At 43.4% G+C, this 127,628-nt stretch overlaps 1 protein-coding gene across 2 annotated transcripts; it reads left to right on the top strand.

The window, feature by feature from the left end:
• Window positions 1-5,136: 5,136 nt before the first annotated feature.
• Window positions 5,137-80,590, top strand: LOC121539056 (gamma-2-syntrophin). Of its 2 annotated transcripts, XM_041847271.2 has the most exons (17): window positions 5,137-5,580; window positions 21,520-21,657; window positions 22,185-22,241; window positions 25,348-25,405; window positions 26,903-26,946; window positions 27,494-27,535; window positions 28,934-29,021; window positions 30,311-30,402; window positions 38,546-38,673; window positions 49,149-49,278; window positions 53,376-53,414; window positions 53,576-53,692; window positions 54,562-54,633; window positions 54,859-55,068; window positions 75,653-75,745; window positions 75,904-76,014; window positions 79,579-80,590. In XM_041847271.2, exons 1-17 carry the CDS (start codon window positions 5,512-5,514, stop codon window positions 79,702-79,704), a joined length of 1,614 nt encoding a protein of 537 aa, XP_041703205.1. In that variant the 5' UTR covers window positions 5,137-5,511; the 3' UTR covers window positions 79,705-80,590. The 2 variants fall into 2 exon arrangements, with proteins under 2 accessions (XP_041703205.1, XP_041703207.1); XM_041847273.2 differs by lacking the exon at window positions 5,137-5,580 and having other exon boundaries at window positions 21,571-21,657; window positions 22,190-22,241.
• Window positions 80,591-127,628: the final 47,038 nt, after the last annotated feature.

Below are 127,628 nucleotides of genomic sequence, written 5' to 3' on the forward strand. Positions count from 1 at the left end.
CGGGCTAGTTGTGACGTTGCTTATCAATGGTGTGGTACTGTAGATTTGGACATCATTTTGTCAAGTTCTGTACCTGATCACATCCATGATCATGATTGGTGTATAATGGCACGACGATATTTCACCTGAATGACTCCTGATGTCCTAGTAACCACAGAACAATCATGAGCTGCTTGTCTGCTAGAACGGATGGCCTACCGACTGCCTGGTTTGTTATTTGGGTAGCTGTTTCCTCACAGAGGGTTTGGAAGGTGCTCCTTTTCATTCTGAAGTGCATTTTGAAGTCGTCATCCATGTTCATAGGCACAATTTTCCCCCCAACATAGTCTGGAATCCTTGTCTGTGTAAACTGCGGATTGGCTGTTAACATATTCAGGATTTCCATGTCAATGTTGGCAGTGTCATACTCCTAAAAACAAAAACAAATGAAAGACATTGTACTGTAGCACGCTAGCTATCTGGCTAGAATGCTATGTTACTAGCTAAGTTCCATTATGCTACTCTAGCTGCTGCCATTCCAGCTGATTGCACTTGCCAATGTTAGCTAGTTAGTTAGTTAGTTAGCAAGATGTTACTCTAGCTAAAAACAAGGTTAGTGACACACTGACATGCCAAATGCATGTTGCAAGGCCAATGTGTTGATGTTACATTGTCCTCATCACTGTCGCTGTCAACCAGAGTCTCAAAAATAGATTAAACATTGTTTACTACCCAAAAGAGAGCAGTCACGCCTTCTCTGTTTTCAGTCATTTTTATTTGTGAACCGTGTTATCGTTCGTAAATTCATTATCAAGCGCTCTAGGACGCTCGAACCAGAGTGCTCGCATTTCAGAGCAGAGCGTCCAGAGTAAATTTACGAACGCACCCAATGTCACAAAGCAGGAGGCGCTAGCCCGTTAACTTTCATCATTTTATATTTCCGAGTTAGTCAGATATTAGTTTAGAAAATACTTTAAATTGAACCGGAGCACAAAAAAGATCCCACCTAGCCGCTTATCAAAGGTAATGCCCAGGCCCATAGGCTATACTGTACATTATTATACATTATGAACGTTGGCTAGCCCAGGCCCATAGGGCTATACTGTACATTACACTATATCATATCGTTATCTAACGAGACAATTGTTATTCTTAGCCCTGTCTACTGTGTCTATGTGGAAGAGAGGAGTTGGTGTTTAAAGGCAGCACAACATTTCATTTATGGATGTTTGTTTCTTTATCGGAATAAAAGATCAACACCAACTCTGATCCTTTGGTAATATGTAAACCGATCAAAACACAACGCAGAGACAATCTACACCGGTCACCCCAGGATGGTCCATTTACTTTGTGCTGTTATAATTTATACTACTGCGAGTTCATTGGGGCAGTTCCCCCCTCATAGCAAATAGCTGGCAAAAAAAATCCAAGCAATGTTCGCAAGGCCACGGAGTTGCTGCCTGGCAGTCACTGACGACCAGGGTAGTAAGTAACTGAACAGTTTGTTTTGAACAATATATTTTTTAAACAGGAAAATGTACACATTTACCACACTTTTATGACCATTTAAAACACAATCCATTAATTATATAATATTATATATTATTAAATGTAACTTTTTTTTTGACCAATCACAAGTGGGGCACCGCCCCTAACGCCCTAATGGGCGGGCCGCTGCTGCAAGGAGTGAAAGGTTACCTGAAGACACTGGTATTCAGACTAGTTTCCACCACCATTTCTCACATCAATAGTTTTACAGGAACAGGGTTGGGTTGCCCTAACCGGTTACGAAAATGCTAATTCAAAAATAGTTATTCGGCGAAGGGCCGGAATTCCTCTTCCCATAGAAAGATCTAGAAAGATCTGACCATTCGCAATCAAGATTTTCAGAGTTGACATGTTAGACTGCAGTGTTTCATTTTCACCTCAAGAATTTAAATGACACCTCAAGCACTTAATCTCATCAGGTGATTTATTTTCTTCAAACTGCAACATTTTGACCTGTCATTACAATAGCTTGTCCCATGTAAATAGACCTGCGGACAGAGCTAATGAATCCCCCAATTTCAGAACCTCAGGCTGAATCAAACATATAGAATTGGAGACTATATAACTGTCTTGAGTATGAGAGAAACATACAAACAATGGTGCCACATTGGTTACATTTGATAGTACAGTGAGGGAAAAAAGTATGTGATCCCCTGCTGATTTTGTACGTTTGCCTACTGACAAAGAAATGATCAGTCTATAATTTTAATGGTAGGTTTATTTGAACAGTGAGAGACAGAATAACAACAACAAAAATCCAGAAAAACGCATGTCAAAAATGTTATAGATTTATTTGCATTTTAATGAGGGAAATAAGTATTTGATTTCTGGCTCCCAGGTGTCTTATATACAGGTAACGAGCTGAGATTAGGAGCACACTCTTAAAGGGAGTGCTCCTAATCTCAGTTTGTTACCTGTATAAAAGACACCTGTCCACAGAAGCAATCAATCAATCAAATTCCAAACTCTCCACCATGGCCAAGACCAAAGAGCTCTCCAAGGATGTCAGGGACAAGATTGTAGACCTACACAAGGCTGGAATGGGCTACAAGACCATCGCCAAGCAGCTTGGTGAGAATCCTTCTACCCCCCCTTACCCCACCCCAAAGAAAGAAAAAAAACATATTGTAAAGTGGTTATCCCACTGGCTATAAGGTGAATGCACCAATTTGTAAGTCGCTCTGGATAAGAGCGTCTGCTAAATGACGTAAATGTAAATGTAATGTAAAATGTAAGGTGACAACAGTTGGTGCGATTATTCGCAAATGGAAGAAACACAAAAGACTGTCAATCTCCCTCGGCCTGGGGCTCCATGCAAGTTCTCACCTCGTGGAGTTGTAATGATCATGAGAACGGTGAGGAATCAGCCCAGAACTACACGGGAGGATCTTGTCAATGATCTCAAGGCAGCTGGGACCATAGTCACCAAGAAAACAATTGGTAACACACTACGCCGTGAAGGACTGAAATCCTGCAGCGCCCGCAAGGTCCCCCTGCTAAAGAAAGCACATATACAGGCCCGTCTGAAGTTTTCCAATGAACATCTGAATGATTCAGAGGAGAACTGGGTGAAAGTGTTGTGGTCAGATGAGACCAAAATCGAGCTCTTTGGCATCAACTCAACTCACCGTGTTTGGAGGAGGAGGAATGCTGCCTATGACCCCAAGAACACCATCCCCACCGTCAAAGATGGAGGTGCAAACATTATGCTTTGGGGGTGTTTTTCTGCTAAGGGGACAGGACAACTTCACCGCATCAAAGGGACGATGGATGGGGCCATGTACCATCAAATCTTGGGTGAGAACCTCCTTCCCTCAGCCAGGGCATTGAAAATGGGTCGTGGATGCGTATTCCAGCATGACAATGACCCAAAACATACGGCCAAGGCAACAAAGGATTGGCTCAAGAAGAAGCACATTAAGGTCCTGGAGTGGCCTAGCCAGTCTCCAGACCTTAATCCCATAGAAAATCTGAGGAGGGAGCTGAAGGTTCGAGTTGCCAAACGTCAGCCTCGAAACCTTAATGACTTGGAGAAGATCTGCAAAGAGGAGTAGAACAAAATCCCTCCTGAGATGTGTGCAAACCTGGTGGCCAACTACAAGAAACGTCTGAACTCTGTGATTGCCAACAAGGGTTTTGCCACCAAGTACTAAGTCATGTTTTGCAGAGGGGTCAAATACTTATTTCCCTCATTAAAATGCAAATCAATTTATAACATTTTTGACATGCGTTTTTCGGGATTTTTTTGTTGTTATTCTGTCTCTCGCATTTCAAATAAACCTACCATTAAAATTATAGACTGATCATGTATTTGTCAGTGGGCAAACGTACAAAATCAGCAGGGGATCAAATACTATTCTCCCTCCCTATAGCGCTACATTGGCTTAAATGAGGTTATAGAGCTACATTGGTTGAAATGAGGGTATTCGTTGAAATGTGGGTATAGAGCTACATTGGTTTAAATGAGGTTATTGGTTGAAATTAGGGTATAGAGCCACATTGGTTGAAATTAAAGTATAGAGCCACATTGGTTTAAATGAGAGTTATCCACATCATGGACAGTTAGGCTGGAGAAGAGGGATTTTTTTACCATTTGAGGGTGCGGGAAATGTGGAAAAAGTAACCTCTGCTGCATCACATATTCTAACCTCCAGGGTATTCTGAACACTCCAGACTAGCCTACAAATAATATATTGCAACTATATTGCCTGTACACCTTTCAATGTTAACATTCACAGAATTCACAGGAAGAGAGAAGCACAGTGCTCTCTAACAAATACATTTTTAACAATGTTTTTCAAAACAACAATAGCGCAACAATAAATCTGGTTCATGGATTGAATGGGTAAAATGAATTTCTAGGTCTGTTGCAGAGAGTCTTGGAGGTTAGAAGCCTAGTCCCGCTCCCAGTGTATTATGACAAAATCAACATGAATCTTCTTAGCACATAAATGTCAATCATGTCCTTTATTATTGAGAGGAATAATTTACAGGCCTGGGAGTGCTAGTGTATTAGATTAGACAAATTAGGCCTACCAAACAACTTTTAATCGTGGGAATCCAAATTCAATTTAAAAAAAATTCTCCATTGTTTGTTTGATATTAAATAAATGTAATTTCTTATAAACTAATGACAACCATAGTGTATTTATTTGATCATTTAAGTAGAGCTATAGCCGATAATAGGTTCTCCAGTAGTCCTATTGAATTGTACATGAAGTTACTGTCTTTATTTTCATACCAAATTTGAGATCGATTTAGGGCACAGAGATGAAAGGGTGAATAAACACAACGCATGAAATCACATCTGATGAAATCCCTGCTTCGCAATATCACGATTCACTTTGCTATGGCTCATCTGGCTACAGCCACAGAGTCAATCATGGAATGTTACATTTTTGAAGGAGAAAATTAGTCTATAGCCTGAAATCCTGCATTGACAATTGACAACAGAGAATATGTGTAAACATGTTAATCCGTCGGCCTACTGCACTCATCACAATGGTTAAAGAGAAGCTGCGGGAGGGGTACTGGCGGTTGGAGGGGGGCAGCAGGTGAAGAAGACACGGTGCAGACTGTCCCGCGCTTCACCGAGCACAAGGACAGAATGCAGTTAAAAACGTAGCAGCGGCAGCTGTTTCAACCTCAATTATGGATTCACCTATCTGACACCGAGCTGTGCATTTATTTTCTCATAGTTGCTATGTATTGCGTGACTATCTATCAGATCCATAATCACCGTCGGGGAATGTCACATAGCGACTAGAGACAGTGCAGTGTTGAGCGCAGTAGCCTGCCTGCCTACCTTAGAAGTATAATCTAGTTGCGCACTGGGCTAGGCTATATGCTGCGTCCGTCCGTACATCCGTGTGCCTCTTTCCGTGAATGGTACATCGTTTAACGGCATTAATCGACCATTGTTGGATAACTTACTTATGAAAGTCTCTTCGAGTTCAGTGGACAGAGCCAGCGGCTGTATGGGAAATGAATGTGGCCGGGAAACAGCAACCTGAACTGTTAGAGCGACCAGCCAGCCTCTTGATTCCAATTTGGGCAAGTAGAGGGTCTCCCTTCCTTTCCTTTGCCTACTAAAGATTTACGATGTTTAGTGTATTTAATCAGATATGCCCCAGTTCTGCTGGAAAGAGGTCAGGTTTTATTAAACAAATGATCACAGCACTAGATCATTGCACGGTGGATGCTTGAGAAGCAGGAGAATTAGAAGAAATATTGCACTCATAGAACGTTTTTTGTTACATTGACAATCTGTTCTGCCTTCATGCATTCATTGCGTTCACATATTGGTATTGGATGACTACTACTGTTCCTACATAGGCTTGTGCTTATCAATAAGTGGCTATTTGTCCTTCTTGTTGAAGTTAAAAAAGTGTCAGTATTATATGTGTTTTTTAAAATCCCGGCAAGGCTACTTGAATATCTAATATAATACTAGATTTGACTAATATAGAGCGCCTCAACACTATTTACCACGCATTAGTTATTATTTGGTGGTTCTGGTTGAGTCTCTTTTGAACATAAAATGACTTTTGTAGATTTACAATCGTCACATGTTGTCAAGGGTGGGATGGTATGAAGAATGCCTACACTGACATATTTTACTTATTAATTGTGGTGCAACACGTGTTCATGATCTCCATCTGTGTAGGTTTGAGGTTGGCCCTATGCCTATACAAATGTTAATAAAATTGGTAGGTGCTTATTTGTCCTATTACATTTGTGCCATTTCACACATGTGTATTAATATGTGTGAATTGGAAATGTGTTTTTTGCATATCCCAACCCCCTGAGACACCCTCCGAGAGTGGGGTCATGGCCAGGGATCATCCATTATCAACGGTGACCCTGGAGAAATTAAGGTTAAGTGCCTTGCTCAAGGGCACATCGACAGATTTTTCATATTGTCCGCTCGGGGATTCGAACTAGCGATCTTTTGGTTACTGGCCCAGCGCTCTAACCGCTACACTCTTCGAAAAAAAATGGTCCCAAAAGGGTTCTTTGCAGAGGGATAGGTTTCTATCAAAAAACATTGAAACATTTATTTATTATTGTTTCACCCCCTTTTTCTCCCCAATTTCGTGATATCCAATTTCGTGATATCCAATTGCGATCCAATTATGATCTTGTCTCATCGCTGCAACTCCCCAACGGGCTCGGGAGAGGCGAAGGTCGAGTCATGCGTCCTCCGAAACATGACCCGCCAAACCGCGCTCCTTAACACGGGACCGCTTAACCCGGAAGCCAGCCGCACCAATGTGTAGGAGGAAACACCGTTCAACTACCAAGAACCATTTTCATGTGAAGAACCCTTTTTGGAAGATGAGGGTTCTTTGCAAGGCAAAGGGTTCAACCTAGAATCTTTATCATCCTAAGAACCGTTTTTGGAAGAAAGGGTTCCCCTATGGGGACAAATTGAAGAACCCTATATGGTTTTACTAGGCACCGCTTTTTCTAAGAGTGTAGGCTACCTGCCGCACCCATCTTGGGGTAGCCTAACATGCTGACCAAAATTCTACAAAGATCCAGCAAAAGAAAAGGACCATATGCATTTCAGGTAAAATAACAACCCAATGTTTATCTCCCAGGACAAATTAGCTAGCAACAGCAAGCTAGCTAAATGTCCATGAATGTTTCATGTGTGTTTCGACCTGTCCCCAAATTATTATAGTTGGTTCACAGTCGGTTTTGGTATTTTAACCTGCGTGTGGATATGAACGCATCTGGCGGGGATAGACAAAATAGACATGCGCATGATGGCGCATGCAAACGCACGGGCGGAGCCGGTTTGGTCATGTTCGGCAGAAAGAAAAGACTAGGCACTTTTTTTTTTTATTACAGCAAAACAAGACCACTGAATACAGTGTGCACCTTGCATAGACCTAAAACAGTTGACCATACTAATAATAAGACTACCGTGTATTTCTAGTCTATGGAATTGGTTCACTCATAGTGGATGCAGGTCTGGAAAATAAACTATGCCCGAGTTTAAGTGATAACGCCACAGACTCTGCACAACACATTGGCTGCGTGTACACGGGCAGCGCAATTCCGATATTTAGCAAAATTATTGGCGAAAGAGTTGATCTGATTGATCAAAAGACCAATTAGTGGAAAAAGATCAGAATTGGGCTGCCTGTGTAAACACAGCCATTGTCCTCTGAGATCGAGGTTTAATCCCCCAATCTGATATTTCTCCATCATTGGTCCCCCCTCTCCTTCCCATCTAAACAAATCACACAAAGGTGATGTTAAATGACCCACGCTTTTAACTTGTTATTAACTCCCTCCGATATTCTTCCGTTATTGAAAGTGAATTTCCCTAATTTCTGTTTGCTATAGGTGAAATAACCCTCCAATGTCAGAAAGACCTGCAGAGACAAAAGTTGGATCTTTGATGTTAACGGTAGATATGACGTAATCATAATTAGCGGGACAACCAATCAGATCAGCTCTTTCGCCAATAAAAATATCAGAATATATCAGAATTGGGCTGCCTGTATGAATGCACCCAGAGAGATTATGAATTAAGAGGTTATAAACTCATTAGCATTTCTTGTCACGCAGTCATCACGTTGCATGAATTCCTGTGAGTGAATACATGCGCAGAAGCGTCATTAAAATGTATCTTGAAGCTCGTAGACCAGAAAATAGATTGTTAGATCAGGTTGTGATTTACTGGTGAGCAAACCCTTTTAGTCAGAAATGATTGTCTTCTGTTATGAATTGCAGTAATGATTCAAGAGTATTTTTCACAAGGTGTTCAACCATTCATCTTCTTCCCATGGGATCAACAGCCACTATTTCCACAGATGGCTCTGATTTTCAGGATGATTACAGAGATCATTTTATCTCTGTATCCCTTTTTGTCAGCAAAATCATTTAGATGTGCTGTACACTGAGTGGACAAATCATTAGGAACACCTCTTTCCATAGACTGACCAGGCGAATCCCGGTAAAAGCTATGATCCCTTATTGATGTCACTTGTTAAATCCACTTCAATCAGTGTAGATGAGCTGGAGAAGACAGGTTAAAGAAGGATGTTTAAGCCTTGAGACAATTGAGACATGGATTGTGTACAGTGCCTTGCAAAAGTATTCATCCCCCTTGGCGTTTTTCCTATTTTGTTGCATTACAACCTGTAATTCAAATTGATTTTTATTTGGATTTCATGTAATGGACATACACAAAATAGTCAAAATTGGTGAAGTAAAATGAAAAAAATAACTTGTTTCAAAAAGATATTCAAAATAAATAACGGAAAAGTGGTGCGTTCATATGCATTCACCCCCTTTGCTATGAAGCCCCTAAATAAGATCTGGTGCAACCAATTACCTTCAGAAGTCACATAATTAGTTAAATAAAGTCCACCTGTGTGCATGTGGGAGACTCCCCAAACATATGGAAGAAGGTACTCTGGTCAGATGAGACTAAAATTTAGCTTTTTGGCCATCAAGGAAAGCCCTATGTCTGGCGCAAACCCAACACCTCTCATCACCCCGAGAACACCATCCCCACAGTGAAGCATGGTGGTGGCAGCATCATGTTGTGGGGATTTTTCATCGGCAGGGACTGGGAAACTGGTCAGAATTGAAGGAATGATGGATGGTGCTAAATACAGGGAAATTCTTGAGGGAAATCTGTTTCAGTCTTCCAGAGATTTGAGATTGGGACGGAGGTTCACCTTCCAGCAGGACAATGACCCTAAGCATACTGCTAAAGCAACACTCGAGTGGTTTAAGGGGAAACATTTAAATGTCTTGGAATGGCCTAGTCAAAGCCCAGACCTCCAATCTGTGGGTTGACCTCCAATCTGTGGTATGCCTTCGACACCTTGTATAGTCCATGCCCCGACGAATTTAAGTTGTTCTGAGGGCAAAAGTGGTGCAACTCAATATTATCAATGTTCCTAATGTTTTGTAGACTCAGTGTAGATCTGCCCTTGTCTGCTCTTTCTAGAAGAACGTTTACAGTCTTGTTTTGTACATGATCCCACGTCATATAGATTCAGCTATATGGAAAAATACTACCCCCCTATCACTTCAGTTACATTCTCCAAGGACCGATCACCCATTCTGAGGTCTATTAAATGTTAACATTCCTGGCTGTAGTGCCAGAGGCCAAGCAATATCTGTACTATCAAAACATGTTTTAATCTGCCTTCAGGATTGGATATTTTCGGTTATTATTCTTTAATAAACACCTTTGATTTATGCTGTAATGAAAACTGTGAGGTACATGGAAAAAAAATGCATGCAACCCCCCCTCCTCCTCCTCTTAGCATGGGCAGCAGAAACATAATTACACCCCAGTGGAGTGTGAAAGTCGATGGAGTTGTAGCCAAGAAATCAATCAGGCTTAATAATAAACCAAGTCAGTCCTGCTCTTGTATCTGTTTTGAAAATGCCATATCCTGAGCCACCTAGGTGGCTTTTACCTGCCTCTATTCTACTGGTTGGAAGCAATGCAATCTCAGCCAGATAATGATTCTCCTATGATTCCTATTAGATCGGCTGGATTCTACCTATTTAAATACTGTCCTGAGATGTTTACTTAGCAAATTAAAATGAAACTCTCCGCTGCATTTTTATTAACACCATTCATTGTCATTTTCATTTTGATCTAAGGACCTCGTGAATTTTAATGATGTCCCATGCATTTCAAAATGAGATCTTTTTTTTAATGTGATTTGCCTCCTCTAAAATCTGGTATTTCGTAAGTGCATTGTGCACCAGATTCTACTGATTTGCATAAGACCTGTTTAACTTTGCAGTCATACTGCCGATGATTTTAATTATTATTAATATTATATTTACTATAAATCATTATGCTGGATTGTATTCTCCTTGAATTCCTGAATGGTCACAACAGTCAGATGTACCAAAAATAGGTGTAATTTTGACAGCCTCGAATTGCATTACAAGTTAGATATTCCCTTTAAAACTGAAGCAGCAAATTATGCTTGGCCCTCAACTGAACATCAATTTGCTGACATTATCCCTTGAGGGTAGGTTTAAATGACCTCCAACCAGAGGGAAGCTGCCATGACATTATCCCTCGAGGGTAGGTTTAAATGACCTCCAACCAGAGGAAATCTGCCATGACATTATCCCTCGAGGGTAGGTTTAAATGACCTCCAACCAGAGGGAAGCTGCCATGAAATGATTCTTCGAGGGTAGGTTTAAATGACCTCCAACCAGAGGGAAGCTGCCATGACATTACCCCTCAAGAGTAGGTTTAAATTACTTCAACCCGAGGGAAGCTGCCATGACATTATCCCTCGAGGGTAGGTTTAAATGACCTGCAACCAGAGGGAAGCTGCCATGACATTATCCCTCGAGGGTAGGTTTAAATTACCTCCAACCAGAGGGAAGCTGTCATGACATTATCCCTCAAGGGTAGGTTTAAATGACCTCCAACCAGAGGAAATCTGCCATGACATTATCCCTCGAGGGTAGGTTTAAATGACCTCCAACCAGAGGGAAGCTGTCATGACATTATCCCTCGAGGGTAGGTTTAAATGACCTCCAACCAGAGGAAATCTGCCATGACATTATCCCTCGAGGGTAGGTTTAAATGACCTCCAACCAGAGGAAAGCTGCCATGACATTATCCCTCGAGGGTAGGTTTAAATGACCTCCAACCAGAGGAAATCTGCCATGACATTATCCCTCGAGGGTAGGTTTAAATGACCTCCAACCAGAGGAAATCTGCCATGACATTATCCCTCAAGGGTAGGTTTAAATGACCTCCAACCAGAGGAAATCTGCCATGACATTATCCCTCGAGGGTAGGTTTAAATGACCTCCAACCAGAGGAAATCTGCCATGACATTATCCCTCGAGGGTAGGTTTAAATGACCTCCAACCAGAGGAGAATCTGCCATGACATTATCCCTCGAGGGTAGGTTTAAATGACCTCCAACCAGAGGGAAGCTGTCATGACATTATCCCTCGAGGGTAGGTTTAAATGACCTCCAACCAGAGGAAATCTGCCATGACATTATCCCTCGAGGGTAGGTTTAAATGACCTCCAACCAGAGGAAAGCTGCCATGACATTATCCCTCGAGGGTAGGTTTAAATGACCTCCAACCAGAGGAAATCTGCCATGACATTATCCCTCGAGGGTAGGTTTAAATGACCTCCAACCAGAGGAAATCTGCCATGACATTATCCCTCAAGGGTAGGTTTAAATGACCTCCAACCAGAGGAAATCTGCCATGACATTATCCCTCGAGGGTAGGTTTAAATGACCTCCAACCAGAGGAGAATCTGCCATGACATTATCCCTCGAGGGTAGGTTTAAATGACCTCCAACCAGAGGAGAATCTGCCATGACATTATCCCTCGAGGGTAGGTTTAAATGACCTCCAACCAGAGGAGAATCTGCCATGAGTACTTGATCTGTTTCTTTTCATCCTTTCATCCTGTGTTCCATTGACTTCATTTTTTGATTCCAGACTGAAAGATCATAAAGGGAAACAAATGAAAGACCAAAGCCTGACAGAAGCACTGACTGGGACACCTGCCAAGATCGTCCTGGGCGGCAGGTAGCTTAGTGGTTAAGAGCGTAGTGCCAGTAACCGAAAGGTCGCTGGTTCTAATCCCCGAGCCGACTAGGTGAAAAATCTGTCGATGTGCCCTTGAGCAAGGCACTTAACCCTAATTGCTCCTGTAAGTCGCTCTGGATAAGAGCGTCTGCTAAATGACTAAAATGTGAAAATGTAAAAATATCCATATCCTTCTGGAACTGGATATTTCCATCCATTGCTGCATGTGGACTATGGGCTCTTTGGTAGGACACGTCTTCTTCTTGCACTTGTTCCATTTGACCTCTAGGTGATTTACCGCTATGCACTGTGCTTCAGTTCTATAATCATTCTGTAATGATGTAATTTTTTCTTGTGTATTTATCTCAAATAATTAAACACGATTGGTAGCGACATGGAACCAAGTGGAACATGGTGACATTTTTTGTCAATACATCTCAGAAAACATTGAAGTGTAATTTACTATGCAGTTATTAGGTCATTACCGTTTTAATAAGTAATTATGAAGTAACGTTCAAAGAAGTGGTCTGTAAAATAAAGTGTTATTGAAATTACCCTAATTAGCTGACCGATAATGCATAAGCATTTAAGACAATTTACACAGACGCTTCATTAAATCATAAATAATTTGAAAGATTTATTCAACACTGTATTCATTTATGACACTAGTGTGGGAATGTTTGCCAGAATATATTAGTTCTATGTCAAAATAAGTCTCACAACCATGAATCCTGAAGGCCATGAATATAAGACCAGTGTTACCATGAATCCTGAAGGTCATTGAATATAAGACCAGTGTTACCATAAATCCTGAAGGCCATGAATATAAGACCAGTGTTACCATAAATCCTGAAGGCCATTGAATATAAGACCAGTGTTACCATGAATCCTGAAGGCCATTGAATATAAGACCAGTGTTACCATGAATCCTGAAGGCCATTGAATATAAGACCAGTGTTACCATGAATCCTGAAGGCCATTGAATATAAGACCAGTGTTACCATAAATCCTGAAGGCCATTGAATATAAGACCAGTGTTACCATGAATCCTGAAGGCCATTGAATATAAGACCAGTGTTACCATGAATCCTGAAGGCCATTGAATATAAGACCAGTGTTACCATGAATCCTGAAGGCCATGAATATAAGACCAGTGTTACCATGAATCCTGAAGGCCATTGAATATAAGACCAGTGTTACCATGAATCCTGAAGGCCATGAATATAAGACCAGTGTTGCCATGTTTCTTTCCCCTGGTTTCTCATGTGACAGTTTTTTCCCCCTGGTTTCTCATGTGGCTGTTTCCTCAGGTTTCTCATGTGGCAGTTTCTTTCCCCTGGTTTCTCATGTGACTGTTTCTTTCCCCTGATTTCGCATGTGACTGTTTCTTTCCCCTGGTTTCTCATGTGACTGTTTCTTTCCCCTGGTTTCTCATGTGACTGTTTCTTTCCCCTGGTTTCTCATGTGACAGTTTCTTTCCCCTGGTTTCTCATGTGACTGTTTCTTTCCCCTGGTTTCTCATTTGACTGTTTATTTCCCCTGGTTTCCCATGTGACTGTTTCTTTCCCCTGGTTTCTCATGTGACTGTTTCTTACCCCTGGTTTCTCATTTGACTGTTTATTTCCCCTGGTTTCTCATGTGACTGTTTATTTCCCCTGGTTTCTCATGTGACTGTTTCTTTCCCCTGGTTTCTCATGTGGCAGTTTCTTTCCCCAGGTTTCTGCTTCTACATCTGCATTGCTTGCTGTTTGGGGTTTTAGGCTGGGTTTCTGTATAGCACTTTGTGACATCTGCTGATTTAAAAAGGGCATTATGAATACATTTGATTGATTGATTGATTGATTGATTCTTATGTGACTGTTTCTTTCCCCTGGTTTCTCATATGACTGTTTCTTTCCCCTGGTTTTTCATGTGACTATTTATTTTCCCTGTTTTCTCATGTGACTGTTTCTTTCCCCTGGTTTCTCATGTGACAGTTTTTTCCCCCTGGTTTGTCATATAACTGTTTCCTCCGGTTTCTCATTTGGCAGTTTCTTTCCCCAGTTTTCTCATGTGACTGTTTCTTTCCCCTGGTTTCTCATGTGGCTGTTTCCTCAGGTTTCTCATGTGGCAGTTTATTTCCCCTGGTTTCTCATGTGTCTGTTTCTTCCCAATGGCATGCTAACAGCATGTTTGGTAGTACCAGGTGTGTGCTACATGTTCGGCAGTGGAGGCCCAGTACCTACAGAGGAGCGGATCCTATGGAGGAACTGACCATTGGAGAAGCAGATGTGGTGCACTGATGAAGCGCTCTGGGCCTGTTTGTCAGACCGTCTTTGTTTCTCTCCGGCTGTACCATCGATGCTCCCTCCCTCCCTCCGCTGAAGCTGGCTGTACCATCGATGCTCCCTCCCTCCCTCCGCTGAAGCTGGCTGTACCATCGATGCTCCCTCCCTCCCTCCGCTGAAGCTGGCTGTACCATCGATGCTCCCTCCCTCCCTCCGCTGAAGCTGGCTGTACCATCGATGCTCCCTCCCTCCCTCCGCTGAAGCTGGCTGTACCATCGATGCTCCCTCCCTCCCTCCGCTGAAGCTGGCTGTACCATCGATGCTCCCTCCCTCCCTCCGCTGAAGCTGGCTGTACCATCGATGCTCCCTCCCTCCCTCCGCTGAAGCTGGCTGTACCATCGATGCTCCCTCCCTCCCTCCGCTGAAGCTGGCTGTACCATCGATGCTCCCTCCCTCCCTCCGCTGAAGCTGGCTGTACCATCGATGCTCCCTCCCTCCCTCCGCTGAAGCTGGCTGTACCATCGATGCTCCCTCCCTCCCTCCGCTGAAGCTGGCTGTACCATCGATGCTCCCTCCCTCCCTCCGCTGAAGCTGGCTGTACCATCGATGCTCCCTCCCTCCCTCCGCTGAAGCTGGCCGTACCATCGATGCTCCCTCCCTCCCCTCCGCTGAAGCTGGCTGTACCATCGATGCTCCCTCCCTCCCTCCGCTGAAGCTGGCTGTACCATAGATGCTCCCTCCCTCCCTCCGCTGAAGCTGGCTGTACCATCGATGCTCCCTCCCTCCCTCCGCTGAAGCTGGCTGTACCATCGATGCTCCCTCCCTCCCTCCGCTGAAGCTGGCTGTACCATCGATGCTCCCTCCCTCCCTCCGCTGAAGCTGGCTGTACCATCGATGCTCCCTCCCTCCCTCCGCTGAAGCTGGCTGTACCATCGATGCTCCCTCCCTCCCTCCGCTGAAGCTACACTGCCTTTCCAACCCAATCTGCCTCAACTCCCAGCCTTTCATCCGAACCCAAATAGAGACATTCAATCTCCATCTCTACCATCTCCATTTAAATGTGTTGTTTGTTCATTTAGCTTGTTATGCGCTTTCAGATTTTTTAAAAGGTCCAATGCAGCCTTTACATTTTTTTATCTCAATATCAAATCATTTCTGGGTAACAATGTTTTCAGTTAAAATGGTCAAAAAGAAACAAAAATAGCTTCTTAGCAAAGAGCAATTTCTCAAGCAAGGAACTGTCTGAGGGTGGTCTGAGTGTAGATGGGGAAAACTGAAAACTAGCTGAAAACTAACTATGTTTGGAACTCTCTTTTTTTATTGGTCTATTAACTAATTTACATCACCAGTCAGGCCAAAAACTCCATCCAACCAAAACAGGCAGAAATGTCAGGTGGTCTTTTCACAGAGCTCTTACACTAAAACGGCGTTATCATAATTTTCACAATTTCATCGTATTATTCCAACCTTATAGTGTGGAAATATATATATATAAAACACAGGAATATCACGTTATTGACTGCACTGGGCCTTTAAATAAATTATTATTATTAAAACATTATTTATTAGTATCATATCCAGCCGCCACAGATGTAATTGGTCAGCTGACAGTAGTTAGGGAGCTTAATTATAAAGTTCTATTGGCATTTATAGTGTTGATAGACTTGATTGATTTATTTTTATTTATGGTAACTTAAAGGGAAATGTCATATTCATCATCTCCAGCACCACCCCAACATCAATGTAAGTGAAAATGGCGTGCCCTACTATGTTTTTTTGTAGTAAAAAAAGATAGAGGAAGATAAATGTTTCCAATGACATTATCAACCAATTAGGAGACAATTAGCAGGCAATGCCTACTCATAATTGGTTAAAATCACACAATGCACACGATGATGTCATCTGAAACACTTGTCTTCCTCGATCATTTTGATTACAAAACATAGAAACGTGCCATTTGCACATATGTTGATGTTGGGGTGGTGCTGGAGATGAAGAATATGAAGTAGAACATTTTTAAAATGTCCCTTGAATGATTACCTCTTCCAAACACTCCCCTTGCTGGTAAATGTGCTGAAGGGGTAACAACGTTTCTCTATTGATAATGAACCCTTTAAGGCTGGTCAAAAACCCAAATATGTCAATATTTTTTGCAGTTCTAGCAAGGTTTCCATCCATTTTGCAATTCTGGCAAGGCTTCCATCCATTTTGCGACAGATTGCCATACAAATATTCTAAAATCTGCAACAACAAAAAAACATATGCATTTTCCCACCAAACGGACTTTTTCCGTTTCGTGATGACATTGTGCACATAAAAAATAACTTTTACCATTAAATTCCCATGTACCGAATGAAAATGACAAGGTTTCCATCACATTTTCAACTCTACAATGAATAACAAATGTGCCCACTCTGGTCTTGGCACGTGCGCTCTAGCCAACAGCTGGCAGATACAGTGCGGGTATAGTCTACATGATGAGATTATTATGGATAAGAGCGATAATATTTGTATTTGTCAAATGGCAGCCAAGCATCGATCATCATGTCACCAGAATAAGGCCCTCGATATTTATTGGAAAGGAGCATCAAGATCACCGTGCACTTTCACCACCCTGTGACGTTCATCATAACTTATTTCATCTGTAGCCTAATGAACTGCATGGTTTCCCGAGTCGTAGTGGGAGGACCACACAATAACATTGCATGACTCCAAGTTACTTCGATATGATGGTTATTATATCAGTACTTGCGTATAATGTCATTTCCACCGCCATATCTCGCATTATTAATTTTACAGACATAAAAAGATCCTACCATGTCTGTCGGCATTTATAAAATTGTACTTGCATTTCATGTTTCCATCAGCCAGGTTTCCATCCAATCTTTATATGCGAGTCAAGTACATGTCGAATAAAAAATGTCAAGACAGGCTTGACAGAAACAGAACATTTTGTCGGTAAACTTTCCAAATGTTGACAAAACAAAATACGCGGTGGGATGTTTTTTGTGTCAGTAAAATGTATTAATGCGAGTAATTGCGTGGGAAATGCTTTTATACACTAATATTGATATATTAACCATCATATCATATCATGTCCCCTGTAGCTCAGTTGGTAGAGCACGGCGCTTGCAACGCCAGGGTTGTGGGTTTGTTTCCCATGGGGCGGCCAGTATGAAAAATGTATGCACTCACTAACTTTAAGTCGCTCTGGATAAGAGCGTCTGCTAAACGACTAAAATGTCAAATGTAATATTGAAATAAATTGTAGTTACGCAATGATATTGTGTGGTCCTCTTACTACGACTCCGGAAACCATGCAGTTTATTAGGCTACAGATTAAATAAAGTATGATGAACTTTCACCGGGTGGTGAAAGTGCACAGTGACGAGCTTGATGGTCTTATTCTGGTGACATGATGATCGATGCTTGGCTGCCGTTTGACAAATGAAAATAATATTTTGTCCATAATAATCTCATCATGTAGGCTATACCCGCACTGTATCTATGAGTGTGAGCTGTTGGCTAAAACACAGTGCCATGACCAGAGTGAGCACATTCGCTATATAACGCAACATGTTTAGTGACAGAACCCATCAGTCGAGTTGAAAATGTGATGGAAAACCCATTTAACTTGTAATTTTTATTCAGTACATGGAAAGTGAAACTCAAAAGTATAATTTTATGTGCACTATGTCATCCTGCACAGCCTTTTATCCCCAACAAGTCAATTTGATGGAAGCACATCTCTGGTGGGAAAATGCACATACATTTTTATGTGGATTTTAGAATATTCGCATTGAAAAAATGTCGCCAATTGGATGGAAACCTAGCTACTGGCTTATTGCACTAATAGGCATTTGCCAATATGCTTTCTGTTCTCTTTTCACCCCCATCTGCATCCCCTGGAGAGAGAATGCCAGAAATAACTATCGTGTTGTGTCCCCCTCTCATGTGTATTGTCCAGCAGTGTTTTCCCTTAGTCTCTACATAAAGCTTTGAAGAATACGTATCTCCTTCTGGAAGTCAAGGGGAAAATGCATGACCTAAATTCCAAACTGTCTTTGAAAAATAATTGTCCCCTTTCTCTAAATCTTTAAAAGAGGCATGGAACAAACCTTTGTGCTATCAAGAGATTGCATCCCGTCCTCACGATGTATGGGAATCAAACGTATTACGTCATAGAGGCAAGAATGGGACGCATCCTACCCTACTAGGAGGACACTCATTGGGTTTTAGTGAAAACACAAATTTGGATGTCAAGTATTTTTGTTATTCTAAATAATTAAGATTGACCACATCAACGCTTTACTTGAAGTTGCTTCTTATGAAATGGGGTTGAAAACATCAAATCGGAGGGCCTGTTGTCTGGACCTATGGCAGTCTCTATGGGGGTGCCACAGGGTTCAATTCTTGGGCCGACTCTTTTCTCTGTGTATATCAATGACGTCGCTCTTGCTGCTGGTGACTCTCAGATCCACCTCTACGCAGACGACACCATTTTGTATACATCTGGCCCTTCATTGGACACTGTGTTAACAAACCTCCAAACGAGCTTCAATGCCATACAACACTCCTTCAGTAGCCTCCAACTGCTCTTAAACACTAGTAAAACTAAATGCATGCGCTTCAACCGAACGCTGCTTGCACCCGCCCACCCGACTAGAATCACTACTCTCGACGGGTCTGACCTAGAGTATGTGGACAACTACAAATACCTAGGTGTCTGGTTAGACTGTAAACTCTCCTTCCAGACTCACATTAAGAATCTCCAATCCAAAGTTAAATCTAGAATCAGTTTCCTATTTCGCAACAAAGCCTCCTTCACTCATGCTGCCAAACATGCCCTCGTAAAACTGACTATCCTACCGATCCTTGACTTCGGCGATGTCATTTACAAAATAGCCTCCAACACTCTACTCAGCAAATTGGATGTAGTCTATCACAGTGCCATCCGTTTTGTCTCCAAAGCCCCATATACTACCCACCACTGTGACCTGTACGCTCTTGTTGGCTGGTCCTCACTACATATTCGTCGCCAAACCCACTGGCTCCAGGCCATCTATAAATCACTGCTAGGCAAATCCCCGCCTTATCTTAGCTCATTGGTCACCATAGCAACACCCACCCGTAGTATGCGCTCCAGCAGGTATATCTCACTGGTCATCCCCAAAGCCAACACCTCCTTTGGCCGCCATTCCTTCCAGTTCTCTGCTGCCAATGACTGGAACAAATTGCAAAAATCTCTGAAGCTGGAGACACTTATCTCCCTCACTAACTTTAAGCATCAGTTGTCAGAGCACCTTACCGATCACTGCACATGTACACAGCCCATCTGAAATTAGCCCGCCCAACTACCTCATCCCTATATTGTTATTTATTTTGCTCATTTGTACCCCAGTATCTCTATTTGCACATCATCTCTTGCACATCTATCATTCCAGTGTTAATACTAATTGTAATTATTTTGCACTATAGCCTATTTATTGCCTTACCTCCATAACTTGCTACATTTGCACACACTGTATATATATTTATTTCTGTTGTATTTTTGACTTTGTTTTGTTTTACCCCATATGTAACTCTGTGTCGTTGTTTTTATCGCACTGCTTTGCTTTATCTTGGCCAGGTCGCAGTTGTAAATGAGAACTTGTTCTCAACTGGCTTACCTGGTTAAATAAAGGTGAAATAAATAAATAAAAAATAAATAATATGACCCAGTTTTTTTATTTTATTGTGTTTTTTATTTATTTATTGTGTCATAGGCTTCAAAATGAACAGTTCTTCTGTAGAAATGTCAACATGTCAACTTTCGCTAGCAGAACGTGTGATCTCTCCTGGCTAATTGCATCACCTTTCTGCAGGGGAGGTGAAGACACTCAAGTACATGACGGAGAGCTCTGACAAGATGGGAAGGGTGCATGCCATGTCTCTCTTCTCCCACCACCAGGGTGCTGGGTCTTGCGGTGTGGGAAGTGAAGGCAGGCTTCTGTACAACTCTGTCTTGTTGTGAACTCATTGAATGATGGACAGACAGGGTGCTCTGTGTTGTTCTCTCAAGCTCTTTGTCCACGTTTTCAAAGACCTCCTCTAAGGCGGACATCTTGCCCTTCTTGTGACGTTCTTGGAAAGTCATCACAAGAGAAAAATATATGGTGCTTTGTGCTTAAACAATAACAGTGCTTAGGCAAGCGTTTGTTTTAATTCAAACGTATTGTTTAGCTGTACCTGAATTACTTTTGATCAATGCCAATAATACCTGAGTGCTTTAGTAAAATAAAATACCATTCTAGAACTCTCAAAAAAAAAAAAAAAAAAATTGTTTCATCATCCATGCGTTATTTTTCCAGCCCATTAGGCAAAAGCAAGAGATGGAACGAAAACAGAAGTCATAGAAAGAATCCATGGAGGATATAATGTGAACAGAACGAGCGGTATAAAACATTGGAGGGAAAGAAAACAAATCTTAATAAAGAAGCATTTTTCATGTATTTTTTTTTGAAGCAGCTGTGTAAAGCAGCTCCCGGAGCTCCTGTTGTTAGTGGGAGAACTAGGCCACTATAGCAAGACTGGTTGTTAGGACGATCCAATTACCTTAGGAACGGAGGACATGATAAATGCAGCCAAACAGATGGTTATGCCAACATACTATTGATTTTACCCTCAGACCCTCAGGTTATGGGTGATAAGTTTAGTTGCTATACACTACCGGTTAAAAGTTTTAGAACCACTTTACTCACTCAAGGGTTTTTCTTTATTTTTTACTATTTTCTACATTGTAGAATAATAGTGAAGACATCAAAACTATGAAATAACACATATGGAGTCATGTAGTAACCAAAAAAGTGTGAAACAAATCAAAATATATTTTATATTTCAGATTCTTCAAATAGCCGCCCTTTACCTTGATGAAAGCTTTGAACACTCTTGGCATTCTCTCATGAGTAGGTGTTCTAAAACTTTTGACCGATAGTATACGTTAAATAATTTTTCGTTTGTCTCAGGCCGGGATTCAAACCATCAAAGATTAACAACATCTCCAGTTTTATAGTGTTTACGTTCTGTTGTGGTGTAAACACAGTGGAACCGACAAATCCACAGTCTAAGTCCCAGGAACTCAGGCAGGTAAAATGGTATTTGTTCTTCTATGTGTCAACAGACAAAAGCTGGAATTGCCCTGCTGTATAATAAGGAGACCAATAATACTTATGATGTCCGTCTGAAGCTGACAAAAGAGGTGTTCACCATACAGAAGCTGGATGTGGTTTGCACAAGAGGGGGTGACACAAAATTAAATGTAAGTACTTAAGATCTACCTTGACATTAGGGGTCGCATGGGTGTCAAGAGTGGGCTTTCCCATACTTGGATTAACCAGGCACACAGAACTAGCACTTTTTAATCTCAAACTGGTATTTGTGTGTGAATATATTTGTTCTCCTGTTACTCAGCGTTCATTGAAGGTGACCTGAAGTGACTTCAGATCCGTTCACATTAATACCTGATGATGACGAGACCTCAGCTGGCTTTTCACATCCTGACACTGATGTTATAGCTCACGATAGCTTTACTTGGATGTAATGGGGACACAAAAGATCTGATTAACATTTAGCTTTAGTATGGTGGTCAATTGAATAGCATACTGTATTGAAAGTCTCTATAATAATGTTATATGTTTATGTTTTACCATGGAGGCATTCTGTATGTGTCAATGTTAGGGTTTTGATAGTGAAGATAACTGAAAGACGCGCACCCAAGTGTTATGCTCCAACCTTGTTCCAACATTTCAATATTATTTTACCAAGGTCAATTCCCATTTTTTAAAGCACAGAACTGTCGTTCTCCGAAGGCAGGCAGCTGGAGGTCTGGGTCTAAGCATCAAAGTAAGTGTTACATTTTCATCAATAGAAATCTAAAGGCTATTGGGCCTTTAAGATATTCTGAGCTCTATTTTAACAAACCTAACACAATGGTAAATCTGATCGCAGGCGGTAGCGCTGTAGGTTCAGGGGGGTGTCAGAAATACTTTAGCTATTTTCACTATCACAATTATCGGCGCACTTGCTGCCGTTGACGTAAAAGGGCTGGGCTTTGATGAATAAACAAGTTGTGGGTATGTCAAGTCTTGGCCACTCACTGGCCAATCAGAACGTGGTCCATGGCGAAATATGTGGTTGCTTCAAGTTGTGTATTTATGGTCTTTTATGTATTGCCTTGGAATCAACTCCAATTCCAATATTAGTCTGTTATAGTTTGTTAAATGGCTTACAGAAACGAAACAACAAAATGTAGACCTATCTTTGCTAAATAGTTAGCTTGAACCCATTTGCAGTCACATTGTTCTAAGTAATTGCATGGCTTCAATAGCATTCACACTGACATAGGGGCTAGGCCTACTGTAAATTGCATTATGGCTGAGCATGGATATGCCAAACATTGTCAATAAGCAAGATTACATTAATTACTGATAAGGCCTAAAAAGAGAACAAATAATTATAATCGAAATCTAAACAAAACGAAACAACAACTTGTTTAAATAGGCTATGTCACACTTACAGGCCCCATAATTTCTCCCCGTGGGCATATAATATTAAAGCAACGCAGACTATGGAGGGTTTTACACACATCCAAAATGGGACCTGCATGACTAAAATAATGTGGGCCTGCCTACAATGCATAGATAAAAAGGGAATGTCAGCTCACTGTTTTACTCCTCTCAATCTTGGTGATTAAGATTTATTTCCAACCGGAGCCAAACCCTTTATCGACAGTCTTGACTACTTAGCGATTGCATTGTGCAGGACCAAAAAAAGCTTTCATTGAGAGGAAGGGAGGCAATGCTTGGTTTTCAATCAAATAAAATGAAATGGGAAAAACATTAGTTTATATGAAGTATAAAGGAACCAAAAGCACATTAGGCTACTCTTGTTCCATGCGCATATGGGCAGTGTGCGTTACAGCCGGATAGGCTGCGTTTCCGTTGTCAAAATTCATGCCATAACCAACTGCGTTACCGTCTTAAATATCCCTATCAGCGCTGCCTGAAATTAGCCCTTTGGATCGTGTTTTTAAGGACACACCTCAAATATTTCCACCCCTCCCATCTGAGCTGATATAAGACAGGTAAATTGCCGAACCTGGCGTTAGGGCTGGAAAATGCCAGTGTGTCAGTTTTTACATGACAAAATTGCAAACTAACAAACTAACAAACTAACAAGCATTTGACATTAGCGCCGCCTTAACGCCAGCCAAAAATAGAGCCCTTGAAGGCATGTGAGTATAACAATGTATACATGACTAAATGTATGTATGATTAAATCAACATTTTTCCTCATCAATCTACACACAATACCCCATAATGACAAAGCAAAAACTGGTTTTTAGACATTTTTGCAAATGTATAAAAAAACAAAACAGAAATACCTTATTTACTTAAGTATTCAGACCCTTTGCTATGAGACTCGAAATTGAGCTCAGGTGCATCCTGTTTCCGTTGATCATCCTTGAGATGTTTCTACAACTTGATTGGAGTCCACCTGTGGTAAATTGAAATGATTGGACATGATTTGGAAAGGCTCACACCTGTCTATATAAGGTCCCACAGTTGACAGTGCATGTCAGAGCAAAACCAAGCCATGAGGTCGAAGGTATTGTCCGTAGAGCTCTGAGACAGGATTGTGTCGAGGCACAGATCTGGGGAAGGGTACCAAAAAATGTCTACAGCATTGAAGGTCCCCAAGAACACAGTGGCCTCCATTATTTTTAAATGGAAGTTTGGAACCACCAAGACTCTTCCTAGAGCTGGCCTCCCGGCCAAATTGAGCAATCGGGGGAGAAGAGCCTTGGTCAGGGAGGTGACCAAGAACCTGATGGTCACTCTGACAGAGCTCCAGAGTTCCTCTATGGAGATGGGAGAACCTTCCAGAAGGACAACCATCTCTGCAACACTGCAACAATCAGGCCTTTATGGTAGAGTGGCCAGACGGAAGCCACTCCTCAGTAAAATACACATGACAGCCCGCTTGGAGTTTGCCAAAAGGCACCTAAAGGACTCTCAGACTGTGAGAAACAAGATTCTCTGGTCTGATGAAACCAAGATGGAACTCTTTGGCCTGAATGCCAAGCGTCACGTCTGGAGGAAACCTGGCACCATCCCTACGGTGAAGCATGGTGGTGGCAGCATCATGCTGTGGGGATGTTTTTCAGCGGCAGGGACTGGGAGACTAGTCAGGATCGAGGGAAAGATGAACGGAGAAAAGAACAGAGATCCTAATGAAAACCTGCTCCAGAGCGCTCAGGACCTCAGACTGGGGCAAAGGATCACCTTCCAACAGGTCAACGACCCTAAGCACACAGCCAAGACAACGCAGGAGTAGCTTCAGAACAAGTCTCTGAATGTTCTTGAGTGGCCCAGCCAGAGCCCGGACTTGAACCCGACCGAACATCTCTGGAGATACCTGAAAATAGCTGTGCAGCGACGTTCTTCATCCAACCTGACAGAGCTTGAGAGGATCTGCAGAGAAGAATGGGAGAAACTCCCCAAATACAGGTGTGCAAGCTTATAGCGTCATACCCAAGAAGATTCTAGGCTGTAATCGCTGCCAAAGGTGCTTCAACAAAGTACTCATACACAAAAATGTATGCACGCATGGCTGTAAGTCGCTTTGGATAAAAGCGTCTGCTAAATGGCATATTATTATTATTATTATTATTATTACTCAGTAAAGGGTCTGAATACTTATATAAATGTTATATTTAAAAAATATATATATATATATATTATTAGCACAAAAATCTAAATCTGCTTTGTCATTATGGGGTATTGTGTGTGTAGATTAATGAGGGGTAAAACAACAATTTAATCCATTTCAGAATAAGGCTGTAATGTAACAAAATGTGGAAAAAGTCAGGGACCTGAATAGTTTCCGAATGCACTGTATATAAATGTTACACTTTGTGATTAATAATGACCTTTCTCTTGTGTCTCAGGGGGGTGCTGAGCATAAAGTGCCTGTGGTCATCTCAAAGATGTTTAAAGATCAAGTAGGTAAGGCAGTATTGAACATTTCTCCCAGTGACGTGGACAAAAATATCTGACAGTGATGTGGACTGGAACATCTCCCAGTGATGTGGACTGAACGATCTGACAGTGATGTGGACTGAAACATCTGACAGTGATGTGGACTGAAACATCTGACAGTGATGTGGACTGAACGATCTGACAGTGATGTGGACTGAAACATCTGACAGTGATGTGGACTGAAACATCTGACAGTGATGTGGACTGAAACATCTGACAGTGATGTGGACTGAAACATCTGACATGTGTAGTGCTGTTATGAACGATATCAATATAAAACACTTTAGGTTACGTTCCCCTTATGTTTATACGTTTCTAGGTCAGGCAATTATTGTATTACTACTTTGGTAACCAGAATGCAGTTACTCAGCTGGTCATGGAAATCTGCTGACGAGATGTATAAAACAATGGTTTAATTATAACGAAGAGGAACTAGACACATTCTGTTTCAACGTAGCTATTACAACCCCCCCCCCCTCCCCCCTGCTCAGGATACGCTCAGGAGATTGAACCACAAAATATACCAGAAGAGCATCTTCTCTTTTGCCACATCCCCAAATACCTTTCTGGTAGCGAAAGCAGAAAAGCATGCCTCTAGTAACCCAGAGAGGAACATGCCTCTAGTAACCCAGAGAGGAACATGCCTCTAGTAACCCAGAGAGGAACATGCCTCTAGTAACCCAGAGAGGAACATGCCTCTAGTAACCCAGAGAGGAACATGCCTCTAGTAACTCAGAGAGGAACATGCCTCTAGTAACCCAGAGAGGAACATGCCTCTAGTAACCCAGAGAGGAACATGCCTCTAGTAACCCAGAGAGGAACATGCCTCTAGTAACCCAGAGAGGAACATGCCTCTAGTAACCCAGAGAGGAACATGCCTCTAGTAACTCAGAGAGGAACATGCCTCTAGTAACCCAGAGAGGAACATGCCTCTAGTAACCCAGAGAGGAACATGCCTCTAGTAACCCAGAGAGGAACATGCCTCTAGTAACCCAGAGAGGAACATGCCTCTAGTAACCCAGAGAGGAACATGCTGCTAATAACCCAGAGAGGAACATGCCTCTAGTAACCCAGAGAGGAACATGCCTCTAGTAACCCAGAGAGGAACATGCCTCTAATAACCCAGAGAGGAACATGCCTCTAGTAACCCAGAGAGGAACATGCCTCTAGTAACCCAGAGAGGAACATGCCTCTAGTAACCCAGAGAGGACCATGCCTCAGAGAGGAAAGTTTACATTCTTCTTCAAAGATGGAAATCTTTTCACCAGTTGAGAAGTTTCATTGTTTTGTTAACGCTGTTGCAAATGAGTTAATATCCCGATTAGTTCCACATTTCATGGTTTCCTGTGTTCCTGAGAGCTCTGTGATGTCAGTGGAGATTAGGCAGACAGGAACATGTATGAAATGAGTCATTATTTTCTAATGTTTTCATTAACCTTCACACTCAACGATTTGCGCCTGCAGCATACCAAACTGGGAAGCTATTCGTTGGGGACGCTATGTTACAGGTTAGTGCACCCTCAGGTCAGAGGCGAAAGACAGAGAGATATGCCCTTTGAATTTTAATTTAGCTACCCTCTTCCATTGGAGTGGGAGTTGTAATTTCACTTAGGGAACCTGAAAAGGAGCTATTTGATACTGTTATAAAATCATTTGACATATGGAGATATTTGCATTGATTATACAACCAACAGATAAACAAAAATGTATATTTATTCACATTAATATGCTTGTACAGTTTATGTTCTCTCAAATGCAATGATCATGTTGGCATTGAAACAGACACGTTACAATAATCTGGAGATTCTAGACATGGTTGTAAATGACTGAACAATATTTACAATGACACTGAACTGTATTTACATAGTTTACAGCACCACTCGGAAAACATTAGCAGCCTTCATTTGCAGTTCCTCGTCTTCCTCATGTCCAAAAGCAAAACTAGATTGCATCCATTTGCATCACTTACATATGCCAAGGTCAATGTAGTTGCCATGGAGTTTCATTTCTAAACCAGGGTTTTGTTCTTCATCCTTTCTTATTTCCTCTGTTTAGATCAACGGCATCAATGTCGAAAATTGTAGTCATGAAGAAGTTGTGAGTATAATTGAATCGGCTTCTGCACAGACATTGTCACATGTAATCTTTTCCAGAGATTTAAGAGAATAATATTTTCCCTGTGATTGCGCAAAACGGAGACATGCTTCGTCAAGCGAGCAGAGCTCTGTCATTTCATACAGGAGACTAATTTAGTTTGTTTTGTTTTCTAGTCTGGATTGTGACAAATCGATATGGAGTAGATTCATCACACAAAGGCTGCATGGAAATTGAGCTCCTAAGAGAGCTGTGATTCATCAGTGATTCTCTCTCTTTCTCTCTCTTCTCTCTCTTCTCTCTCTCCCCTCTCTCCCCTCTCTCCCTCTCTCTCTCTTTTCTCTCTCCCTCTCTCTCTCTTTTCTCTCTCCCTCTCTCTCTCTTTTCTCTCTCCCTCTCTCTCTCTTTTCTCTCTCCCTCTCTCTCTTTTCTCTCTCCCTCTCTCTCTCTTTTCTCTCTCCCTCTCTCTCTCTTTTCTCTCTCCCTCTCTCTCTCTTTTCTCTCTCCCCCTCTCTCTCTTTTCTCTCTCCCTCTCTCTCTCTTTTCTCTCTCCCTCTCTCTCTCTTTTCTCGCTCTCTTTTCTCTCTCGCTCTCTTTTCTCTCTCTGTCTCTCTGTCTCTCCCCCTCTCTCTCTTTTCTCTCTCCCTCTCTCTCTCTTTTCTCTCTCCCTCTCTCTCTCTTTTCTCTCTCCCTCTCTCTCTCTTTTCTCGCTCTCTTTTCTCTCTCGCTCTCTTTTCTCTCTCTGTCTCTCTGTCTCTCTCTCTACCTCTCTCTGCGTAGGTCCTAACAGCCGTTCTCTTCTATTCACCTCCAGAACTTCTGAGACCTCATGAGCAATTTCACTTAGAAAAACTTAAAGTGTATAAAGCCAAGCTGTCTTAATAGTAGCAGGCTATAGCAAAAATAGGAACAATTGATGTTGTTGGGAAGAAGTAGAATAAATTAATTGTAGACAATAGCTTATGGTAGTTTTGTCATTGTATCACTCTTGCAGTGTCATTGGAAAGGCTTTCATTTGGATACATAACCGAAAATAAGCATGAACATTTGCATATTTGTAGGCCTGCTGCTAAGAAAAAATAACCTTATTTCCTGACTTGGCTCAGTCTGTGCCATACCAAGTGCAAATACCCTCTACCAATCAGAAAATGGGGTTGTCTGATCCCAGACACGGAGAGGGAAATGACCTTCCATTGTTTTCTTGTATGTTGCCAGCTTCTCACTAGCAAATGAAAGGCTGTATTTGAAGATATAGTACTGTGTGTAATTAGACAGGGTGAACTGCTGATTGCATATTCTGTATTTATGATGTGTCGCGTCCTCTTACAGTTACATGGACTTGTAGATGGCTATTTTATTCATCTGAGAGAATTCTCTCTCTCTTGCCCCCCCCCCCGTCAGGTTCATCTCTTGCGGACTGCTGGGGATGAAGTCACCATCACTGTTCGGTATCTCAGGGAAGTTCCGTCTTTTTTAAAGCTACCACTGGGTAAGAGTTCTGAGTGGAAGCACCATTACCATTACATGTGCATGTGGTATTCTGTGCTGTAACTATGCATTCGAAAAAATGGAGAAGGATGCTCAAGTGAAGCTGTTAGTCGGTTGACTGTCGTCTGGTCATTTTTTGACTCAACCAATGGCCTGAAGTCATGCTCGTACGTCTTCCTGTGGCAGCTGATCTAACTGAGGGCTGCTGTTGTCTGTAGACGATTGATTCAAACAGTAGCTGGCACTTCAGTGCCGAGTTAATGTCATATCAGAGAACTGCTTTTGTCTCTGTTGGCCTCCCTGCCTGGCCTGCAGCACGCAGGAGACAGAATGTCAACAGGCTGGTGGTGTATTCTGCTGTTACAGTGAATGTTTTTTGGTCTGTTTTTAACAATGTGATAACGAGGTTGACACCCAATAGCTTTGTTGTCCAGAATCCTAGCAGCCATATTGCTGGCGAACTAGCAACGGCTACATAATGAGTCTGGAAATGGTCCTTTGAAGTTGTCGGCTTGGTGAGTCAACAATGAAGCGGTTGAGCTTTATGCTGATTGGTTGTATGAGAGAGGAAGTAGAGCTCCATTAGACCTAGTGGTATTCTTCGCTGTGCTAATGCACCACATGGTCCGGGTCCCAGGCTAGGGACCCAATGCTTTTGACAAGACATACTAGCACAAGGCCCTCTTTAGATTCTCTACTGACTGGGGAGGCAGCCGTGGTGTTCTGATACCTGAGGTGCCCAGAGAGGTCAATGTGTTCTGATACCTGAGGTGCCCAGAGAGGTCAATGTGTTCTGATACCTGAGGTGCCCAGAGAGGCAGCCGTGGTGTTCTGATACCTGAGGTGCCCAGGGAGGCAGCCGTGGTGTTCTGATACCTGAGGTGCCCAGGGAGGCAGCCGTGGTGTTCTGATACCTGAGGTGCCCAGAGAGGCAGCCGTGGTGTTCTGATACCTGAGGTGCCCAGGGAGGCAGCCGTGGTGTTCTGATACCTGAGGTGCCCAGAGAGGCAGCCGTGGTGTTCGGTCACTGCTCGTGTGTTTTTTTTGTTTGTTTTAGTTTGTAAACTTGTGGATTGCGGCAACAAGGCTGTCTGCATATTGTATATAATGTTTATCGTTTATAAATCCTGTCTGTTGATTCTGTTTACTGTGGCAGCACCATTTCACTAAATCACTTTCTGAGTGTATGTACATGTGCCTGGAGAATAAAGGTGAGGCTGATTCTGAGGCTGAGCACATTAAGTATTTCATGTTTCAACAATATATAACATTTGCTCTCATGGTTTTCAGGCTCTCCTGTATCACAGAGTGGTCAAAGTAGCAGAGTCTCTTCACCACTATTTGACAGTGGTTTACATTTAAATGGGAATTCTACCAACACAGTAAGTAAACCTTTATGAAATGGCATTGTTTTTCTTACATTAAATGAGCTTGTGATTCCAGTATCATGCATTAATGTCACATTAATACACACTGACAATTTTAGAAAGCTCCCAATATCTGGTTTGTACTTCAGGGCTGAGGAAGGCAATGTCACTGTGTGATGCTAAGCTCACTATGACTAGCTGCCATCTCCTTCATTGGCTCACTGCCAAGTGAGTATGGTTGTAGCAATTCTTTGTTTATTTCCGAGCATTGTGCTTTAATCTTGCTATGAGGTCACTGAAGGATTCCTGACACCAGAGATGTCTGGTTTAGACTGAGGGAGGAGACGAGGATGGAAGTTGACAGGTGTCAGGAATCCTTCAGTGACCTCATAGCAAGATTAAAGCACAATGCTCGGAAATAAACAAAAGAATTGCTACAACCACACTCACTTGGCAGTGAGCCAATGAAGGAGATGGCAGCTAGTCAGAGTGAGTTTAGCATCACAAAGTCACATTGCCTTCCTCAGCCCTGAAGTACCGTCGCCCCTGTTCATAACAGCTCCAAGTTCTGTAGCATTAGTGGGTATGACAGAGACTACTTTGGTGTACAGGAAACTGTTGTGACCCCTCCTATGGAATCCCAGAGAGGATAGGTAGCATACATGCTACAGAGATGACATGTGACTCACGTCACTCAGCTGCAGAGTTTCCATGTTAAAAGGAGGAGCTTGAAGGGAGGTGGTGGGGGGGGGGCAGCAGATGGTAGTCTCATTTCCTAGCAACATCACTCTCCCCTGGACAGACATCTGTGATGCAATGGAGTAATGTTTACATACTGTTTTACCCACTTCATATGTATATACTGTATTTTAGTCATGGCTCATCCTATTTAACCATTGCTGTACACACTGTATACCATTCTTCAGATAAACTACATATTCTATCCATATACTGTCCATAATGTCTATACACCCCATCATATATACATGTACAGTGGATGGGTATTCCAGCATGACAATGACCCAAAACACACGGCCAAGGCAACAAAGGAGTGGCTCAAGAAGAAGCACATTAAGGTCCTGGAGTGGCCTAGCCAGTCTCCAGATCTTTAATCCCATAGAAAATCTGTGGAGGGAGCTGAAGGTTTCGAGTTGCCAAACGTCAGCCTCGAAACCTTAATGACTTGGAGACGATCTGCAAAGAGGAGTGGGACAAATTCCCTCCTGAGATGTGTGCATACCTGGTGGCCAACTACAAGAAACGTCTGACCTCTGTGATGGCCAACAATCACAGAGGTCAGACGGTGTATTGAGACCGAGACTGTTGGTACATGGTAAACAAATGTAGCTGCTTAAATATCTTAATGTAAATATATAATATACAGATGGGGGTTTTGCCACCAAGTACCAAGTCATGTTTTGCAGAGGGGTCAAATACTTATTTCCCTCATTAAAATGCAAATCAATTTATAACATTTTTGACATGCGTTCTTCTGGATTTTTTGTTGTTGTTATTCTATCTCTCACTGTTCAAATAAACCTACCATTAAAATTATAGACTGGTCATGTCTTTGTCAGTGGGCAAACATACAAAATCAGCAGGGGATCAAATACTTTCTTCCCTCACTGTATATATATATATATATATATATATATATATATATATATATATATATATATATACAGTATATCCAGACTATATACTACATATTCTATCCATATACTGTCCATAATGTCTATACACCCCATCTTATATACATGTACAGTGTGTATATATATATATATATATATATATATATATATATATACAGTATATCCAGACTATATACTACATATTCTATCCATATAATGTCTATACACCCCATCATATATACATGTACAGTGTGTGTGTGTGTGTATATATATATATAGTATATCCGGACTTTGACATTGCTCATCCTAATATTTTCTATATTTCTTAATTCCATTATTTTACTTTTAGATGTATGTGTATGTGTTAGATACCACTGCACCGTTGGAGCTAGGAACACAAGCATTTCACTACACACGCAATAACATCTGCTAAATATGTGTATGCGACCAATAACATTTGATTTGATTTGGAGTAGGGGAACCTGAGCGTAGTATTGAAACCGAGACTGTTGGTACATGGTAAACAAATGTAGCTGCTTAAATATCTTAATGTAAATATATAATATACAGATGGGAAATGCAGCGTTGCTTGCCAACTTTTTTCTTGTCTTGCAGCTAGATTGTGCCTGATTTCCCATCCTACATTCTTCACTTAATGTGGGCACACACTTAATCTGTTGTGAAATCTGTTGTGAATGTATTGTGATGTTTAAAAAAATTGTATAACTGCCTTAATTTTGCTGGACCCCAGGAAGAGTAATGGGGATCCAAAATAAATACAAATACAGTGATCTGAATGTCCCCAGCCTAAAACACTGCAGAATCTTTTCCCAGCATGCACATTTCCTGCCATGCAGATGGACCTTCTTACAAAAGGCCAGCTACATATTCATGTTTTGTTAACATCAGTATGGATGCCTGACTGAACATAAGCTTTAATATCAATGAGTGCAGCTGATTCAATTCACAAAAATACTTCATTCCCTGATAGTCTTTGAACATGAAATATTTGGCATGAGCAGGCAGGATGTCAGAAGGCGATCTAGCCCCGCGTCTGTTCAGTCTGTTGTCTTCAATAACAGCTAGAGAAGAGCAGGACTATCCTGGAGCACTGAGCTTTGTGGACTGCATTATCCCTGTATTCCCATTTTATTCACGTGCTCATTTCAACGGTGGGATAATATATTCTGACTTAATGTGACATAATGGGTTAGCTGGCTGGGTTCTCTACAGTCAATTCTGAGGTTGAGAGGGCAGGTGGCTGACAAATACGATTAGCTGGCCAGTTTCCTCACGAAAAAATACCCTTGCGAGTTTAAAAACATGCAAAGGAAAATCTACCTTGAAGCCACAACAAACTGCTCACGTCACGTTGTGTCACGACTTCCGCCAAGGCTGCCCCCCCCTCCTGGTTCGGGCAGGCTTCGGCGTTCGTCATCACCGGAGTACTAGCTACTGCCGATCCCATTCTCATCACTCCACTTGTCATGTCTTGTCAATCACACACACCTGGTGCTCATTCCCCTAATTAGTATGTGTATACGTGTTCCCTCTGTTCCCCTTGTCTTTGTGAGTGATTGTTTGGTTGTGAGAGCGTGTAGCTCGGTTGAGCTACATTTCACTGTGTTATTGCCAAGGTGGATGTTTTCCCTTGTACAGTTTTGTTTTTGACGCTTGGGGCGTTTGATTTATGCAAACGGATTAAACTCTGGACTTTGGTATTTTACCTCCTGCGCCTGACTCCTTCTTTCACACCTCGTCACAGAATCACTCACCTGATCTGATATGGAGTCAGCAGGAGAAGACCGCATGCCTGGAGTGGTGGCAAGGGTCCAGGAGCATTCCTCGATGGAGAGGAGAAGATCCGATCTATCGAGACCAGCTGGACAACCGGATCCAGCCACCTACACCCCAGCCCCTGGAGGGATCCAGATATCCCGGCCACCGGCGTTTGACGGGACTGCAGCGCGATGTAAGGGATTCCTACTCCAACTGGAGTTGTATTTCTCCAGCATCAGGCCAGAGCCCCGGGAGCGGGAGAAGGTATCCGTCCTCGTTTCCTGCCTTTGTGGGAGAGCCCTGGAGTGGGCCAATGCGGTATGGAACGAGGGAGATGCCACGTTGGAGAACTACGGGGAATTTGCTCGCCTCTTTCGGGCCGTTTTTGATCACCCGCCTGAGGGTCGAGAGGCGGGCGAACGACTGGTTAATCTAAGGCAGGGGACAAGGACCGCTCAGGACTACGCGCTGGAGTTCCGGACGCTGGCAGCGGGGTCCAGGTGGAACGAGCGGGCCTTGATAGACCATTTCCGGTGCAACCTAAGGGAGGACGTCCGACGGGAGCTAGCCTGCCGGGATGCCATGCTATCGTTCTCCCAACTGGTGGACATGGCCATCCGGCTGGACAATCTACTAGCAGCCAGAGGATGTCCTGGTAGGGGTCTGCCAGTTCCCACTCCGGACGACTCTGACCCTGAGCAGATGGAGCTGGGGGGAGCCGCCAGTCGAGAGAGCGCAGGAGGACAGCGACAGTGCCACTGTCAGGCACGAAGGGACAATCCACCTCACGTCGCAGTCAACGTTCTTTTGGGTCTGGAGGCGGGAGGCAGGGTACTTTATCTATCTCCTTTCCAGATCACCTGGTAGTTTCCCAGTGTAAGGTGCTAGTCGATTCAGGCGCAGCTGGGAATTTTATGGACGGGGCATTTGCACACCATCAAGGCATTTCATTGGTTCCCCTAACCATTCCACTCCCCATCAGAGCACTAGATAGTCGACCATTAGGGTCCGGGTTGGTTAAGGAAGTTACTGTACCAGTCACCATGATTACGCAGGAGAAACATGAGCAGATCACCTGGTTACCCTGTAGTCTTGGGTATCCCATGGTTAGCTCTTCACAACCCCAATTTCTCATGGCCGCAGAGGGTTCTTACGGGGTGGTCGCGTGAGTGTCCGGGTAGGTGTCTAGGTGTATCGCATTACCACCACAGGTGTGGAGATGAGGGAGACCGCATTGCAGCCGTGCGTAATTGGCTGACTCCAACCACGGTAAAGGAGGTGCAGCGCTTCCTTGGCTTTGCCAACTACTATCGAAGGTTTATCCGGGGTTTTGGCAAGGTCGCAGCTCCCATTACCTCCTTGTTGAAGGGTGGGCCGTCCCGGCTCCGCTGGTCTGATGAGGCTGATTTGGCATTCAGTAGATTGCCAATCTGTTCACCTCAGCCCCGGTACTGGCTCACCCCGATCCATCACTACCGTTCGTAGTGGAGGTGGATGCGTCCGAGGTAGGGATAGGAGCTGTCTTATCCCAACGCTCGGGCACGCCACCCAAGCTCCGCCCCTGTGCCTTCTTCTCTAAGAAGCTCAGCTCGGCGGAGCAGAACTACGGCGTTGGTGATTGGGAGCTGTTGGCTGTTGTCCGAGCCTTGACGGTGTGGAGACATTGGCTCGAAGGGGCGAAACACCCTTTCCTCGTCTGGACAGACCACCATAACCTGGAGTACATTCGGGCAGCGAGGAGGCTGAATCCTCGCCAGGCCAGGTGGGCCCTCTTCTTCACCCGGTTTGATTTCACACTCTCATACATTCCGGGTACGAAGAACGTGAAGGCAGATGCACTGTCTCGGCTGTATGACACAGAGGAGAGGCCCAGAGACAACACCCCCATACTCCCGGCCTCATGCATTGTGGCGCCGGTAGTATGGGCGATGGACGCAGATATAGCGCACAGATCCATCTCCACCGCAGTGTCCAGCTGGGCTCGGGTCTGGCTTTCGACCCGGAATCTGCCCCTCCGCCTGCCCTGCCGGAAGCTGAGCTCGCGGTTTGTGGGGCCGTTTAAAGTCCTTAGGAGAATCAACGAGGTGACATACAGGTTGTTACTCCCCCCTGATTACCGCATCAACCCCTCGTTTCATGTGTCTCTCCTCAGGCCGGTGGTAGATGGTCCGCTCCAGGAGTCTGAGGTACGGGAGGTTCCTCCAACTCCTCTGGACATTGAGGGGGCCCCGGGGTACTCGGTCCGTTCCATCCTGGATTCGAGGCGTCGGGAGGGGTACGGTCCGGAGGATAGGTGCTGGGTCCCAAGGCGGGACAACCTCGATCCCTCCCTGTTGAGGGATTTCCACCGTCGCCATCCGACTCGCCCTGCTCCGCATCCTCCTGGCCGTCCCCGAGGCCGGGGTCGACACACTGCTGGAGCCGCGCTTCGGGGGGGTGTACTGTCACGACTTCCTCCGAGGCTGCCCCCCCTCCTGGTTTGGGCAGGCTAAGGCGTTCGTCGTCACCGGAGTACTAGCTACTGCCGATCCCATTCTCATCACTCCACTTGTCATGTCTTGTCAATCACACACACCTGGTGCTCATTCCCCTAATTAGTATGTGTATACGTGTTCCCTCTGTTCCCCTTGTCTTTGTGAGTGATTGTTTGGTTGTGAGAGCGTGTAGCTCGGTTGAGCTACATTTCACTGTGTTATTGCCAAGGTGGATGTTTTCCCTTGTACAGTTTTGTTTGACGCTTGGGGCGTTTGATTTATGCAAATTAATTTAAACTCTGGACTTTGGTATTTTTCCCTCCTGCGCCTGACTCCTTCTTTCACACCTCGTCACACGTTGGATCACTGGATCGTTCAATATCAGGAGTGTATATTGTTTTTATTATTCAAAGCATTTGTTTTTTATACGTGGTCTTTTTCAATGCACTATCAATTATGCATCTTCTAGTGTTTTTCATAGTGAGGAAGCAGGACATAAATGACATGACATGTTTTAGATTGTTTGGTTTCTTCTGTAGAATGATATAATATAGCAGTAAACAGCGTTGCACCATGTATACTAGAAACTGAAACCCATGGTGGAGTGACCTTTAGTGACCTCATGCTGAAACCCATGGTGGAGTGACCTTTAGTGACCTCATTCTGAAACCCATGGTGGAGTGACCTTTAGTGACCTCATTCTGAAACCCATGGTGGAGTGACCTTTAGTGACCTCATTCTGAAACCCATGGTGGAGTGACCTTTAGTGACCTCATTCTGAAACCCATGGTGGAGTGACCTTTAGTGACCTCATTCTGAAACCCATGGTGGAGTGACCTTTAGTGACCTCATGCTGAAACCCATGGTGGAGTGACCTTTAGTGACCTCATGCTGAAACCCATGGTGGAGTGACCTTTAGTGACCTCATTCTGAAACCCATGGTGGAGTGACCTTTAGTGACCTCACTCTGAAACCCATGGTGGAGTGACCTTTAGTGACCTCATTCTGAAACCCATGGTGGAGTGACCTTTAGTGACCTCATTCTGAAACCCATGGTGGAGTGACCTTTAGTGACCTCACTCTGAAACCCATGGTGGAGTGACCTTTAGTGACCTCATTCTGAAACCCATGGTGGAGTGACCTTTAGTGACCTCATTCTGAAACCCATGGTAGAGTGACCTTTAGTGACATTCTCCCTGCAACTGATGGAGGTAGCTGAAACTGGTTGGAAAACATGCTGCTCTGTAATTGCTTAGTTAACACCCAAAAAAGTATTATCCCAGACAGTTTCCCCCCCTCCTTTAGCATTCTTGTTTGCTTGCCTGCAGGTGATTATAATTCTCTAAGCTTGTCATCTCTTCTAGGTGCCGTCAAAATTGAAATGATTGACAGTGTTTTCCTCTCATTGCCCCCAGGAGGTCTTCCTATTGATTAATTTACATGCCTCCAGATAATTACGCTTTGGTATTTTTTCACCTCCGAAATATCACAAGCTATGGAAGAGGGAATTATATGAAGGACACGCGTGTGTAACAATGTACGCTGGGAGTCAGGAAGCAAGTACAGGGAGTGCATTTAATGATAAATAAAACATGGAACAAAACAAGAGTAGCGTACAGACAGGAACAGAGTAACAGGATCAATAACACCTAGAGAAGGAACCAATGGGAGTGACATATATATATAGGGGAGGTAATCAGGAAGGTGATGGAGTCCAGGTGAGTCTGATGAGGCGCTGGTGCGTGTAACGATGGTGACAGGTGTGTGTGTAATAAACAGCAGCCTGGTGATCTAGAGGCCAGAGGGGGAGTAGACGTGACAGCTTAGCTCTTGTTTCCCCACATCCTTGGTGAAAGCAGAAACCTCGTCACTCTAATCTGCGTTGACATGCAGATAGAGGATTACAAGAAATGGAATACTATCACTCAACTTGAAAGTATAGTCAAGTGTAATTATTGAGCGTCTCTACATAAACTGAACAATGGAGAATCGTTTGCTGTGGAAAGTAGCCACAATTGGTTATAGCCTTAGCTCAGAGGGAAAGCAAAATTATTTGTGCAAGAATATGTGCCAGGTACTATGATTGACATATGGGTAAATGCCATTGTGATATCCCAGAACATGGTAAGTTAAAGATGTGCTCACTAGGTAATGCAAAAGGGACTGAAAGTAGGACGTTGTTTTTAGAATGCCCTTTGAATGAACACTGATCATAGTGACCTAGCCAGTGAATGAGAGGAGACCCTCACTGCCTTCTTCATTTGACCCATGTAGGCTCCATCCTCGCCCTCCAAACCCTCGGCTAATGAACCAAAGTACGAGAAGCGCTGGCTGGATGCAGTGGACCTACCCTTGTTGATGGGCCGAGTCTCCAGATACAAAGCCGGAACGGATAAATTAAGGTAAGATAATCCTGTGTGATGTAATTCACCTCTGAGGCGCACAGTTCACCAAGCGCTGCTGTTGGCTTTGCAAGCACTTTTCATTTAGCTGAGAGGGTGTTAACTCCAATATCTATGCACAGGCATGCAAGGTCAGCAATGCAGCAGGGCCCAGACAGTGAAGCATGATGGGAAGGTTTGACTTTAGCACACTGAATTACATTTACATTTACGTCATTTAGCAGACGCTCTTATCCAGAGCGACTTACAAATAGGTGCATTCACCTTATAGCCAGTGGGATCACCACTTTACAATGTTTTTTTTGTTTTTTTTGTTTTTGGGTTGGGGTTTGGGTTGGGGTAAGGGGGGGGTAGAAGGATTACTTTATCCTATCCCAGGTATTCCTTAAAGAGGTGGGGTTTCAAATTCGAATTAGTTATTCTAGAGATATAAACAATGTGAAATGAATGCAGGAAATCCCAACAAACGTTATTTTCCTTCCTTCCTCCTGCCAGATAATGTGATGTAAGAGATATCGCAGTCCTCTAGCGACCCAATGAATAAAGTAGTAATCAATGGGTACCTTAAAACTCAAATAAATTATCGCTGTTAGTCACAACCTGATACCAAATGATGCATTATGGTGTTTGATTCATAATCACACTTTTCAAGCTTAATTAATGAAGACGATATTGAGTTTACATATTTTATAAGAAGTAATAATCTGGCACTCAAAAATAATCTATGAAGGCATATTAATTGGAAGATTTATAATAAACACAAGACAGGCTGATGCAATCAATTTCTTGATTGCAGATATTCCATTTGATGAGTTCAATCTAATTAAGGATGAGGCCTTATTAGTGTTATTGGAGTTGACAACATGGCATAACTAACGTTGAATAACTGATTGTTTTTTTTCAGGATGTGCATGTAAACATGACTAATCTGTGAACAAGATCTTTCTCTCTCTCTACATCATTATCCCCACCATCTACATTATTATCCCCACCCCCTACATTATTATCCCCACCACCTACATCATTATCCCCACCATCTACATCATTATCCCCACCATCTACATCATTATCCCCACCAACTACATAATTATCCCCACCAACTACATCATTATCCCCACCAACTACATCATTATCCCCACCATCTACATTATTATCCCCACCAACTACATCATTATCCCCACCAACTACATCATTATCCCCACCAACTACATCATTATCCCTACCAACTACATCATTATCCCCACATCTACATCATTATCCCCACCAACTACATCATTATCCCCACATCTACATCATTATCCCCACCAACTACATCATTATCCCCATCATCTACATCATTATCCCCACCATCTACATCATTATCCCCACCAACTACATCATTATCCACACCATCTACATCATTATCCCCACCAACTACATCATTATCCACACCATCTACATCATTATCCCCACCAACTACATCATTATCCCCACATCTACATCATTATCCCCACCAACTACATCATTATCCCCATCATCTACATCATTATCCCCACCATCTACATCATTATCCACACCATCTACATCATTATCCCCACCAACTACATCATTATCCCCACATCTACATTATTATCCCCACCAACTACATCATTATCCCCATCATCTACATCATTATCCCCACCATCTACATCATTATCCACACCATCTACATCATTATCCCTACCAACTACATCATTATCCCCACATCTACATTATTATCCCTACCATCTACATCATTATCCCCACCAACTACATCATTATCCCCACCATCTACATCATTATCCCCATCATCTACATCATTATCCCCACCATCTACATCATTATCCACACCATCTACATCATTATCCACACCATCTACATCATTATCCCCACCATCTACCACATTATCCCCACCATCTACATCATTATCCCCACCATCTACATCATTATCCCCACCAACTACATCATTATCCCCACCATGTACATCATTATCCCCACCATGTACATCATTAACCCCACCATCTAAAGCAAGTACGTCAGTAAACAGCGCCGGAGAAGATGGCTGCCGTTTTACAGCCCTCTAACCAATTGTACTATTATGTGTGTTTTTCCGCGTTATTTGTAATTTATTTTGTACATAATGTTTATGCCATCGTCTCTTATAACCAAAAAGAGCTTCTGGATATCAGGACAGCGATTACTCACCTCGCATTGGACGAAGACTTTTTCTTCAACGAGTCGGACGCGAAGGATATTCTACAGACACCCGGCAAGGCCCAGATCCCCGTCATTCGCCTGAGGAAGAGACGGAGATATCGTGGACGTAGGTCGGGGTGCCTTGTAAGATCCGACGGCGAGCGAGTAAACTGCCTCTCCCATCAATACTATTAGCCAACGTTCAATCTTTTGAGAATAAAATTGACGATTTAAGATTACGGTTATCCTACCAACGGGACATTAAAAACTGTAATATCTTATGTTTCACGGAGTCGTGGCTGAACGACAACAATGATACCATTCAGCTAGCAGGCTACACGCTACATCGGCAGGACAGAACGGCTGGCTCCGGTAAGACAAAGGGTGGCGGTCTCTGTATATTTGTAAACAACAGCTGGTGTACAAAATCAAATACTAAGGAAGTCTCGAGGTTTTGCTCGCCTGAGGTAGAGTATCTTATGATAAGCTGTAGACCACACTATTTACCAAGAGAGTTTTCAGCTATATTTTTCATAGCTGTCTATTTACCACCACAAACCAATGCTGGCATTAAGATTGCACTGAATGAGTTGTACAAGGCCATTAATCAACAGGAAAACGCTCATCCAGATGCAGCGCTCCTAGTGGCCGGGGACTTTAATGCAGGGAAACTTAAATCCGTTCTACCTAATTTCTACCAGCATGTCAAATGTGCAACCAGAGGGAAAAAAACTCTAGACCATCTTTACTCCACACACAGAGACGCATACAAAGCTCTCCCTCGCCCTCCATTTGGCAAATCTGACCATAACTCTATCCTCCTGATTCCTGCTTATAAGCAAAAACTGAAGCAGGAAGCACCAGTGATTCGGTTAATAAAAAAGTGGTCAGATGACGCAGATGCCAAGCTACAGGACTGTTTTGCTAGCACAGACTGGAACATGTTCCGGGATTCTTCAGACAGCATTGAGGAGTACACCACATCAGTCACTGGCTTCATCAATAAGTGCATCGATGATGTCGTCCCCACAGTGACCGTACGTACATACCCCAACCAGAAGCCATGGATTACAGGCAACATCCGCACTGAGCTAAAGGGTAGAGCTGCCGCTTTCAAGGAACGGGACTCTAACCCGGAAGCTTATAAGAAATCCCGCTATGACCTCCGACGAACCATCAAACAGGCAAAGAGTCAACACAGGTCTAAGATTGAATCATACTACACTGGCTCTGACGCTCGTCGGATGTGGCAGGGCTTGAAAACTATTACAGACTACAAAGGGAAGCACAGCCGCGAGCTGCCCAGTGACACAAGCCTACCAGACGAGCTAAACCACTTCTATGCTCGCTTCGAGGCAAGCAACACTGAAGCATGCATGAGAGCACCAGCTGTTCCGGACGACTATGTGATCACGCTCTCCGTAGCCGATGTGAGTAAGACTTTTAAGCAAGTCAACATTCACAAGGCCGCTGGGCCAGACGGATTACCAGGGCGTGTACTCCGAGCATGTGCTGACCAACTGGCAAGTGTCTTCACTGACATTTTCAACATGTCCCTGACCGAGTCTGTAATACCAACATGTTTCAAGCAGACCACCATAGTCCCCGTGCCCAAGAACTCTAAGATAACCTGCCTAAATGACTACCGACCCGTGGCACTGACGTCTGTAGCCATGAAGTGCTTTGAAAGACTGGTCATGGCTCACATCAACAGCATAATCCCAGAAACCCTAGACCCACTCCAATTTGCATACCGCCCCAACAGATCCACAGATGATGCAATCTCTATCGCACTCCACACTGCCCTTTCCCACCTGGACAAGAGGAACACCTACGTGAGAATGCTATTCATTGACTACAGCTCAGCATTCAACACCATAGTGCCCTCTAAGCTCATCACTAAGCTAAGGATCCTGGGACTAAACACCTCCCTCTGCAACTGGATCCTGGACTTCCTGACGGGCCGCCCCCCAGGTGGTAAGGGTAGGTAACAACACATCTGCCACACTGATCCTCAACACGGGGGCCCCTCAGGGGTGCGTGCTCAGTCCCCTCCTGTACTCTCTGTTCACCCATGACTGCATGGCCAGGCACGACTCCAACACCATCATTAAGTTTGCCGACGACACAACAGTGGTAGGCCTGATCACCGACAACGATGAGACAGCCTATGGGGAGGAGGTCAGAGATCTGGCCGTGTGGTGCCAGGACAACAACCTCTCCCTCAACGTGACCAAGACAAAGGAGATGATTGTGGACTACAGGAAAAAAAAGAGGACTGAGCACGCCCCCATTCTCATCGACGGGGCTGTAGTGGAACAGGTTGAGAGCTTCAAGTTCCTTGGTGTCCACATCACCAACGAACTATCATGGTCCAAGCACACCAAGACAGTCGTGAAGAGGGCACGACAAAGCCTATTCCCCCTCAGGAGACTAAAAGATTTGGCATGGGTCCTCAGATCCTCAAAAAATTCTACAGCTGCACCATCGAGAGCATCCTGACTGGTTGCATCACCGCCTGGTATGGCAACTGCTTGGCCTCTGACCGCAAGGCACTACAGAGGGTAGTGCGTACGGCCCAGTACATCACTGGGGCAAAGCTCCCTGCCATCCAAGACCTCTATACCAGGCGGTGTCAGAGGAAGGCCCTCAAAATTGTCAAAGACTCCAGCCACCCTAGTCATAGACTGTTCTCTCTGCTACCGCACGGCAAGCGGTACCGGAGTGCCAAGTCTAGGTCCAAAAGACTTCTCAACAGCTTCTACCCACAAGCCATAAGACTCCTGAACAGCTAATCATGGCTACCCGGACTATTTGCACTGCCCCCCACCCCATCCTTTTTACGCTGCTGCTACTCTGTTAAGTATTTATGCATAGTCACTTTAACTCTACCCACATGTACATATTACCTCAACTACCTCAACTAGCCGGTGCCCCCCGCACATTGACTCTGCACCGTTACCCCCCTGTATATATAGCCTCCCTACTGTCACTTTATTTTACTTCTGCTCTTTGTTTTTCTCAACACTTTTTTTTTGTTGTTGTTTTATTCTTACTTTTTTTGTTTAAAATAAACGCACTGTTGGTTAAGGGCTGTAAGTAAGCATTTCACTGTAATGTCTGCACTTGTTGTATTCGGCGCATGTGACCAATAAAATTTGATTTGATTTGATTTGATCTAAAGCTGAGTACAGATCTCTCACATTAATGATGCTGAAGTTGAGTACAGATATCTCACATTAATGATGCTGAAGTTTAGTACATTTCTCTCACATTAATGATGCTGAAGCTGAGTACAGATCTCTCACATTAATGATGCTTAAGCTGATTACAGATCTCTCACATTAATGATGCTGATGTTGAGTACAGATATCTCACATTAATGATGCTGAAGTTGAGTACATTTCTCTCACATTAATGATGCTGAAGCTGATTACAGATCTCTCACATTAATGATGCTGAAGTTGAGTACAGATCTCTCACATTAATGATGCTGAAGTTTAGTACATTTCTCTCACATTAATGATGCTGAAGCTGAGTACAGATCTCTCACATTAATGATGCTTAAGCTGATTACAGATCTCTCACATTAATGATGCTGATGTTGAGTACAGATCTCTCACATTAATGATGCTGAAGTTGAGTACAGATATCTCACATTAATGATGCTGAAGTTGAGTACATTTCTCTCACATTAATGATGCTGAAGCTGATTACAGATCTCTCACATTAATGATGCTGAAGTTGAGTACAGATCTCTCACATTAATGATGCTGAAGTTGAGTACAGATCTCTCACATTAATGATGCTGAAGTTGAGTACATTTCTCTCACATTAATGATGCTGAAGCTGATTACAGATCTCTCACATTAATGATACTGAAGTTGAGTACAGATCTCTCACATTAATGATGCTGAAGTTGAGTACAGATCTCTCACATTAATGATGCTGAAGTTGAGTACATATCTCTCACATTAATGATGCTGAAGTTGAGTACAGATTTCTCACATTAATGATGCTGAAGTTGAGTACAGATCTCTCACATTAATGATGCTGAAGTTGAGTGCCCTACGGCGTGGTTCTATTTCTATCTCCATGTACTTCCTCTGACTAGTAAACAGATGAGGCAAATTCTGCTGTTCCTGGACATGCACTCTTAGATGAAAAGGTGCTATTTATAACCTGAAAGGGTAGTCCCTATAGGAACACATTTTGACAGCTTCCTCTTGGATTGGTATCACAGCTATGCATCTTCTTCCTATTGGATTGGTATCACAGCTATCCATCTTCTTCCTATTGGATTGGTATCACAGCTATCCATCTTCTTCCTATTGGATTGGTATCACAGCTATCCATCTTCTTCCTATTGGATTGGTATCACAGCTATCCATCTTCTTCCTCTTGGATTGGTATCACAGCTATCCATCTTCTTCCTATTGGATTGGTATCACAGCTATCCATCTTCTTCCTCTTGGATTAGTATCACAGCTATCCATCTTCTTCCTCTTGGATTGGTATCACAGCTATCCATCTTCTTCCTATTGGATTGGTATCACAGCTATCCATTTTCTTCCTATTGGATTGGTATCACAGCTATCCATTTTCTTCCTCTTGGATTGGTATCACAGCTATCCATCTTCTTCCTCTTGGATTAGTATCACAGCTATCCATCTTCTTCCTCTTGGATTAATTTCACAACTATCCTTTTACCTCTTGGATTTTACAGCATATTCCTGGCAGCTGTTATCCTGGGTGTCCACTATGATTTCTATTTATCTCAATATACTCTCTATGACTAGTCAGCGAAGAGGCATATTTGTTCCACTTCAGGACATGTGGCTATCCCTAAGAGAGAGATAGACTCCTGCAGTACCTCTTGGAGCTGACAGTGTATTCCAGAACAGTCCTGGGTGGCCACATTTGGATTAACCTATTCATTACCGAGCTCTTATTTCATCCTGTCCCCTCACCCCCCTTTGCTTTCCCCTTTTCCTCTGTGTAATCCTCAATTCTCAACAAGAATGGAACACTGTGGACTAATGGAATCTTTATTGTGCTCTGTCACTCACAGAGACAGTCTGAGTTTTAGAGGGCCACACTGCAGTGTGGTGATAGTTGAAGCATAACATTCCACTCTCCAGGCAATCTCAGAAACAGGTCAAGCAGGCAGGGTATAGCTATACTGTATCCATCACTGGGCTTGCATTACTTGAAATAATGTTATCTCGAAAGGGCTATGTTGTATATTATAATCACTCTCTTGATGTGATATTCTTACTGCATGTTTCCAGTGGGATTTTATATAGGCCCAATTTATCTGTGCACCCTGCCCTACACATCGAGAAGATTTGTACTTAACTTTACAATTGAGAATCCCTCAGAATTGCCTCTGACTCACCAATGGTTCACCACCACTCAGTGGAACAAAGAATTATAACAAGCCCGTTGTACACATGCATTGCACAGTTTTAAGGGCCTTTTCAACCGAAGAACAAAGGTTCCCAAAAGGATTTACTAAGAGCCAGCCCTTTCTAATTTGTAACATTGTAACCCGGATTTGTCTGAGAGACATGGAGAGTGTGTACAAGCTCTGGTTATTTCAAATGTTGATTGCAGTGCTTTCATCATTCTCTACAGTCTCTTAATGTTTCTCAACATTCCCCAACAGAATATTCTCCTCATGTTTCTCAACATTCCCCAACAGAACATTCTCCTCATGTTTCTCAACATTCCCCTACAGAACATTCTCCTCATGTTTCTCAACATTCCCCAACAGAACATTATCCTCATGTTTCTCAACATTCTCCTCATGTTTCTCAACATTCCCCTACAGAACATTCTCCTCATGTTTCTCAACATTCCCCAACAGAACATTCTCCTCATGTTTCTCAACATTCCCCAACAGAACATTCTCCTCATGTTTCTCAACATTCCCCAACAGAACATTCTCCTCATGTTTCTCAACATTCCCCAACAGAACATTCTCCTCATGTTTCTCAACATTCCCCTACAGAACATTCTCCTCATGTGTCTCAACATTCCCCTACAGAACATTCTCCTCATGTTTCTCAACATTCCCCAACAGAACATTCTCCTCATGTTTCTCAACATTCCCCAACAGAACATTCTCCTCATGTTTCTCAACATTCCCCTACAGAACATTCTCCTCATGTTTCTCCACATTCCCCTACAGAACATTCTCCTCATGTTTCTCAACATTCCCCAACAGAACATTCTCCTCATGTTTCTCAACATTCCCCAACAGAACATTCTCCTCATGTTTCTCAACATTCCCCAACAGAACATTCTCCTCATGTTTCAGAACATTCTCCTCATGTTTCTCAACATTCCCCTACAGAACATTCTCCTCATGTTTCTCAACATTCCCCTACAGAACATTCTCCTCATGTTTCTCAACATTCCCCAACAGAACATTCTCCTCATGTTTCTCAACATTCTCCTCATGTTTCTCAACATTCCCCTACAGAACATTCTCCTCATGTTTCTCAACATTCCCCTACAGAACATTCTCCTCATGTTTCTCAACATTCTCCTACAGAACATTCTCCTCATGTTTCTCAACATTCCCCTACAGAACATTCTCCTCATGTTTCTCAACATTCCCCTACAGAACATTCTCCTCATGATTCTCAACATTCCCCTACAGAACATGAGCACTGCTTGGTGTCCAACACTTCATCCCAGCCTTTGGAGGATTTGCTTAACATTTGACGCTTTTTTAAAGATCTAAGTGATAAATGTGATCGCCTAACCATCAGAGAAAAACTGATTTGGCGTCGTTGTCATGTGCAATGCTATTTCTGTTGAATACTATTGACAGCTGTCTCTAAGACTCTAATTTATCTGGAGCGTATTTCAAACGCACAAAAAATATATGTCAAAAAGCATCACATTAAATATGAGTGATGAAAGGGATTCAGTACATCTGTACGCCATTTTACAGCGTTAGCGTCATTATCTGTGACATGCAACAGAATATGATTTAATCTTGATTTGTAACCGTCTGATGTACTGTTTTTTTTTTTTTTTACTTGCTCCTGAAGTAATATGGGTGTGCTGTAGCAATCACATATGTGACCGGTTACAGGATATGAGGCATTTGACAACAGTTCCTACTTCACTGTAGGGCCGTTAAAAAAAAATAGATATATTCTTCAGAAATTCCTTCTTGAACATGTGAACTTTAATGTGCCTTAATTACAAACTGGTATGTGATCTGTAAATATGAATAAAAATGTTAAATTATGAGCCTAGTTTAGCCACGGAGAAAGCACCGAGCTACAGAATACAGGGAGAAAGAAAGGATCCTTCCTGGCTAGTCACGATTGGCTGAGATAATGGAGATGAGTCCTGATTGGCCTGTCATGTCACAGGCTTCTGTTTATAAAGGAATGAGGGCTTCCTTCCTGGTCAGTATATAGATCATCTTTGCTACCACAGATTTTTTTGGAAAGATAATAGCTTTGGACAACTGCAAAAGTGTCACTACAGCTCTCAAAAACATTGCTGCTCTGAATTTTAGCCGGGTTTTAGTAGAGAGAATACTCTCTTGAGGACAATACCATGCTGACTCCCATGTGTTTACGTGGGTGGGTGGGTGGGGCTAAGGCTTAAGAGGGTGTGAACTATGCTGATTAGACGTAAAACACCGAAGAGCTCTCTAGGAAGTGTAAAAATCTCATCCAAATCGTTCAAAAGGGCATTTTCTCCTACTTGTCTCTTATGTGGGATAACACGTTTATGAAGTTTTGCAGCAGCATATGTTTCCTTCAACTACAGTTTATGTTGACCATTTTGAAGCTCTGAGTCTGAACTTCTCATCAAATGTAAAAATAAGCATATCACTTACATTTGATTAAAGCCTCAGTATTTTTTTTTTCCTCTATATTCTTCTTTCTCTACAAAAGTGTGGAGTACATTGTAAAGAACAGTCAAAAATAAAGGCTATGACGCTACAGAATGTGTGGAGTACATTTTAAAGATCAGTCAAAAATAAAGGCTCCAACACTACAGAATGTGAAATCTGTTCAGAAGTGTATGAATACTTGCTCTGGACACGGTATTTCCCCAATGCTCTGTATTAGTTGCTATGGTTAGTGAATGCAGTAGAACTGTAATGTTAATTTGCGGCTGTAACACCGCCTGACCTAACTTCAGTGAAAGAACAGCTTGGTGACAGCTTTTCCCCTCTGACCACATTAGTTCAAGACTTGCTTTCAACCTACTGTACTTCCGTAACCTGAACGTTCAAACCCCTCCAGGTCGAACAGCTTTGAGGTCTGCGCCTTAGATGGAGCGAGCACCAATATTCTACAATTTTGCACTGCAGCAGAAAGCACTGACTGGCTTCAAGCAATATCAAGCAATATCAGTGATTTGACACTGGAGAATGTAAGTCTACAGTATTAACAGGTGAAAACATTTTTAAAATCCAGATTGAATTGATAGGATTAAGAGGTTAAGATTACTTTATTGGTCAATTGCACACAAGATCCTACCGAAATTTGACTTCCGCTTTTAACCCAACCCATCTGAAAGACACACATACATACAGTGGGGGAAAAAAGTATTTAGTCAGCCACCAATTGTGCAAGTTCTCCCACTTAAAAAGATGAGAGAGGCCTGTAATTTTCATCATAGGTACACGTCAACTATGACAGACAAAATGAAATTTTCTTTTCCAGAAAATCACATTGTAGGATTTTTAATGAATTTATTTGCAAATTATGGTGGAAAATAAGTATTTGGTCAATAACAAAAGTTTCTCAATACTTTGTTATATACCCTTTGTTGGCAATGACACAGGTCAAACGTTTTCTGTAAGTCTTCACAAGGTTTTCACACACTGTTGCTGGTATTTTGGCCCATTCCTCCATGCAGTGATGTTTTGGGGCTGTTGCTGGGCAACACGGACTTTCAACTCCCTCCAAAGATTTTCTATGGGGTTGAGATCTGGAGACTGGCTAGGCCACTCCAGGACCTTGAAATGCTTCTTACGAAGCCACTCCTTCGTTGCCCGGGCGGTGTGTTTGGGACCCAGCCACGTTTCATCTTCAATGCCCTTGCTAATGGAAGGAGGTTTTCACTCAAAATCTCACGATACATGGCCCCATTCATTCTTTCCTTTACACGGATCAGTCGTCCTGGTCCCTTTGCAGAAAAACAGCCCCAAAGCATGATGTTTCCACCCCCATGCTTCACAGTAGGTATGGTGTTCTTTGGATGCAACTCAGCATTCTTTGTCCTCCAAACACGACGAGTTGAGTTTTTACCAAAAAGTTATATTTTGGTTTCATCTGACCATATGACATTCTCCCAATCCTCTTCTGGATCATCCAAATGCACTCTAGCAAACTTCAGACGGGCCTGGACATGTACTGGCTTAAGCAGGGGGACACGTCTGGCACTGCAGGATTTGAGTCCCTGGCGGCGTAGTGTGTTACTGATGGTAGGCTTTGTTACTTTGGTCCCAGCTCTCTGCAGGTCATTCACTAGGTCCCCCCGTGTTGTTCTGGGATTTTTGCTCACCGTTCTTGTGATCATTTTGACCCCACAGGGTGAGATCTTGCGTGGAGCCCCAGATCGAGGGAGATTATCAGTATGTCTTCCATTTCCTAATAATTGCTCCCACAGTTGATTTCTTCAAACCAAGCCGCTCACCTATTGCAGATTCAGTCTTCCCAGCCTGGTGCAGGTCTACAATTTTGTTTCTGGTGTCCTTTGACAGCTCTTTGGTCTTGGCCATAGTGGAGTTTGGAGTGTGACTGTTTGAGGTTGTGGACAGGTGTCTTTTATACTGATAACAAGTTCAAACAGGTGCCATTAATACAGGTAACGAGTGGAGGACAGAGGAGCCTATTAAAGAATAAGTTACAGGTCTGTGAGAGCCAGAAATCTTGCTTGTTTGTAGGTGACTAAATACTTATTTACCACCATAATTTGCAAATAAATTCATTAAAAATCCTACAATGTAATTTTCTGGATTTTTTTTTCTCAAATTGTCTGTCATAGTTGATGTGTACCTATGATGAAAATTACAGGCCTCTCTCATCTTTTTAAGTGGGAGAACTTGCACAATTGGTGGCTGACTAAATACTTTTTTCCCCCACTGTAATTACAAGCAGTCCATAAGTGTCAAAGGATTTGATTGACAATTACATTAAGTTTATGTAAAGAGTCAATATTTGCAGTGTTGACCCTTCTTTTTCAAGACCTCTGCAATCTGTCCTGGCATGCTGTCAATTCACTTCTGGGCCACATCCTGACTGATGGCAGCCCATTCTTGCATAATCAATGCTTGGAGTTTGTCAGAATTTGTGGGGTTTTGTTTGTCCACCCGCCTCTTGAGGATCGACCACAAGTTCTCAATGGGATTAAGGTCTGGGGAGTTTCCTGGCCATGGACCCAAAATGTTGATGTTTTGTTCCCCGAGCCACTTAGTTATCACTTTTTCCTTATGGCAAGGTGCTCCATCATGCTGGAAAAGGCATTGGTCGTCAACAAACTGTTCTTGGATGGTTGGGAGAAGTTGCTCTCGGAGGATGTGTTGGTACCATTCTTTATTCAAATTGTGAGTGAGCCCACTCCCTTGGCTGAGAAGCAACCCCACACATGAATGGTCTCAGGATGCTTTACTGTTGGCATGACACAGGACTGATGGTAGCGCTCACCTTGTCTTCTCCTCACAAGGTATTTTCCGGATGCCCCAAACAATCGGAAAGGGGATTCATCAGAGAAAATGACTTTACCCCAGTCCTCAGCAGTCCAATCCCTGTACCTTTTGCAGAATATCAGTCTGTTCCTGATGTTTTCCTGGAGAGAAGTGGCTTCTTTGCTGCCCTTCTTGACCCCAGGCCATCCTGCACTCACACCTGCCTGCTGCCATTCTTGAGCAAGCTCTGCACTGGTGGTGCCCCGATCCTGCAGCTGAATCAACTTTAAGAGATGGTCCTGGCGCTTGCTGGACTTTCTTGGGCGCCCTGACACCTTCTTCACAACAATTGAACCTCTCTCCTTGAAGTTCTTGATGATCCGATAAATGGTTGATTTAGGTGCAATCTTACTAGCAGCAATATCCTTGCCTGTGAAGCCCTTTTTGTGCAAAGCAATGATGACGGCACGTGTTTCCTTGCAGGTAACCATGGTTAACAGAGGAAGAACAATGATTTCAAGCACCACCCTCCCTTTAAAGCTTCCAGTCTGATATTTTAACTCAATCAGTATGACAGAGTGATCTCCAGCCTTGTCCTCGTCAACACTGTCACCTGTGTTAACGAGATAATCACTGACATGATGGCAGCTGGTCCTTTTGTGGCAGGGCTGAAATGCAGTGGAAATGTTTTTGGGGGATTAAGTTCATTTTCATGGCAAAGAGGGACTTTGCAATTCATCTGATCACTCTTCCTGACATTCTGGAGTATATGCAAATTGCCATCATCAAAACTGAGGCAGCAGACTTTGTGAAAATTAGTCTTTGTGTCATTCTCAAAACAATGGACCATGACTGTACATCTACAGGTTTTGGAGAGGTGCAGGGGGCTGGCACGCTGGGCGCTGTTGTTTGTCGAATTTGCCAAGGTCCAAATACTACCTTGAGATGCACACAAGATACTCAACAGAAGATTTGTGCTAAGATCCGAGTAGTATTAGAATATTTGAATCCTCCTACTCCTATTAGAATATGATTACTATTATAATGCTCCTCTCTCTCTCTCTCTTTTAGAAAGAGTTATTCATGGGCATAATGAATTACTGCTAAGTAGTAATCCATCATTAATACTCTCACATGTTTAGCCTTCTCATCTGCATGATATCCTTTTGATTCGTACACTGATGATCTATCTGCATGTCTCTCTCTAAAGATCCAGACATGAGCAGCACAACTACACAGCTGCTTTTTTAAGTAGGATTAATTCAGCCGTGCGTCACCTAATTATGCATGAGGAGTCTGATTGCTAAACGTCCAATCAGGATGTGATTGTGAGAGGAGCTTGGGGAGCAGAACTCTTCGCTTTTATTGTGTGGTGACCAACAACCTATAAATAGACTGTGACATCCTCTGGGCCCTGACATGTTCATCAATAGAGACTTTACATGATATAGCAGCTGACTTTCAGCTTGCTTAATAGGATGTTAGATGTTGTTGATTTGACCATGTGACAGTCATGTATTAGAGCTGGTTTGACCATGTGACAGTAATGTATTAGAGCTGGTTTGACCATGTGACAGTCATGTATTAGAGCTGGTTTGACCATGTGACAGTCATTTATTAGAGCTGGTTTGACCATGTGACAGTCATGTATTAGAGCTGGTTTGACCATGTGACAGTCATGTATTAGAGCTGGTTTGACCATGTGACAGTCATGTATTAGAGCTGGTTTGACCATGTGACAGTCATGTATTAGAGCTGGTTTGACCATGTGACAGTCGTGTATTAGAGCTGGTTTAATGTATTAAATACTTTTCTCTATTGTTTTCACCTCTTCCAGATGAAAATGATTAACAGATATTGCTCTCCGGATGATCAGGTATGTTCTCATGCAAGGCGCTATAACTATCTTAATCTATAACCAGCTTAATCTATAACTATCTTTAACTATAACTATTTTAAACTATAACTATCTTTTAACTAAGACTTATCCACTCGTAGTATGTAGGTTAAAGAGAATGGATTACCTTGTTTCTGCAGATCGTCCACATGGGTTGGGTGTGTGAAAACCCACAAGCTAACGATGCTGGTCCATCAAGTACCTTCAAGTTCCTGGCATTGAGAGGCCCTTCGCTGTTCATCTTCAGGAGTCCTCCTGTATGAACCCCCCCCCCTCCATTGATTTCCCCTTCATTCATTAACTGTTAAGAGTCCAAAGACTAACAAGTTCAGCTCTTATTCAACCATGATAGCCCATACATTTTCTCTTTAGCTAGGAGCATGTTGGTGGGCTACATACAGTGTAGAGTTATAACGGTTATTCTGGACCTTTTTGTATTCATATACTGAACAAAATTATAAACGCAACATGCAACAATTTCAAAGATTTTGCTAAGTAACAGTTCATATAAGGAAATAAGGAAATTGAAATAAATAAATTAGGTCCTAATCTATGGATTTCACATGACTGGGCAGGGGCGCAGCCTTGGGTGGGCCTGGGAGGGAATAGGCCCACCGACTTCGGGGCCGTCTGTGTAATGATCATGCTGTTTAATCAGCTTCTTGATATGCCACACCTGTCAGGTGGATGGATTATCTTGGCAAAGGATAAAATGCTCACTAACAGGGATATAAACAAATTTGTGCACAAAATTGGAGGGAAATAAACTTTTTTTTGCGTATGGAAAACTTCTGGGATGTTTTTATTTCATCTCATGAAACATGGGACCAACACTTTACATGTCGCATTTATATTTTTGTTCAGTGTACTTTACAATTACATCATCTATTTTTGAACTGAGTTTTGAGCTGTACCCCAAACCACCCACTAAACAATTAATGGGTAACCGTTTGTCTTCCCTAGTTCAGAGGTTAAGTTATTTGGTTTGAGTAAGATGGGTTAATAAGTTAAATGCAGAACATCCAAATGCTGTCTATCAAGCACACTGTGTGTTGGCTTATTTATTATGGTTCAGTGTGCCTGTACGATAAAATATATGCACACACTTTTGTCCCCCCATTCTTAGGTTAGTGCAACAGACTGGGGACAAGCTGAAACCACGCATATCCTTTATGAGGTTCTGTTAAAGGTTCACAAGGTATGTTCAATGTTCACATGCAGAATAAAGATAACAGCACCGAATGTTATCGGAATTTGCATTATGTGCATGTGCACTTGCAACGTTTGCATGAATCATGCACTGATGTCCGTGTTAGATCTACCCTAACATGGGAGTAGTAGCCTACACATCTCAAGTTGGGAGTTTTGCTTCCAGTTAATAGAACTGATGAGGCTCCATGTTGTGTTGGATGCGGTGTTGCAGCTATGGATGGCAGAGGACTGCTGGATCCAGGCCAGGTTCTACCTTGGACTCCAGCAGGACGAGGAACTGCAGGACGGAGAGCCTTTCTGTTTCAGTGTCCTGGTCGGACACGGCCAGAGCCACACCTTCAGTGTGGAGACGACCTCTGACCTCGCTGTGTGGGAGAAGTCCTTCCAAAGAGCAGTCTTCATGGAGGTGCAGAGAGTAGGGGTGAGTGGAACAGCAAATTAGGTTTGTTCGGCAATGATTTGATGCTCTCCGGAGTCAAAGGTTATTATAAGTGGTGCTGAGATACTGTATGACTGACATTTTACACACTTTGAACTGGGCCACATTCCCCAAAGAGCTTTCATAGTGTTATCACAATGACACATTTTAACTGCAGCAAATACGATGCCAACACATTAACTCCAGCAGTGCATTCATTTTGATAATGTGTTCCATTTAGTGGATTATTCTAGAATAGTACTTAGGGCTCTATTTTACATTTACATTTACGTCATTTAGCAGACGCACTTATCCAGAGCGACTTACAAATAGGTGCATTCACCTTATAGCCAGTGGGATAGCCACTTTACAATGTTAAATTTTTTTTTGGGAGTAAAGGGGGGGGTAGAAGGATTACTTTATCCTATCCCAGGTATTCCTTAAAGAGGTGGGGTTTCAAATGTCTCCGGAAGGTGGTGAGTGACTCCGCTGTCCTGGCGTCGTGAGGGAGCTTGTTCCACCATTGGGGTGCCAGAGCAGCAAACAGTTTTGACTGGGCTGAGCGGGAACTATGCTTCCGCAGAGGTAGGGGAGCCAGCAGGCCAGAGGTGGATGAACGCAGTGCCCTCGTTTGGGTACGGAGGTGCCGTTCCCCTCACAGCTCCGTAGGCAAGCACCATGGTCTTGTAGCAGATGCGAGCTTCAACTGGAAGCCAGTGGAGTGTGCGGAGGAGCGGGGTGACGTGAGAGAACTTGGGAAGGTTGAACACCAGACGGGCTGCGGCATTCTGGATGAGTTGTAGGGGTTTAATGGCACAGGCAGGGAGCCCAGCCAACAGCGAGTTGCAGTAATCCAGATGGGAGATGACAAGTGCCTGGATTAGGACCTGTGCCGCTTCCTGTGTAAGGCAGGGTCGCACTCTCCGAATGTTGTAGAGCATGAACCTACAGGATCGGGTCACCGCGTTGATGTTAGCAGAGAACGACAGGGTGTTGTCCAGGGTCACGCCAAGGCTCTTCGCACTCTGGGAGGAGGACACAACGGAGTTGTCAACCGTGATGGCGAGACCATGGAACGGGCAGTCCCTCCCCGGGAGGAAGAGCAGCTCCGTCTTGCCGAGGTTCAGCTTGAGGTGGTGATCCGCCATCCATACTGATATGTCTGCCAGACATGCAGAGATGCGATTCGCCACCTGGTTATCAGAAGGGGGAAAGGAGAAGATTAGTTGTGTGTCGTCAGCGTAGCAATGATGGGAGAGGCCATGTGAGGATATGACAGTGCCAAGTGACTTGGTGTATAGCGAGAATAGGAGAGGGCCTAGAACTGAGCCCTGGGGGACACCAGTGGTGAGAGCACGTGGTGCGGAGACAGCTTCTCGCCATGCCACTTGGTAGGAGCGACCGGTCAGGTAGGACGCAATCCAAGAGTGAGCCGCGCCGGAGATGCCCAGCTCGGAGAGGGTGGAGAGGAGGATCTGATGGTTCACAGTATCAAAGGCAGCAGACAGGTCTAGAAGGACAAGAGCAGAGGAGAGAGAGTTAGCTTTAGCAGGGCGGAGAGCCTCCGTGACACAGAGAAGAGCAGTCTCAGTTGAATGACCAGTCTTGAAACCTGACTGGTTTGGATCAAGAAGGTCATTCTGAGAGAGATAGCAAGAGAGTTGGCTAAAGACTGCACGCTCAATAGTTTTGGAGAAAAAAGAAAGAAGGGATACTGGTCTGTAGTTGTTGACATCAGAGGGATCGAGTGTTGGTTTTTTGAGAAGGGGTGCAACTCTCGCTCTCTTGAAGACGGAAGGGAAATAGCCAGCGGTCAAGGATGAGTTGATCAGCGAGGTGAGGTAAGGGAGAAGGTCACCGGAGATGGTCTGGAGAAGAGAGGAGGGGATAGGGTCAAGCGGGCAGGTTGTTGGGCGGCCTGCCGTCACAAGTCGCAAGATTTTATCTGGAGAGAGAGGGGAGAAAGAAGTCAAAGCATAGGGTAGGGCAGTGTGAGCAGGACCAGCAGTGTCATTTGACTTAACAAACGAGGATCGGATGTCGTCAACCTTCTTTTCAAAATGGTTGACGAAGTCATCCACAGAGAGGGAGGAGGGGGGGATTCAGCAGGGAGGAGAATGTGGCAAAGAGCTTCCTAGGGTTAGAGGGGGATGCTTGGAATTTAGAGTTGTAGAAAGTGGACTTAGCAGCAGAAACAGATGAAGAGAATGTAGAGAGGAGGGAGTGAAAAGATGCCAGGTCCGCAGGGAGTCTAGTTTTCTTCCATTTCCGCTCGGCTGCCCGGAGCCCTGTTCTGTGAGCTCGCAATGAGTCATCAAGCCACGGAGCTGGAGGGGAGGACCGAGCCGGCCGGGAGGATAGGGGACATAGAGAGTCAAAGGATGCAGAAAGGGAGGAGAGGAGGGTTGAGGAGGCAGAATCAGGAGATTGGAGGGAGAAGGATTGAGCAGAGGGAAGAGATGATAGGATGGAAGAGGAGAGAAAAGCGGGAGAGAGAGAGCGAATTGTCATGAGCCCTCTCACTCCACTGGGTTACCACCTTAAGTTGTTTCCACTCTGCTCACCACTCTCTCTCTACTCAGCCTAACTAGCTACACCTGTCCCTGCTCTGCTCGGCTCTAATTACTCTGCCAGCTGCGCTGCATTACCCACTAACCTCTCCCAGTATTTATAGCCCTGTCTTTCAGCTCTCCTGTGTCAGATCGTCTGCAAAGCTCACACCCGGAACCTGTGTGCTCGCGCTTCTGGCTCACCCCTGTTTTGTGACCCCGGACCTGCCTGATTCTTGGATACTCTTCTGCCCCAGGAAAACCAGACCTGCTTTCTGCCATTACGACTCCTGACTACTCTTCGACCCCGGTAACTCTGACCAGCCTTTTGCCTTGCTACTACGTATTTGGATTTCCCTTGAACTGTACTTCTGCCTGTTTTCATCCGCCCCGTTGTGTCTGTGTTTCCTCCCCCCCCAGGACTTCTGGACCACCAACCACCGGGCGTCATCGGACGCATCGCTGCCACTGGGGGAGGCACAGACCCAGCACATCGGACGGGATAACCCCTGGAGCCTTCACTCACTCCCTACATCCCTTTCCCCTTAAGTTTAAATAAACTTTCTGGTGTGACGCAATTGTGGTCCTCTTGTCGTCTGTCTGAACCGTGACAGTACGATCTGACCATCATGGACTCAGCGCACACTTCCCCCGACATGGAAACCGAAGAGCCTGAGCAACCCACCGCCATGCTACGCCTGGAACACACTGAGAGAGAGCTAGGCCGCATGAGCGGCGTCATCTCCTCTCTGCTTCAGGTCGGCCACCAACAGCATCAGCAGTTCCAGCAGCACCAGCAGCAGTCCCAGCAGCAGCAACAACAACTCGCCATGATCATTCAACTCCTCACCAACCTGACCCCAGCCAGTCTGCCCACCAGCCCTGCCCCCGAGTTACCTGCCCCGGTCATTGCAGCCGCTGCTCGAACCCAAGATTGGAAACCCCGAGCGGTTCAACGGCGATTCAACCCAGGTCCGGCCATTCCTGACTAGCTGCCGACTTCAGTTCTCCTTGCAGCCAAGGACCTTCGCCACGGAGGGGGCTAAAGTTGGGTATGCCATCACTCACCTGACGGGCCGAGCTCGACTCTGGGGAACAGCAGAGTTCGAACGTCAAACCCCCGCATGTGCAACCTTCGACCTGTTTGCTGAGGAGATGCTGAAGGTGTTTGACCTGGATTCCCCAACCGCAGAGGCGTCTCGTGAACTGTTCAGTATTCGACAAGGCAGACGTACAGTCGCAGACCATTCCATCGACTTCCGAACCCTGGCTAGACGAAGTTCTTGGAACACACCATCGTTGGTGGACGCGTTCTTCCATAGTTTGGCTGACTATATCAAGGACGAGTTGGTCTCCCATGAACTGCCTTCCACTCTTGATGAAGCCATCGCACTGACTGTCAGGATCGACAGTAGGATACAGACCCGTCGTCGTGGGAGGGGCGCCAAGGTCCACCTACTACCGGCATTCGGAGAGATCCGACTGGGCTCCTGTCATCTACTGCCACTCACCCAGGTCAGCTTGATCAGTCTGAGCCTATGGAGATTGGGCGAGCCTCTCTCACTCCTGCAGAGCGCCAGCGACGCTTCACCTCAAACCTCTGCCTCTATTGTGGAGGTGATGGACATCGTGTGGTAACCTGCCCTTTAAAGGGCCGAAGCTCACCGGGCATAGGGGGAGTCCGGTTGAGTTCAATGACCATCCAGTCCTCCGACCGCAAACCCCTGCTGCAAGTTCACCTCCGCCTCCCCTGACTCAACTCACACCCTGGCTGCTCTGGTGGATTCTGGCGCCGAAGCCAACATAATGGACATCAAGCTGGCACGCCAACTGGGACTGGAGAACCTCCGTTTGACACCTCCTATTCCTGCCCGGGCACTGGACGGACACTTACTCGGATCGGTCACTCATGTCACGGCCCCGGTCTCGATGGGTCTGTCCGGGAAACCATCAAGAAACTATCCAGTTTCACCTGCTCCCCTCTCCAGGCCAACCCCTCATCCTGGGTTACCCATGGCTCCGCCGGCACAACCCTCAGCTCGACTGGGTGACCGGGGTGATCAGGGAGTGGGGAGAGGACTGCCACCGAACCTGCCTGCTTGCCGCCGCACTACCCCCTCGGCCAGTACCTACTAACTCCGCTCCTGACCCCTCCAAGGACCCTGTGTCGATTCTGCCAAGTCCCTGCATCGTTGCAGCTCTGACCTGGGCTGTTGAGGAACAGGTGCTGGAGGCTCTCCGTAACCAGCCAGGTCCCAGCACTTGCCCAGCTGACCGCCTTTTTGTCCCCCGAAGACCTGAGGTCCCAGGTCGTTCAGTGGGGACATGACTCCCGCCTAGCTTGTCACCCTGGCTCCACCCGCACTTACAACCTGCTCGCCCAGAGGTTCTGGTGGCCCTCTCTGAGGAAGGATGTACGGGAATTCGTCCAAGCCTGCCCCATCTGCAACCAACACAAGTCGTTCTGCCAGCCCCCAGCTGGATTGCTGCAGCCCCTGCCTGTGCCCAGGAGTCCGCTGGTCCCTGCTGCGCCTTGTCCTCCTCCTCCACGGCTCGTCGATGGTGGTCTGGTTTACACCGTCCGCCGCCTGCTTCGGTCCAGACGGAGGGGTAGGGGTCTCCAGTACCTCATTGACTGGGAGGGCTATGGACCTGAGGAAAGGACCTGGGTGCCAGCTAGTCGGATTGTGGATAGGACTCTCATCACCGCTTTCCACCAACGGCATCCTGATCAACCTGCAATCCGTAGGGGCCGCCCCAGAGGGATCCCTAACCGTCCTGCCCGCTCGGCTTCCTGTCCTGTGCCTGATCCTGTCTCGGGACCTGTCCCATCTCCCGACCACGGCCCTCCGGCTTCCTCCGAGGATGAGGACGTTCGCTCGGACCGTTCGGAGGAGTTCTAGCCCTCCTCCGGCCCCCCTCCTCCCGCCCGGCGTGGTGTTGCTCTTGGGACTTCTGGGGCCGTCCCTTGGGGGGGGGGTTCTGTCATGAGCCCTCTCACTCCACTGGGTTACCACCTTAAGTTGTTTCCACTCTGCTCACCACTCTCTCTCTACTCAGCCTAACTAGCTACACCTGTCCCTGCTCTGCTCGGCTCTAATTACTCTGCCAGCTGCGCTGCATTACCCACTAACCTCTCCCAGTATTTATAGCCCTGTCTTTCAGCTCTCCTGTGTCAGATCGTCTGCAAAGCTCACACCCGGAACCTGTGTGCTCGCGCTTCTGGCTCACCCCTGTTTTGTGACCCCGGACCTGCCTGATTCTTGGATACTCTTCTGCCCCAGGAAAACCAGACCTGCTTTCTGCCATTACGACTCCTGACTACTCTTCGACCCCGGTAACTCTGACCAGCCTTTTGCCTTGCTACTACGTATTTGGATTTCCCTTGAACTGTACTTCTGCCTGTTTTCATCCGCCCCGTTGTGTCTGTGTTTCCTCCCCCCCCAGGACTTCTGGACCACCAACCACCGGCGTCATCGGACGCATCGCTGCCACTGGGGGGAGGCACAGACCCAGCACATCGGACGGGATAACCCCTGGAGCCTTCACTCACTCCCTACATCCCTTTCCCCTTAAGTTTAAATAAACTTTCTGGTGTGACGCAATTGTGGTCCTCTTGTCGTCTGTCTGAACCGTGACACGAATGTTGCGACGGCGCATTACCATCTGTGTAGGGGCAGAGTGAGTAGTGTTGGAGGAGAGGGAGAGAGAAAAGGATACAAAGTAGTGGTCGGAGACTTGGAGGGGAGTTGCAGTGAGGTTAGTAGAAGAACAGCATCTAGTGAAGATGAGATCATCGTATTGCCTGCCTTGTGAGTAGGGGGGGACGGTGAGAGCGTGAGGTCAAAAGAGGAGAGGAGTGGAAAGAAGGAGGCAGAGAGAAATGAGTCAAATGTAGACGTAGGGAGGTTGAAATCCCCCAGAACTGTGAGGGATGAGCCATCCTCAGGAAAGGAACTTGTCAAGCTCATTGATGAACTCTCCAAGGGAACCTGGAGGGCGATAGATGACAAGGATATTAAGCTTAAATGGGCTAGTGACTGTGACAGCGTGGAATTCAAATGAGGAGATAGACAGATGGGTCAGGGGAAAAATTGAGAATGTCCACTTGGGAGTCATGAGGATTCCTGTGCCACCACCCCGCTGACCAGATGCTCTCGGGGTATGCGAGAACACATGGTCAGACGAGGAGAGAGCAGCAGGAGTAGCAGTGTTTTCAGTGGTAATCCATGTTTCCGTCAGCGCCAAGAAGTCGAGGGACTGGAGGGTAGCATAGGCTGAGATGAACTCTGCCTTGTTGGCAGCAGAACGGCAGTTCCAGAGGCTGCCTGAGACCTGGAACTCCACGTGGGTCGTGCGTGCAGGGACCACCAGGTTAGAGAGGCAGCAGCCACGCGGTGTGAGGCGTTTGTGTAGCCTGTGCGGAGAGGAGAGAACAGGGATAGGCAGAGGCATAGTTGACAGGCTGCAGCAGATGGCTACAATAATGCAGAGGAGATCGGAATGAAATGAACTAAACATCTGGTAAAGGAGAGAGCGGGGCCTCCCTCACCACAACTCCTAAATATAACTCTCCCAACTTCCACCTCAGAAACTATAATTGTTGTAAACTACAGCAGTTCAATATTTTCTAGGAATAGACTAACTTAGTTTATTCAGCTAGCTAACTAGGTGCAGTATTATTCCGTTAAAAAACGTCCGGGCACCTCGTCATAAGACGCCACAGCCAGCTAGCATGCCGGTCACCAACAACACGGTTTAGCGCCAATACTCAGCCACAACAAACCACCAGTGTAACAACACGCAAGCAGATCGTTCGTGTCCGTGTCTAACGTTGTGGGTTAGTCCCGACAGCTTGAGCGAGTCCGTCGTCAACTTATTCAGCCAGTTAGTTAGCTAGGATAGTTAGCAAACTAGCTAGCCATTGCTTTCAGACAAAGAAGAACCCCTCCTTTCACGGCACGAACACAAAGAGAGCCAAACTAACGTTAACTAGTCACCCATGTCCCGAATTCCTTGAACGACTCGGGCTATCAATATGTAAAGAACAAAACACAAGTGTAGGTTATGACTTACCCCTAGCAGCTACTGTTAGCTAGCCAAGTGCAAAGCTAGCCACTGAATTGACTCAGCCAGTTCGCGTCTGTTCGCTCGGTCGTTCCAGCTATTGTTTACTAGTCGCTATCCAGGTAGCAACAAGCTAGCTAAATTTCAAGCACGGTAGCCACTTGCTACCTAACGTTAACGGTTCAGACAATGAGGTTAGAAAACAGCTGAATGGTAGGCAGTTCTTGTATGTAATTATTGTAGGCAGCCAGCTGGCGTAATTACAAGCACTCTCAGACAACTATACCGTTGCTAATAGCTACTCGCCAGCTAGTCCAGGTGGTGAGTTAGCTAGCTAGCTAGCTTCGTGCTACACCCGGCACCGCCGAATACAGTACTAACCTACAATAATTACGTACAACAACCCACGAAACCTACCCATACAACAACCCATTTTAACAAACCTAACACAATGGTAAATCTAAGTGCATAGGTTCAGGGGTGTGTTAGAAATATTTTGATATACTTTGATGAATAAACAAGTTGTGGGTCAAGTCTTGGCCCCTCACTCCATGGCGAAATATGTGGTTGCTTCAAGTTGTGTACATTTACATTTTTTAAAATTTTTGTCATTTAGCAGACGCTCAAGTGTCTCCGGAAGTCCGGTGAGTGACTCCGCTGTCCTGGCGTCATGAGGGAGCTTGTTCCACCATTGGGGTGCCAGAGCAGCGAACAGTTTTGACTGGTCTGAGAGGTAGGGGGGCCAGCAGGCCAGAGGTGGATGAACGCAGTGCCCTCGTTTGGGTGTAGGGACTGATCAGAGCCTGAAGGTACGGAGGTGCCGTTACCCTCACAGCTCCGTAGGCAAGCACCATGGTCTTGTAGCAGATGCGAGCTTCAACTGGAAGCCAGTGGAGTGTGCGGAGGAGGGGGGTGACGTGAGAGAACTTGGGAAGGTTGAACACCAGATGGGCTGCGGCGTTCTGGATGAGTTGTAGGGAGCCCAGCCAACAGCGAGTTGCAGTAATCCAGACGGGAGATGACAAGTGCCTGGATTAGGACCTGTGCCGCTTCCTGTGTAAGGCAGGATCGTACTCTGCGAATGTTGTAGAGCATGAACCTACAGGATCGGGTCACCGCCTTGATGTTAGCAGAGAACGACAGGGTGTTGTCCAGGGTCACGCCAAGGCTCTTCGCACTCTGGGAGGAGGACACAACGGAGTTGGCAACCGTGATGGCGAGATCATGGAACGGGCAGTCCCTCCCCGGGAGGAAGAGCAGCTCCGTCTTGCCGAGGTTCAGCTTGAGGTGGTAATCCGTCATCCACACTGATATGTCTGCCAGACATGCAGAGATGTGATTCGCCACCTGGTTATCTGAAGGGGGAAAATAGAAGATTAATTGTGTGTCGTCTGCGTAGCAATGATAGGAGAGGCCATGTGAGGATATGACAGAGCCAAGTGACTTGGTGTATAGCGAGAATAGGAGAGGGCCTAGAACTGAGCCCTGGGGGACACCAGTGGTGAGAGCACGTGGTGCGGAGACAGATTCTCGCCACGCCACCTGGTAGGAGCGACCTGTCAGGTAGGACGCAATCCAAGAGTGAGCCGCGCCGGAGATGCCCAGCTCGGAGAGGGTGGAGAGGAGGATCTGATGGTTCACAGTATCAAAGGCAGCAGATAGGCGTGGAAGGACGAGAGCAGAGGAGAGAGAGTTAGCTTTAGCAGTGCGGAGAGCCTCTGTGACACAGAGAAGAGCAGTCTCAGTTGAATGACCAGTCTTGAAACCTGACTGGTTTGGATCAAGAAGGTCATTTTGAGAGAGATAGCAAGAGAGTTGGCTAAAGACGGCACGCTCAAGAGTTTTGGAGAGAAAAGAAAGAAGGGATACTGGTCTGTAGTTGTTGACATCGGAGGGATCGAGTGTAGGTTTTTTGAGAAGGGGTGCAACACTTGCTCTCTTGAAGACGGAAAGGACGTAGCCAGCGGTCAAGGATGAGTTGATGTGCGAGGTGAGGTAAGGGAGAAGGTCTCCGGAAATGGTCTGGAGAAGAGAGGAGGGGATAGGGTCAAGCGGGCAGGTTGTTGGGCGGCCGGCCGTCACAAGTCGCAAGATTTCATCTGGAGAGAGAGGGGAGAAAGAAGTAAAAGCATAGGGTAGGGCAGTGTGAGCAGGACCAGTAGTGTCATTTGACTTAACAAACGAGGATCAGATGTCGTCAACCTTCTTTTCAAAATGGTTGACGAAGTCATCCATGCTGTCACAGTCACTAGCCCATTCAAGCTTAACATCCTTGTCATTTATTGCCCTCCAGGTTCCCTTGGAGAGTTCATCAATGAGCTTGACGCCTTGATAAGTTCCTTTCCTGAGGATGGCTCACCCCTCACAGTTCTGGGTGACTTTAACCTCCCTACGTCTACCTTTGACTCATTTCTCTCTGCCTCCTTCTTTCCACTCCTCTCCTCTTTTGACCTCACCCTCTCACCGTCCCCCCCTACTCACAAGGCAGGCAATACGCTTGACCTCATCTTTACTAGATGCTGTTCTTCTACTAATCTCACTGCAACTCCCCTCCATGACCACTGCGCCACCTCCCGAGTGGCGCAGTGGTCTAAGGCACTGCATCGCAGTGCTAGCTGTGCCACTAGAGATCATGGTTCGAATCCAGGTTCTGTCGTAGCCGGCCGTGACCGGGAGACCCATGGGGTGGCGCACAATTGGCCCAGCGTCGTCCAGGGTAGGGGAGGGAATGGCCGGCAGGGATGTAGCTCAGTTGGTAGAGCATGGCGTTTGCAACGTCAGGGTTGTCGGTTCAATTCCCACGTGGGGCCAGTATATAATGTATGTACTCACTAACTGTAAGTCGCTCTGGATAAGAGCGTCTGCTAAATGACGTAAATGTAAATGTAAAATGTCTCCGACCACTACTTTGTATCCTTTTCTCTCTCGCTCTCCTCCAACACTACTCACTCAGCCCCTACTCAGATGGTTATGCGCCGTCGCAACCTTCGCTCTCTCTCTCTCTCTCTCCCGCTACTCTCTCCTCTTCCATCCTATCATCTCTTCCCTCTGCTCAATCCTTCTCCCTCCAATCTCCTGATTCTGCCTCCTCAACCCTCCTCTCCTCCCTTTCTGCATCCTTTGACTCTCTATGTCCCCTATCCTCCCGGCCGGCTCGGTCCTCCCCTCCTGCTCCGTGGCTTGACGACTCATTGCGAGCTCACAGAACAGGGCTCCGGGTAGCCGAGCGGAAATGGAGGAAAACTAGACTCCCTGCGGACCTGGCATCTTTTCACTCCCTCCTCTCTACATTTTCTTCCTCTGTTTCTGCTACTAAAGCCACTTTCTACCACTCTAAATTCCAAGCATCTGCCTCTAACCCTAGGAAGCTCTTTGCCACCTTCTCCTCCCTGCTGAATCCTCCTCCCCCTCCCCCCCTTCCTCCCTCTCATTTACATTTACATTTACGTCATTTAGCAGACGCTCTTATCCAGAGCGACTTACAAATTGGTGCATTCACCTTATAGCCAGTGGGATAACCACTTCTCCACCACACTCTCCTCAGGAAAGGAACTTATCAAGGCGTCAAGCTCATTGATGAACTGTGAGGGCCATAAATGATAAGGATGTTAAGCTTGAATGGGCTAGTGACTGTGACAGCATGGAATTCAAATGAGGAGATAGACAGATGGGTCAGGGGAGAAAGAGAGAATGTCCACTTGGGAGAGATGAGGATTCCTGTGCCACCACCCCGCTGACCAGATGCTCTCGGGGTATGCGAGAACACATGGTCAGACAAGGAGAGAGCAGTAGGAGTAGCAGTGTTTTCTGTGGTAATCCATGTCTCCGTCAGCGCCAAGAAGTCGATGGACTGGAGGGTAGCATAGGCTGAGATGAACTCTGCCTTGTTGGCCGCAGAAAGGCAGTTCCAGAGGCTGCCAGAGACCTGGAACTCCACGTGGGTCGTGCGTGCAGGGACCACCAGGTTAGAGTGGCAGCAGCCACGCGGTGTGAGGCGTTTGTATAGCCTGTGCGGAGAGGAGAGAACAGGGAACAGGGTGTATTTACAGTCTTTTATGTATTGCCTTGGAATCAACTCCAATTCCAATATTAGTCTGTTATAGTTTGTTAAATGGCTTACAGAAACGAAACAACAAAATGTAGACATATCTTTGCTAAATAGTTAGCTTGAACCCATTTGCAGTCCACATAGTTCTAAGTAATTGCATGGCTTCAATAGCATTCACACTGATATAGGGGCTAGGCCTACTGTAAATTGCATTATGGCTGAGCATGGACATGCCAAACATTGTCAATAAGCAAGATTAAATTAATTACTGATAAGGCCTAAAAAGAGAACAAATAATTATAATCAAATTCTAAACAAAACTGAACAACTTGTTTTAAATACAGTTACAGGTCCCATAGTTTCTCCCCATGGGCATATAATATTAAAACAACGCAGACTATGGAGGGTTTTACGCACATCCAGACTTTTCACAGTAGCTGGACAAAGATCCAATATAAAGACAAAGGGAGAATGTCCACTCACTGTTATACTGCTCCCAAATAGGCCTATGTTTTCTGAACATAAACGGAACCATCTTACCGATCAGATCGCATTCACACTTGTCCAGAAGTTGCATTGCATGCGCTCCATGGACGTTGTAACCATAAAACCAGGAAGGTGAATCATTCTAATAAGATTGGTTTTAATTTTTTTGAATGTAACCCCTTTTTCTCCCCAATTTCGTGATTACGATCTTGTCTCATCGCTGCAACTCCCCAACGGGCTAGGGAGAGGCGAAGGTCGAGTCATGCGTCCTCTGAAACATGACCCGCCAAACCACGCTACTTAACACCCGCTCGCTTAACTGGAAACCAGCTGCACCAATGTGTTGGAGGAAACACCATTCAACTGATGACCGAAGTCAGCCTGCAGGCGCCCATCCCACCACAAGGAGTCGCTAGAGCGAGATGAGCCAATTATAGCCCCCCCGGCCAAACCCCCCGGCCAAACCCTCCCCTAACCTGGACAATTGTGCGCCGCCCAATGGGACTCCCGGTCACGGCAGGTCATCGAACCCCAGGCTGTAGTGACGCTACAACACTGTGATGCAGTGCCTTAGACCGCTGCGCCACTCGGGAGGCCACAATCCGTTTTTTTTAACAACACCAATACAGAAATGATATCATAAAACCGGCAGGATAAAAAAAGACACGCATTGCTGTTGAACCAGCCTTCGTTATAGTAGGCCTAAGGAAGGGCTTGTTGTTGAACCAGCCTTCATTATAGTAGGCCTGAGGGAGGGCTTGTTGTTGAACCAGCCTTCGTTATAGTAGGCCTAAGGGAGGGCTTGTTGTTGAACCAGCCTTCGTTATAGTAGGCCTGAGGGAGGGCTTGTTGTTGAACCAGCCTTCATTATAGTAGGCCTAAGGAAGGGCTTGTTGTTGAACCAGCCTTCGTTATAGTAGACCTGAGGGAGGGCTTGTTGTTGAACAAGCCTTCGTAATAGTAGACCTAAGGGAGGGCTTGTTGTTGAACCAGCCTTCATTATAGTAGGCCTGAGGGAGGGCTTGTTGTTGAACCAGCCTTCGTTATAGTAGACCTAAGGAAGGGCTTGTTGTTGAACCAGCCTTCATTATAGTAGGCCTGAGGGAGGGCTTGTTGTTGAACCAGCCTTCATTATAGTAGGCCTGAGGGAGGGCTTGTTGTTGAACCAGCCTTCATTATAGTAGGCCTAAGGGAGGGCTTGTTGTTGAACCAGCCTTCGTTATAGTAGGCCTGAGGGAGGGCTTGTTGTTGAACCAGCCTTCATTATAGTAGGCCTGAGGGAGGGCTTGTTGTTGAACCAGCCTTCATTATAGTAGGCCTAAGGGAGGGCTTGTTGTTGAACCAGCCTTCGTTATAGTAGGCCTAAGGGAGGGCTTGGGTTGTTGTTGAACCAGCCTTCATTATAGTAGACCTGAGGGAGGGCTTGGGTTGTTGTTGAACCAGCCTTCATTATAGTAGGCCTGAGGGAGGGCTTGTTGTTGAACCAGCCTTCATTATAGTAGGCCTACGGGAGGTCTTGGGGTTTGGAACATATGAAATGGAAAACAAGCTATTGTTACAGGTTACAGATCACTTCTAAATACGAGGTTCACCGCTATTCATCGAGGTTCTCATCTCTCGTTTCATGATTGGCATGGACACGTAGCCTACATCATGGAGGGGGTTTTACGCACGTCCAAAGCGGGACCTGCATAGCTAAAATAATGTGGGCCTGCCTACAATACATAGATAAAAAGGGAATGTCAGCTCACTGTTTTACTCCTCTCAAACTTGATATTTTAATAAAGCTTTGGTGATTTAAGATTTATTTCCAAGCGGTCTCAGGAACCAAACCCTTTATTGACAGTCTTGACTACTTCGCAGTGGTGGAAAAAGTACTCAATTCTCATACTTGAGTAAAAGTAAAGATACCTTAATAGAAAACGACTCAAGTAAAAGTGAAAGTCAGCCAGTAAAATACTACTCGAGTAAAAGTCTAAAAGTATTTGGTTTTAAATATACTTAAGTATCAAAAGTAAATGTAGTTGCTAAAATATACTTACGTATCAAAAGTAAAAGTACGAATAATTAAAAATTCCTTATATTAAGCAAACCAGATGGCACAATTTTCTTGTTTTTTTAATTTATGGATAGCCAGGGTCATACTCCAACACTCATACATAATTTAAAACAAAGCATTCGTGTCCAGTGAGTCAGATCAGAGGCAGTAGGGATGATCAGGGATGTTCTCTTGATAAGTGTGCGAATTGGACCATTTTCTGTCCTGCTAAGCATTCAAAATGTAACGAGTACTTTTGGGTGTCAGGGAAAATGTATGGAGTAAAAAGTACATCATTTTCTTTAGGAATGTAGTGAAGTAAAAGTTGTCAAAAATTGAAATAGTAAAGTAAAGTACAGATACCCCAAAAAAACTACTTAAGTAGTACTTTAAAGTATTTTTACTTCAGTACTTTACACCACTGAAAATGACTTACAACCGGTGAGCGCGGTAAGCTATACCAATTCATCCATTTCGCTTAAAAGGACCTAAAGAATTAGTCCTCACCTCATTGAGCCATTAAGTTGCGTGTTATGGTAAGGTCTGCAGCATTATGGTGATGAGCTCTGTTATGGAAAGGTCTGCAGCATTATGGTGATGAGCTCTGTTAGGGAAAGGTCTGTAGCATTATGGTGATGAGCTCTGTTATGGAAAGGTCTGCAGCATTATGGTGAAAGGTCTGCAGCATTATGGTGATGAGCTGTTTTAGGGAAAGGTCTGTAGCATTATGGTGATGAGCTGTTTTAGGGAAAGGTCTGCAGCATTATGGTTATGAGCTCTGTTAGGGAAAGGTCTGCAGCATTATTGTTATGAGCTCTGTTAGGGAAAGGTCTGTAGCATTATGGTGATGACCTGTCACGGTTTCGGCCGAGGCTGCCTCTCTCCCTTGCTCGGGCAGGCTTCGGCGTTCGTCGTCTCCGGAATACTAGCTGCCACCGTTGTATGTTTCTATGTTCGTTTGCTTTTGTCTGATTGTTGTACACCTGTTATCGTTTAGTGTAATTAGTGTCCTATAAGTTCTCGTTGTGTTTGTCTAGTGTTGTGTGTGATTGTTTTACTGTCGTGCCGGTAGGCTGGATTATTACTGTTTGCTCGGTTGAGCTATTTTGCTCCTTAGTTTTGGAGTATTTTGTCGCACCTGTTTGTGCGCTTGTGTTTTCGCCTACGTGCGGAGCTTTTGCCTCAGGGCAGTTATTTCGTGTTTGTTTTGCTGTGCATCACTAAAGTCTGTTGGACTAACGTACTGCGTCCTGCGCCTGATTCCACCCACACCCACCTACATCTACCTTGACATGACCTCTGTTAGGGAAAGGTCTGCAGCATTATGGTGATGAGCTGTTTTAGGGAAAGGTCTGTAGCATTATGGTGATGACCTCTTGCAGAGAACACATATTGCAGCACACCATGTTCAGGAAGTGAATATATTACAAATTTAACTGCTACTGGTCTTTTCAGTATTTAATTGAACCTTTACCTGTATATGTGAAAGATTTGCTAAAGGTCAGACTGCATTAAATTACTAAGCTCCTCATAATCAGTGTTTAACTTGGATTGAAATAGGGGCTCGTACTCATTTTGGGTGCTGTTACTGTTTACATTTAGGGATCAGGAGCGCCACAATACTTTTGGACCTGCTACTGTCAGCTGTGTGCAGACTAGAGAGGTGTTATGGAAGTACCAATAGTGTAATCTCTGATACTCACATATAGTTTATAACACCTTTATATATGAAAGGGATCTATAAGCATTCATAACACCTGACATGAATGTTTCATAATACCTTTATGAGCATTGCAGGATCATTCATAACACCTGACATTAATGTTTCATAATACCTTTATGAGCGTTGCAGGATCCTTCATAACACCTGACATTAATGTTTCATAATACCTCATTGAGCGTTGCAGGATCCTTGATAACACCTGACATGAATGTTTCATAATAACTCTATGAGCGTTGCAGGATCCTTCATAACACCTGACATGAATGTTTCATAATACCTCTATGAGCGTTGCAGGATCCTTCATAACACCTGACATGAATGTTTCATAATACCTCTATGAGCGTTGCAGGATCCTTCATAACACCTGACATGAATGTTTCATAATACCTCTATGAGCGTTGCATTATCCTTCATAACACCTGACATGAATGTTTCATAATACCTCTATGAGCGTTGCATGATCCTTCATAACACCTGACATGAATGTTTCCCTCTATAGCGTTGCATCCTCATTACATAATACCTCTATGAGCGTTGCAGGATCCTTCATAACACCTGACATGAATGTTTCATAATACCTCTATGAGTGTTGCAGGATCCTTCATAACAGGCTTAGCACTATACACATTGGACAATTGTCAAAACCTTTACAGATATGTTTCAGAATGAGATTTGAAGTTTCCAGAATAACTATGCTCCTTTTTGAACTCCTCTCTTTTCATTATATTTCATTTGAACCAAGCGTAAAAAGTATGCTCGATGTCAACTCGGGACCTTATGGAATGGCTGGCAGGGTTCTGTGTAATCCTCCTCTTCAAAAGCAGCCAACCAAAGTAAAAGGCTAAAACACAGTTAAGCCTGAGGGCTACGATGCTCAGAACCCTTAACTACAGACATTTATAAATAATACAAAAGGAAAGAACCTGTCAGAAGAGATTTAAATCACAGCAGTGCTGAAATATAGTTTTAAGGGCAAAGTGTGAACCCACAAAATTCCACAATTTGGTTCCGCTCAAAGGGTTGGCCAGACGCAGGTTCTTAAGATTAATTGGCTGTTGAGAAAATAAGTTATCAATTTGACAGTCTTATGAAGGCAAGTATAATCCCACTATGTTCTACAGAGTGTTTTTGTGTTCATGAATAGTTCCGCATCATGATTCCACAGGGCTGCTTGTGTGTTCATGGATTGTTCAACATCACAAGTTTCCGCTTAATTCCGAGGACATTCATTTCATAGGCAAGTTCTTAGCTGTACCAGAAAAACATTTTTTTAAACATTTGAACTGCAGACTGAAATAGGGAATGGCCTATCAAACAAAATGAAGCCCAATGAAATGACAGTCTCTCTTCATCATTCATAGACTGATCCCTTGAAAGCAGGAACACATGGTAATGTCCTGTGGCTCTGATTATGTCCTGTACTTCAGTGGACTGGGACTTTGTTGTTTACTGTAGAACACAAAATGGAGAATACAAACATGAATACGACATAGTGGACACTACGAAAGACAACACTATTATTGCACACAATTTGTTGTGTTTTTTTCCCTCACCCATCTGCACACAATACTCCATAATGACAAAGTGAAAACATGTTTTTAAATTTTTTTTCTCCCAAATGTATTTCAAATGAGATACAGAAATCTCATTTACCCTGAGTCAATACTTTTGTAGAATCACATTTGGCAGCGATTACAGCTGTGAGTCTTTCTGGGTAAGTCTCTAAGAGCTTTCCACACCCGGATTGTGCAACATTTGCCCATTATTCTTTTCAAAATTCTTCAAGCTCTGTCAAATTGGTTGTTGATCATTGCTAGACAACCATTTAAGTTTTGGCATAGATTTTCAAGCTAATTTAAGTCAAAACTGTAACTCAGCCACTCAGGAACATTCACTATCTTATTGGTAAGCAACTCCAGTGTAGATTTTCCCTTGTGTTTTAGGTTATTGTCCTGCTGAAAGATGAATTTCTCCAAGTGTCTGGTGGAAAGCAGACTGAACCAGGTTTTCCTCTACGATTTTGCATGTGCTTGGCTCCATTCAGTATTTTGTTATGCTGAAAAACTCCCCAGTCCTTAACCCATAACATGATGCAGCCGCCACTATGCTTGAAAATATGGAGAGTGGTACTCAGTAATGTGTTGTATTGGATTTGCCCCAAACATAACACTTTGTATTCAGGACAAAAAGTTAATTGCTTTGCAGTATTACTTTAGTGCCTTGTTGCAAATAGAATGCATGTTTTAAAATATTTGTATTCTGCACAGGTTTCCTTCTTTTCACTCTGTCAATTAGGTTAGTATTGTGGAGTAACTACAATGTTGTTGATCCATCCTCAGTTTTCTCCTATCACAGCCATTAAACTCTGTAACTGTTTTAATGTCACCATTGTATGTGTGGGGTACAGAGATGAGGTAGTCATTCAAAAAACATGTTAAACACTATTATTGCACACAGAGTGAGTCCATGCAACTTATTATGTGACTTGTTAAGCGAATTTTTACTCCTGAACTTATTTAGGCTTGCCATAACAAAGGGGTTGAATACTTATTGATTCAAGACATTTCAGTTTTTCATTTTTAATGCATTTGTAAAAGTTTCAACAAATATAATTCCACTTTGACATTATGGGGTATTGTGCGTAGGCCAGTGACAAAAAAACTCAATTTAATCAATTTCAAATTCCGGCTGTAACATAACAAAATGTGTAAAAAGTGAAGGAGTGTGAATACTTTCTGAAGGCACTGTAACTGCCTTAATTTAGCTGGATCCCAGGAAGAGTAACTGCTGCTTTGATAGGAACCAATGGGGATCCATAATAAATCCCAGGAAGAGTAGCTGCTGCCTTGGCAGGAACTAATGGGGATCCATAATAAACCCCAGGAAGAGTAGCTGCTGCCTTGGCAGGAACTCATGGGGATCCATAATGAACCCCAGGAAGAGTAGCTGCTGCCTTGGCAGGAACTAATGGGGATCCATAATAAACCCCAGGAAGAGTAGCTGCTGCTTTGGCAGGAACTAATGGGGATCCATAATAAACCCCAGGAAGAGTAGCTGCTGCCTTGGCAGGAACTCATGGGGATCCATAATGAACCCCAGGAAGAGTAGCTGCTGCCTTGGCAGGAAATAATGGGGATCCATAATAAACCCCAGGAAGAGTAGCTGCTGCCTTGGCAGGAACTTATGGGGATCCATAATAAACCCCAGGAAGAGTAGCTGCTGCCTTGGCAGGAAATAATGGGGATCCATAATAAACCCCAGGAAGAGTAGCTGCTGCCTTGGCAGGAACTTATGGGGATCCATAATAAACCCCAGGAAGAGTAGCTGCTGCCTTGGCAGGAAATAATGGGGATCCATAATAAATACAAATAGTGGGCCTTTTACACTAGGAAGGAAGGACATAGTGGGACAAGTTAAATCTCCAAAATGATCAACCATTGTGGTTCATGTCCCTCACAGTTTTACTCATTTTATGAGTAGTATCTGAAATGAGCAACAAAAAAAGTGTCAGAATTACTAAGGAGCAGTAGGCTTTAAACTGTTAAAATTCAATTTGCCTTCATTAGCTGAAGAACTGAACCGCGGAAGATAGGGATGCTACACAGAGCCACAACACAGAGCCATGTGCATTAGTTCCAGTAGAATCTACACTGGGCACAGATCATTTGGATTTACATTTGGTGGAGTTGTCAACTAATGTGAATTCAACATGAAATCATCAAAACGTTTCACCATGTCATTGGATTTAGATTAAAAGTTGGGTGAAAACAAGATGGTTGTTGACGACTTTTTGCAAATCCAATTAGTTTTCCATGTTGATTCAACATCATCACATAGATTTTTGTTGGTTGAAATGACGGCTGCAACAACGTTGATTCAACCAGTTTTTTGCCCAGTGGGTCCTCACACATCACTGCTTTCAATGAGACTGTGAAAAGCATTGTGTCACTCATTTGATTGTTCATGTTAGGGCAGTAAATGGAAGGAGACAGACTGGAGGCACCTGCAGATATTTGATTTTGTTCTTGCTATTTATATCGAGTTGGTATGATCAGTACCGCCAAACTATGAATAACAATGCAGAACTAGTTCAGAAGAATTCTCTATTGACACTAAATTCCTCCCCAGCATAGTGGATTGAACACTAAATTCCTCCCCAGCATAGTGGATTGAACACTCCTGCAACAATACCAGGGCTAAATAAATGGATAGCCTATTTCTGCATTGCATGATATAAAATGCTGTTTGTTGAGCCCTTAAGGCCCACCCCCTTAAGGACACCCACCCCCTTCCAATTCTATAATTATTCAAAGCTCAGAGGGAGTTCAAGCATTTGCTTGGATGTCATTCATTTCACAATAAACCATAAACTATACTCTGACCCTGACAGCAGTTCCTAAGCGTTCACACAAAATGCATAAACAGAATCCTAACTGCTCCCTTTGTAAACCACCCACCTAAGATACCCCTCTCTAGAAACACAATGAAAATGCACATTATTTCAACTTTTGATCAGTAACCCCATCTTCTGATATCCCCCCGATTTTCCAGAAAAAGGTTTTAGTATGAGATGTTTAAAATAGACTGACATTTATTTAAAAAAAATTCCTGAAGTAATATACCGTATATGTATAAATGTGGGATTGTTCTCTAAATTCAGCTCTGTCTCTCAACAGTCAAAGACCTACATGTGCAGCAGCCAGGGTAAAGTACTGTGTTTCACCATAGACTTTGAATCAGGCTTCACTTGTTCCGAGAGCTCCTCGAAGGTGAGTAATTGTTCATTCACTATTCTAACTGAAACTTCAACAGTCGATCCAGTAAAGGGGATATTGTCCATGCTAGACTGGTTAATACCTACTGTTTACTACTGATTGGTCAAAAATAATGAACCCTTGCTATATTTCTCACTGTTATCCCCCTGTAGAATATATTATGGAGATACAAATTCTCTCAACTGAAAGGCTCCTCTGATGATGGGAAAACAAGGGTGAAGCTCCTCTTCAGGAATGCTGAAAACAAACAGATAGAGAGGAAGGTACAGTGACGCTGCATATGACATCATCCATCTCAACTTCCATTGCAGTGGCCTCTCTGAGGAGAGTATTGATAAGAGGGCAGAATGTTTGAATACTGTGGTCATATTACAATAGTATTGATAGACGGCAGAATGTTTGAATACTGTGATCACATATTAAAGTGGAACTGACAGCGTTTTAACTACAGTACTTTGCAGATATGAAACAAACAGACAATCATAATAATAAAAAATATAAAATTCCCAGTTTATGCTACAGAACTAACTTTATAAGAGGTTTTAAAAATAGGTTATATTTGTCAAAAAATTCCATGATGTACATTAAGGCATTGTTGGCAGAATAGATGGATGCAGTTCAATGCATGATTAATATAATTCACCAATACATTTGTTGGTAGTCCAAAAAAATATTGCTATCGGGCTGTAAATCACAGCTACCTGGTACATTGTTTGCTGCCACCATTCGGGGATGCACTGTTTCAGTTTCAGTCACTCAGTATTTTGGTCAAAAACGGACGAATGTAAATAAGGCTTGGAATGTCAATACAATCAAACTAGCAAGGGAAATGATCACAATGCAGTCATAACGTGTCTAATAGGCTAGCGTATCTATTTATTTAGCTATTTATTTAGCAAGCTAAAAACAAGGAGCCTAACGTTAGCTAGCTGCTGGGAGGATGTCATGTCGTTCATTGGAAGAGTGGGTGACTTTTCCCCTCATATCGTTTTTCACTGGCTACAGCTAGAGATGCCGGTGTCATTTGGTTAGCTAGCTAGCTAGCTATGCTGAACTTTAACGACTGTTATCCAGTTTGCATATCTCTTGCGTTCGTAAATTCAGTCTGGCTATGTACTCGGATTTCAGTGTGCCAGAGTGCAGGTGATGAATTTACGAACGCGCAACTCCCGCTCAATATGACCGGTGTCAGTAAATGTCGGCAAACAGGAATTCAATTGTTGCCAGCAGCACAGTTAGTCACTAACACGCTAGATAACATGTAAACATCCTAGGGTGAGTAAAATTGTCAGCTAGCCAATTTCAGCCAGTTATCTTGGGTGCCAACCGCAGCCAGTTAGCTTAGGTGCTTGACTGCTGTTGTGAGGAACGCTCGGATCAACCCTCGGCCAGAGCGTCCAGTGTCAATAGTGTGGTCTGAACGCAAATGCTCTGAGTTTACAAACAACCCAGAGCGCACTCAGACACACTGGAGTCAATTTACGAATGCACCCTTAGTTGGAAATCACATTTATTTGGCATCGATCAAATGGGCGAGCAGGCAAGTTCCCATTCAGTTGTCAAAACGTGGGTTGGGACAAGCATGCATTGGCAGGCAAGCTGCAGAAGGACGAGCAGGCTACTATTTCCCATCGTTTATCAGTGCAATTTTGACGGCCAACTAGCTGAAAAATGTTTGAGAGGGTTTATCTGATGTTCCCTCGTTAGATTTTAGCTTACCTCTCTCTGGCTAGCATTAGTTGTTGATCTTTTTGATGTGCATAACTGAGGGAGAGAGCCTACCGTTTCATGGTTGTTTGATCAATAGGGCTGTAAAGTTCCCAAATGTGAGAGGACTCTCGTGGTATTTCCATGTTTGCAGAAATCCATTCAGGTGTATTTTGTGGCTTTTGGTGAATGCGTTCTAATGATCTAAAGTCACTCTGTTGCTACTACCTTGTAAACACACAGTCCAGTTCAAAGTGAATGATGGCAGACCCGTGTGGCAAATGGCTTGTTTGCATGAAGGCCGACTGTAGCTCTGATTGACTATGGCACACCGGTCTGCGTAGACTCTGGTCCTGGACGAGATAGATGTTTTTATTAGGTTTTATTTACTGCAGTGACTATTAATTGTCCAAACGCATGGCCACTTTCCCACTCTATATTGCTATAGAATGTTCATAAATACTTTACTCTACGCCATTCCCAAACATTCTAAGAATTTATGAAAATTGAAAAATGACCATATCTAAGTGCTTGCTGTAAAAAAGGTGTCATATTCTTCCTGGGGGTGTATATGAACAGATTTTAATAAGATTTCATGTTGGTAAAATGCTGTCAGTTCCACTTTAAAATAGTATTGATAGGGAGCAGAATGTTTGAATACTGTGGTTATACTAAAATTGGCTTTTGCTACCTCATCAATATATACAGTGCCTTGCAAAAGTATTCATCCCCCTTGGCGTTTTTCCTATTTTGTTGCATTACAACCTGTAATTTAAATAGATTTATATTTGGATTTCATGTAATGGACATACACAAAATAGTCCAAATTGGTGAAGTGAAATGAAAAAAATAACTTGTTTAAAAAAATTATAAAAAATAAATAACGGAAAAGTGGTGCGTGCATATGTATTCACCCCCTTTGCTATGAAGCCCCTAAATAAGATCTGATGCAACCAATTACCTTCAGAAGTCACATAATTAGTTCAATAAAGTCCACCTATGTGCAATCTAAGTGTCACATGATCTCAGTATATATACACCTGTTCTGAAAGGCCCCAGAGTCTGCAACACCATTAATCAGAGAGGCAACAAAGAGACCAAAGATAACCCTGAAGGAGCTGCAAAGCTCCACAGCAGAGATTGGAGTATCTGTCCATAGGACCACTTTAAGCCGTACACTCCACAGAGCTGGGCTTTACGGAAAAGTGGCCAGAAAAAAGCCATTGCTTAAAGAACAAAATAAGCAAACACGTTTGGTGTTCGCCAAAAGGCATGTGGGAGACTCCCCAAACATATGGAAGAAGGTACTCTGGTCAGATCAGACTGAAATTGAGCTTTTTGGCCATCAAGGAAAACACTATGTCTGGCGCAAACCCAACACCTCATCACCCATGCTGTGGGGATGTTTTTCATCGGCAGGGACTGGGAAACTGGTCTTAATTGAAGGAATGATGGATGGCGCTAAATACAGGGAAATTCTTGAGGGAAACCTGTTTCAGTCTTCTAGAGATTTGAGACTTGGACGGAGGTTCACCTTCCAGCAGGACAATGACCCTAAGCATACTGCTAAAGCAGTTTTGCCTTGAAGAATGGGCAAAAATCCCAGTGGGTAAATGTACCAAGCTTATAGAGACATACCCCAAGAGAGTTGCAGTTGTAATTGCTGCAAAAGGTGGCTCTACAAAGTATTGACTTTGGTGGGGTGAATAGTTATGCACGCTCAAGTTTAGTTTTTTTGTCTTATTTCTTGTTTGTTTCACCCCAAAACATATTTTGCGTCTTCAAAGTGGTAGGCATGTTGTGTAAATCAAATGATACAAACCCCCCCCCAAAATCCATTTTATTTGCAGGTTGTAAGGCAACAAAATAGGAAAAATGCAAAGGGGGGTGAATACTTTTAGCAAGCCACTGTAGAACCAAACAATTTCTGGTAAATGCCATGTGGGGAACAAGTAGAGTTATTATTATTATTATTATTATTATTATTATTATTATTGAGTGCCTATTTGTTACAAAAGTAAATGTGAAATTTTTATGTATGCAAACATTATGTAAATGTTATGCAAACTGTTAAGAATGTTTTTCACAATTTGTATTCAGGGTTTTTCTTTTCGTTGCAGGAGCTGGAGTTTGCCAATCTGACGGCAGTCCTCCATTGTATTTCTTCTTTTATGGCTTCCAAAGTGGCCTCTGTGGACCAGGTCTTTGTCAACAGTCAAAGCAACTCTGGAAAGTACCTGAGTTAGACACTTCTTGGTGTTGTCATGTACATTTTAGTCACAAAAGCTAATCAACTATTTTATGCACATTCAAATTATATGTATATCTTGTTCCTGTTATTTTTGTAAGGCTCTTATTAAATAAGAAAACTATATTTAAAAAAACACATCTGACTTTGGAAGTAGAGGATATTTATATTTGCATTAATTGGATGGTATTGACATATGAATATGATAAAGATTATTTCATTTTGTCCATGTAGAAAAACATCTGTCACAACAATGGTTTCTATGTTTGTTTGTGTGTATAGACACCGCACAGTTTTGAATTCATGTGTAGATGCAAGTTAACTTTTTTTTCATATTTGCAAAGTAAAAGCAGAATCGATAGATTTTATACTGTACTAATCAGCACACATGCAAACATTTTGGAATTTGTATTCTGCTGGGCTATACGGTCTCTGGTTGTTCACTTATCCCATGACTTCAGCATGACTACAGATGGCGTGGCTGCAGCATGATTTGGGGAAAAGAGTGTCTGAAGTGTGTGTGTTGGAGGCCCACAAATGCAGATCTCGGGGCAGGCTTTCATGACCCCAGAGGGTATTTTTAGTTTGTATTTCAGTGTATACAGTCACTGCTAGTCACTGATAGGCTTCTATAACAAAGGGTTGTGTGGAATGATTTTAAAAAAAGACTGGGGAAGAAGATGCAGGTTTATTGTAGCAATGGTGTCTTACTGTAACTATCAGGTGACTAAAATGTTAGTTTGTAAAGTTAAATCAACATTTTGTTTTACGTTCTGTAGTCCTTTACTTTGTATGTAGCCATGCACTTTGACAGTCATTACAAAGCTTACGAATATATAAATGTTTATATTACCTCATTTGTTTTCTTATCTATTACAAATTAAATCCCGAATCATTCCTCCTTATTGTCAAATGGTTTTTTATTGAAGTCCTAGCACAACCTGATGTGTTCACAGCTATTGATGGTGGAAATAAACGCCGGCTAACAAATCAATATTCTTGATTTGCTGGGGAACATAAGACACCTGCTGCATGAAGAGTCTTGAAGAGGGTAACAAGGAAATTGAGACCACTGACACAAAAAAACTCTTAAATTAGACAGCAATAACATTTTGCAGCAAACTATCTTATCCCATTCCCAAAGGTCCTAAACGATATTATAACCGCGATCGATAATAGACTGTACTGTGCAGCCGTCTTCATCGACCTGGCCAAGGCTTTCGACTCTCAACCATCGCATTCTTATTGGCAGACTAAATAGCCTTGGTTTCTCAAATGACTGCCTCGCCTGGTTCACCAACTACTTCTCAGATAGAGTTCAATGTGTCAAATCGGAGGGCCTGTTGTCTGGACCTATGGCAGTCTCTATGGGGGTGCCACAGGGTTCAATTCTTGGGCCGACTCTTTTCTCTGTGTATATCAATGATGTCGCTCTTGCTGCTGGTGACTCTCAGATCCACCTCTACGCAGACGACACCATTTTGTATACATCTGGCCCTTCATTGGACACTGTGTTAACAAACCTTCAATGCCATACAACACTCCTTCAGTAGCCTCCAACTGCTCTTAAACACTAGTAAAACTAAATGCATGCTCTTCAATCGAACGCTGCTGGCACCCGCCCACCCGACTAGAATCACTACTCTCGACGGGTCTGACCTAGAGTATGTGGACAACTACAAATACCTAGGTGTCTGGTTAGACTGTAAACTCTCCTTCCAGACTCACATTAAGAATCTCCAATCCAAAGTTACATCTAGAATCGGCTTCCTATTTCGCAACAAAGCCTCCTTCACTCATGCTGCCAAACATGCCCTCGTAAAACTGACTATCCTACCGATCCTTGACTTCGGCGATGTCATTTACAAAATAGCCTCCAACACTCTACTCAGCAAATTGGATGTAGTCTATCACAGTGCCATCCGTTTTGTCTCCAAAGCCCCATACACTACCCACCACTGTGACCTGTACGCTCTTGTTGGCTGGTCCTCCCTCACTACATGTTCGTCGTCAAACCCACTGGCTCCAGGCCATCTATAAATCACTGCTAGGCAAATCCCCGCCTTATCTTAGCTCATTGGTCACCATAGCAGCACCCACCCGTAGTCTGTGCTCCAGCAGGTATATCTCACTGGTCATCCCCAAAGCCAACACCTCCTTTGGCCTCCATTCCTTCCAGTTCTCTGCTGCCAATGACTGGAACGAATTGCAAAAATCTCTGAAGCTGGAGACTCTTATCTCCCTCACTAACTTTAAGCATCAGTTGTCAGAGCACCTTACCGATCACTGCACCTGTACACAGCCCATCTGAAATTAGCCCACCCAACTACCTCATCCCTATATTGTTATTTATTTTGCTCTTTTGCACCCCAGTATCTCTATTTGCACATAATCTCTTGCACATCTAGCATTCCAGTGTTAATACTAATTGTAATTATTTTGCACTATTGCCTTACCTCCATAACTTGCTACATTTGCACACACTGTATATATATTTTCTGTTGTATTTCTTTGACTTTATGTTTTTTTACCCCATATGTAACTCTGTGTTGTTGTTTTTATCGCACTGCTTTGCTTTATCTTGGCCAGGTCGCAGTTGTAAATGAGAACTTGTTCTCAACTGGCTTACCTGGTTAAATAAAGGTGAAATAAAATAAAAATAAATTCTTAGACACAAAATGTGTTTATTGGGCTAACTTAAAATGCATGACTGAATTGTCTGTTTCTATGTTCCAAGTTTTCTTTCAAATCCATCTCAGTAGAAGGCCAGTCCCTCAGGTTCTGCACAGCAGGTACCTCTTCCCAGTGGTTCAGAATGTCACATCACATGCATCTGTTGGTGCACAGTCTTTTACTTTTCTATACGATCGAGAAACCATTTCTGTATGGCCCTCGCTTTTTGCACAGGGGCATTGTCATGCTGAAACATGAAAGGGTCTTCCCCAAACTGTTGCCACAAAGTTGGAAGCTCAGAATTGTCTAGAATGTCATTGTATGCTGTAGCGTTAAGATTTTCCTTCACTGGAACTAAGGGGCCTAGCCCGAATCATGAAAAACTTCCTCCACCAAACTTTAGAGTTGGCAATATGCATTGGGGCAGGCAGCGTTCTCCTGGCATCTGCCAAACCCAGATTCGTCCGTTGGACTGCCAGATGATGAAGCGTGATTCATCACTCCAGAGAACGCGTTTCCACTGCTCCAGAGTCCAATGGCGGTGAGCTTTACACCACTCCAGCCGACGCTTGGCATTGCGCATTGTGATCTTCGTCTTGTGTGCGGCTGCTCGGCCATGGAAACCCATTTCATGAAGCTCCCAACGAACAGTTATTGTGCCGACGTTGGTTCCAGAGGCAGTTTGGAACTCGGTAGTGAGTGTTGCAACCGAGGACAGACGATTTTTACGCGCTACGTGCTTCAGCGGTCCCATTCTGTGAGCTTGTGTGGCCTACCACTTCGCTCTGAGCCATTGTTGCTCCTAGACCTAGATGTTTCCACTTCACAATAACAGCACCTACAGTTGACCGGGGCAGCTCTAGCAGGGCTGAAATTTGACCAACTGACTTGTTGGAAAGGTGGCATCCTATGACGGTGCCACGTTGAAAGTCACTGAGCTCTTCAGTAAGGCCATTCTACTGCTGATGTTTGCATGGAGATTGCATGGCTATGTGCTTGATTTTACACACCTGTCATCAACAGGTGTGGCTGACATAGCCGAATCCACTAATTTGAAGTGGTGTCCACATACTTGTGTGTATATATAGTGTATGTCTCTGTGAGAGAAAATCAGGCACCATGAAGAACATGAAGGACCTTCTAGGAACATCCTGAAGTCATAGCCGCAGGAAGTAGGGGTGCTGGGGGTGCTGCAGTGACCATATCCTTCCACCGAACAGAAGTCTCTGCCTGCTTGGTAATGTTATGCAGTTTCATCAGCAGTTTGTCAAGTATGGAGCTTAAATACCTTGCTCAATCTACCAGGGGGAATGCCACCCACTCTTGACGACACGGGCAACAGTAAGCTCTGAATGCTAACTGAAGCGTTCTGATTAGGGGCTTCTGAGGGCGGATCCGGGAGCTCTTATTCCATGAAATCCTGAAGCCTGTTTTAGAGAACTGGAAAACAGGTTACTGCAGTGTTGAATTAAGCCAATTACAAATTACAGTGTGAGAGGACAGAAGTACAGGGACGGCAGCAGCAGTATATTAGACTGTTCTATGTATATTAGACTTTACTCAGTAGATTATACTGTTTTCTGTAGATTAGACTGTTCTCTGTATATTAGACTGTTATCTGTAGATTAGACTATTTTCTGTAGATTAGACTGTTCTCTGTATATTAGACTGTTATCTGTAGATTAGACGGTTATCTGTAGATTAGACTGTTCTCTGTAGATTAGACTGTTATCTGTAGATTATACTTTACTCTGTAGATTAGACTGTTCTCTGTAGATTAGACTGTTATCTGTAGATTAGACTGTTATCTGTAGACGAGACTTTACTCTGTAGATTAGACTGTTCTCTGTAGATTAGACTGTTATCTGTAGATTAGACTGTTATCTGTAGACGAGACTTTACTCTGTAGATTAGACTGTTCTCTGTAGATTAGACTATTTTCTGTAGATTAGACTGTTCTCTGTAGATTATACTTTACTCTGTAGATTAGACTGTTCTCTGTAGATTAGACTGTTATCTGTAGATTAGACTGTTCTCTGTAGATTAGACTTTACTCTGTAGATTAGACTGTTCTCTGTAGATTAGACTGTTATCTGTAGATTAGACTGTTATCTGTAGACGAGACTTTACTCTGTAGATTAGACTGTTATCTGTAGATTAGACTTTACTCTGTAGATTAGACTGTTCTCTGTAGATTAGACTGTTCTCTGTAGATTAGACTGTACTCTGTAGATTAGACTGTTCTCTGTAGATTAGACTGTTCTCTGTAGATTAGACTGTTCTCTGTTATCTGTAGATTAGACTTTACTCTGTAGATTAGACTGTTCTCTGTAGATTAGACTGTTCTCTGTAGATTAGACTGTTCTCTGTAGATTAGACTGTTCTCTGTAGATTAGACTGTTCTCTGTAGATTATACTGTTTTCTGTAGATTAGACTGTTCTCTGTAGATTAGATTTTACTCTGTAGATTAGACTTTACTCTGTAGATTAGACTGTTCTCTATAGATTATATTTTACTCTGTAGATTCAAGTCTAAACATACACTTCTACAGTACGCGGCCAACAGCTCCCTCCTCATATTTATTTGCTATTGCGTTGTGTTTCAGAGATATACTCTTATCAGGGGGGAAATCATACTTATTATGGCATATAAAACATATTTTTTTATTTTTTTTTACATCTATTCGTAGAAGATTAAAACGCCAAGTGAAAGCCTAGCGAGGGTAGCATGTGACTGCTCTTTCTAAAGCCCATTACGACAGCTGTATTGGCTGAGGGAGATTACCTCTACGGTATTTCTGGTTCCATATCACATCACTCTGGACTGGGTTCAATATCTACTTTCCCCTCCATGGAATGTCATGATTGCCTTTTGAGGATAAGATCAATGTCAATACAAGTCATACACTAGGGGTAAATGAGAGAGAGAGAGAGCGACATGGTTACTAATTATCTTCACCTGCTCACCCACCTTAGGTGCCATTCAAAAGGTATATTGAACCTTCCTTAGGTGCCATTCAAAAGGTATATTGAACCTTCCTTAGGTGCCATTCAAAAAGATATATTGCACTTTCCTTAGGTGCCATTCAAAAGGTATATTGAACCTTCCTTAGGTGCCATTCAAAAGGTATATTGAACTTTCCTTAGGTGCCATTCAAAAGGATTTGGTTTGTTTGCTTACAAGTCCTATGTTTGACTCGTCCATCATTTGACAATTGGGGATTGCTTATTTCCTCATTTCAAGAAAGCCTTCAGATGGTTGACACAGCATCATGTCACACCAGGACAGAGTAATGAACCCAATCATAATTTGTGTATGGTTCATGTGAGAGTGCTCCTACATCATAAAAAAATATATGTTTTTTTTAAAGAACGAGGGGTCACATTCTGCCAATTCGTCTGAATGACAGATGAGACACACTCCAGTCCCCCAATGCAGCTGTTTACATTTCTCCGGCAAGCAGAGGCTGAGACCCAGGAGATTTCCAGAGCTGCAGAGATCTTTGACACAACTCTGTTTATTCTAAAGGACAGAGCCAGAGAAAAGGACACTTGTTGCATCAGGTAGATCTGTGGTCATATTTCAATTCAACCGTTATCACACTGTATATGAATAATGTAGGCTATGCTATTTGCTTGCAATAATGCAGTACAAACATTGATTTATTTCCTGTCATTTTACCAGGAGCCCTGCGGCTCTTAACGTACCAATTTGTGTCTGGAGACTGACTGGTGTCAATTCCCCATTTTGATCATATTGTGTCAGTCCCACTTTATGAAGATGTGATATTCAGTTCAAGTGTAATTACAGTGTATGTACACATTATTACATGGTACTAACGTGTATGGGCGGCAGGTTGCTTAGTGGGTAAGAGCGTTGTGCCAGTAACTGAAAGGTCGCTGGTTCTAATCCCCGAGCCGACTAGGTGAAAAATCTGTCGATGTGCCCTTAAGCAAGGCACTTAACCCTAATTGCTCCTGTAAGTCGCTCTGGATAAGAGCGTCTGCTAAATGACTAAAATGTAAATGTAAATGTAAATAACAGCACAAAGGTCATGTCCATTCTTTGGTATAGTCAGATAGCCCACACATATCTCATTAAGTTAACTTGAGCCGCTTATTGACACGACAAAGAGAAGCAGGATCCACACTTCACTAATAGTTCAATGTGTATATATCTGCAATATTATTGAATTGCCCTGCACCAGCCTAATTAGAGATCTGTTCCAGACTATTTGCATTAGTTAACTCAGTGCTGTCACTGCTGATGAGCACCTTCCATTGGAGGACTTGATGCTGATTGCAGACCCAGTGGTCTGTCACAACGATTGCCTCTCTAACAAGTACCACTCCATATCTGGTGTCTGCAATAATAGGCATCTAGTATATTTTTGTATATACACTGAACAAAAATATAAACGCAACATGTAAAGTGTTGGTCCCATGTTTCATGAGATGAAATAAAAAAAATAGCAGAAATGTTCCATTCGCACAAAAAGCTTATTTCTCTCAAACATTGTATACAAATTTGATTACATCACTGTTAGTGAGCATTTCTCCTTTGCCAAGATAATCCATCCACCTGACAGGTGTGGCATATCAAGAAGCTGATTAAACAGCATGATCATTACACAGGTGCACCTTGTGCTGGGGACAATAAAAGGCCACTCTAAAATGTGCAGTTTTTTAACAAAACACAATGCCACAGATGTCTTGAGGGAGCGTGCAATTGGCATGATGACTGCAGGAATGTCCACCAGAGCTGTTGCCAGAGACTTTAATGTTAATTTCTCTACCATAAGCTAAGGCGTTTTAGAAAATGTGGCAGTAAGTCCAACCGGACTCACAACTGCAGACCACGTGTATGGCATCGTGTCGGCGAGCGGTTTGCTGATGTCAACGTTGTGAACAGAGTGCCCCATGGTGGCGGTGGGGTTATGGTATGGGCAAGCAGGCATGAGCTATGGACAATGAACACAATTGCATTTTATCAATGGAAATTTGAATGCACAGAGATACTGTGACGAGATCCTGAGGCCCATTGCCGTGCCATTCATCCGCCGCCATCACCTCATGTTTCAGCATGACAACATTCCACAGGCTACAATCAAAAGCCTGATCAACTCTATGTGAAAGAGATGTGTCCTTATCACTCATGTGAAATCCATAGATTAGGGCCTAATGAATTCATTTCAATTGACCGATTTCCTTATATGAACTGTAACTTGTAAAATCTTTGAAATTGTTGCATGTTGTGTTAATATTTTGGTTCAGCATAGTTTCATTCAGTCTGATTGCAATGAACAGCCATGTACAAATAAGGTTTGTTTATAAGTATATGCCCACATGAACCACAGGGGACACTTCTCAAAATAAGTTAGAAGAGTAGGTTGATTTTCCTTCATATATATAAAAAAATAACTGTAGGATTTGATGTTATTTTAAGTAACTAGAAATTGAACTCCTCCCCACACACACTGAACACACAAACACAAACGCATATAGCTATTTTCTGTCGATTTCCACCCAATTCCTCTCAAAACTCCCACCATGCACTATAATTAACTTATTCGGAGATGGCGTGCACACCTGTTTTGTATTATGGGGTGTTTTGACAGATTTTAAACATGTTTTTAGGCGAAAGCCTTTCTGGGGCACAGCCAACAGCCTTGGCCAGATGGCTTCCGGCAGAATATGAAGACGGAGAAAAAAAAAGACCCAATGGCTGGAACCACGGGGAACTATATAACGGCTTCCAACTTCCCCCCGGTAATCTCTAGAGTGTGAGACTGCGTGTGTGCCATGTTTTCATAAAAAAAAAAAAAAAACTCTACAATAGGATTCTATTTATTTTTTCAGTGTTATCTGCTTTCTATGGAGAAAAAAAACAGTGTACATCCTGTGCATTTTAATTAGTACAGAATTATGTTAGTAAATGATATGGACAGCACGCACTCTGCATTTGTATTCATTAGGCAGGTACCCGAGATATTGACTATTTCCAGTGTTAGGGAGTAGTGAACTACATTTATTTCAACTAGTAATTGAACTACATTTTGCAGTACCTTGTTGGTAGTTGAACTAAATTCAAATCTAGGTAGTGTTTTCGGAAGTTAGTAACTTTTTTTACTATGTAGTGGTGAAGCTGACTACTGGAACTACACACTACTCTTTTTGCTAAACGTTTAATATGGGTGAAATAGGCAATAATTTCCTTTCTTTTTTGGCATCAGACCTGCCTGACTCTCACTTCAAACATAGTTGTTGTGTTTAACAGGCTAAATTACACATTCTGTTAATATATGACCCGAAGAAATCTTGCAATTTGTAGTCTGACATTGCAGATTTACAAATTATCATTTTTCACTAAGTAGTTTTGATGTAGTGAACCACATTTTGTAAGTACCTTTAGATAAGTAAAATATATGTTTCTTAAGGGTAGCTTCCCACTGGGCACAGACGTCAGTTCAACCTCTAGTTTTGATTTGCATTTGGTTGAGATGTCAACTAATGTGAATTCAACGTGAACTCAAGAAAAAATGTCACCGGATTTAGATTAAAAGTTGGGGGGGAAAAAAGGTGAAATTCCTTTACGACCTTAATGACCTTACGTCCTTCATGACCCTACGACCTCTTTGACCTTATGTTGATGACTTTTGGCAAATCCAATCAGTTTTCCACGTTGATTCAACGTTATCACATTGATTCCTTGGGTTGAAATGACGTGGAAGCAATGTTGATTCAACCAGTTTTTGCCCAGTGGGTTTAGTGTAGCGTAACTTCTTACAGGAAGTAATTGGTAGCCTGGTAAACTATGTTTTTAAAGTAGCTTTCCCAACACTGACTATTTCTAGTTCTCGAAAATAACTTTTTTTTTCTTATGTAGGAAAATGTTTTTTTTTGTTGCCAAGAGGAAGATCATCTGATTTGCATTCGTATTTGCATTTCAGATATTTTCAGCTGTCTTATCACACTCAAACTGGATTTTTTAAATGGAGAAATTCCTCATTAAATATGCAATACATTGTGTACACAGCCTGCAGCTTGCACAGTGTTTGACCCACTAAATGGAACCTATCATGTATTTGTCTGTATTACAACATGTTTACTGTGATTCTGAAGCTACTGTATAGCCCATTTTTTTCCAGAGAGGTTGTGAAGTTGGCATAACAGCTTGTAGTCTTTGACCATTCATCGAAATCGATAACCTCAGTTTCGACCAGTTGTTAAAGGCCATCTTTTGGGGGAGGGCTATGGCCATTCTTGCAGTGTGTTTGTGTTTGTGAACAGTGTAGATGAAGCTGTCGATTAACTCATTATATCCTGTATGAGGACTGAGCTTAGAATCATCAAACACACAAGCTTGCAATCAAACATATCAACCATTGTCATCTAACCAGACTATGTGTCATGTTCCCACTGCATTACCAGGGACAGGAAGTCAGCAAGGTATTCTGCAGAGCTCCAGCAGAACAATGTTGCTAGATGATGTTTATTGTCAGACGCTAGTGGACTGGGGTCAGTACATAGACCATGACATATCTTTCACTCCTCAAAGCACAAGCAGAGCTGCTTTCTTGGGAGGACTGGACTGTCTAAAGATATGTGAAGACATAAACCCCCCCTCCGGAGATTGGGGGGGGGGCCCAAATAGATAGCAAAATGTGAAGAATTGCAGGAAATTAGCTTTAAAACAGCAACATTTTCTCTTAGCCTCATGACAAAATGTGTAGAATAGCATTATAAAATGTTTCTCTCTCCACCATGGCAAAATGTGTTGAAAGTCAGCTGATTCCCCCCCCCCCCCTCTAAAAAAGGTTGGTGCCCCCGGGTCCCAAATGTGGTAGTCTGACCCTGCCTACTTTTAGGGAGACAAAAGTATTGCGAAGTATTACGTTTGTACAACACTTATATAATATGATATACTGAGCATACATTATTTTCTTTATGTCACAGACACTCCCTCATGCCAAACTGTCTGGGAACAGAAGCTTTGCCAACCTGCTTTTCCGGTAATGCACCGGCTGCGACCGTGGACATCAAACTAGTGCTACAGCATCGGTGAATTAACTCAATCACATGTTTCCTAGAAGCGAGCACTGTACTGTATATGGCCACACTTACCGAGTGCCCTTCAAGGCCTAAGGAGCTCCGAGGGTCGGCTGGCTGTCAACAGCAGCTTCACTGACCGGAGCAGCAGACCCTACCTGCCTTTTGTCCTCAACACCCAGATCCATGGGATCCCCAGGGGGGAAAGGGTGGACCATTTCCTGGCTGAGGACAGCAGGCTGAATGTTCTGCCCCCTGGCAGCTCTACACACGCTGTGGATGAGGGAACACAATAGAATCGCAGAGGCCTTGAAGAGGTCCCAACCCATACTGGAGCTCAGAGATCATGTTATCAAGAGGCCCGCAAGATCATTGGAGCTGGACACCAGGCAAGTCCTACTGTACACGATGGAATTTAAGAAACAACCCATATCGTAACAATGTAGTATGAGTATTAAAATCCGGGGGTGGAAGTAACGAATTAACAAATACTCTCCTTACTGTAATCGGGTAGCTTTTCAGAGTACTTTTCAGAGTACTTTTCAGAGTACTTTTCAGAGTACATTTTGCCATAGGGTGGAGAGAAAGGTTTGCAGTTTTTAATATGATATTTGAGTGAGAGTGACTAACGTAATCAATGAAAAAAAAAATTCGCTGTTGAGATGTGAGGACAAAATTATAACCCTCATGGTGTATGCGTTACTGCTTAGGAATCCCTCTGACCACAGGGACAGGAAAGCATCAAGATTAAAGGCTTCCAGATAGACTACTAAGTACTTTCAGCTATCCCAGCTGGAACAAAGCAGCATTATAGTGGTTAAATAAGGATTTGTAAGGCCAAGCTCTGCCCAGCCCTTCTTACATTGAAATGACAGAGAGAGAAGATGATTGGAGAGAGGCTAAATGAGTGCACCAACCAGAGTACAGTTGTGTCTATCTTGTCAAATGAGAAGAGAGTAAGGATGCACACATGTACTGCAATGTGCCCTCCAGTGTCTCTGTGTGTGATATCTGTTGAGATTCTGGTGGGGAGCCAAGTCCTTTATGAATAGTGATGAGGCCAGATACAATTTTCTGAGGTGAACCACATGGGAACAAATTAACAATCATATCCAAGTTCAGGATATCGCAAAATACTATCTCAGTGGAATATTTTCAGTTGAATGTATACACCCTGTCCTAGATAAGCTTGCTAAGGATATCTGGCGGCGCATTAAAATTATGATTTATCAACTGATCATTTACTCCTCTACTAACAGACTACTGGAAATATTATTTTTTATGGCATGGACATAGAAACTTGTAGATTGCAAACATGTCTTCTTTTTTTTATGTAACTAAAGGTCTCCTTTAACTGTTTCTGTATTTACCCCCAGATTATAACCAGCAGGGATTAAACATTTCGGTTCATGGGGAAAAAACCCTGTGCTATCCTGAAGCACGAGTACAGGACATTACAAGGCTGCTTCCTACCGTTCTACAACATCTACCGGGAGCTGACTCTGTCTTAGTTTACGTGGGGTTCAAAGTTCAAATGACATTTGGAGGGCTAGCTCGGAACTGTTGAAAATTGATTTTAAAGAACTGATTCTAGCTCTCAAAGACTCCAAAAAGTGGCAGATTATTTCAGGCCCTGTACCATCGCTGGGCCACAGCTGCAAAAGATTCAGCAGGCTGCTGGTATTACATACCTGGCTAAAAGACTACTGTAGCTCTGTTGGCATATCTTTTATAGATAACTTTGACACCTTTTGGAAACAGAAGATGCTCTACAGGAATGACGGAGCCCATCCAAATCATCTTGGTTCCTGGACGCTGTCCACACATTTCAAGGCCATGTTGAGACAAGGATTTATCAGTGACCCAAGCCCTGCTCAGATAATCCCTACCATTGTGTCGCTGAGTTGTCGTAGTGCTGCTGCAAATGTACAGTGCCGTCGGAAAGTATTCACACACCTTGACTTTTTCCACATTTCGTTGTGTTACAGCCTGAATTTAAAATGGATTACATTTAGATTTTGTGTCACTGGCATACACACAATACCCCATAATGTCAAAGTGGAATAATGTTTTTAGAAATGTTTACAAACTAATTAAAAATGAAAAGCTGAAATGTCTTGGGTCAATAAGTTTTCAATGCCTTTGTTATGGCAAGCCGAAATAAGTTCAGGAGCAAAAATGTGCTTAACAAGTCACATAATAAATTGCATGGACTCACTCTGTGTGCAATAATAGTGTTTAACATGATTTTTGAATGACTACTTCATCTCTGTACCCCACACATACAATTATCTGTAAGGTCCCTCAATCGAGCAGTGAATTTCAAACACAGATTCAACCAAAGACCAGGGAGGTTTTCCAATGCCTCGCAAAGAAGGACACCTTTTGGCAGATGGGTAAAAATAAAACAAAGCAGAAATTGAATATCCCTTTGAGCATTGTGAAGTTATTAATTACACTTTGGATGGTGTATCAATACACCCAGTCATTACAAAGATACAGGTGTCCTTCCTAACTCAGTTGCCGGAGAGGAAGGAAACCGCTCAGGGATTTCAACATGAGGCCAACGGTGACTTTAAAACAGTTACAGAGTTGAATGGCTGTGGTAGGAATAATGGAGGATGGATCACCAACATTCTACTTACTCCTCTACTAACCTAAATGACAGAGTGAAAATAATAAAATATTCCAAAACTTACATCCTGTTTGCAATAAAGCGCTAAAGTAAAACTGCAAAAAAAATAGCAAAGAAATTAACTTTATGTCCTGAATACGAAGCATTATGTTTAGGTCAAATTTACATTTACATTTAAGTCATTTAGCAAAGCGACTTACAAATTGGTGCATTCAATTTACTATTTCAATGAAAGACAAAATGGTACAAGAAATTTAAAAAATAATCAAATGTGAATAATATTACATCCTTTTTTACATTACTTTCTCTTCTTATAGGGCCTTGATAAGCTGGCTTCAGTTATCAACTTATCCAATAACTGAATCCAAAATACTCTTTCTGGTATGTGGACATTGCAAAGTCTCTGTTTGTGTGAATGATATTGTTCACTATGATATGAAAGTGACTTTGCAGCCGTTATGAGGAAGTTCTCTGTAATGTCCATTGTGACCATTAGAGAAGACCTCCTGTCTCTGTGTGGGTCTGGGGGACTGAGGATAATAATATAATAATAATATGCCATTTAGCAGACGCTTTTATCCAAAGCGACTTACAGTCATGCGTGCATAAATTTTTTTTTTGTGTATGGGTGGTCCCGGGGATCGAACCCACTACCTTAGCGTTACAAGCGCCGTGCTCTACCAGCTGAGCTACAGAGGACCACATTATCTATGCATAGTCACTTTACTCCTACCTACATGTACAAATTACCTCGACTAACCTGTACCCCCACACACTGACTCAGTACCGGTACCCCCTGTATATAGCCTCGTTATTGTTATTTTATTGTGTTACTTTTTATTGTATTTTTTACTTTAGTTTATTCAGTAAATATTTTCTTAACTCTATTTCTTGAACTGCATTGTTAGTTAAGGGCTTGTAAGTATGCATTTCACTGTAAGGTCTACACCTGTTGTATTCGGCGTATGTGACAAATAACATTTGATTTGATTTGCTTGTCATCGGCAAGGACTAGGGAGTTATTTTTTAAAGAAGAGGACACTGGGAGACAAATTCAACAATAACCTAAAACACAAGGCCAAATATACACTGGAGTTGCTTACCATGACGACATTGAATGTTCCTGAGTGGCCTACTTACAGTTTTGACTTAAATCGTCTTGAAAAGCAATGATCTAAAACCAACTTCACAGAGCTTGAAAATGTTTAAAAATAATAATGTGCAAATATCGTACAATCCAGTTGTGCAAAGCTCTTAGAGACTTACCCAGAAAGACTCACAGCTGTTATCACTGCCAAAGGTGATTCTAACATGTATTGATTCAGTGGGCTGAATACTTACGTAATCAAGATATATTAGTGTTTTATTTTTCACATTTTTTTTTTTACAAATGTTAGAATTTTTCTTCCAATTTGACATTAAATATTATTTTGTGTAGATCATTGACAAAAAAATGAAATTTAAATAATCCCACCTTGTAACACAACAAAATTGTGAAAAAGTGTGAATAGTTTCTGAAGGCACTGTATTTTGTCCCAGGGGTGTTGGCTGTCATAATGTAAGTAACCTAATTCATGTCCCTCTAACTCCCCAGAATGCCTCTGTTGAGCCTACAGTTTTGTCAGTAGTAATCATGTGGCTATGAACCTGAGTTATACTGTTTGCACTGAGGCGGATTGCCCTAGTAGGAAGCCCACTGTGAGCAGTTCACCCTGCACTATCATCTAAAAAATAAATATCCCTGTCATGTCTACCTCTGATAAGCCTCCCAGTAAATCAATAAAAACAATCAGGAATCACAGAAAGTACTAAAAACAGCCCACATTAACATACAGTGGCTTGCAAAAGTATTCACCCCCTTTGGCATTTTTCCTATTTTGTTGCCTTACAACCTGGAATTAAAATGGATTTTGGGGGGGGTTGTATCATTTGATTTACACAACATGCCTACCACTTTGAAGATGCAAAATATATTTTTTTTGAAACAAGAACGAAATAAGACAAAAAAACAGAAAACTTGAGCGTGCATAACTATTCTCGGGGTGATGAGAGGTGTTGGGTTTACGCCAGACATTTTCCTTGACGGCCAAAAAGCTCAATTTTAGTCTCATCTGACCAGAGTACCTTCTTGCATATGTTTGGGGAGTCTCCCACATGCCTTTTGGCGAACACCAAACGTGTTTGCTTTTTTATTTCTTTAAGCAATGGCTTTTTTTCTGGCCACTCTTCCGTAAAGCCCAGCTCCGTGGAGTGTACGGCTTAAAGTGGTCCTATGGACAGCAACTCAAATCTCCACTGTGGAGCTTTGCAGCTCCTTCAGGGTTATCTTTGGTGTCTTTGTTGCCTCTCTGATTAATACCCTCCTTGCTTGGTCTGTGAGTTTTGGTGGGCGGCCCTCTCTTGGCAGGTATGTTGTGGTGCCATATTCGTTCTATTTTTTAATAATGGATTTGATGGTGCTCCGTGGGATGTTCAAAGTTTCTGATATTTTTTTATAACCCAACCCTGATCTGTACTTCTCCACAACTTTGTCCCTGACCTGTTTGGAGAGCTCCTTGGTCTTCATGGTGCCGCTTGCTTGGTGGTGCCCCTTGCTTAGTGGTGTTGCAGACTCTTGGGCCTTTCAGAATAGGTGTATATATACTGAGATCATGTGACACTTAGATTGCACACAGGTGGACTTTATTTAACTAATTATGTGACTTCTGAAGGTAATTGGTTGTTTTTTTGTCTATCAACAATGACAAGCCACAGTGGTCTGACAACTTGGATAGAAAATTACTGAGGATGATAGCGGACAATATTGCCACTCCAATTTGCCATCTCTTCAATCTAAGCCTACAGGAACGTGTGTACCCTCAGGACTGGAGGGAAGCAAAAGTCATTACTCTACCCAAGAATAGCAAAGCACCTTTTACTAGCTCAAAGAGACGACCAATCAGCCTGTTACCAACCCTTAGTAAAAATGGTGTTTGACCAGATACAATGCTTTTTCACAGTAAACAAATTAACAACAGATTTTCAGCAGGCTTATAGGAAAGGGCATTCAACATCTACAGCACTTACACAAAATCTGATGATTGGCTGAGAGAAGTTGTTAATAATACGATTTTGGGAGCTGTTTTGTTCAGTGCAGCTTTTGACATTATCGATCATAATCTGCTGCAGGAAAAACGTATGTGTTATGGCTTTACATCCCCTGCTATTATGTGGATCGAGAGTTACCTGTCTAACAGAACACAGAGGGTGTTCTTTAATGGAAGCATCTTCAACATAATGCAGGTACAGTCTTGCATTCCCCAGGGCAGCTTACTTTTTTCAGTCTTAACTAATGACCTGCCTCTGGCTCTGAGTAAAGCATGTGTGTCTATGTATGCTGATGACTCAACACTATACCACAGAAAGTGAAATCACTGCAACACTTGAAGAGCTGCAGTCAGTTTCAGGCAAGAAATAAACCAGTCCTAAATATTTGTATTTATTTTGATTTTAATTTCACTTTAATTTAACCAGGTAAGCCAGTTGAGAACAAGTTCTCATTTACAATTGCGACCTGGCCAAGATAAAGCAAAGCAGTGCGATAAAAACAACAACAACACAGAGTTACATATGGAATAAACAAAAACGTACAGTCAATAACACAATAGAAAATAGAAAATCTACATACAGTGTGTGCAAATGTAGTAAGTTATGGAGGTAAGGCAATAAATAGTCCATAGTTTTAACACTGGAGTGATAGATGTGCAGAAGATGATGTGCAAATAGAGATACTGGGGTGCAAATGAGCAAACTAAATAACGATGTAAATAACAATATTTGCATGAGGTAGTTGGGTGGGCTAATTACAGATGGGCTGTGTACAGGTGCAGTGATCGGTAAGCTGCTCTGACAACTGATGCTTAAAGTTAGTGAGGGAGATAAGTGTCTCCAGCTTCACAGATTTTTTGCAGTTCGTTCCAGTCATTGGCAGCAGAGAACTGAAAGGAATGGCGGCCAAAGGAGGTGTTGGCTTTGGGGATGACCAGTGAGATATACCTGCTGGAGCGCATACTACTGCTGGGTGTTGCTATGGTGACCAATGACCTAAGATAAGGTGGGGATTTGCCTAGAAGTTATTTATAGATGACCTGGAGCCAGTGGGTTTGGCGACGAATATGTAGTGAGGGCCAGCCAACGAGAGCGTACAAATCAAATCAAATCAAATTTGTGAGATATACTGGTCACAAGTGGTGATTAGTGGTGATTAGCCAACAACAACATCCATTCGGTTGCAGCTAGCTAGTTGTGATGATCCGGTGTTAAGGTAAAAAAAAAAAACTAAAAGCATTGTATTTGGGAGAAATCATTCAGTAAACCCTAACCCTCAACTAAATCGTGTAATGAATAATGTGGAAATTGAGCAAGTTGAGGAGAATATACTGCTTGGTGTAACCCTGGATTGTAAACTGTCATGGTCAAAACATATTGATGCAATGGTAGCTAAGATGGGGAAGAGGTCTGTCCATAATAAAGCGCACCTCGGCATTCTTGACATCGCTATCAGGCTCTAGTTTTGTCGCACCTGAGCTACTTACCAGTCATATGGTCAAGTGCCACAAACAGGGGCCTATACATAGGCAAATTATAATTGGCCACTAAAACAGAGCAGCACGGCTGGCCCTTAAATGTACATAGATGGCTAACATTAATAATATGCATGTCAATCTATTTTGGCTCAAAGTAGAGGAGAGATTGACTTCATCACTACTTGTATATGAGAAGTATTGACATGTTGAATGCACCGAGTTGTCTGTTTAAACTACTAGCACATAGCTCAGACACCCATGCAAACACCACAAGACACGCCACCAGAGGTCTCTTCACAGGCCCCAAGTCCAGAACAGACTATGGGAAACGCACAGTACTACAAAGAGCCATGACTACATGGAACCCTATTCCACATCAGGTAACTGATCAAAGCAGTAGAATCAGATTTTAAAAAACAGATAAAACTACACCTTATGGAACAGTGGGGACTGTGAAGAGACACACACACACACATACACACACACATGCTAACACACACTATACAAATATATGGATTTTGTATTGTAGATATGTTGTAGTAGTGTGTGATGTGTTTTAACTGTATGTAAATTGCTTTAATATTGCTGGAAACCCAGGAAGAGTATTGGCAGCAGCTAATGGGGATCCATAATAAAATACAATACGAATGTGGAATGACTGACAGCGCTCCAATCTTATTACCATGTAATGACACAGTAACACCCTATGTAACTACTATGTTAACAGTTATTACTGTGTAGTTACATAGTAATAGGGGCGCCGTAATGTAACGTGCTACCCCTAAATATACCCAGACAGCTTTACTCTACTTTAGGAGGCGTGCCTCACGTCGTGCCAGGCTTTTTTCCCGCTATACTTGACTTGAGTGGGTTGAGTCACTGACGTGATCTTCCTGTCCGGTTTTGCGCCCCCTCAGGGTCGTTCGGTGGAGGAGATTTCCGTGGGCTATACTCGGCCTTGTCTCCGGGTAGTAAGTTGGTGGTCTGTTGACATCCCTCTGGTGGTGTGGGGGTGCTGTGCTTTGGCAAAGTGGGTGGGGTTATATCCTGCCTGGTTGGCCCTGTCCGGGGTTATCGTCGGACAGGGCCACGGTGTCCCCCGATCCCCCGTGTCTCAGCCTCCAGTATCTATGCTGCAATAATCTATGTGCCGGGGGATAGGGTCAGTCTGTCCTATGTGGTGTAATTCTCCTGTCTTTTCTGGTCTCCTGTGTGAATTTAAGTATGCTCCCTCTAATTCTCCCATCATCTCTCTCTCTCTCTCTCTCTCTCTCTCTCTCTCTCTCTCTCTCTCTCTCTCTCTCTCTCTCTCTCTCTCTCTCTCTCCTCCCCTCCCGGAGGACCTGAGACCTAGGGTCATGCCTCAGGACTACCTGGCCTGACGACTCCTGGCTTTTCCTGTCCCCAGTCCACCTGGTCTTGCTGCTGATCCAGTTTCTGCTGTTCTGCCTGCGGCTATGGAAGCCTGACCTGTTCACCGGACGTGCTACCTTGTCCCGGACCTGCTGTTTTCAACCCTCTGTGTCTCCCTCCCTCTCTCCCTCTCTCTTCCGCACCTGCTGTCTCGACCTCTGAACGCTCGGCTATGAAAAGCCAACTGTCATTTACTCGTGAGGTGCTGACCTGTTGCACACTTTACAACCACTGTGATTATTATTTCACCCTGCTGGTCATCTATGAACTTTTGAACATCTTGAAGAACGATCTGGCTTTAATGGCCATGTACTCTTATAATCTCCACCGGCACAGACAGAAGAGGACTGGCCACCCCTCAGAGCCTGGTTCCTCTCTAGGTTTCTTCCTAGGTTCCTGCCTTTCTAGGGAGTTTTTCCTAGCCACCGTGCTTCTACATTTGCATTGGTTGATGTTTGGGGTTTTAGGCTGGGTTTCTGTCTAAGCACTTTGTGACATCTGCTGATGTAAAAAGGGCTTTATAAATACATTTGATTTGATGAGTGTAGCCTCTGAAATCTATAAATAGATGTACCTTACTACAGTTGACACAGGGTCCCCTTCAAAGTACTGTTATGTACTGTTAGTACTGTTCATAGGATATTGTTAAACTGGCAGAGACTTGGCACTGTTATTTGGTTTTTAAAATAGGAATAATGCATGAGTCAAGTACATAATTATGTGAGCTGCTCCAGAATACATTAATGAACATTCAAAGTGATGCATAACTATAGCAGCCAAAGCCATTTCTCAGTGCTTATTAGCAGACTGAATGATTTAGCCCCTCTGATATGCATTTTACTGCAATGAAAGGGACTTGTCATGTTCACACAAGTAGCTCTGCTGGAAAGGTACTTTCTTTCTACCTCCATGAAAGGTGGAATAGAGGTCTGTTGGGGACGCCGGTGGCTGTAGTGACCCCAGACAACCTACTGACAGAGGAGCTGACAGAGAGGCGGGTGGTGCTTACTGACAGAGAGGCAGGTGGTGGCCGCACTCCACCTGAAGAGGGGACATGATCATTGGCTACCAGGTCAGTGTCACCCATAATCACAAGTTAATAATTAGGACATTTTAAACAAATCTAATTGAAATCTAACCAAATTCAAAAACTATGAATCACTCTGCACTAATCCACTGTTAAGATCTGTTTTTATCATCTAATAAGCGTGCATAATGAAATTACACTATAATTATGTTCCAGACTGGAGGACGTCCTGATTACACTGATAACGGACCTGTATAGAGATCCTGATTACACCGATAACGGACCTGTATAGAGATCCTGATTACACTGATAACGGACCTGTATAGAGATCCTGATTACACTGATAACGGACCTGTATAGAGATCCTGATTACACTGATAACGGACCTGTATAGAGATCCTGATTACACTGATAACGGACCTGTATAGACATCCTGATTACACTGATAACGGAACTGTATAGAGATCCTGATTACACTGATAACGGACCTGTATAGACATCCTGATTACACTGATAACGGAACTGTATAGAGATCCTGATTACACTGATAACGGACCTGTATAGACATCCTGATTACACTGATAACGGAACTGTATAGAGATCCTGATTACACTGATAACGGACCTGTATAGACATCCTGATTACACTGATAACGGAACTGTATAGAGATCCTGATTACACTGATAACGGACCTGTATAGACATCCTGATTACACTGATAACGGAACTGTATAGAGATCCTGATTACACTGATAACGGACCTGTATAGACATCCTGATTACACTGATAACGGAACTGTATAGAGATCCTGATTACACTGATAATGGACCTGAATAGACATCCTGATTACACTGATAACGGACCTGTATAGACATCCTGAAGGCGAGGTCAGTACAGGTGCATCAAAGCTGGGACCGAGAGCCTGAAAAACAGCTTCTATCTCAAGGCCATCAGACTGTTAATAAACAGCCATCACTAGCACATTAGAGGCTGCTGCCTATAGACATAGACTAGAAATCACTGGCCACTTTAAGAAATGGAACACTAGCCACTTTAATAATGTTTACATATCTTGCATTACTCATCTCATATGTATATACTGTATTCTATACTATTCTACTGTATCTTAGTCCATGCCGCTCTGACATCGCTCGTCCATATATGTATATATTCTTCATTCATTCCTTACTTAGATTTATTTGTATTGGGTATATGTTGTGAAATTGTTAGATATTACTTGTTAGATATTACTGCACTGTCGGAGCAAGAAGCACAAGCATTTCTCTACACACGCAATAACATCTGCTAAACAGGTGTATGTGACCAATCAAATTTGATTTGATTTGTATGTGTTTTCTATACCAGTTGGCTCCTCCCCCTGTAGGTTTTACAGACGCTCCCCACCCCTTGGCTACAACCCTTCTACTTGAGTGTACCCTGCGCGCACAATCCATGTAGAATTCCTGGTCTCTGGCAGCGTTTGAAACTGCCGATCTGCGGTCAAGAACGCCGAGTTCATCTCAGCCTATGCTGCCCTTCAATCCCTTGACTTTTTGACCCTGACAGAGACCTGGATCACCCTAGAGAACACTGCTACTCCAGCTGCTCGCTCTTCATCTGACTACGTTTTCTCTCATAGTCCGAGAGCATCTGGTCATCACGGTGGTGGCATAGGGGCTACTCATTTCTCCTAAGTGGAGATTTTCACTTTCACTGTCACTCGTCCGCTCAAGCTTAATATTGTTGTTATCTATCGCCCACCAGGTGTAAAACCTCAATGAGCTTGACAAGCAAATTTCCTGACGATGGCTCACTGCTCTTCGTACTTGCCGACTTCAACCTCCCGACGATTCATTTATTTCCAACACTATCTTTCTGCTCCTTGCCTCTCTTGACCTCACCCTTTCCCAGGCAATACACTACTAATCTCACTGCACCCCCCCTCCAGGTCTCTGATCTCTATACTATTCTCTCTCTCTCTCTCTCTCTCTTGACCTCACCCTTTCCCAGGCAATACACTACTAATCTCACTGCACCCCCCCTCCAGGTCTCTGATCTCTATACTATTCTCTCTCTCTCTCTCTCTCTCTCTCTCTCTCTCTCTCTCTCTCTCTCTCTCTCTCTCTCTCTCTCTCTCTCTCTCTCTCTCTCTCTCTCTCTCTCTCTCTCTCTCTCTCTCTCTCTCTCTCTCTCTCTCTCTCTCTCTCTCTCTCTCTCTCTCTCTCTCTCTCTCTCTCTCTCTCTCTCTCTCTCTCTCTCTCTGTCTCTCTCTCTCTCTCTCTCTCTCTCTCTCTCTCTCTCTCTCTCTCTCTCTCTCTCTGTCTCTCTCTCTCTCTCTCTCTCTCTCTCTCTCTCTCTCTCTCTCTCTCTCTCTCTCTCTCTCTCTCTCTCTCTCTCTCTCTCTCTCTCTCTCTCTCTCTCTCTCTCTCTCTCTCTCTCTCTCTGTCTCTCTCTCTGTCTCTCTCTAAAAAGTATTTGCCCCCTTTCAAAATGTTTCTCTACTTTGCGTATTTTTTATACTGAATGTTATCAGATCTTCAATCAAAACCTAATATTAGATAAAGGGAACCTGAGTTTACAAAAACATATTTTATTTATTTAATTAACAAAGTTATGCAATACCCAATTGCCCTGTGTGAAAAAGTATGTAGTTTTCTCCTTCCACTCTTCTGACACACAGGTGGCAACACGCATCTCTGCAAGCCTGGCAGATATCTCAGCTTGGATGTCGGCCCACCACCTCAAGCTCAACCTCGACAAGACGGAGCTACTCTTCCTCCTGGGGAAGGCCTGCCCGCTCCAAGACCTCTCCATCAAGGTTGACAACAGTGTCCTCCTCCCTGAGTGCAAAAAACATTGGCGTGACCTTGGACAACACCCTGTGGTTCTCTGCAAATATCAAAGCAGTGACTGGCTCCTGCAGGTTCATGCTCTACAACATCTGTAGAGTATGACCCTTCATCACACAGGAAGTGGCGCAGGTCCTAATCCAGGTGCTTGTCATCTCCCGTCTGGACTACTGCAACACTCTGTTGGCTGGGTTCCCCGCTTGTGCCATCAAACCCCTGCAACTTATCCAGAACGCTGCAGCCCACCTGGTGTTAAACCTTCCTAAATTCTCCCATGTCACCCCGTTCCTCTGCACACTCCTCTAGCTTCCAGTCGAAGCTCGCATCCACTACAAGACCATGGTGCTTGCATACGGAGCAGCAAGAGGAACTGCCCCTCCCTACCTTCAGGCTATGCTCAAACCCTACACCCCAACTCGAGCACTCCATTCTGCCACCTCCGGTCTCTTCGCCCTCCCACCCCTACAGGAGGGCAGCTCCTGCTCAGCCCAGTCCAAGCTATTCTCTGTTCTGGCACCTCAATGGTGGAACCAGCTTCTCTCTGAGTCGTAGCCCATCTTCCGAAAACATATAAAACCTTACCTCTTCAAATAGTATTTTATATAATCCCACAGCACCCCTTCTTGCACCACCTTCTCACACTTTACTTTTTCCTCCCAATTACTAGCTCTGACCTTGCTGATAGTTACTTTATTGAGGAAAATGTACTTACTATGACTGTGATATGTGGTTGTCCCACCTAGCTAGAGTATCTGAAGATGAATGCACAAACTGTAAGTCTCTCTGGATAAGAGCGTCTGCTAAATGACCAAAATGTAATGTAAAATGTAAATGGTCTACATATTTGATTGATTGATTGAATTAATTTATTTGACAATTTGTACAATACATACATAAGGGCGCTCCAGCCAATGATGCCTCCACATAAAATGTAAGAAAATCATCAAGGATAACGCAATAAAGCTTAACAGCTTATTTCCATTGTGGTCCTCCTGAAGAGGGAAGGGGGATGGGCAATGCAATGAGGCAATTGTAATGGCAACAGACAATGACAAACAAAAAAATTGTTGTTTGTTTCATAACGTGAGATATTTAGTACAATTTCCTTTCCTAATAAACAACTATAGACAGGTACATCTCCCTTGTCTCACATACCCTTAATATATAAAACAATCAATCCCTAAAATATACAAGACAATCACCATATAATAAACAACAGGTATCAAAAGGCAGATCATATGCTATCCCAGGAATAGTTCCCCCTCAGCCACGTACTATATTCTTACCACTCACTTTTCAGACATGCTACTATTTAGCCATTTTTTCATTGAGAACTTGAAACTACCAATGGCGGTTATACGTTTTAAATTCTCCGGAAGACTATTCCAAAGAATGGCAGCTGAGTATAAAAAAAAGTTTAATTCCCCATACCACTTTTAAATCTAAAACGGAACAACGTCAGTTTCACTCCTTCCAGTGGAATAGTTATGGTTATCCCTTACTAAGTTAAAGTAGTTACGTAGGTACCTGGGGACCATACTGTGGACAATCTTATGTACAAGACACAATTTAATATGAACGACTCTCTCCTCCACTTTGAGCCATCTAAGGCTTTCAAAAGTGGGAATAGTCAAGATGGGTAAGTGCTGGAAGTTTAAGAATAATCCTGACTAATTTGTTCTGTCTGCAATGTATTTGTTATTATCTTTGGGGCACTATTGTACCAGGAGGTAGTCAAAGTGGCACTGAACAAGAGCCCCTGCCAATGTCCCCATTGCATTCTTATCCAGATACTTAGAGGTTCTTGCCAGAAACCTAATTTTATGGTTCACTTTGGAGATAACGTTTTGTGCCATGCTCTCCCGTGTCAGATGTTTATCTAGCACACATCAAAAGATACTTAACAGTCTTTTGCTGCGACTACTATGTCACCTACTACCACCTTAAAATCAGGGGATTTTCTCAGTTTCACCTTGGGACCCGAACAAGATGGACTCTGTTTTTCCAAGGTGAAGTGACAGCTTATTGCCATATAGCCATTTACTGACATTCAGAAGATCAGCACTGAGGGCTTTCTCAGCCACCTTTTTGTCTTTGTGGGAAACCAACAGTGCAGAATCATTTTACATTTACATTTACATCATTTAGCAGACGCTCTTATCCAGAGCGACTTACAAATTGGTGCATTCAACTTATGATAGCCAGTGGGACAACCCCTTTTTTTTAATTCTTTTTTTGTAAATGGGGGATGGGGGAGGGAGGGGTAGAATGATTACTTTTATACTATTCCAAGTATTCCTTAAAGAGGTAGGGTTTCAAGTGTCTCCGGAAGGTGGTCAGTGACTCCGCTGTCCTGGCGTCGTAGGGGAGCTTGTTCCACCATTGGGGTGCCAGAGCAGCGAATAGCTTTGACTGGGCTGAGCGGGAACTGTGCTTCCGTAGAGGTAGGGGGGCTAGCAGGCCAGAGGTGGATGAACGTAGTGCCCTCATTTGGGTGTAGGGTCTGATCAGAGCCTGAAGGTAAGGAGGTGCCGTTCCCCTCACAGCTCCGTAGGCAAGCACCATGGTCTTGTAGTAGATGCAAGCCTCAACTGGAAGCCAGTGGAGTGTGCGGAGGAGCGGGGTGACATGAGAGAACTTGGGAAGGTTGAACACCAGACGGGCTGCAGCGTTCTGGATAAATTGTAGGGGTTTAATGGCACAGGCAGGGAGCCCAGCCAACAGCGAGTTGCAGTAATCCAGACGGGAGATGACAAGTGCCTGGATTAGGACCTGTGCCGCTTTCTGTGTGAGGTAGGGTCGTACTCTGCGAATGTTGTAGAGCATGAACCTGCAGGATCGGGTCACCGCTTGTTAGCAGAGAACGACAGGGTGTTGTCTAGGGTCACGCCAAGGTTCTTCGCACTCTGGGAGGAGGACACAATGGAGTTGTCAACCGTGATGGCGAGATCATGGAGCGGGCAGTCCTTCCCCGGGAGGAAGAGCAGCTCCGTCTTGCCAAGGTTCAGCTTGAGGTGGTGATCCGACATCCACACTGATATGTCTGCCAGACATGCAGAGATGCGATTCGCCACCTGGTTATCAGAAGGAGGAAAGGAGAAAATGAATTGTGTGTCGTCTGCGTAGCAATGATAGGAGAGACCATGTGAGGATATGACAGAGCCAAGTGACTTGGTGTATTGAGAGAATTGGAGAGGGCCTAGAACTGAGCCCTGGGGGACACCAGTGGTGAGAGCACGTGGTGCGGAGACAGAATCTCGCCACGCCACCTGGTAGGAGCAACCTGTCAGGTAGGATGCAATCCAAGAGTGAGCAGTGCCGGAGATGTCCAACTCGGAGAGGGTGGAGAGGAGGATCTGATGGTTCACAGTATCAAAGGCAGCAGATAGGTCTAGAAGGATAAGAGCAGAGGAGAGAGAGTTAGCTTTAGCAGTGCGGAGAGCCTCCGTGACACAGAGAAGAGCAGTCTCAGTTGAATGACCAGTCTTGAAACCTGACTGGTTTGGATCAAGAAGATAGCAGGAGAGTTAGCTAGAGACGGCACGAGTTGGCGAGAAAAGAAAGAAGGGATACTGGTCTGTAGTTGTTGACATCGGAGGGATCGAGTGTAGGTTTTTTGAGGAGGGGTGCAACTCTCGATCTCTTGAAGACGGAAGGGACATGGCCAGCGGTCAAGGATGAGTTGATGAGCGAGGTGAGGTAAGGAAGAAGGTCTCCGGAAATGGTCTGGAGAAGAGAGGAGGGGATAGGGTCAAGAGGGCAGGTTGTTGGGCGGCCGGCCATCACAAGTCGCAAGATTTCATCTGGAGAGAGAGGGGAGAAAGAAGTCAAAGCATCAGGTAGGGCAGTGTGAGCAGGACCAGCGGTGTCATTTGACTTAATAAATGAGGATCGGATGTCGTCTACCTTCTTTTCAAAATGGTTGACGAAGAGGCAGAGGCTTGAAATTTAGAGTGGTAGAAAGTGGCTTTAGCAGCGGAAACAGTGGAAGGGAATGTAGAGAGGAGGGAGTGAAAAGATGACAGGTCCGCAGGGAGTCTAGTTGTCATCTGCATATAGGAAAAGGTCACATGTACAGGCAGATTTCAGATCATTTATATACAATAGAAAGAAAAGTGGACCCAGCAAACTCCCATGGGGCTAACCGGCAGTTCAAGATTTTGGGTTTAGATAGGGTCCCATCCACATCCACCTTCGGTTTACTTCCTTGCAGGTAAGAGGCCCATGGCTCTTAGTTTGATTAACAGAATGTCGTGATCCACTGTATCGAACGCCTTGGAGATCTAACATAACCATACCACACCATGTCCCTCCTGATGTGGTCAGTTAGATATAGTAGGCAAGTATCGGTGGAATGGGATTTCCTAAAGCCAGATTGGAGCTCATAGAATAGGTTATGTAAGGAAATACAGTGGGGAAAAAAAGTATTTAGTCAGCCACCAATTGTGCAAGTTCTCCCACTTAAAAAGATGAGAGAGGCCTGTAATTTTCATCATAGGTACACGTCAACTATGACAGACAAAATGAGAATTTTTTTCTCCAGAAAATCACATTGTAGGATTTTTTATGAATTATTTGCAAATTATGGTGGAAAATAAGTATTTGGTCAATATCAAAAGTTTCTCAATACTTTGTTATATACCCTTTGTTGGCAATGACACAGGTCAAACGTTTTCTGTAAGTCTTCACAAGGTTTTCACACACTGTTGCTGGTATTTTGGCCCATTCCTCCATGCAGATGTCCTCTAGAGCAGTGATGTTTTGGGGCTGTCGCTGGGCAACACGGACTTTCAACTCCCTCCAAAGATTTTCTATGGGGTTGAGATCTGGAGACTCCAGGACCTTGAAATGCTTCTTACGAAGCCACTCCTTCGTTGCCCGGGCGGTGTGTTTGGGATCATTGTCATGCTGAAAGACCCAGCCACGTTTCATCTTCAATGCCCTTGCTGATGGAAGGAGGTTTTCACTCAAAATCTCACGATACATGGCCCCATTCATTTTTCCTTTACACGGATCAGTCGTCCTGGTCCCTTTGCAGAAAAACAGCCCCAAAGTATGATGTTTTCACTCCCATGCTTCACAGTAGGTATGGTGTTCTTTGGATGCAACTCAGCATTCTTTGTCCTCCAAACACGACAAGTTGAGTTTTTACCAAAAAGTTATATTTTGGTTTCATCTGACCATATGACTTTCTCCCAATCCTCTTCTGGATGCACTCTAGCAAACTTCAGACGGGCCTGGACATGTACTGGCTTAAGCAGGGGGACACGTCTAGCACTGCAGGATTTGAGTCCCTGGCGGCGTAGTGTGTTACTGATGGTAGGCTTTGTTACTTTGGTCCCAGCTCTCTGCAGGTCATTCACTAGGTCCCCCAGTGTGGTTCTGGGATTTTTGCTCACCGTTCTTGTGATCATTTTGACCCCACGGGGGTGAGATCTTGCGTGGAGCCCCAGATCGAGGGAGATTATCAGTGGTCTTGTATGTCTTCCATTTCCTAATAATTGCTCCCGCAGTTGATTTCTTCAAACCAAGCTGCTTACCTATTGCAGATTCAGTCTTCCCAGCCTGGTGCAGGTCTACAATTGTGTTTCTGGTGTCCTTTGACAGCTCTTTGGTCTTGGCCATAGTGGAGTTTGGAGTGTGACTGTTTGAGGTTGTGGACAGGTGTCTTTTATACTGATAACAAGTTCAAACAGGTGCCATTAATACAGGTAACGAGTGGAGGACAGAGGAGCCTCTTAAAGAAGAAGTTACTGGTCTGTGAGAGCCAGAAATCTTGCTTGTTTGTAGGTGACCAAATACTTATTTTCCACCATAATTTGCAAATAAATTCATAAAAAATCCTACAATGTGATTTTCTGGATTTTCTTTTCTGAATTTGTCTGTCATAGTTGACGTGTACCTATGATGAAAATTACAGGCCTCTCTCATCTTTTTAAGTGGGAGAACTTGCACAATTGGTGGCTGACTAAATACTTTTTTCCCCACTGTATAACTGTCAATCTGCTTGTACATAATCCTTTCCATGACCTTTGATAAAACACACAGGATTGAGACGGCCGATAGTTTCCATGACCTTTGATAAAACACACAGGATTGAGACAGGCCGATAGTTTCCATGACCTTTGATAAAACACACAGGATTGAGACAGGCCGATAGTTTCCATGACCTTTGATAAAACACACAGGATTGAGACAGGCCGATAGTTTCCATGACCTTTGATAAAACACACAGGATTGAGACAGGCCGATAGTTTCCATGACCTTTGATAAAACACACAGGATTGAGACAGGCCGATAGTTTCCATGACCTTTGATAAAACACACAGGATTGAGACGGCCGATAGTTTCCATAACCTTTGATAAAACACACAGGATTGAGACAGGCCGATAGTTTCCATGACCTTTGATAAAACACACAGGATTGAGACGGCCGATAGTTTCCATGACCTTTGATAAAACACACAGGATTGAGACAGGCCGATAGTTTCCATGACCTTTGATAAAACACACAGGATTGAGACAGGCCGATAGTTTCCATGACCTTTGATAAAACACACAGGATTGAGACGGCCGATCGTTTCCATGATCTGTCTTATTCTCTTTTTTATATAAAGGAATGACCCTTGTGAGTTTTAGTTCACTGGGAAAACCCCCTGGTTCAATAGACAGATTTACAATGTGTGTTACACAGGGGGTGGTAATTACCGCAGCATCCCTTAGAAATCTGGCAGGAATGTTGTCAAGGACAGTTGCTTTGGAATGGTCAAGTTCTTTCGGCTTCTTTAGCACAGTTGACTAAGACACCTTTTCAAATGAAAAAGCCGCTACTTGAAATCCCCTGCTGTGAGTAAAACTGCTTGACTTCACTCTCCCCATAGCAACCCGATTGACAAGGTAACTTTGCTAACTAATGTATTTGCTATAGTCGTAAAATAGCTATTCAGACTGTCTGCAACCGTGAACTTGTCTAATGTAACCTTTCCTCCAATGTCCAAGCTAAGATTTCGAGCATTGGTCTTTAATCTGTTACTGTAAGCTAACAGCTTCAGACGCTTCTATAATTTACTCGGATTGTTCCTTTTTTCAACTATTTTGTCATTAAAATAATATTTATTGACCTTCTGTATCATCCTGTTGACCTCATTTCTTAATTTCTTATCATCTATAAATATATAATCTGCCCTGGATTTCCTCAACTCCAGAAAGCGTTCATTTCTACGCTTAATTGCCTTTAAAATGTTATCGTTTATCCATGGTTCTGTTCTTTGCTTAATTCAACAAAATATAAAAATTACTGCCGCCTGCTTATCTACAGCATCTAAAAACAGTGATTTAAAATGGCTCCAGGCATTTTACACCTCATTGCATTTCAAAACAGCAGACCAGTCCAATTTGCTCAAACAACTAACAAAAATATCTGCAATATAACTCTTCATAGACCTAATTTTTATTAAAACAGTTTTCTGAACCTTCCTACTACAGAAAATGATGGAATGATCACTGACCCCAAAGCGTACAACCCCACTGTTTGATGTGCTTGATCTATCCGACACCAACACAAGGTCAAGGACAGACCCTGGTGGGCTCATTAATCAGCTGGTATAAAGCAAACAGATGACAAAAATTCTTAAGAGCTTTTAAAGTAGCATGGCCCTTTTTGAGCATATCTGTATTAAAATCACCAGTAACAATAACCTCCGATTTACCAAAGTCTGAACACTTGGAACAAGTCTCCTCCAACAATTCATAAAATTGTACTGGTCCGGTGGTCTGTAACAGGTTCCGACTATAATGGGTTTGCAATGTCCAACCACACAGCTTCAATCTGGTCATGGTTTAAATCTGATTTATAGTTGAACCCAATATCTGATCTTACATAAATACAAACCTTTAGCGATTCTAATTACGACATAATTTTCTTCAATCTCTGCGTTTTTTTAATCGAACTATCTAACCATGTTTTGGAGAGTAGGCGAATTTCCTCAATCTTAGGAAGAAGACTTCTAACGTTGAGATGAAAATGTGTAGTCCCCTCGTAGAAAACACCTTTTCTAGAGTCTAGATGTCAAGCAAAGAGGCACTGAGTTTGAAGGTAGGCCTTGAAATACATCTACAGGTACACCTCCAATTGACTCAAATGATGTCAATTAGCCTATCAGAAGCTTCTAAAGCCATGACATCATTTTCTGGAATTTTCCAAGCTGTTTAAAGGCACAGTCAACTTAGTGTATGTAAACTTCTGACCCACTGGAATTGTGATACAGTGAATTATAAGTGAAATAATCTGTCTGTAAACAATTGTTGGAAAAATTACTTGTGTCATTCACAAAGTAGATGTCCTAACAGACTTGCCAAAACTATAGTTTGTTAAAAAGTAATGTGTGGAGTGGCTTGAAAAACAAGTTTTAATGACTCCAACCTAAGTGTACGTAAACCTCCGACTTCAACTGTAACTGATTAAGTTTTCTCTTTGAAGTTTGAAAGATTTTTCACATAAATTAGTATTTCATTATAGAATAAGGATAACAAGTTTTCACTTTATTGACTGTACTAAAATATATCATATATTATATTATATAAAGTATATGTAACAAGAATGATTCAGAAATGCAGCAATTTGCTTCAATAGCCTTTTTTTTCTATATCCTGAAATTCTGCAATAATAATTAGAAAAAAATACATCAACAACATGTATAGTATAATCACTCATACTGTACAGTACTGTGAGGGTTTTAGTTCTCCCCCTCTCCTGCATTTGGCCACAAGTTCTCATCAACATCACATCTTATTTCTTCTCTGGCGATGCATCTTGGAAAGTATCTTCTGGAATGTCTAATCCAACCCTGGCAGTCTTCAGGAGAATTGTCTCCACACCCTGCATTCATGGCATCCAGTAGGGACATCTGGTCATGTGGATGGTGGTCATAAACCTTCCACCTCCACGCAGAGAAAAACTCCTCTATGGGGTTTAGGAAGGGGGAGTATGGAGGCAGAAATATTACTGAGATCCTGGGATGTGCAGCAAACCAGTCTGTGACTGCAGCAGAGTGGTGGAATGCCACATTCTCCCACACAACAACGAAGGTAGGGGAGTTTCTTGACCCTCTCTCCTCCGCTGGCACAAGTTGATTATGCAGGTCATCCAGAAAAGAAATGAGCCTCTCTGTATTGTAGGGGCCTACGAGTGGTTTGTGTAACAACAAACCATCATTGGACAGTGCTGCACACATTGTGATGTTAGCTCCTCTCTGGCCTGGGACATCCACGGTTGCTCTCTGTCCAATCACATTTCTTCCCCTTCGGCGTGTTTTTGCCAGGTTGAATCCAGCTTCATCCACAAAGATGAATGTACAGTTGAAGTCGGAAGTTTACATACACTTAGGTTGGAGTCATTAAAAATTGTTTTTCAACCACTCCACAAATTTCTTGTTAACAAACTATAGTTTTGGCAAGTCGGTTAGGACATCTACTTTGTGCATGACACAAGTAATTTTTCCAACAATTTTTTACAGACAGATTATTTCACGTATAATTCACTGTATCACAATTCCAGTGGATCAAAAGTTTACATAAACTAAGTTGACTGTGCCTTTAAACAGCTTGGAAAATTCCAGAAAATGATGTCATGGCTTTAGAAGCTACTGAAAGACACAGTCATTTGAGTCAATTGGAGGTGTACCTGTGGATGTATTTCAAGGCCTACCTTCAAACTCAGTGCCTCTTTGCTTGACATCATGGGAAAATCAAAAGAAATCAGCCAAGACCTCAGAAAAAAAATTGTCGACCTCCACAAGTCTGGTTCATCCTTGGGAGCAATTTCCAAATGCCTGAAGGTACCACGTTCATCTGTACAAACAATAGTACGCAAGTATAAACACCTTGGGACCACACAGCCGTCACACCGCTCAGGAAGGAGACGCGTTCTGTCTCCTAGAGATGAACGTACTTTGGTGCGAAAAGTGCAAATCAATCCCAGAACCTCAGCAAAGGACCTTGTGAAGATGCTGGAGGAAACAGGTACAAAAGTATCTATATCCACAGTAAAACAAGTCCTATATCGACATAACCTGAAAGGCCACTCAGCAAGGAAGAAGCCACTGCTCCAAAACTGCCATAAAAAAGCCAGACTACGGCTTGCAACTGCACATGGGTAAAATATTGTACTTTTTTGAGAAATGTCCTCTGGTCTGATGAAACAAAAATATAACTGTTTGGCCATAATGACCATCGTTATGTTTGGAGGATAAAGGGGGTGGCTTGCAAGCTGAAAAACACCATCCCAACCATGAAGCACGGGGGTGGCAGCATCATGCTGTGGGGGTGCTTTGCTGCAGGAGGGACAGGTGCACTTCACAAAATAGATGGCATCATGAGGAAGGAAAAGTATGTGGATATATTGATGCAACATCTCAAGACATCAGTTAGAAAGCTTGGTCGCAAATGGGTCTTCCAAATGGACAATGACCCCAAGCATACTTCCAAAGTTGTGGCAAAATGGCTTAAAGACAACAAAGTCAAGGTATTGCAGAGGCCATCACAAAGCCCTGACTGTTTGAATGGTAAATGACGAGGCAGAGGCATTGATGCGAGTAACCAGTCTTGTTCAGTATATTGCAATACATCCGGGTATCTCAAGTACACCGGTAAAACACTGGAGTTGCAGTAATTAACATTTACCAACAGATGGCATCATTGTGCCATCTTCCACCCATAACATCTTCCCTTTTATAAAATAGTACAGGAGCTGTCAATTCACTAACAAAACAAACCTAGTAGTAATTTCCAACATGAACAGTGAAGTATTTTTTTTTTATTTTTTTTAGTTAACCACTTAACACATTTTGATACTCTCTTCACTTTTATCTCTGTCTGTCAACAATCCCTAATGGGAAACCTACAGATTAAGTCTTTTTGGTGGCTGGGACAGACGCCCGCAGCGTGAAAAGACAGGGGGCTTGTCTGCGTGGACTGCGAGCTCCCGCACAGGCGTGTCACCTGACTGTCTAAGGGGAGTATTGATGGGCGAGGGAGTGGCCGACCTGTGATCCCCTGGCTCTTCGCCCAGTGCCTCAGGCCCCATGTGACTTGCTGGGGTTCCGTCTTTTGTCATGCGACCCCTATGACCATCAGAGTTCTGAGTAGATTCTGGCTCAGCAATCCGAAGGTCAACCCTGTTACGACGGTACAGTGATCCATTCACTTCGACCAAGTAGGAGCGTGGTGCCACTTTCTGTACACAGGATCCGAGTCTCCAGAGGCCCGTCCGGTCCCCTGGTAGTGGCTTCATTCGCACCGTTTCACCCACCCTGAGCTCAGGTAAGTCTTTTGCTGATTTGTCGTAGATGAACTTGGAGACCTGTCTTCTGTGACGTAGCTTCACCAGCACGTCTGTCACCACACATGGCTCCAGGAGAGCGCTTGCTACTGGCAGAGCTGCTTTTAAACGCCGTGCCATGAGGCGCTGGGCCGGGCTGCTATCCATGCCTTCTGTCGGGGTATTGCGCCATTGCAGGATTGCTTTCCAGGCATCTTTGCCCTCTCGCAGAGCTTTTTTGCAGAGGTTCTTTGCGATTTTGACTGCCGACTCAGCCTTCCCATTAGCTTTTGGGTGTCATGGTGATGAAGTGACGTGCTCGAATTCCCATTCTGCAGCAAATTTTCGGAACTCACATCCGGAGAATTGGGGTCCATTATCTGAAATTACCCTATCTGGCTGGCCATAGCGGGAAAACTGAGCCTTGCAGCGTTTGATCGTTGTCTCTGCTGAGAGGTCGGGGAGGAGGTCAATCTCCCAGAAGTCTGAGTAATGATCAACTACCAGCAGAAAGTCTTTGCCACTGTGCTGGAAGAGATCTAGACTTACTATCTGCCAGGGGCGCATTGGTAGCTCGTGGGACATCATCGTCTCTCTCTGTTGCTCAATGGCATATTCATTGCAGATTGTGCATTTACTGACATAGTCTTTGATTTCACTCTGCATTCCTGGCCAATACAGTGTGTCACGTGCTTGTCTGTAACAGGGCTCACCTCCTATGTGACTTGAGTGCACGCGCGCCAACATCTCAGGGTGCAGAGACCGGGGAATAACGACTCTCTGACCCTTGAATATTACTCCGTTTTGAACACTGAGCTCTTCTTTGACTGGCCAATATTCTCTGATGGCTAAAGCAGTTTCTTCCTTGCAGTCGGGCCAGCCCATCAGAATCACAGACCTCAATGCCTGGAGTTGCTCGTCCCTGTCTGTGTGCTGTCTGATTTGTATAAGGCGCTGGTCCGTAACATTGAGGTAGTCAGCCTGGTTGATGTGTTCAACATCCACTTGCTCTGTTTGTAAGCTGCACACTGCGTGTTGTTCATGCATGGAGCGTGTGTGAGTGCCTGATGCAGTAGCCCTGCTGAGCGTGTCACTCACATACATCTCTGGCCCTGGCTTATACACCACCTTGAGGTTGTAGTTTTGTAGGGCCAGTAGCATGCTCTGCAGTCGTTTCGGGGCATTCAGGAGAGGCTTGCTGAATATAGCAATAAGGGGCTTGTGATCTGTCTCTGCGGTAATATTGTCACGCCCGTACAGGTAGTGAGTGGCGCAGTGGTCGTACGCCCGTACTCCTGAGTGGCGCAGTGGTCTAAGGCACTGCATTGCAGTGCTCACTGTGCCACTAGAGATCCTGGTTCAAATCCAGGCTCTGTCGCAGCCGGCCGCGACCGGGAGACTCATGGGTGGCGCACAATTGGCCCAGCGTCATCCAGGGTAGGGGAGGGAATGGCCGGTAGGGATAGAGCATGGCGTTTGCAACGCCAGGGTTGTGGGTTCAATTCCCACGGGGGGCCAGTATAAAAAAAAGATGTATTCACTAACTGTAAGTTGCTCTGGATAAGAGCGTCTGCTAAATGACTAAAATGTAAATGTAGTGGTGGAAGCGTTGGCATGCAAACACAATGCTGAGGCACTCCTTCTCTATCTGGGCATAGTTCTGCTCTGTTGGAGTGAGTGCCCTAGAGGCGAATGCCACAGGCTGGCACTCTTGCATGAGGCAACAGCCCAGTCCAAACTGGCTTGAGTCACTCTGAATCGTGACAGGTTTTGACACATCGTAGTATCGCAGTACAGGTGTCTGGGTGACCAGCTGTTTTATTTCCCTCACCGCTGTGTCATGTTTTGGGAGCCAATGCCAGATGGTGTCCTTGTCCATGAGCCTCCTTAGTGGTTCACACACTTCAGAGAGCCGCGGTAGGAACTTGGCCAGGTAGGTGACGAATCCGACGAAGCGCTGCACTGCCTTCACGTCAGATGGGTGGGGCATATCCAAGACAGCCTTTACTTTTTCTGGATCCGCCTTCAATCCAGTGGAGGACAAGTGCCCATGAAAGCGAACCTCTGGCACTTTAAACTGAAGCTTTTTTATGCTTAGCCTTAGCTTGACCTGTCTGCATCTGACCATCAGGGCCAGCAGCTTGGCATCATGGTCACATTCTGCCTCCTCATCACTGTCCCCACAGCCCACTACGAGGATGTCATCTGCTATGGGTTCCACGCCACTGAGTCCCATCAACAGCTCGTGCTGTTTCCGCTGATACACCTCTGGAGCCACGGAGACACCAAACGGGAGCTTCAACCACCTCTTCCTGCCCCAGGGTGTCCAAAAGGTGGTCATGTAGCTGCTGGGCTCGTCAAGCTTGCACTGCAGGAAGGCATCTCTGGCGTCCACGAGCGTGAAGACTCTGGCCTTTGGGAGCTTGTAAAGAACATCCTCCAACGTGGGCATAATGTAATGTGAACGTCTCAGAGCCCGGTTGAGGTGTTTAGGATCCATGCATATCCGTAGCTTGTCTGGTTTCTTGACGATAACCATAATACTTATCCAGTCTGTAGGCTCGGTGACGGATATGATGTGGCCATCTGCTTTGTATTTGTCAAGCTGAGCCTTCGTAGCTGCTTTCATGGCCACTGGTACATTGCGAGGTGCACACTGGACAGGCTGGATTGCTGCATCCAACTCAAAGTGGACTTCGCCGGGAACTGACTCGACCGGTGCGTTGAAGACATCATGGTACTTGCTTAGGAGAGTCTCCTTGCTCAGGGGCCCAGCCTGGACTTTGTCTATAATGTTAAGATCAGCTGGGATGGTGAAGTTAATAAGCCCAAGGCGCTCGCATGTAGAACCTGACAGTAATGGCTGTTGACTAGCCTCAACTATTTCAAACTCAAGAGTGTGTTTCTGGCCACGTAAAACACACTCTGTCACAAACAGGCCTAAAGAGGTCATGAACTGGCCTGAATACAGTTTCAGCTTGGTGCTACTCTGTGTGAGTTTGTCTCTGGTGCGAGCCTCCTTTTATCTTTAAGGCTCATAACGTTACATGTGGCCCCTGAATCTAGCTGGCATTGCTGTGGTTTATTATTAAGTAGCAGAGTGACAAACCATTTTTTTCCTTTTGCCCTTACTGCCCCTATGCACTCGCTAGCATATACATCCTCTGTGCTGTTGTTCCCTTCATCTGTGTTTATTTCAATGGAGTGCACTTTACCCTCCTTTCTCTTGCTTTTCATGCAGGCCCTTGCGAAGTGATTAGCTGTACCACAGGATTTGCATATTTTTCCATAGGCTGGGCAGTGTTCTTTTCCTCGTCCCATGAGAAATGCCACAATATCAGCATGCATTGGGGTTGTCTACTGCAGAGTTGGCTGTAGTATTAGCATTAGCTGTGGCAAAAGGGAATTTATTTACTGGCTGCCTGAATGTAGCATTGACATTGTCCATATGTTGCCTTTCTAGCTCCATGGACCTTATCTGTATATCCGTAAGCTCTGCTGCACGGCATGTCTCCACTGCCAAGACCAGTGTCAGGTCACGTTCTCTCAGCAAACGTCTGCGGGTGCCCTCATCAGTTATGCCAAGCACTATCTTGTCTCTGATCAGTTCATCTCTTAAAGCACCATAGTCACATGTAGCTGCCTTTTCCCTTAGCTTAGTGACAACGCTGTCAATGGACTCCCCCGTCCTCCTGTTTGCAACAACCGAAAACATAACGCTCGTAGATAACGTTCTTTGCTGGCTTAAAGTAAAGCTGGAGAGCATCAAGAATAGCTGTAGCGTTACCTTGCTGAGCTGTTGTTAGGTTCAGGTTGTGTTTGTATACGTGTCGGCATTCTGCTCCCATTATAGTCCTCAAAGTGGCAGCCACTACCTCATCGTCCTTTTCCCGAAGTCCCGTTGCTAGTGCATAGTCCTCCCATTCACCTCTAAACGTATCCCAGTTTGTGCTCCAATCTCCGCTGCGCTTCATAACGGCGGGAGGGGGAATGATCGCTGCCATGTCTAAACGGTGCTAACAACACTGAAGCTAACTAGCAAACTCAATCTAGCTAAGGACAATTCCGTAGAAGTTTTACACAACTAAGCTTTATTTTTTTTATTTTTTAATTTTTTAAACCAGAACAGGTGACTCTAATTTGCGGAAAGCATGGTTAGTTATCCGACTCTGACACCATGTTTGAATGTTAAATAACGAGGCAGAGGCATTGATGCGAGTAACCAGTCTTGTTCAGTATATTGCAATACATCCGGGTATCTCAAGTACACCGGTAAAACACTGGAGTTGCAGTAATTTACCAACAGATGGCAACATTGTGCCATCTTCCACCCATAACACTGACCTCAATCCTATAGAAAATGTGTGGGCAGAATTGAAAAAGCATGTGCGAGCAAGGAGGCCCACAAACCTGACTCAGTTACACCAGCTCTGTCAGGAGGAATGGGCCAAAATTCACCCAACTTATTGTGGGAAGCTTGTGGAAAGCTACCCGAAACGTTTGACCCAAGTTAAACAATTTAAAGGCAATGGTACCAAATACTAATTGAGTGTATGTAAACCTCTGACCCACTGGGAATGTGATGAAAGAACTAAAAGCTGAAATAAATAATTCTCTCTACTATTATTCTGACATTTCACATTCTTAAAATAAAGTGGTGATCCTAACTGACCGAAAACAGGGAATTTTTACTAGGATTACATGTCAGGAATTGTGAAAAACTGAGTTTAAATGTATTTGGCTAAGGTGTATGTAAACTTCCGACTTCAACTGTATGTGCAGTTTGCCTGGCTTCCATCTCAATTACTCTCTAAAATACAGTAAATCCACAGTTTTACAGTACTTTTACATTATGCATAGCTGTGAATGTACCCTGTTTGGTTATTGAACAGACATCTTACCTGGACATATTGGTACCGGAGTTCTTTATAATATAATATGCTATTTAGCAGACGTTTTATCCAAAGCGACTTACAGTAATGTGTGCATACATCTATACGTGTGGGTGGTCCCGGGGATCGTACCCACTACCCTGGCGTTACAAGCGCTACAAGCGTTACAAGCGTCATGCTCTACCAATTGAGCTACACGTTCACCGTTTCTCTCAAAGGGTACAGTGTACAACTGCTTCATCCTTATTTTATGTTTCTCTAGGACTCTAGCAATTGTCGTTGTGCTGACCGTATTCACATTCCCAAAAGGGATATTGTATGCCAGCACTCTGTCCCGAAGATCCCGCAGTTTTATTGCATTGTTGCCAATTACCATGTCAACAATTACCATGTCAACAATGGCGATTTCCTGTGGAGGCAACCCTTGGATCCTACTGAAAAACACTAAACAATCAATATATTTCAAAATGTCAGTACACGTAAAAATGTGAACATACTGTATTGTACTGTAATATGTAGTTCAATTATCCTTGAAGGATGCACATCTCACCTGTTGTTTTGCCGGAAAATTCGTACTATTGATGCAACCGTTGAACGCTGCAGATTTGGTTGCACCCTTAAACCGGCCTCTCTCAAAGAGAGACCACGGTTTACAACATGATCAATAATTGTGACCCTTATCTCATCAGAGACCACCGCTCTTGGTCTTCCTCTCCTTAGTCCTCCACGCGTTCTCCCTCTCCCTGGCCCTCTCCCTCTCCCTGGCCCTCTCCCTCTCCCTCTCCCTCTCCCTCTCCCTCTCCCTCTCCCTCACCCTCTTCCTCTTCCTCTTCTTTCCCTACCAACCTGTCTTCCTTGATCCATGTTTCCAAACTAAATCATTCCGAAGCCGTCCTCTTTTGTCTGTTTGGTAACGAGACTAAAAACAGGACGCTTGGGTAGGCTTTCAGCTGTGTTTGGATTTATTACATATTCTGCTGAGATTTTCTATATGTTTCAATCTGGTTACGGCAGAAATGCACGACATTTGCCATCATTCTGTTTTTGAATGTGTTTTTAACAGTTTTGGAAACAGTGTGCTAGCATTTGAAAACATGTGCTGCAAATATATATTTTTGCAGGTGGTGGAGTATGAATGAGGAAAAAGTTCATGGATTATCGGAGAATGTGTTCATTGAATGCATTTTGTGTGAAAGCAATAAAAAATGATTCACAGTTTGGTCCACATACACTTCTGTTTCGCTGACTGTGTGAAGAGTTTTGACAATGTGACTTCAGTTTTGACCAATGCATGTTAGCAGTTGAAAGAAACTGTAATATCATTTTTTTTTAGATGAACCAACAGTCATTTTTACAAAAGAAGAGTGGCAAACCTGTACTGTATAGAATGTCCTGCAAGATATGTAAAGAAATAAAGCAGAAAGGCTGCAATATGCTTCAAAACAATTTACTGTATTTTTGCAAATTACTGTATTTTGCTTTTTGCAGAATAATTCCAAAATACACAAAAATAAATATTTCCAGTACTGTAAAACAAACAACAAGTGTATAACCTCCCGAGTGGCGCAGTGGTCTAAGGCACTGCATTGCAGTGCTAGCTGTGCCACTAGAGATACTGGTTCGAATCCAGGCTCTGCTGTAGCTGGCCGCAACCGGGAGACCAATGGGGTGGAGCACAATTGGCCCAGGGTAGGGGAGGGAATGGCCGGCAGGGAGGTAGCTCAGTTGGTAGCAACGCCAGGGTTGTGGGTTCGATTCCCACGGGGGGCCAGTATGAAAAGAATAATGTATGCACTAACTGTAAGTCGCTCTGGATAAGAGCGTCTGCTAAATGTAATACACACGCTATGTATTTGCATAGCATATTGTCCAAATTAAACTGATCTATAACAGTGCTAGTCAACCCTGTCGGCTGCATTGGGCCACAAGTTATCATCCACATCACACCGTATGACCTCTCGCTCAACACCCCTGGGAAAGAACCTCTTTGCATGCCTGATCCATCCCTGGCAATCTTCTGCAGAGATATCCAGGCATCCTGCATTCACTGCATCCAAGAGTGGCATTTGATCATGTGGATGGTGGTCATAAACTTTCCACCTCCATGAGGAAAATAATTATTCTGTGGGGTTGAGTAAGGGGGGAGGAAAAGTGACACCATCCCAGTGTAACCGGTGTGAAATGGCTAGCTAGTTAGCGGTGCGCGCTAGTAGCATTTCAATCGGTGACGTCACTCCCTCTGAGACATTGAAGTAGTTGTATCCCTTGCTCTGCAAGGGCCGCGGCTTTTGTGGAGCGACGGGTAACGGTGCTTCGAGGGTGACTGTTGTCGATGTGTGCAGAGGGTCCCTGGTTCAAGCCCAGGTAGGGGGCGAGGAGAGGGACGGAAGCAACACTGTTACACCAGGATGGGCTGCAAACCACTCTGTGACTGCATGGGAGTGGTGAAATGACACATTGTCCCATACAATCACCCAGGTTTCCATATTTCTTCTGACTTGCCCTCTTTCTTCACCTGGCAAAAGCCTTCCATAGAGGTCATCCATGAATGAAATGAGGCGCTCTGTGTTGTATGGCCCAATTAGTGGTTCATGTAACAGCAGAGGATATTGCGGCACACATTGTGATGTTGGCACTCCTCTGGCCCGGGACATTCACTGTTGCTCTTTTCCCAATCATTCCTTCCACGTCGGCGTGTTTTGGCCATGTTAAAACCAGCATCATCCACAAAGACGAACATGTGGGGTGTTGGCCTGGCTTCAAGCTCCATGACACTCTAAAATATATTGTAAATCCACAGGGCAACATAACAGTTATTCTATAACAGTAGTTTACATTACAGTATACTGTAACTGAAATCACTGCTGAGTGTGCAGTGCTCTGGTGGGTTTTGTTTACAGTAAAAACAGTCCTGTATTACAGGATATAGACATCTTACCTGGACATATTGGTACCGGAGTTCCTTGACACGATCAGAGTTCCTCTCAAAGGGAACAGTGTACACCTGCTTCATGCTGATATGATGCTTTGTCTTGACTCTAGCAATGGTTGTCGTGCTTACACTTTCAACATTTTGAAATGTATTATTGTCTGTCAACACTCTCTTGTATTTCTCTGAGTTTTATTGCATTGTTGCTAATGACCATGTCAACAATTACAGCTTCCTGCTGAGCAGAAAAAATCCTAGCTCTTCCCCCTCCATCTGGTAACCTTTGGGTCCTAAAACAGATATAAAATGACACACAAGTGGTTCGGAGAGCTTTTGCTCGATTTACTGCTCTACAGTAATATTCAATACAGTTAGATGCACATGCAGAATGCATATCTTACCTGCTAGTTTGCTGAAATTTTCTTATAATATATGACACAGTTGAGCGTTGCAAATTTGTCTGCACTCTGAGACCAGCATCTCTCATTGATAGACCATGATTGACAACATGATCAATGATTGTAGCCCTAATCTCATCTGACACTACAACTCTGGGTCTTCCCCTCAGTCGTCTTCCACCACGGATACGTAATCCTCTGCCTCTCCCGGCAACTCTTCCACCTCTGTAAGCCACTACACGATCTCTGGCTGGGTCCATGTTTATGTAAAATATATTCCAAAGATGTCCCCTTTTGTAGAGATGGTAATGACATAAAAATGGAAAACACCTGGGTAGGTCTTCAGTTACGTAATGTAGAATGAAAATCAGCTATGAATAATTAAGTTATTATATTTTTGCTTTTGCTGTAAACAATTTAAACATAAAATTGCGATCTAATTCAATTTTCAGTAGCTTTTGAACTTGAGTTTAACAGTTTTGATAAGGGTATCTTAACATTTGCAAAAAATGGTCTGTAGATACATTTTGTTGGTAAATGTGTTTTTGTGAGACAAGTATTTATGTAATTTGAAAGATGTTGTCATTGAATGCATTTTGTGTCAAAGCAATGACAAATGATCCACAGGTTGCCACATAGAGTGTTGTTATGATAACTGTATTTAAAGTTTTGCACATGTATCCGCAGTATTGAACAATGCTTGTTAGCAATCGGGAAAAAAACTGTAAGGTGGACTTCACACTCAAAGCATGATATTATTAACCATATCAAAAGTCCAAGGGTATGGTTTACGATTGAATATATGAAGAATTCCATGCATATTAATGCATGATGGATAATCTCTGAACAAGTAGACCATGTCTCTGCACCAGAATCACTGAATTTCAGTCAGTAGTCAAGTCAACATGAGACATTATACCAGTAGTGAGAGAGGAAATCAGTCTTCCATACAATCAAAAACATTCGGTGATAGAACCATGGATAATACCAACTGAAAATCTAACCCACCTAGTTCTATCTGTCCCACCCTGTATGAATGAACTTCAGTATAATACAGCGCTGTGTAATCTTGCCTTGGTTCTTCACTACCCCCCCGCCCCCAGTGGTATACTCTTACAGCAACACCATTGTGGGAGAAAAGTGTGAGAGCACAGCACAGTGTTGCCGGCAGTCACTTTGTGGTCCCCTGCATGATTCAATGTAATTCAGTTCAATGTATTTGAAGAGGGATCCATAAAGTAAAACCAAGAGATGTACAAACGTGCGTCACTAGACAGTAAAAGTGTGTGTTTGTGTAAATGTGAGAGAGAGAGAGAGAGAGAGAGAGAGAGAGAGAGAGAGAGAGAGAGAGAGAGAGAGAGATGTGCGCTCACTGCCCACAAAATGAGGTGCAAACTGAGCTGCACTTCGTAACCTCCTGCCAAATTAGACCACTGACTCAAGTTCGCCCTACAGTTCATGACTTGGAATTATATGCTGTTTAAACAACGGATGACTCACAACCCTGTAAAACCAGTTTGTTGGCAGATTACCACTTTAATACTTCATCTTGCGTAACCAGGGCAGTTTGTAGAGTTATGATGAGCTTGCTTGGTACATGCAGTGCTTGGATAGACATTGTTACTGGCCTCTTCAAATCTTCCGACACTTTGCATCCCTCATTTACTAAAGTATGATAATTATTTTGGCAGTTACTTGCATATAATTTTGGCCAAATGCAAAGCGTTTATTGCCTGGTGGAGAGAGGAGGATCAAGTGTTTCCCGTGACATCATAAAGATGTGGTGTTTTATCGCTATGCGTGACACAGCTGGTGTCTCCCAGCCAAGTTAAGTTGGACACACCACAAGTTAGCTTGAAAGTTGAACAAACTGTTAGTGTTTAATTCAAAACAAACAATAATCAAATCAGTTTTCAGTGTCAGTCAAATGATTGGCTACAAGCGATGATATTCATGTATTTGTTTGTCGAAAATCAATTTCTGTGAAATGTGTAGGTTGAAGCAACAATGCCCGAGAGGCGGTGGTATATTTTCAATGTTGTCGTGGAATTGGGGAGTTTTCGTGGGCGTTATTGGTTTGGTTAAACAGATCCGCAAACACTTTCTAAAAATAATGAGAAATAAAATATTTGTAATTGAATAGTTTCGAATGATAATACAATAACCTGCTGCAACACAATAATATGGAACTAGAACAGAGTTTTTAAAACAATTCTCCAGATAATGTTTATGTTTATGAAGATATTAAAACCTATGGTAACACTTGAAGTGTTCATTAATTTTAATTAACGTTTTATGTCCATATTTTCATCAAGTACAATCTGTTATACCTGTTAATCATGTTAGGCTACTTATTCATCTTTACATTGTGAGTTTATTTGCAAATACTCTAAATTGTTAATGTTGCAAACTGGTAAAACAGTTGTAAGTACTCTACAGTAAGTAACTATCATGTAAACAAATTGTACATAGGTTTTTGGACACTTATTTGTAAGTCAGCATTAGTAATGAGCTCTATTTCTGTTTTAAATACAGTGGGGGAAAAAAGTATTTAGTCAGCCACCAATTGTGCAAGTTCTCCCACTTAAAAAGATGAGAGAGGCCTGTAATTTTCATCATAGGTACACGTCAACTATGACAGACAAAATGAGAAGAAAAAAAAATCCAGAAAATCACATTGTAGGATTTTTTATGAATTTATTTGCAAACTATGGTGGAAAATAAGTATTTGGTCAATAACAAAAGTTTCTTAGTACTTTGTTATATACCCTTTGTTGGCAATGACACAGGTCAAACGTTTTCTGTAAGTCTTCACAAGGTTTTCACACACTGTTGCTGGTATTTTGGCCCATTCCTCCATGCAGATCTCCTCTAGAGCAGTGATGTTTTGGGGCTGTCGCTGGGCAACACTGACTTTCAACTCCCTCCAAAGATTTTTCCTTCCTAACCTCCTGCCAAATTAGACCACTGTATCAAGTTCGCCCTACGGTTCATCACTTGGACTTATATGCTGTTTAAACCACGGATGACTCACAACCCTGTAAAACCAGTTTGGTGGCAGATTACCACTTTAATACTTCATCTGGCGTAACCAGGGCAGTTTGTAGAGTTATGATGAGCTTGCTTGGTACATTCAGTGCTTGGCTAGACATTGTTACTGGCCTCTTCAAATCAACATTATTCCGACACTTTGCATCCCTCATTTACTAAAGTATGATAATTATTTTGGCAGTTACTTGTATATAATTTTGGCCAAATGCAAAGCGTTTATTGCCTGGTGGAGAGAGGAGGATCAAGTGTACCGTGACATCATAGAGATGTGGTGTTTTATCGCTATGCGTGACACAGCTGGTGTCTCCCAGCCAAGTTAAGTTGGACACACCACAAGTTAGCTTGAAAGTTGGACAAACGGTTAGTGTTTAATTCAAAACAAACAATAATCAAATCAGTTTTCAGTGTCAGTCAAATGATTGGCTACAAGCGATGATATTCTTGTATTTGTTTGTCGAAAATCAATTTCTGTGAAATGTGTAGGTTGAAGCAACAATGCCCGAGAGGCGGTGGTATATTTTCAATGTTGTCGTGGAATTGGGGAGTTTTCGTGGGCGTTATTGGTTTGGTTAAACAGATCCGCAAACACTTTCTAAAAATAATGAGAAATAAAATATTTGTAATTGAATAGTTTCGAATGATAATACAATAACCTGCTGCAACACAATAATATGGAACTAGAACAGAGTTTTTAAAACAATTCTCCAGATAATGTTTATGTTTATGAAGATATTAAAACCTATGGTAACACTTGAAGTGTTCATTAATTTTAATTAACGTTTTATGTCCATATTTTCATCAAGTACAATCTGTTATACCTGTTAATCATGTTAGGCTACTTATTCATCTTTACATTGTGAGTTTATTTGCAAATACTCTAAATTGTTAATGTTGCAAACTGGTAAAACAGTTGTAAGTACTCTACAGTAAGCAACTATCATGTAAACAAATTGTACATAGGTTTGCACTGCATGATATAGCGTGCGCTGCAGGATTTTAATCCATGACGGCGTAGTGTGTTACTAATGGTTTTCTTTGAGACTGTGGTCCCAGCTCTCTTCAGGTCATTGACCAGGTCCTGCCGTGTAGTTCTGGGCTGATCCCTCACCTTCCTCATGATCATTGATGCCCCATGAGGTGAGATCTTGCATGGAGCCCCAGACCGAGGGTGATTGACCATCATCTTGAACTCCTTCCATTTTCTAATAATTGCGCCAACAGTTGTTGCCTTCTCACCAAGCTGCTTGCCTATTGTCCTGTAGCCCATCCCAGCCTTGTGCAGGTCTACCATTTTATCCCTGATGTCCTTACACAGCTCTCTGGTCTTGGCCATTGTGGAGAAGTTGGAGTCTGTTTGATTGAGTGTGTGGACAGGTGTCTTTTATACAGGTAACGAGTTCAAACAGGTGCAGTTAATACAGGTAATGAGTGGAGAACAGGAGGGCTTCTTGAAGAAAAACTAACAGGTCTGTGAGATCCGGAATTCTTACTGGTTGGTAGGTGATCAAATACTTATGTCATGCAATAAAATGCAAATTAATTACTTAAAAATCATACAATGTGATTTTCTGGATTTTTGTTTTAGATTCCGTCTCTCACAGGTGAAGTGTACCTATGATAAAAAATTACAGACCTCTACATGCATTGTAAGTTGGAAAACCTGCAAAATCGGCAGTGTATCAAATACTTGTTCTCCCCACTGTATTTGTAAGTGAGCATTAGTAATGAGCTCTATTTCTGTTTTAAATAGCATCTATTTTTATGAGCCTCACCAAGACACACCTTATGTTATGGATGGCCTTGTCACATAAGCACGTCCTAGCCTGGACTCAGAGGACACTTTGGCAACCACTCTGTCATGACAGGTCTTACAAAAGAGACATTACGAAATATCAGATGGGTGGAATCTTGGCAGGTGTGTCGTCAGGGTGACTGAGTGACACTTGGGCTGTCACACCACTGAATAGTTTGTTAAGTCACTTCGCCCTTCTAAACAATAGGAATTGTATTTATTTTTTCATATCATGTGTTTGTTTCCTATTAATTTATTCAGTTTGTTCAACATCCTCAGAGAAACAGGCTTCCCCTCTTCGGGATACTCCAAAACTCATGCATCACCTGCTAA

This window comes from Coregonus clupeaformis, chromosome 21 (assembly GCF_020615455.1).
Source record: "Coregonus clupeaformis isolate EN_2021a chromosome 21, ASM2061545v1, whole genome shotgun sequence".
Taxonomy (NCBI): domain Eukaryota; kingdom Metazoa; phylum Chordata; class Actinopteri; order Salmoniformes; family Salmonidae; genus Coregonus; species Coregonus clupeaformis.

Bases quoted from the DNA above. Each gene is read 5' to 3' on its own strand.
- LOC121539056 (XM_041847271.2), top strand. From the start codon at position 5,512: ATGAATGTGGCCGGGAAACAGCAACCTGAACTGTTAGAGCGACCAGCC. The intron at 27,536-28,933 runs GTGAGTATAATT...CCCCCCCGTCAG, and splicing joins ATTGTAGTCATGAAGAAGTT to GTTCATCTCTTGCGGACTGC. The intron at 53,415-53,575 runs GTATGTTCTCAT...TTGTTTCTGCAG, and splicing joins ATTGCTCTCCGGATGATCAG to ATCGTCCACATGGGTTGGGT.